General features: G+C 48.4%; 18 protein-coding genes across 30 annotated transcripts; 9 read left to right on the forward strand and 9 right to left on the reverse strand.

Annotated features, from left to right (window-relative positions):
• Positions 1-4,272: 4,272 nt before the first annotated feature.
• Positions 4,273-15,901, reverse strand: LOC131269729 (RING finger protein unkempt homolog). Of its 2 annotated transcripts, none has more exons than XM_058272226.1 (12): positions 15,699-15,901; positions 15,157-15,366; positions 10,297-10,716; positions 10,012-10,214; positions 8,997-9,265; positions 8,609-8,905; positions 8,367-8,478; positions 8,160-8,291; positions 7,807-8,056; positions 7,213-7,675; positions 6,984-7,133; positions 4,273-6,794 (listed from the first exon to the last, which is right to left on the reverse strand). In XM_058272226.1, exons 1-12 carry the CDS (start codon positions 15,761-15,763, stop codon positions 6,600-6,602), a joined length of 2,766 nt encoding a protein of 921 aa, XP_058128209.1. In that variant the 5' UTR covers positions 15,764-15,901; the 3' UTR covers positions 4,273-6,599. The 2 variants fall into 2 exon arrangements, with proteins under 2 accessions (XP_058128209.1, XP_058128208.1); XM_058272225.1 differs by having other exon boundaries at positions 8,609-8,923.
• A 1,502-nt stretch (positions 15,902-17,403) lies between these two features.
• On the forward strand, positions 17,404-19,908 carry LOC131269738 (max-like protein X). The gene is made up of 4 exons (XM_058272245.1): positions 17,404-17,536; positions 17,649-17,870; positions 17,961-18,086; positions 18,168-19,908. Exons 2-4 carry the CDS (start codon positions 17,861-17,863, stop codon positions 18,770-18,772), a joined length of 741 nt encoding a protein of 246 aa, XP_058128228.1. The 5' UTR covers positions 17,404-17,536; positions 17,649-17,860; the 3' UTR covers positions 18,773-19,908.
• A 17-nt stretch (positions 19,909-19,925) lies between these two features.
• Positions 19,926-21,774, reverse strand: LOC131269734 (tRNA:m(4)X modification enzyme TRM13 homolog). The gene is made up of 2 exons (XM_058272237.1): positions 21,688-21,774; positions 19,926-21,621 (listed from the first exon to the last, which is right to left on the reverse strand). Exon 2 carries the CDS (start codon positions 21,463-21,465, stop codon positions 20,080-20,082), a length of 1,386 nt encoding a protein of 461 aa, XP_058128220.1. The 5' UTR covers positions 21,466-21,621; positions 21,688-21,774; the 3' UTR covers positions 19,926-20,079.
• A 454-nt stretch (positions 21,775-22,228) lies between these two features.
• LOC131269735 (aminoacylase-1B-like) lies at positions 22,229-26,677 on the reverse strand. Of its 2 annotated transcripts, XM_058272239.1 has the most exons (5): positions 26,648-26,677; positions 24,103-24,178; positions 23,341-23,829; positions 23,074-23,261; positions 22,229-22,990 (listed from the first exon to the last, which is right to left on the reverse strand). In XM_058272239.1, the coding sequence occupies exons 1-5, from the start codon at positions 26,660-26,662 to the stop codon at positions 22,556-22,558; spliced, it is 1,203 nt and encodes a 400-aa protein (XP_058128222.1). In that variant the 5' UTR covers positions 26,663-26,677; the 3' UTR covers positions 22,229-22,555. The 2 variants fall into 2 exon arrangements, with proteins under 2 accessions (XP_058128222.1, XP_058128221.1); XM_058272238.1 differs by lacking the exon at positions 26,648-26,677 and having other exon boundaries at positions 24,103-24,767.
• Positions 26,678-26,792: 115 nt separating this feature from the next.
• On the reverse strand, positions 26,793-30,876 carry LOC131269736 (DDB1- and CUL4-associated factor 7). Of its 3 annotated transcripts, none has more exons than XM_058272241.1 (4): positions 30,749-30,876; positions 29,994-30,144; positions 29,302-29,742; positions 26,793-29,016 (listed from the first exon to the last, which is right to left on the reverse strand). In XM_058272241.1, exons 3-4 carry the CDS (start codon positions 29,490-29,492, stop codon positions 28,173-28,175), a joined length of 1,035 nt encoding a protein of 344 aa, XP_058128224.1. In that variant the 5' UTR covers positions 29,493-29,742; positions 29,994-30,144; positions 30,749-30,876; the 3' UTR covers positions 26,793-28,172. The 3 variants fall into 3 exon arrangements, with proteins under 3 accessions (XP_058128224.1, XP_058128225.1, XP_058128226.1); XM_058272242.1 differs by lacking the exon at positions 30,749-30,876 and adding an exon at positions 30,273-30,331; XM_058272243.1 differs by lacking the exon at positions 30,749-30,876 and having other exon boundaries at positions 29,302-29,739; positions 29,994-30,099.
• Positions 30,877-31,356: 480 nt separating this feature from the next.
• On the forward strand, positions 31,357-42,128 carry LOC131268976 (interaptin-like). The gene is made up of 8 exons (XM_058271284.1): positions 31,357-31,465; positions 31,553-35,086; positions 35,543-36,436; positions 37,733-37,819; positions 37,892-38,069; positions 38,150-38,376; positions 38,441-38,782; positions 41,493-42,128. Exons 1-8 carry the CDS (start codon positions 31,403-31,405, stop codon positions 41,544-41,546), a joined length of 5,379 nt encoding a protein of 1,792 aa, XP_058127267.1. The 5' UTR covers positions 31,357-31,402; the 3' UTR covers positions 41,547-42,128.
• A 374-nt stretch (positions 42,129-42,502) lies between these two features.
• LOC131269737 (NECAP-like protein CG9132) lies at positions 42,503-45,619 on the reverse strand. The gene is made up of 3 exons (XM_058272244.1): positions 44,647-45,619; positions 44,386-44,582; positions 42,503-44,269 (listed from the first exon to the last, which is right to left on the reverse strand). Exons 1-3 carry the CDS (start codon positions 45,133-45,135, stop codon positions 44,191-44,193), a joined length of 765 nt encoding a protein of 254 aa, XP_058128227.1. The 5' UTR covers positions 45,136-45,619; the 3' UTR covers positions 42,503-44,190.
• Positions 45,620-46,032: 413 nt separating this feature from the next.
• Positions 46,033-49,066, forward strand: LOC131269730 (trithorax group protein osa-like). 4 transcript variants are annotated; one of them, XM_058272229.1, is made up of 4 exons: positions 46,033-46,061; positions 46,150-46,338; positions 46,415-46,675; positions 46,848-49,066. In XM_058272229.1, the coding sequence occupies exons 2-4, from the start codon at positions 46,315-46,317 to the stop codon at positions 48,807-48,809; spliced, it is 2,247 nt and encodes a 748-aa protein (XP_058128212.1). In that variant the 5' UTR covers positions 46,033-46,061; positions 46,150-46,314; the 3' UTR covers positions 48,810-49,066. The 4 variants fall into 4 exon arrangements, with proteins under 4 accessions (XP_058128212.1, XP_058128213.1, XP_058128214.1 ...); XM_058272230.1 differs by having other exon boundaries at positions 46,036-46,061; positions 46,195-46,338; XM_058272231.1 differs by having other exon boundaries at positions 46,042-46,347.
• A 353-nt stretch (positions 49,067-49,419) lies between these two features.
• Positions 49,420-61,326, reverse strand: LOC131269731 (uncharacterized). 2 transcript variants are annotated; one of them, XM_058272232.1, is made up of 9 exons: positions 61,133-61,326; positions 54,974-55,403; positions 54,679-54,882; positions 54,484-54,603; positions 54,062-54,268; positions 53,046-53,154; positions 52,708-52,967; positions 52,397-52,465; positions 49,420-50,741 (listed from the first exon to the last, which is right to left on the reverse strand). In XM_058272232.1, exons 2-9 carry the CDS (start codon positions 55,299-55,301, stop codon positions 49,855-49,857), a joined length of 2,184 nt encoding a protein of 727 aa, XP_058128215.1. In that variant the 5' UTR covers positions 55,302-55,403; positions 61,133-61,326; the 3' UTR covers positions 49,420-49,854. The 2 variants fall into 2 exon arrangements, with proteins under 2 accessions (XP_058128215.1, XP_058128216.1); XM_058272233.1 differs by lacking the exons at positions 52,397-52,465; positions 54,062-54,268.
• A 2,090-nt stretch (positions 61,327-63,416) lies between these two features.
• LOC131269732 (cytoplasmic dynein 1 intermediate chain) lies at positions 63,417-73,023 on the reverse strand. 3 transcript variants are annotated; one of them, XM_058272234.1, is made up of 11 exons: positions 72,962-73,023; positions 71,946-72,136; positions 71,710-71,856; positions 71,505-71,629; positions 70,990-71,022; positions 70,356-70,376; positions 68,301-68,348; positions 65,566-65,715; positions 65,334-65,490; positions 64,888-65,260; positions 63,417-64,818 (listed from the first exon to the last, which is right to left on the reverse strand). In XM_058272234.1, the coding sequence occupies exons 2-11, from the start codon at positions 72,089-72,091 to the stop codon at positions 63,997-63,999; spliced, it is 2,022 nt and encodes a 673-aa protein (XP_058128217.1). In that variant the 5' UTR covers positions 72,092-72,136; positions 72,962-73,023; the 3' UTR covers positions 63,417-63,996. The 3 variants fall into 3 exon arrangements, with proteins under 3 accessions (XP_058128217.1, XP_058128218.1, XP_058128219.1); XM_058272235.1 differs by lacking the exon at positions 70,990-71,022; XM_058272236.1 differs by lacking the exons at positions 68,301-68,348; positions 70,990-71,022 and having other exon boundaries at positions 65,566-65,739.
• A 653-nt stretch (positions 73,024-73,676) lies between these two features.
• Positions 73,677-78,946, forward strand: LOC131268979 (dynein axonemal intermediate chain 3-like). The gene is made up of 3 exons (XM_058271288.1): positions 73,677-73,840; positions 73,905-76,129; positions 77,493-78,946. The coding sequence occupies exons 1-3, from the start codon at positions 73,677-73,679 to the stop codon at positions 78,659-78,661; spliced, it is 3,558 nt and encodes a 1,185-aa protein (XP_058127271.1). The 3' UTR covers positions 78,662-78,946.
• A 2,058-nt stretch (positions 78,947-81,004) lies between these two features.
• On the forward strand, positions 81,005-85,265 carry LOC131269739 (protein obstructor-E-like). Its single transcript, XM_058272246.1, has 5 exons — positions 81,005-81,050; positions 83,265-83,462; positions 84,307-84,513; positions 84,620-84,833; positions 84,910-85,265. The coding sequence occupies exons 1-5, from the start codon at positions 81,005-81,007 to the stop codon at positions 84,947-84,949; spliced, it is 705 nt and encodes a 234-aa protein (XP_058128229.1). The 3' UTR covers positions 84,950-85,265.
• A 6,078-nt stretch (positions 85,266-91,343) lies between these two features.
• On the forward strand, positions 91,344-92,357 carry LOC131268980 (protein obstructor-E-like). The gene is made up of 5 exons (XM_058271289.1): positions 91,344-91,403; positions 91,479-91,671; positions 91,737-91,946; positions 92,017-92,230; positions 92,318-92,357. Exons 1-5 carry the CDS (start codon positions 91,344-91,346, stop codon positions 92,355-92,357), a joined length of 717 nt encoding a protein of 238 aa, XP_058127272.1.
• A 2,040-nt stretch (positions 92,358-94,397) lies between these two features.
• LOC131268982 (protein obstructor-E-like) lies at positions 94,398-95,462 on the forward strand. Its single transcript, XM_058271291.1, has 5 exons — positions 94,398-94,458; positions 94,523-94,744; positions 94,819-95,025; positions 95,105-95,321; positions 95,411-95,462. The coding sequence occupies exons 1-5, from the start codon at positions 94,398-94,400 to the stop codon at positions 95,460-95,462; spliced, it is 759 nt and encodes a 252-aa protein (XP_058127274.1).
• A 4,047-nt stretch (positions 95,463-99,509) lies between these two features.
• LOC131269189 (protein obstructor-E) lies at positions 99,510-103,073 on the forward strand. Its single transcript, XM_058271524.1, has 2 exons — positions 99,510-99,570; positions 102,359-103,073. The coding sequence occupies exons 1-2, from the start codon at positions 99,510-99,512 to the stop codon at positions 102,988-102,990; spliced, it is 693 nt and encodes a 230-aa protein (XP_058127507.1). The 3' UTR covers positions 102,991-103,073.
• Positions 103,074-103,431: 358 nt separating this feature from the next.
• On the reverse strand, positions 103,432-107,348 carry LOC131269640 (actin-related protein 2). Of its 3 annotated transcripts, XM_058272106.1 has the most exons (6): positions 107,176-107,348; positions 106,925-107,035; positions 106,681-106,695; positions 104,830-105,405; positions 104,421-104,754; positions 103,432-104,340 (listed from the first exon to the last, which is right to left on the reverse strand). In XM_058272106.1, the coding sequence occupies exons 1-6, from the start codon at positions 107,221-107,223 to the stop codon at positions 104,222-104,224; spliced, it is 1,203 nt and encodes a 400-aa protein (XP_058128089.1). In that variant the 5' UTR covers positions 107,224-107,348; the 3' UTR covers positions 103,432-104,221. The 3 variants fall into 3 exon arrangements, with proteins under 3 accessions (XP_058128089.1, XP_058128088.1, XP_058128087.1); XM_058272105.1 differs by lacking the exon at positions 106,681-106,695; XM_058272104.1 differs by lacking the exon at positions 106,681-106,695 and having other exon boundaries at positions 104,830-105,464; positions 107,176-107,307.
• A 419-nt stretch (positions 107,349-107,767) lies between these two features.
• Positions 107,768-108,890, forward strand: LOC131268923 (NIF3-like protein 1). Its single transcript, XM_058271221.1, has 2 exons — positions 107,768-107,999; positions 108,090-108,890. The coding sequence occupies exons 1-2, from the start codon at positions 107,800-107,802 to the stop codon at positions 108,805-108,807; spliced, it is 918 nt and encodes a 305-aa protein (XP_058127204.1). The 5' UTR covers positions 107,768-107,799; the 3' UTR covers positions 108,808-108,890.
• Positions 108,891-112,397: 3,507 nt separating this feature from the next.
• LOC131268986 (uncharacterized) lies at positions 112,398-120,935 on the reverse strand. Its single transcript, XM_058271295.1, has 8 exons — positions 116,619-120,935; positions 115,320-116,543; positions 114,724-115,235; positions 113,764-114,640; positions 113,326-113,667; positions 112,819-113,138; positions 112,726-112,770; positions 112,398-112,665 (listed from the first exon to the last, which is right to left on the reverse strand). Exons 1-8 carry the CDS (start codon positions 120,933-120,935, stop codon positions 112,398-112,400), a joined length of 7,905 nt encoding a protein of 2,634 aa, XP_058127278.1.
• Between the last annotated feature and the right edge of the window lie 14,682 nt (positions 120,936-135,617).

Consider the following 135,617-nt stretch of genomic DNA (forward strand, 5'->3'; position numbering starts at 1 on the left):
TTTCTACTACGTTTCGCTCCGGAACTGACTGATTCCTGCTTTTCGGCGTGTTCGCCATCTCGCGCAACTCATTCGTCAGCTGAGGAAACGATTTCGAGCTACCAACAGGATGATGGGTTCGACTCGCGCGGTTAGTTCTGGGCAGGAAAACTACGCCCCCCCTCTTTTATGGTGGCGGGGCAGCCGGAGGTGGGCTGGGGTGGGTAAAGTTCGCAGAAAATATATCCTATGGATTTGCTCTGTTGGCTAGCGTTACGAGCTTGCCCTCGTAGCTGGAGTGTGCCCTAGGTCCTTTCCTTTCCTTTTTTTGTATATGTGTATATCTATATATATATATTGTTTAATAATTCGTTTTCAAAGTAATTTCACCACGTCCTCGGTACGGTGAGCAGGAGCCAAAAAACACACACACACGCGCGCGCACACACACACACACACTTCACGCACATTACACAGTCTAAACAGTCCCGTGGTGCACCCATCTGGCTTTCTGGTAATTAACTACGGCCCGTCTTTTAATGGCACAGGAGGCTCTACGTTCGTTCGGCTGCTGGAGACAGTACCGGTTAAAGAGGTGCGCACAGAGAAACAACAGTAGGCTGCAGAGAAGCGCTCTAGGATACACATTCTACTGATACATCGAAAGCGATGTAGAGGCGAAACATATCTCCAAAAGGAACCGATTGGTAGAAAGCAAAAGCAAACAACATCCTCGCCCTGGACCATAACAGGAAGCTAAAAAAGGAAAGAAAACCAAACAAACCGATGCTATCAAGACTGCACTGACTGACAGGTGCCTTAGGAGAATAAAACATAAATGGAAACATTAAAACCAACGGAAACTACAGGACACCAACTCAGGCGCCTTTAATTGGTACAGCGTACGGGAGGTCCTTTAGGTAGCGGCTAAGGCAGCCTTTACTAGATATTATATGTGCTTCTCATTGCGTGTCTAATATAGAATTTCTTTTATTATATGTGTATATATATACTTTAGTTTGAGATGAGCTCTCTCTACATCTCACAATCTAATATTTCCGTATTCTACCCCCTCCGTGTCGTCTATTTAACGATTTTTTTTCTTCACATTAGTGTATTCATTGTATCATACTTTCATTGTTGTTTTTCCTTCCGCTTTCCCCGTGTGAAGGTCGGCAATACTTAGAGTTAATATACATACTATAGTTAATGTTTCACCGTTTAGGATGGGGAAAAAGAAATCGACTTTCTTCTCCATACGGACTGGTAAAAGGTTTATGAGCAAAAACCCAAAACGTAATCAGCGTGTCTATCGCAACCATTGTGTATGACGTGATGTATGTTTTACCCTTCCCGGTACAGGATTGCTTTTTCCCCAACCTAAAACGAGCCGTTCGTTCCAGTAATGCACACACGCATAGATATAGTTGCTTGGTAAAAAGGTTATCGAAAATATACGCTTTTAATTATTCCTTTCCGCCATTCTGGCTCGCGTCGGATTGCGGTTATCTTATGGAGTTTGGATATCATTTTGATAGTATGTATGATATTTGATCGATGCATGCGTATTATACGGTTCGGTCTACCGGTGTGTCTCTCTGCGTAACTGTTGTTACGCAACGCCACACAAATGCACAGCGACACACGAGTGCACAGTAGCTATAAAAACGCACAATCCATGTAAACTTGCAGCCAAGTTGTTAAACTGTGCAAACCGGCTTTGGCGTGAGAAGTGAGACGGTGTCTGGCTGACAATGTTGTAAAATTCCTTCCCCAGCTGACCAGCCAGTTTTGGATCATGAAAACATGTTAGGAAGTATAAACGGCCCGGCTGCAGGACACAGAAACGCAAGTGAAGGGAGAAGTAAAGGTTAACTTAATATGTCCCTTTACAAACACATTCTCGTATTAGAAATGGAGTAGACTCGTCACGCATTGGAAAACATTATTTTAACCTGGTTTAGGTGACCATTACCTACGGTGATACATGATTTCGAATAATTTTACTTTGATTTTACGAAAAAAACGTCAACGTTCTGTGCACCGATTGTTTCTTCTACGCTTGTATTCCTCCTGTGTTAACTTTACCATAATTGTAGTGCGATATTACTATTGTTTAGTTTAGAACAATTTGCCTGCCCGTGACTCTGCGGTTTTTATTTTACTTGTTTCTCTACCGTACGTACCTGTTGTCTCAAAACGTCTACTACGCTTGCTTTCGGTGTTCTGTTTTAAATTTGCGCTCTGTACCGCGTACGATTGTTATTTGGGCGTGTTGGGATAATGTAAATGTGTGTTTGATTTGCTCCTTCTCTTTTAATTTAATGTATGAATATATATATATATATGTGTACTGCTGATGTTACTGTCTCTAACCTACACAATACCGGAACGCGGAAAGTAAATCATCACTCTCGGGGTTAGCTTGTACTACCCTTGTTTGACTGGAACCGCGCGTGTCTCATTAGGTTTTAGTGTTATTTTTCATTTTCTACTGCTTCGTACTGTTTTTGCACAGACGATTCGCTCTCATTCGACCACTCAAGTTTGCAGTTGCTTCTTGGCTATATCGTCCTATCTATGCACACGATGACTTTACAAGCCATGTAGGTTGTTGTATGTACCCATGTGCCGTCGCGAACGTTAATTAAATATTTATTTAAACCATGTTCTAATGCCATCCTACGTTTACCATTTTTTGTTTTTTGTTCTTCAATCATTATTTTACGTCACCACACCTTACTGATCTGTCTGCTTTGGTGGTATTCTATTAAACTCGGCCAGCTTGTCAACTCACAACTTGCTAAATTTATTGTACCCGAAAGTCATATCGTCATAGTGTACCCAAAAGTATTATGCCGGGATAGGTTTCAGGCGTTATAAAAGTTTTAAATATTATTACGTTAAATTAATGCTCTAGCGTTTGTCTTTTGCCTATCGGTCCCTACTGAGCTGCAAAGCTGTACTCGGTAAGGCAACCATGCTGAAGATGCGTCGGAATCATTCGTCGGTTGTGTTTGTTTCGTGGCAATGCCAACCATTTGTACATGTTGTTTTATTGCAATTTAAGGAGGCGGCTCAGGCAAACTACAGCTCAGTTTATTGTATTGCGATAGCTTGACAAGGCAGCACACGCTAGTAGCTGCTGGTAAGCAGTATTTCTTCACCCCCTGGTCGATGCTGGGGTATGCTTTTAAATAAAAACTTCCCTAACTTTAGGATCTCCGGTTTAGCTAACTCAACATCAGTCCGGTAAAGACTATTCTTGATTCAGTGAAAAAGAAATTTTGTGATAAAATAAATCACGGCGTTCGTATGCTAGTTTTCCGCTTTTCCCTCGCTCCGGTGTGTTTTAAATTTGCAAACGAAATGGCCTGTGCGTATATTGTCGGTAAAAGTGTGCAATCGATAGAGATGAGTTTTTAAAGTATCAAAAGGAATGGATGTGCAAAAACACTACCCAAAAGCGTTGCGCGAAATGCTTGTGCCGAAGGCTGGCCTGGCTTCCCATCCTACATATCATGTCGTTAGCGAACATATAATGTCGGTAAACTGCTAAAACCAATCGGAAATGTTGAACGTTACTAGATAGTGTTTGCAAACATCTCCTGGAAATGTGCAGGCTCTCCGGGCAAGAAAGTACCGCAACGATCTGTTCGCAATACCGCACACCGAATAGTATAAATGTGATTGTTTGACATCGCATACCGTAAATATTGTTTTCTCTTTTACCTCCAGCTTCGCCACGATTATATTTGGTCGTCGCTTCCGGGCCTCGTTTCCCATGGTTAATTTTTGCCTGTCTTGTTAATTTTACGTTTTACATTTGTGATATCAGGACAGTTATAAAGAGGGTAAAATAACGTCCTTTGTCTTTAAACATAAAACAATACACCTTTCATTTGCCTTACACAGCATATTGTTGAACCCTTAATTGCAATTTGTTACCGCGCATCGATCTGAAGTGGCGTATGCTTCACGTTTCTACTTATGTGATGTGATGTAAAAAAATAACCACAAACCACCAATTGATGACCTTACTTTTCTTTTTGTTTAACGTCAGGGAAATCTTCAAAAGATCCGGGCGCGACTCCGATGAACCATACTAGAACTTCTCAGCCTACAAACTCGTTGTGCTGCGTTGTCATCGTCAATTATGACGGATGAAACTAGAAAAGCAGACAGGCATCACGCTATATCCCGGTACGCTATACTCAACATAAGAATAAGCGCATGCAAAAAGCGGTTTCGAATCAAATAAATTACTCACATTGTTGATGGGTGTGTTGTTGAAATGTTGATTCAATCTACAAGCATAAACTCAGCAAATAAATAAAACCATCCTTCTCTATCTGAGTCTTAAAAAGTAACACACTGGAATATGTGTGTGTATATAATTTTATCTTTTTGTCGCTCTGACGTCTTTGCCGAAATAGTCTGTACACTTAATCGAAGCCTTGTTTCAGTAGTAACACTATGGATTTAACTATCCTTCTGTTTACAGTCAACACCGGGAGCATCGCAACAGACGAAACTCACACATCCATTACAGCCAGTCGATTTTATCTTAGCGATCGTTATGTTTAAATTGCATTAGAGAAGAAGCAATCCTTCTGCCTTATGAAAAGGGGATTGTGAATTAAAAACACAAGATAAAAGAAGTGGTAAAACAATAATCGTAATTTCCGTACTAAATACATCCTATTCTCTTCATAAATGCTTCAAACTGTAAATTGCTTTCTACGCCTCCCCCGTTTTCAACTCTGCCTTCCTTTTGATTAAGTAACGGATGTGTGGGAAGCGTTGTTATTAGTGGCGCTCGAGGATCGCTTGCAACTAATATGTTATTTCCGATGCGGGGTCGTATTTAAAAGTCGCTAATGCTCTTCCATGTTACTGGTAAGTTCAATATGTGCATATCACAATGAATACAACACCAAGCGTAACAATATTCGAACCAGACGCCCTTCATTACCTGCCGAACTTATTCAAAATCGTGCGCCATCGTCGTACACAAACTCGCTTCCAGATTGTTTAAGAAATCCTTAACTAGTGACCGTTATGCAGTTTTGAGAAAAAGAAGAAATGTTTTCATAGTTTACATGGACACATACATGTACTGGCAGAAATTACGTGATTTTTCGTTACGAGAAAGCAAGCGGCGCACGAATGCAGAGCAGAAAAAACCATTGCCTATTTAATAATGCATAAATTACATTTAAATTAGATTTACGGAATCGCTGTACACCGTGTCTTACGCATTACGCATGTCTTACGGGTACGGGAAACGAAGTGTAATCGCTACCGTAATCGTGTAATTCCGCTGCTCAATCTGTCCAACATTATTTTGGCTTTCATACCCTATAATCGCATGTGTAATCTGGTCAAAAAAAACATAAACAAAACACAGATATCGCTTGGCCCGATACACGAGAGACCAGCGATTACGCTTCGTTTACCGTACGCTTTACGGTACGCTTCAACTCAATTTAAACACAACTCAACTAATTTGATCTGCGATGCAGTCGCAAACACAAATTAAAATTGATGAAAAGGTTCATCAAATAAAAAACAAACAAGACTTGATTACGAAATCTCCAAAACGACCGGATTGCAAATGGATTAGGTTGATCCAAGCTCACCATTTGTATTAGAGAATGACTCGTCATGCTGGACACTCAACATATCGACGCAGAGTTTAGATCGTTTTTAATATCTAGGAATCATCTTGACACCTCAAAAGACAAAACCAATTTTTTAAATTTAGTCAATTCCCCATTTTTTCGCTGTTTTCAAAGATTGTTTACTTTTTGTGTTACATACACAACCACGAGAAAGTTACATTACGACATTACGAAACAAAACACATCACATGAATTAAATATGTTAAAATTTAAAAAAATTTGAAACTATCTTACATAGATCGATGCCGGACGCAAAGGGAAAACTCAAGTAAACTTAGATAATCGGTAGGCATTAGACCGAAGACGGACGTTACGGCAACGAAGAAGAAGGCGTAGCATACCTTCGTTTGTGAAATAAATAATTTACATTTGACGAAAACGGCATTGTACAAGGTTTTGTACACGTTAAAATTGTTTAAATCACCATTTAAACCTTATTTGTATCTCCCCCCCGCGATCGCTACAAGCATGCGCTGTTGTGTTGGAATCACACAGACAGTAAAAAAAAAAGGTATAAACTTTCGTCGCTATGTTGAGTGTTAAACGTAGTACAGCGTAATGTTATCCGGACTTCTGTGCCGAAAGGGAAAGTTTGTAGAAAAACAGAATACAATAAATTTGAACTGGCGCGTACAAAAGCAACCTCAAGAGCGCTAGTCACAGGACATTATAAAAGTAGAATGTTCTTAGAAATTATTGGGTAGTATAGTACGTTTGACATTAAAATCCTAATCCCTAGCATGTGCCTTCAACGCTACCTCTGCTCGATGCGTAGAGTGCCACGTTGCGGTAGGGTTGTTTTTTTTCACAATTTTTTAGTCACCAGACGGTAGGTGCGCCAGCCGCGTGTTGGCCCCGTGTCACTTGTCTCGCGTATGAGGTGGTGGTACGGGACCGCAGCTCCATCAGTAGCACTCCGATACTGTTCGCAACTACCTACGCCTGTGACGTGACCGGCGTCTGACAGTAAGGACATTCACGCTGGGTCGATGCACACGAGTCGCACACAACGTAGTGGTTGCAGGGTACCAGCGTGACGGAACGATTGTTCTCCTCGCACTTCATGCACTTGTTGGCCGTCGCTTGGTATAATACTTTCTCTACTTCCTCGATTTCCGCCCGCAACTTGGCCTAAAATAGAAAAGGTATGTTAGAGCGCTGGTAAGTAAAGTAGGCCTTCTGCTTATGTAACAATTTTTCAATTATTACGATAAATTGGAACATTTACAAACGAACGAAAACAAAAACGACAGGGCAACAAACCTTTTCACTGCAACAACCGAAGCCCTGCAGCAAATAGTGATCAATCTAATCTCTTACCTGAATGCTTTTCAACTTGGGCAGCGACATGCCACGCAGATCGCTCGACCGGTAGTTGGTGGTACCGGATAAGGTAAGCTGTTCCACCTTTTCTTTCAACGCCTTCACATGCGACAGCGCTTCGTCCCGCTGCTGCTCAGCAATCACCGTCTGTAAAGGAAACGTGGCACGTTAGCGACCATCATTACCGGCCTACGTTAGAACGGGATGAGTTCAATGTGCGTTTTACCTTGCGATTGCTCTCCTCCATCTGCGCCTTCCAGGCTTCGCAGGCGTTCGTCGCCTGTAGGACATGCTCCTCCCAGTTGAGCATCTGCTGCTGTTGGGCCGTCTTGTTCATCTCTTCCCGCATGCGATTGATGCCGTCCGCTATCATCGGCGATATCGCGTACTGGTTTGGCGTCATCGACTTGACGGCGGCAACAGCCATCGATGCCTGATGCTGCAGCTGGTGCTGCAACTGTTGCGCCTGCTGCTGCTGTTGTACTTGATGTTGCTGCTGTTGTTGCTGCTGCTGTTGCTGTTGTTGTTGCTGCTGTTGCTGCTGTTGCTGCTGTTGCTGCTGCTGCTGTTGTTGCTGCTGCTGCTGCTGCTGAGGCTGTTGCGACTGGTGGTGTTGACTGTCAGCGAACAGCATATTAGTTGTGGTACTACTTAGCTCACTATTCAGTGGATTCAAATCAGGCATTCGTCTGCAAAGCAAAAGCCAGGTCGAGGTCGTAGTAGTGTGTGTGTGAGTGTACGGGGGGAGGAGGCGTTGCCAAAGGGGCGCGCAAGCAAAGCAGAAAGGGAACAGGCTGCTGCTTCGCTCCTTAGAACTTACCTGATTTCCGGGCTGGCGGACAGCCCGTCGCCGAGCACCGGCGATATTATGTGCGGTTGGAAGAAGAGATTATCGGTGTGATTGTGCCCGTAGGAGTTGCTGCTCAGCTTCGGCGCCGAGCCGCTGCCGATGTGATGCGTGCCGAATGGATCGTTCAGGCCGAATAAATTCGAGTGCGACGACGGACTGAAGTTGTGACCTAGAGAGCTGCCAGGAATGTTAACCGGTGCGGACGTGCCCTGGAGAATGCCTGTAAACACAGTGGCAGCAAGAAGCGAGCGAATCGGTGAATGGTCTGTGCCGCGGGCAAGTGTTCGGTGCCCAACACTCCCGACCCAAACCCTTCTGCTTACCAGAGATGGAATTGCCCATCGGTGAACCGGGAATGTTGACCGGTGCCGAGCTGCTAGCTAGCAACCCGGCCGAGGTCAGACCGGACATTGGATTTTCCAGCCCGTGTAGGTTATCACGCCGGCCCAAATCGTCTGCCGAGCGAGAAAAAAAACCGTCATATTAATATGATCTAACCTGCTTCTGACTGCAAACAGACTGAAACTTACACATGGTATCTAGAGGTGAGCCTATATTACGTAGGTTAAACGTGAGACACATTCGCTTGCGCTGCTCACGCTCCATCGGGTTGAGCGTGGGATCATTGTCGATAGCTACCATCTGGGAAAAGTGGCGGAAAAGCAGTTTGTTTACACATGTGGTCATTTTATCTTAAATCACAATAAAAGTGTGATTCAAATGTGAAGCAAAAGTGTTCTTTTGCAGAAACAATAATCACTGTCAAACGCACCTGTTTCGGAAGGTCCGAATTGAAGTCAAGATTGGACAGCAAAGAGCTACCGCCGCCGCCGGCGCCACCTCCCGCTCCGCTGCCATTGCTTCCGCCGTTTGGACCGCCGTTGCTTAGCAGGCCGAGCCCGCAAAGCGGATTGCCACCGCCGCTACCGTGACCATTGCCGAGCAGGTTGGCGTTCGCCTTTTGGTGCTGCAGCTGCGAACCGGGTGCCTTGTTGTGCGAGCTGTGGTTCGAACCGAGACTGCTGGTGCTGGCCGATTCGCTGCTCTCGGCGCTGCCGTTCTGCAGCAGCTGGAAGTACGAAAGATTCTGCGCGGGTTAAGCTCGAGACCGTCCTCCGGGTGGTCCGCTGCCCCCCATTCCACCATTCCTAGAAACTCACCCCTAGCTCGTGGTTCTCCTTTTTGCTACCGACCACACCGCTTCCGATCGGACCGCCGGTGGAGTTTGCGCTGGGCCCCAGCCCACCGAGTACGCCCGGCGGTGGTCCGACGACGCCCGAGCCACCCACACTGCCACCGGAAGTCCCGGCACCGCCCGCACCTGCACCACCGTTACTTCCACCACCGTCGCCCGACGGAAGCACCGAGGACAACATGTCGCTCAGGGCAAGCGAGTCAAGCTCGCGACTGATGTCCTCCGGTAGATACGCTATGGAAAGAGCAATAAAGGTAAATATTATTTGCCGTTCGATTTCCTCTTCGCTTTTAAAGCTAACATATTTCCTTGCTAAAACAACATGTTTGAAACTATGAAAAAACTGAGCGCGTTAAATAATTCTACCAGTAAAGGACTTCAGCAAGCTTTTCTTCGATACAAGAATGTTGTTTCCTGTTTAAAAAAAAACATGGAAGCGGTAGAAGAAGTCTATTCAAACACATTCTCGGATATGTAAGGAAGGAAAACAAAGTAAAATAAAAATGATTTCGTCCACTAACATAATGGAGGAGCCTGTCTTCCTGCGTGGTCTTGTTTTGATCAAAATAATCTACCTCATGATTACCGCATTTAATTCAGCATTGACGTAATTGTTATGATCGACAAACGCAATCGCAATCATAAAGAATATCATAATAAAATATATATAAACAAAATCTTTCCAACGCTGTTACTCAGAATGCGCAGATAATCAGAATGTTGATATATTAGCATGAAGCGAACAATAAAATCATTGACGCCGAGATAGGTTGAAGTTGCTAACAACGCCTACAAAGAAGAGCATTATGAACAGAGGAAAAATTAAAAACCTTGTTGTTTAGAAGAGAAATACTTATTGATGTAAAAGCGATCACGCTGTAAGAGCGATGTTTATCGTCCAACTCATTTCTACAACTTGTTGTGAATGTTTCGCGATTGAAATGGTTTTACGGGTGCTATTCGTTTGACCGGATACTTACGCTCTACGTGCGCGAAGGCGCAAAACACCGAGCGCGGACAGTAGCCGGCCTGCTGGACGTCGTTGCACTTGGTCGACTTGTAGATCTCCGGGTGGAACTGTTGCTCCGTGCGCGTGTGGCAGTACTGGCAGTTTTCGCCGGCCTCACAGTTGGCCGGCTCGCCCCACTCCTCGCCGTGCTTGACGTTCGGGCACGGGGTCGAGCTGCGGGGAAGAATAAAACGGAAAACGGTGTGTCAGAAGGCGTGAAGTGTCGACGACCAGCAACGACTCCCCCTCTCCGTACCGGTACTTGTACTTCCGCGGGCTGCGCCGCTTGTCCTTGCTGTTGTGGAACTGCGGGCAGGCGTAGCCCTGCCGGCACAGCCGCGGCGGACGCTTGCACGGTTCCGTCTTGTAGTGCGCCAGCACGTAGTTCGTGTCCTGCCACTTCGGGTCCTCGTTCATCAGGTTGCGCTCCTTGTCGAGCACGTTCGGCCCGTTCAGCCCCTCGCCCGTCACCTCCGCGTTCTGCAGCGCCTCCAGCTCCTTGATGTCGTACACCGGCGGCCGCTGGTCGTGGATGCCGTGCGCGAACGCGCAGTGGTGCCCATTCTTCACGCAGTACCCACGCGTATCCGTGTCGTGCACGCACATGCACGTCTTGTAGTAACGCAGATGGTACCGCCGCTCCGTGTCACCAGCGGTGCGGTGCAGAAAGGGGCAGCTGAAACAAAAAAAATAAGGAAAACCAAATGCGTGAAGCTTAGAACTCTCTCTCTCTCTCTCTCTCTCTCTCGCTCTCTCCACACGCCCTCTAGCTCTTCTAGGACAACTGCCGTGAAAATGTAACATTCAGTCAACTCGTTATCCTTGTTTTCCAACACACGGTCACTATCTAACCTTGAAGTAACGTTTCACACGGTGGTAACATCAAAAACCGCCGTCGCAATACACCCTAAGACCCGGTCAACGGTCAAGAAAGGCCATTTTTTTCTACCCCGCACTTCGACCAGCACTCCACTGGTTGCTGGCCCTTCTTTTCACACGTGCCACGTGTCGGAATGTCGGTGGAAATGGGCATTCTGGCGACGGTATTCGTTACGGGAGGCAGCCGGGGGTTGATTGTTGATTCTTTTCTCCAACGACAAACTGCAATACGGATGGACGCAGTGACGTTTGAGAGTTTGATTGCTGGGATGAAACACGTGCTGGTTGGTGGTTGGTGGTGACCTTCTTTTTTTGTTTTTTGAATGATGCTTCTGCATAAGAAAGAGTTGCATTTGATTGTTAGCACCAGAGGGCGGGTGATGCACTTTTCTCGCAAACTTGTTTGACGAAGCGGGCGGGCACGTTTTGCTGGCTTTGAATGTCTTTGTGGGGCGTTTAGTTTTAACAGTGAACTTCGGTTATACCAAAAGTTATTTCCACTGGTCGTGAAGGCAGGACTTCGAGAACATATGGATTGTTTTTAATAGCGGTATTTTAATAAATATTGTCTGCATGTGAAAGTGGAAAACATTGCAAAAATAATAACAAACCCTCCCGTAACATAATTTCATGAAAGGAATATTTTCAACAGGCATCAATAATTTCATTGGGTCTATATTTTTCAGCGAGGCCCCCCGATGCGAACCATATGCTTGCAAATGCATCGTCATGCTGGCCGTTTCGATGATGCTGCGTTACAAATTAATAACGCACCCGCCCCCCCAGCAACAACATCACCCACGACGGCGAATGGAATCTCAAATGCAGACGCCACAGCTGAAACGCATTATAGTCCGCCAACTTGTGTGCAGCAACCCGTGTGGCCGGTTCATCGTCACAACTCCTATGGGATTTTATTTTTCTACCCTCGCTCGTGAGATGAATTTTGTTTTCGTTTTACAAGCGCGTTCAAGTAGCATTGGACGGTCATTGGACGCGAAAATGCAACCGAAGCACCGAACGGTTTTTGATTGCCGGTTCTGTGGAAGTGGCTGATAGATTTAGACCGGTCCGATGAGCTTCGTTCGAATGACGAGCAAACAAGATTGTCTCCAGCGGCAAGAGACTTTAAAGGTCGAGTTCGCAAGCCAGCTTCGTGCGGAATGCAGAACCTGAGATAAGATGCAATCATTCAACGTTTACTGTAGGAAAACATGTAAGCAAAATAGAAACGGAAGGAAGGAACAAATTTATGGTACTGTATTAATCAATAAACAGCGTGACCGATAAAGAAAAGATTTACTTCCAAACATATGTTATCATTCTGGCAAGATGTATAACTACCATCAAATATACCCATCCTTGGTGGAGGTTTTGCTCAATCGATCCGCAAGTTAACGCATTTATTTTTTACTGCCTCAATGCCCCCACCACAAATGTGCAAACACGATCACTGATAATTTTATTCTGATCGTCTGTGATCGACGGCGGGAAATGATTATTCATGCTGCGCTGGAAGCTGAAAACGGGCGAAATATTGTCATAAAACTTGACCTTTTGAGCGGCAGCAATCTCTCTCCCGGGCAGCCAGGCAACTGGTTTTGCATTTGGTATTTTAATCGTTTGCTTTAACGATTGGGTTGTTTTTGAACGGCTTTTCTTGATGATAAGTGAACGTCACACAAAAAATACCATTTTGAGCTGGGTTGATTAAAGTTTGCGCCCTTCTTTTGTCACACGCAATAGTCGGTACTGAAGGTAACATCCTTTTTCCTCGCACAATTTATATACACTTAAGGGTTAGGTTTAAAAAACCACACTATTTTTCAAAAACAAATTTGTTTTATTTTCTTTTATGCATCTGCAGCAAACGGTCATTTTATTTTCAATTCTTCAACATTCATCAACTAATGATGAACAATGTTCAAAACCTTTGGTCAATGAATGCGGCTTTCTTGGATTAAACCAGCAAAAAAGGAAAATAGAAAATGCAACTGAAAACTTCTTTTTGATTTTACCTTTTGGCACAACATTTCGTGCACAGCAATCTGAGCTGGCAAAAGGAGAAACAACAAACGCTAGTCCTACTTCAAACGTCGGTCACGCTTTTCATGTGAGACCGACTGCACAAAGTGTAAACAGATGTGCATACAAAAGCGACTCACGGCATGTGTTTCGTTTGCTTTGATTGGCAAATTTTAAATCCACCAATAGCGCAATGATGACGTTAGTGGATGGGATACGTTTCCACATTAGTTTGAAGCTTACGAGTTCGAAAACAAAAAAGATTTGAAGTAAAAATCGTCGTCGTCCCAACGCAGCGCGTCGTGCGTGCGAGATCAGCCGATCCCGGGAGCGTTTGTTTGTGCAGTTTTATGGTCTGTGGTCAAGATTTGCCCCCCCCCCCCCCCCCCCCCTCCCTCCTCATGGCGACGAATGTCGTAAAAGTTTAAAAGGCAGTAAACAAAAGCGTTAAGCGGAGTACTACTACGAGGAATTCCCATTTGTTGTAAAAGTCCATTGTAAGGCGTTCACGTTGGCGTTTTATTTGTCTTCTTGTGAGCAGCCGAAAAATGTACGCAACACCTTGCCGAGAGGCAACGATCTGCTGAAGCTCTTTCTCTTTCATACATCCACATCTCAACATTAAGAAAGCGACACAGAGAGGGAGAGAGAGAGAGAAAAAAAGATAAAGAGAGAGAGGGAGATAAATTGCAATCATTTTGCCACACGAATACGCGCAGGCGCACCTTCCAAGCAATTTACTTTGTTTCACCTTTGTTCCGAGCACACACACAAACACGCAAACATACTATGCTGTTTGATACATATTACATATATATATTATATCATTTAACTATGTTTATATATGAATGAACATGAGCATGCCTCCACACCGACACGCATCGAGTGTGCAGATGCATTTCGCACAGATGCACAGAACGCAAAACAAATGGGAAGAAAAACGGGCCAAAACAAAAGAAAACTCTAGCAGTATAAAATAAATAAACCAAGATGGCGCAAGCGGACGCGCGGCCCACACCAACACATGCAGCCGCGCGTGTGTGTGTCGGAAAATGGGTAATCCCCGCCGATATGTGAAGAGGGCAACATCGACATCGTCATCGACATCCCAATCGTCGTTCCCTTGTAGAGATCAACCAAAACAATGCACCATCGAACTGGCCGATCCGGCCCAGGCGGAATGGAAACCGGAAGCAACAAGGGGCGGGAGGAACAATGTGCAATTTGTGCAAGATGGGACAGCGCCGGATTTGACTCGACGGGCTAATGCAAGTGCATTTGCACCAGGCGTATTGGCCCGATATGGCGACGTTGTTATCAAAATAAAAACATCCCGTTTTCGCCATTTCCGCTCGCCCGAGTGTGCGCGTGTGTTTGTGTGTGCAATTGCACGCACGCTCCCTCCCTGAATGGAGGAAAGTGTGGAAAAGGTGAACGTACACAACCGTACACTGCCATAATGTAGCATTTTCTTTTCTAACGTAACAGCAGCGGTGCGCGGAAAAGGGAGAAGGGTCGGGGGGTGGAAGCATAAGCAAGCTTGCGCCGCAGCGTCGCAGCAAAAGAACAAAGCAACAATGCCCGTAAGGGGCTCGACCACGGGTGTGGGGAGGTGGATGGGGGGGGAAGGCTTGCAATACGCACAATACAAGTTAGTGAAGAAAGCTATGAATTTTACAGTTGTCTCGAGAAAGAACGGACCGATTGGGCTTATCAGCGCAAAAAGTTAGCACGAGTAGCATAAATGCCAGCTTTCAACCTGGAGCAGGCATTTTTGGCATCCGAAATGCTGTTTTGACGAAAGCGCAGGCTGGTTGGCTTTGTTTTGTTTTCAAGCACACAATTTGTAATGACGTTTTAGCAAATCGCTAGAAGCTAGGAGAGGCAGGGGATGGTGTACGGTATGGACCCAGCTAAAGGTCACGGAGGGACACAAACACACATACGCGGACGTACACGCACACAGCTGGGGGGATATGTTTTTCTTGCATTTTACGACGCAACGAATGGATGCTGGAGAGTGGATAGCGGGGTAGGCGGTAAGGGATGGGACAGCCACACGTGCCTCAACGCCTCCGTTCCCCTCGGCCCGCGAAGGTCGGAGGGCGCACCTTTGGCCAGCGAGCCAGGAGCTGGCGTTTAATGTGACGACGACGCACTTGTCCCATGGATCGCCAGCGTTTCCGATTTTCTCCCCGCGCGCATTACTTACTCGTCCCCGTCCGGGCATATTCCGGTCGTTTCGTCGTACTTCGGGCAGTAGTTATCGGCACTGTAGTTGAACGAACCGTCCCGTCTGCGTACGGGACGGCGGCGGCGCTGGTTCATAAAGTGCCAGTTGAAGCACACGAACGGCCGATGTTGATTGCATTTGTGCTGCAGGAACGAGGGGCACTGTTCGACGCGGAACTCCTTCAGATAGCTGCACCACCGCCAGCAGGCCGGAACACCGGAGCCAGAAAGACAGAAAAACACACACACAAGAGAACCATTTTCAGTAAGGGGACGCTGCTGGCGCTGGCGGGTGGCGTGTGCCGTATGTGTGGCTCGCGGCCACACGAGCCACCGGCCACGGGTGGTCGAGGTTGGCGAGAGGGAGGGGGAGGACGGCGGGAATACAGGTGACACCCGCAGGTACGCCGCGGCGCTTGTCCGCCATTAGCTTGCCCCCGCACCAACTCCCCCTCCCCCAACAACCATCACTACCACCACCACCCCACGGGGGCAAGGAAGAAGACGCCACTAACTACTCACGTATAATGGTTCGGTTTTTCCGTTTGCGTTGTAAACAATGATTTTGTTGGGTCCGAAGACGCCATTTTTTTATGGTTTGTTTATCTAGCTTCACTGCGTGCGATCGCTCGACGGTTCGCTCCCTCTACTGGAGCATAGTTAACAGAAAAAAGAATATTGCGTTTTTACTTTTCATTAACACTACGTCGTCCACGGTACGACCGAATCTCGCTACGTATGTATATTCGCTACAACTGCCAGCTCTTTGTGAATTGAGCGTTTGCTAGGGTGCGCTTGTGACGCTTCATTCATGAACCATCGCGCACTACGTCGTTCACGACACTGGAGTGAGTGTCGACTGTTTGGCAGGTCCACCATCGCGAATCGGGAAAATTTGACATTGAATTCCAGGGGAATTATATGGAAAGTTCATGCCCAAAGGGCGTTGAACCGGTAGTTGACCGGTAGACTCCAGAGGAGTCACCCAGCGCATCCCTGGAGAACTGTGGCAGTGGGACAGTGGGCCATGCCGCGGCCAAAACCAAGCCTGTCAAACAGCTGCTCCTGTAGGTTCACTTTAGGGTATGATATGTTAGTCCAATAAAGCTTGTATAACTATAGGTAATCCAACTTGGTGCGGTAAGCTGCTGCAATGTGTCGATGCTATCTGCCAAATCATCAAACAGGAGCTGATACAAAATGTTTAATTTTACACGCTTTCTAGACTGCACCGTCGCGCTGTATTCTGGACGCCCCGTTACACAAAAACTATTGTAAAGAAGTGCTTTTGTGTTTTCATTTTCACCCGTGCATTTCCGTGGTTTGAATTTTACCAGCCACCAATAAACTTACATTGTGAATAGACCCAATAAACCCCCTTCTTTAAGCCCTCTCTAATATCGGTAGAGTATTTACATGATCGACAAAAAGATAGACTTTTCAAAAATCTTATCCACTCTAGAAACCAGAGATTCATAAATAACCATGGAAAATTTGGAAAAAAGGACTATAACGCGCTGTTGTGGAAGGAGAATTTGTATTAGTTGGAATAGTTTAAATTGTTCCCTTTTTAAACAATTAAAGAAACATATAATGACCATTAGCCAACAAGAGAAATCCATTGTTGATCGATCAACTGTGGCATTCTATCCAGTGGGTGCCTGTTCTCTGACGTCACATTTAATAATTGATAAATGAGTGACCATTTCCGTCATCCATTCCACTTCCTTCCTTCTTCTTCAATGGTTTGTATAGCTCGTAATTTCATAGAATTATTTCATTTGGAATGAATGAATGAAAATGTTTGAACATCGTCTTCCCTAGTGTTGTTTTCCAACTCCTGCTGTTGCTAATACGTTTTACGCTTTTACTCAATTCAACCCTCCTGGGAGGCTCACATTTGGCTGGATGAATTATTTAAAAATCTGATGAAACATCAACGGTATATTAAACACGCATCTTTCTAAGGTAAAAGGGATTCACAAAAGACGGCTTTACGAATGGAAAATTAAGCATTTTTTATTATTAATTTACATTTTTAGGCGTATGCATGAGCAGTCCTGGGGAAGGGTAATATTCCTAGAAGTGCAAATAATCTTAGCACAGACAACCTGCATTCTGTTCCGAAGCAACGAAGTAGGAATGCGAAGAACAGCGATTTGTGACAGTGAACGTGAACACAATTCCATAACAAAGATATTTTCTCTTGTTTACTATTCGTTCCACCATTCATTCATTCGTTTTGGGAAGCTCCGTGTGCTCGGTGACAGTGTGCCTATTGGTCTTGCCACCGACTGGGCCGAATATCCCGGTGTTTTGGTGGTGTTTTTCCTGATATATTGGTCCTTCTGCAAGCCCAGGTGATTCTTCAGGGGGTCCACTTGCAGACCCCCAGTGCAGATTGATTCTTTCGGTTGTCTAGCCGTTGCCAGATCACCCCAATATCAAAACATCCGTCTCATCTCCTTTCAGCTGGGTACGTTCTGTTAGTCTGCAAGGGGGTTGTTATCAGTTGGTGGAGCTAGCGCTATAATCACCGTTAGCAGCCAGCAATCAATGTAGTGTTTCCGTCCACCTGTTATAGTAGTGCTGGAATTGTTACGTGCTGATAAAAGCCCACCGAGACGTGTGCGTTGTGGAACGATTAGCGTTGAATCTATTGGACAGACGGGAACTTTACACCAATGAACGATAGTGAGTGTAACCATCCGATGTACCGGAGATACGTCATACGTCAGGGGTAGTTTTATTTCGTCAAATAAACATGCACATTTTTTCCTGCAGGTATCAAGTACGAAATGGATATGAAGATGGAGCCTTCGAGTCCACCGGAAAAGGATCGCAGTATGCATTCGCGTTGCTCCAGCGCTGGCAGCATTCACACGCCGACTTCATCCGCGCACAACACAGGCACGTATACTAGCCCCATCGTTTCGATTGGGGGAAGATGTTGTGAATATTTAAAGTAAACAATTGCTGTAACCCATGCAGAGGACGAGGAGGACTCTGGGGACAACAAGAGTAGCACGATGAGCTACAAGGAGCGTCGTCGGGAGGCACACACGCAAGCCGAGCAAAAGCGACGCGATGCCATAAAGAAAGGGTACGACTCCCTGCAGGAGCTGGTGCCAACCTGTCAGCAGACGGACGCCTCCGGCTACAAGCTGAGCAAAGCGTCCGTGTTGCAGAAATCGATCGACTACATCGGCTATCTGTTGCAGAATAAAAAAAAGCTAGAAGAGGAGCGTGCCTCGCTGCAAAAGGAAGTTATGGCGCTGCGAATCATACAGAAGAACTACGAAAACATGCTGCAGCACCAGCAAACGTCGCCCGGCCGAACAGAAGCCCGACTCAGCGATGACATCAAATTCCAGGTGTTCAAAGCTATCATGGACGAGATGTTCCTCACGTTCGAGCAGCTGCCAATGAACGACTTTGCCGAGCTGACCTCCGGCGTTATACCGTGGCTGGAGGAGCATTGCAAGCCGCATCTGCTGCGGGAGGTGGTCAACCGGATGCTTACGAACATTACCGCCAATTATGCCACCGAATGTGCCCAGGATATGCCTACGAGCCGAGATATGAATTCCATATAGAGTAATGTTGAATCGTAAGGGACGCGTCGTTGATAAAGACGAGTGCAATGGTTAAAGTTATTTTCAGTTTTCCAGCTACAGTTCACTTCATTTTATTTTGTTACATACCCTTTTTTCTTACTGCTATATTCTGTTGTTGCATATAACGAAACAAGCAGGTGAGGATGTTTTAAAAAGTGGTTTTAATATAAATAGCTTATCACTTTTTCTCACTTCATTTACGTTTCCACCTGCTTGCCATTGCTACCCATCGTTCATCAAGTTGAATATTGTAACGAGGTGAATAAATTATCAACATAGTATACAAACCAGTGGCATATGCGTTGTAGTAAAGACATGTTGTTGTCTTCAGGGTTGCTGGTTTCAGTTTGAAAAGTACCACCTTGCTGCCTCGTAATAGTTCTTCACGAAACAAAGAAATCAATAGAAGAGAAAAATTTACAGTTTAAACTGCATCGTATGATTGATCGAGCTGTTGCTCAATTCTTTCTATTTGCTTTTCTATTCAAAGCCAAACCTATGTGAAACTTCTCGTCTGCGTGATATAGCTGTTAACGTGACTTTAACAATAACGTTGAAGGATGCGCGCCTCTGAATGGACAGCAATGAACAGACGTGGTTCTTACAGAAGCAGGTTATTTTTTTTTAATTAGACATAGTTGTTTAATGCCAGGCGAATCGACGAATAACATGGATATATTTCCACATTAAAAATTGTGCAACTGTACCTTAAATAAAAACATCTTAATTTCCAGGAAAAAGATATACAGTTACTACTATGCCATTAAAGCAAAACGATAAGAGTAACGCGAAATAATCCAAAAACAACAAAAAAGGTTAACATATTTTTTCATTAAAAGATACAGGAATCTTCACACACACACACAGACACAAATTTGTTGAATTTTGTGAAAAGAATGTTATTAACGTGTAAATGTAAAGCGAGTTAAGTTTAAGTGCATTTTAAATGAAACATGTGTAATTTAGCTTTTTCGTATTTAATTATGCTAAATGATTGTTGCAATTTTGTACTGGTATCTACAAAAAGTGCTACAATAAAAGGGAACAGAATATCTGGGCTAAAATTAACATGCCAGATCAATTGTGAAGACAATTATCAATTTGAAATACAAAACTGTTCACTAAACGTGGATACAATCTCGACTATTTAAATAATTCATTTTTATTGCATTTCGTTCGTCGGTTTTAAATATAAAACATTTGTGTTAATGCTAAAACAACTCACAACATCCCATAAAGATTTTCTTGTTACTCCGACACGAAATCAGGGTAACTTTCGCAACAAATTATTCAGAAGGGAGTGTTGTTTGCTGGCCTGTTTTCTCAATGCAAACAAGGCTCACGTTTTCTAAAGTTATATCCGTATTCACGTAATGCTTCAAGTGGGCATCGTATCCACTTTTCTCCATGTATTCGATACGTGCGATATCCAAAATACGCTTACATTTTCTACCGATTTCTTCGCGCTGCACTCTAGTCAGACCACATCGATCTTCTTTACCGTCAGCTTCGGACATTTCCGTTTCGGCCTTCCGTTCACGGCTCCGTCCCGTGCCACATACGGCCCAACTAACCATGCGTACAATGCACTCAAACTCCTCGGGACCGATTCCGTTGGCCAACAGGAACCGTTTCCCCACAAAGCTTTTCCACTCGCACCGGTGATGGCAACAGAGCGCAAACAGACAGCCTTTAGCGGTGGTCACAGTTTTTACCTTTTTCCTGTAGTTTACGAGACACCGAAGCGCTAGATCCGTTGCGCTGCCGCAGAGATGTTTCCCAATGCCGACCAACTGCTTGGTCGTATCCGGTAGATCGAGCTGCTCCAGCACTAGATCCGCAATGTCTGCCCGCACCCGCTGCACAATGTCGCGGTCTTCGATTTTGTTGTCCTTCTTGTGACGGTGCGAGGCACGATCGATTAGCAACACCTTGCAGCTACTCAGCTGCTGCTCGATTATTCGTGCCAGCCAGTACGAAACCTGACCTTTACCGGCACCGAATTCCACAAAAACGGTACCATTTTGCAGGAAGTTGAAGTGCTCCATCAGGCCGAGCAGGGCCGACGATTGGGTAAGGTGCTTTAAGGTTTGCGGCCCGTAATGGTCCGTGGCGAGCTCCTGCTCCAAAATGGGATGGCGAGGTGAAAATTCCTGTATACTGCCAACGCTGGCGCTGTAGATTGAGTTAATTTTTGCTACAAGAGCCAATAGTTGGCTAGTCGGTATGTCAGTTAATTTTTTCTGCAGCGCTGAACTACCCGGGTGTTGCTGTTCTTCGCCCTCGGAACCACCGTTGATGCCGGTGACAATGTACGGCAACTTCTCAGCCGCCGGTCGAGCGTTACAAATCTTCAAATGTTTCTCTAGTTTTGTTACCGAAACCGTGTGCTTCGGGTCCAACGGACACGGTATACGATCAGAGCTGATGCCGTTATCCGCTTCCGAGGGGGCTTGGACGGGCTCATGTTCACCACAGAATTCCTTTCCGTGGCCGACGGTCATTTTGCAGAGCCGCTTCTTCCGCAGTACGAAAAATTTACACCTTACCGGTTCGTCGTTCGTGGTCAGCTTCAATTTTTTACATCCCATTTCTGAGAAAGGTACCTCTCCGTCCGGTGATTGGTCTGTATCGGGTGCTGACTTCTTTCCTAGCTTTTCTGTACTTTCCATGACCTTCTGATATGCTGGTATCAGTTAAGAATGTTTACCAACCAATCTGCAGTAGTTTCTTCCGAATTTGTTGCTTTCGTTGAATGTGAGTCGCCTTAACTTAGCCACTTGGCTAATTGCTCATGATATTTAGTGTTTTAAAGGATGACAAACCATCTGTGAACGATTAAAAACGCTATATGCTTTACATGTTACATTATAGAGAAACTATTTTAATCAAACCTAGCTATAACTACAAGATTGTTGTTTACACGTGCCGAAACCAGCTTGACAAAACGCAAACGTAACAAAATCGGTCCACAATATTTTGACAACCAATTCTTGTTTTTATTTTGTGCCGGTTGCTGTTTTAGTCGTCATTTGAGGTTACAAGTTTAAATGGCCTGGATACAGTTTTTAAATCTGACTTTAAAAACAACATTGGTAAAAGTATCTGCCGTTTTGTGAAAACATGAGTAAAACAAAAATCGAAGACCTAGAGCCATAGTTTATCAAGTAGAGATCTCTCATGTTTAAACAAATGGCAGTTAATCGAAAAATATTTAATAAATAACACACCCCAACAGGAAACGGATACTAGGAAGCACAGAATGGGTGCTAAATGAATCTTCTGAGCAGATAAAAATTCCTATACTGTAAGTAATTGAATGTTATTTAATTTTTTTCTTTTCATACAACCCATTATTATTTATTTTATAGTAAAACATTAACTAAGTTCTTTCGCTCTTTACGGAGAAAATTAATGGCACAATTTCTCACAATCTGCTTATAAAAATGAATTGTGAATTGTGTATAAAACCATCGAAAGAGAACATGAATCAATTGTTAAAAAGCTTAAACTACTCAATTGCATTGGTACGCATGCAGTAGGTGAAACAACATGTATGAAATGCAGTTTTATATCGAAAATCTCATGCTTCCTATGGCAGCGATTTTGTCTCGACATTTCAAGGTATGTGAAAAGTGTGGTTTTAAAGTAATACAATCTACAATTTGCTGGTTTCCTTTCCGTCTCCATAAATCGAATTAGGTGTAGGTTGATTGCTGATATTGGATTTATTTCTGCCGAGAAGAATCGCTCAGTTAAAGCTTAGGCGTTTGCAACGTTTGCAATGATCTTGCGGTAGATTCGGATGCCTTCCAGATACGTGTCGGCCCTAAGGAACTCGTCGTGATCGTGCAGCAGCACCGGCGTATTGTTCATCGGCGAAAAGCCGATCGCGGGAATACCGATGCCGCGAATGTAGCGGCTGTCGGTGCCGCCCGGAAAGATCTGCGGCTTCACCTTGAGACCCAGCTCGTCCAGCGCATCCTTAAACGCCACCCAGTAGATGTTGGAGCTGTCGAGTTTGGTCGGCTTCACGTACGGACACTTTTGGTCGTACTCCAGTTCGATGCCACCGCCCGCTTCACGGCACCAGTCGAGCAGCTGGTTCTCGAACTCCAGGTGGTTTACGTCCACCGCCAGACGTATGTCGAAGCAGACCGACAGCTCCGGCGGGACGACGTTTTCCTGCACGCCACCCTGAGAAATACAAGCGGCGATTAACCCATTGGTACAGCATGTACAACAAGCGTCCCACACGGGAAATGCTTCAGCCAATTTACCTTCATTATCGTAATGTTAACCGTCGTTACGTCACCGATGGTAAATTCCGGATTGTTTTCCAACCGTTTCACTTCGTTCTCGCGGAAACTCATCAGCTTATCGATGATGTAATGTGCCTTTTGGCCAGCGGTGCCTTTAAGCAGCAGTGAACCGTGACCCGGCGTTCCAGAGAAGTTGAAATACACATCTAAGGGAAATAAAAACGGAGAGCAGTGTCAGCTACCCTCTGCCTTGGCTGACTTTGCAGTTCACTATTTCATACTCACGCCAAACACTACGCTCGCCGTAGAACAGCGGATACACTTCACCTTCGCCAGCGATGCCCTCGTCGATCGAAAAGCCAGCGTTCAGCTCGCGGAACGACTCCTTGTGCACCCACTCCATCATGCCGAGCTTGCCACCGATCTCCTCGTCCGGCACGAACGTGGCGTGGATGGTGCGCTTCAGGCGCACTCCGTCCCGGCGCAACGCCCGGATGGCGGCGAGAAACTGCATACCGACACACTTCATGTCCTGGGCGCCCCGTGCATAGATCCGTCCCTGGTGATCCATTTCCGCCGCGAACGGTGGATGCTGCCAGCGCTCCTCATACACCGGCACTACGTCCGTGTGCGAGTTAAGAATGATCGATTTCTCCTCCGGCTCCGTACCTTCCCAGGTGATGATGACGATCGGCTTGCCGGGGTTCACCTCGATCACGCGTACCGGCAGATCGAGCGATGCCGCTTGTCGCTTCAGGAAGGCAACGCACTCATCTGGAAAAAGAAACAATTAGAATGGAATTCCAATGCGAACAGACCGGCTGCCATACCAGGGCAAAGTTTGGCCGAGAGTGAAAATAAAGTGTGAATAGGGTGAAAATAAAACTAATATGATTTCAGATGCTAGATCATTATTTAAATAAGAAAAATAAGTCACAATCACGGAAAATGATCACAGTCAACGGGGATGACCTTATTGAAAAAAACTGGTTTTTAACTGCTCCCGACTGCCCGGTCTTAGCGAAAGGTCGGGCTGCTTTCACTTACCGTAGTTTACATTCGGATGCACCGTCGGAATGCGCAAATATTCACGAAATATTTGAATTTCCTCGTTGCTCTCCCACTCCTGGAACTTTTTGGTGCACTCCGCGTCGGCCTCACACATGATGGTAGAATGAAGCACCGGTTTAAAATTGATTGCTGACCGTCGGAGGTTGACAGAAAAGGTTGCACGAGCACCGCCGATTGATTAACAAGGGCGTTTTGTATTCAACAGTTGACACCGAGGCACTTTCCTATTTTTCACAATCGAGTAAGCGGAACGTTAATCCTGTTCCGCCGCGTATCGACACCAACAAGCAACTGTTCGCGGTGCCGGACAAAGTAGCCCGTTTTATGAACCGTTCCGATCTGGATCTCTGTCTGTACGAACTCGTTGTTATCTCATCGCGGCAGATATGCAGCGTTCGTTCCAACAAGCCATTTTCCCTATCTTTGTTTTTTTTTCATTTTAATTTAACGCGACAGCAAGTGATTGTTGGTCGTGTGGGATGACTTATCTCCTCTTTCGTGTATCGCTCAACACTGATGCCACCACAGCTATTCAATTACAACTAAGATTAATTTGTTTTATATACATATACCATTAAATAATTCTATTTTCAATACAAATTATTTATTCCAGCCAATTACGCATTTATTAGCATTAAGTAAGCTAGTAAATACGACTTCAAAAGGTTTCAACCTGAAATCGTCCATCCAATAAAATTAGAGATTTTTTTAAAGAATTTCAAAAACGTTGAACGCTTCTAAATCGCGTGAAATACGCGAAATGTCCACAGATAGGAGACTTGGTACAACCGAGTGCGTTTAGTGTTGACCCTGCACCGCGCAGGTTGAGTCGCGGCTTGAGATCGGTTCGACAATTTGCTCATGCGCAGGCTGACGGGATGCACCTCGGTAGAACGACAGAGAGCGGAAGCTGCCGGGATGTACATCGTACCCGGTTTGCTGGTCCCGTGCGCACTGTCCCCCGGCAGTCTCTGTTATCTTGCCCTGACGCCGAACATTTGCCTATGGATCAACGCTGATATCTCGCCAAGCAAACGCTACTCAGCGAAATTTGGTTCAAAACCCCTGTTGCATTGTGATGGAGCTTGATCTAAACTTGGTGCACGCTTACGCCCGAGAAACAGGCAAGCACATTTCGGTCCTTTACCGGATCAGTAAAGATTGAATTATCTTTTGGCTGATTGTCCTACGCTGACCTTTCTGGTGTTCCCGCTCACACCGTCATGTCTACATTGTCTCTACCAAACTCATACGATCCCATACTCGTAGCTTACACTGTTTTCAGGGCCAATTCGTCGGTATCAAGCTGTTTTTTGTTGGTAGTAGGCAGTCAATTGCACGCGCACGGTTTTTGTTTGGCATCGTTAGGAAACACTTTGGGCTTGTTAAGTTTAACTTTGCCATTATCGGTAGCAACATTGACGCGACGAGAAAAGGTCGCGTTGTTGTCGCGTCAATGTTGCTACCGATAATGGCAAAGTTAAACTTAACAAGCCCAAAGTGTTTCCTAACGATGCCAAACAAAAACCGTGCGCGTGCAATTGACTGCCTACTACCAACAAAAAACAGCTTGATACCGACGAATTGGCCCTGAAAACAGTGTATCACCGACTTGTTGGCGGTGTCAGGGTGTTTGTTTTAGCATTATTTATTAGATTATCCGATAGAGGGTACGGTAGCGTTTGTACCATTCTATGGTCTTGTATGAGGATGAAGCATCATTAACCTCTCGTACCTTCTGCCCTTCATTCCACAGCTGCACACATTTATCTTGTTAAAAATTACGGCTAGGATATATGCACCCTCCTGGCGTTTCGGCGTAGTCATGCATTTTGGTCGCAGTAGAGGCGTGAGAACGACACTGTGGCCATGTAGAGGGGCCACATTCTTGCTATCGCCCTGATATGTGGGAGTACTTATCAGCATCTTAACCAAAACCCATTAGGACAAGGATGCTGTGGAATAAACGGCTGCGCATCGCGCATGGCATGAAGAAAGAGAAGGAAACATGTGGTAAACTTATCACAGAAAACCGCAAAATCGCAATGGAAACTATAATACTTGCCATGTGAACCCAATGTGAAAAATGCCAACGACCGGCACCATTTAAATATGTTAATGTGTATATCGAGAAAACCTTTATTCTTATCGTAAATTGATCATATTTTTAATGCATACTTTTTTGCTTAAGATTAGTTTTTCCCCTTATTTCGTCTATGCATTACGGTTTTATTGCGCGTCTTGAAGTATTTTCTTTTGTAAATTTTTGTGGTTGTAGTTCCAAAGCCATTCCTTTCCAGTCGTTTCCATAATCGTTTGACGCCTATGCTACATTAAACTCGTTTCCCCCCTACCCCCTGATAGCGCCGTATTTTGCTGATTTTATTACGCGGAAACCAAAACCGAAAGAACTTTGACTGTAAAATCTCTTTTCATAACTTAAAACGAAAATTATAACTAAAACAAACAGGAATCTGGTTGCTCAATAAGACGGATGGTAAATGGATATTTGACCCGGTACCTTAGCAGATAACATAGAGCCAATTATAAGTAATGTTTGTAATGGTGCATTCGTTGTAAGTGCATCATGCAGAATATACAGATATACCACACTCAAGTACGGATTGGTTTTTCTGAATTTTTGAGTAACATTTACTGCAAATAAGCCAACGACGACCGTTTACCAGGATCAAAATGGCATTAATCTCACTACAAAAGCTTCGCTTTTACAACTTTACACGTAACAGCTTCATTATTTTAAAATGTGAGTGGTACACCGCTTATCGAGCGAGGTATATCTGCACATGGGGTCAGTAACGTTTACAAAGCAGCAACAAACTGCAAAAGCTTGGATGCTGTACAGCAGAAAAATGTGCTATGGTAAAGCAGTAGACTAGATATAGTTACATGTTACGTAGGAATTAAAATAAAGTATAAATAACTTGGGCAAATTGGAGACGGGCAGTTACATTTCACGCAGAACATTAAAATAAGATATAAATAACTCAAAAATCTACAGATAAACTAAAACCGGGCATGTGCATATTCCGAGAAATCGCAATCCTTTTGAGAGGAAAACAAGCGGTTGGAATCGATTTCACTTCAGCATGTCTGGCTTAACTCTTCTCACAAGCCACGGAAAATCCATGGTGACTCAGTGAAAGTTTTATGCAAATTACAGATATTCCGGACCCAATTTATTATCAGTGTGTGAGTGTAGAATGTATAAATTATTCTATGAAAGAAAAGTTTTATTTTAAATAAACTCAAATTAGAAGCAAATATTACGTCCGCACATTTGCACTGCTTTACAATATGTTGCTCAGAAAAATTCAAAATTGTCTACAGTATAGTGTATACTTTAACACTTTTTAACGATGGTAAGGGCCCATCAAACGTTAGACTTCCTCAAACGATAACTCATGTTAGGTTCAATTTATGCAATTCAGAAAAACACTAGTCTTGTTAATGGGTATGGGTAATGACTATCGACCGTCATTGATCGCCAAGACGAAGTAGATAGTAATTTTCAATCCTTATGGTTGAGTTAAATGTTCCCTGACGCTAGTTCTGTTGTATAAACCTAAATGTTGCAGAGCCTAATGCCAAATTTACAAACACAGTTCTGCGAAAGTTTGCAATCATTTCAATTGTCTTTAACACTATGTTAACGGGGGACGAAAATCTTTGTCTGCACTTGCATACCTTTGCATAATTTGTAGAAGATTTTTTAAAAAACCTAATGAAAACGGTGGTTTAAAGCCCAGCGCAGCGTTTGGAGAACAAGCCCCCGTCAACGAAGTGTTAAGTGACTTTTTTAGCTTAACTAAAGTGGAAAAATATATCAATCGATAAATCTCATTAACAAAATAAAGCGCTCTACAAAGGATGCAAGGAGATGTGAGTTAATCTTCTGTTAGTGCAAATCTGCTAGAAAAACCAGTCTGTGCGGGAGGAAAGTCTCCTCGTCATCCAAATCGATGCCAGTTTGGGATGGCATCAGATACTTACCCTCTCGCTGAGGGGTAGGCAGAGGAATGGAGGCTTTACACGCGGAGAATCTCGCAGGCCGTCTTGTAGCAGATGGCGATCCAGTCCGGCTGGGTTGCGCCCCACTGTATCTGGTTGACTTCGCCCTCGGCGGCAGTGTAGGCGAGGATCGGGTCTTCGATCGGTCGGGGCATCTGCTGGATGTCCCAGATGAGCGCCTGGTGGTCGTCACCGGCCGTACAGATGTGGCAGGAGCTGTGCGGCGCCCAGGCGATCCCGTTCACGCACGCCCGATGATTGCTGAGCCGGGCGACAGGCGTACAGGGCACACGCACATCGAGTATGATCACCTCGCAGCTGTCCATCGCAACGGTGGCCAGGTAGTTCGGATCCTGCTTGTTCCAGGCGAGCCGCAACAGAGGCGTGTGCGCCGGGTCCTCATAAATGATGGTCGAGTGCTCCAGGTGGCGCAGATCAAACATGCGCACGCTGCCGTCAGCACCGACCGAGGCGAACATGTCCCGACCGCCACCGGCACGCGAAAATGCGATGTCGTACACTTCTTTGTCGTGCGCAATCAGCTGCGTTTTGACGTGGCCCGACACCAGATTGACACGTCCGAGTGGCTGGCCCGTTTCCAGACCCCAAATCGTGCAGGTTGTGTCGATTGACGAGGTGCCGACCAGGTTCAGATCCACTTCGTTCCAGTCAAACGACGTTAACGGGGCACAGAAGTCGCTGTTTTTATTGTTATTTAGCACGCACTCGAGCCTGGTATCGGGTTCACCAGCGCGCCACAGGCGTAGGTAATCACCGCTCGTTGCCAAAAGGTCCGGAAATACTCCCTTCGAATCGGGAATCCACATAATCTTGGTCGTTGGATAAGGGTGGTCGAAAGTGCTGCAAAAACCAAAGGGTAAAACACATTAATGCGTGTGTACCTACCACATGCTAAGGGTACATCAACATTAGACTTGCTTAGGGTACATAAAATCGTAAACCCGAATTAATCATATTTTTCTATTATTTCAAGCAGGGCTTATGTTGGATTGCATTTGATGAACAGCTTTACTGTTATGTTTATTAAACAGGTTCATTAATTGTGTTTAATGAATCAACATATTTACTCGTTGCTGGGAATTTATGCTAACAGAAAATCGAAACCAAACTCCGACCAATAGTTACCTTTTCGCGCTGAACTCGCTCGTCTCCTCATCCAGGCTGATGATCTGCACCTTGTTGTTGTACTCCTCGACGAAGCTGCCTAGGGCGAGCCGGAAGCGCTTGTCCGGCCGCACGGACCAATTCATCGAGTACAGTGGCCATGGGGCCAGATATTTGTAGATTTCCTTTCGCTTGCCAGTTGTCCCGGACATCTTGGTCCTGCGGCACAGTGTCGAAGGTTCGTGCTGGCGTCGCTCCTGCCGGGTGGTGTCCTCCTCGGCCGTATCCGATCGCTGTTCCGTTTGCTTCCTTCCACCGGCTACCGGGGACGGTGCCGCGTGAGTCGCTACGAACGAGGAGCCAACAACCGTACCGGTGGCGGTGTCGTCGATTACCGCACCGTTCGTGTCGCTATCGTCCGCCGGCTGATCGACTGTTGCACCGCTGTTGTTCACGAGGCTACTGGAAAGGTTAATTATACGTCGCAGGTTATCCATGGTTTGCCGCTAGCGAATCTGTGGCAGAACCGACGCGGTACATTCGAAGCTGTACGAATTTACGTAAGCTTATCTTAAGGCAAGTGAGCTTCTACCGCAATCGCACGTTCGAATCAACCTCGAGTTCAATGCACACTGGTAAAACTGCAACTGCACGTTTGCGAGCGGCAAAAACAAACACATCAAATAACTACAGGAAGTTCGCTCGAAACTTACCGAAAAAGACTATTTATATCGGATGCGTTGGTTGTCGGTTCAAATGTCGTACGAAGGCGGGTTCCCTCGAGCAGCGAGCGGAGACGATTGACACTGCCGATGGATGGCACAGGCGGCAGAAGTTACCGGTGCTACCGTCTGCAGGTACTTTCTGCAATGAAGGAAAATCCGTTAAGTTAGCTACAGCTGTTCCAGCTCGCGAAGGGTAAATGGGGAACACCAACTGGTTGCTTCAAATGCTACCCTGCATTTAACTAGAATATCCCTTGTTGTTCATACCAGACTTTTTCATGCGTCATGTGCGCACGTAAAAGATTTGTTTAAATATATCGGTAAACTCGCAGGTATTTACGCTGCGTCCAGGCACACGCACAAACAACACTGATGACGCCTGGTACATATTTTTCGCGCATCACCTCCTTTGTTTTGTTGCCAAGCAACTCTGCACGTTGATAGTACAATTGTGGATAGTGGGACGTTTAAAAAACGTTTTGCAGGGGGTCGAATTGCATGATGCACACGCTTTGTTTTTCCCGTCCAGCAAAGCAGGCGTTTGGGCGGGTTCGCCGGTCGCAGGGTGGTTTGATAGAAGAAGGTCTGTGAAAACTTTCCCATGACTCGCGCGTGTGTATCCCTACGTTTTAATATTGATCCGTGTTCAGAGGGACCGAATAAATTGCCCGCTCGAGGACTGCGGGCACTTGAACTGCACACAAAAGTCACGCCAAACATATTTTAACTAGGCGTTATTTTACCTTTTACGAAATCGGTTAACCAGTCGACCAGTCGGCGGTAGCTACCAGGTAAATTTCACAAACGCTATGACGCCACTACCGCAGACACGATGCTTGACATTTACCCCTGTACCGTAGCCCGCTACCGGGCCCACTGCAACCCCACGAACTACCGCACCTGCTGCATTGGAAAAAGTGTGCACCCAAGGTGCACTGGCTCCAGGTTGCCCAACGATGAATGCCGCGGTGTTTAATATCCAAGTGTCAAACATTTATTTTTGAACACTGAATAAAGGCTGAAAAGTAGAACGTGTTTGAGCAGTTTTTGCTTCAGCCCCATACAAAACTGCAGAATATTTTAGCAGAACTCCTCGAAATCACCAAGCGAGATTTTTCAAATTAAACCAAGGCGATTTGTTCGGAATGAGCCCACCTGGGTAGTAATCACCTTGGTTAAAAATGTAAAATATGAAGTTTGACAGTTAATTGTAACCGCCAGTGATCGTGAGCTAACCGTAAAGCGATGTCATGGCGTTCTGATAGTTTTGATGCTCAAACTTTGCCAGCTCCGAATGCTGTTGAGTGATTGTTCTAGTGGCCTCGTAGTCGTTTGTGATCGTGTAATTATTTCCCATAGTTTGTAAAGCAGATCACGAAAAGAATAATAGCTACACAATGGCAGAAACGCAACATACAAACCAGACCAATGACGATTGGCGTCGCGTTGTTTTAGAATGGGTAAAAACAGAGCTACAGCAACGTTGTGATCACATTGAAATCTTCTGTTCGTTTGCTCATGTAACTGGATTCCTTTATCCTTCGCAGGTGAAATGTTCTAACCTTCACAGCACAGGCGATACAGTTCGACTGGGTTCGGTTTTCGAAGCCTTCAGAAAGAAGATCGTTGAAACGAATCAGCTTCGGGAGACTAATATCATCGAGTTTCTACGCGTCAACTTCCCACATTTCGAGCTCAAACTCAACGAATTCAACGAGATTCCGGATTGTGACAACGTTTATGTTTTTTCTCTGATGCTGTACTTCTCGTGTGTCCGCTTGCCGATTGAATACTTCCACAACGTTTGCAAAACTTTCAGCGACGCCTACCAACGCAGTGTGAAAATGTTTCTGGACTCTTTTCTGGTCGATTTCAACCATAAAATACAAATCGATCGATGCTTCCTGAATACAGCATTCTCCAACGCCACCAACTCGACGCGTAACAAACTTGAGCAGCATTCGGAATCAAAAATAGCGAGTTCTAGTGGTGCCCAAATCTTCAGCAGCACTCCTGCGAATAAGTTAGAGAATAAAATACCGTCCCCACAGACACCTAAAAACATCTCACTAGAATGGAAGCTGAAGAATCTAACAAATCTTCTGGATTCTGCCCGGTCAGAAAATGGGACTCTTGAAAAGCAAAACGAACAGCTCGTGCAGAGAATCCAGAAGCTGAACGAAGATAAACAAAGATTATTGATGAAGATAAAAATAATGCAGCTTACGGAACAACAGTGCGAAACGCATAGCTGCTCGAACGAGCGAGTGGATGCCAATGATCGTCAACATGAACTATGCCGTAAAAAGCTAGAGAAAAATAATGAATTAATCGAATTGCTCCAGGATGAAATAAACAAGGCAAAGGAAAACGCCTGTATGGAATTGGAACAACTTTCGGCGGTGAAAACAAACAACATGCAGCTGAAGCGAGACATCCAGTGTCTTGAAAGCACGATAGCATCGTTGAATAAGGAGCTGTCTAGGCAGGGTGAAATCAACGAAAGTCAGGCGGAGGTGATCAACGACTTGCGCCGGTTCATTCGCGAATCCCGGTTGGCTTGTTCGGAACGCTTAGCTGAACCATTGGAAAGTTCATTTGAATATTTCGATAACTTCAGCGAACGCTCTTTATTGGATGAAAACCGCTGCTTAGAACCGGAAAATCTTGCCTCCACAGTAGTAGAGGTCAAGCTGAGGGAGCAGGAGATAGAGAACGAAAAACTAATGAAACAGATTGAAAAACACATGATGGAGATAAAACAGCACAAAGAGAATACAAATCTCGTGATCGCTGACAACAAATCAAAGCTACTCGAGCTGCAGCGGGACAAAGCGGAAATTAATGTTAAGCTTGCAGAACTGCAGAAAACGTTTTCGGAAACTGTCGAGAGCAAGAAACAACTGGGGGAATTTTTAGAAAAGCTGCAAGTAGATCACAAGAGCGTCCAAACTGAGCTGAATACTAAGGTTTCAGAGCTGCAGAAATCGTTGGTGGAATCTATCGAGAGCAAGAAGCAACTGGAGCAAATTCTAGAAAAGATGCAGGCAGATCACACGCGTTTGCAAACGGAGATGAATGCTAATGTCGCAGGACTGCAGAAATCGTTGGTTGAAAAGGATGAAACCGTCAAACAGGTGGAAAAGAAACTGGAAGATTACAAATGCGTGCAAAAGGAAATGAATACTAATGTTGCAGAACTGCAGAAATCGTTGGCGGAAACGGTTGAGAGCAAAATACAGCTGGAAAAAGCTTTGGAGAAGCAGGAGGCAGTTCGTAAGCGCGTCCAAACAGAGATGGACGCTAAGGTTGCAGAACTGCAGAAAACGTTGGCGGACACGGTTGAGAGCAAGAAGCTGCTAGAAAAAGCTCTGGATGATCAGCAACAAAGTCATGAGCTCGTGCAAACGGAGTTGAATGCTAATGTTGCAGAGCTGCAGAAATCGTTGGCGGAAACAGTTGAGGGCAAGAAGCTGCTGGAACAAGCTCTTTATGATCAGCAACAAAGTCATGAGCTCGTGCAAACGGAGTTGAATGCTAATGTTGCAGAACTGCAGAAATCGTTGGCGGAAACAGTTGAGGGCAAGAAGCTGCTGGAACAAGCTCTGGATGATCAGCAACAAAACCATGAGCGCGTGCAAACGGAGATGAATACTAAAGCTGCAGAACTTCAGCGCGTCCAAACCGAGATGGATGCTAAGGTTGCCGAACTGCAGAAAACATTGGCGGAAACGGTTGAGGGCAAGAAGCTGCTAGAACAAGCTCTGGAGAAGCAGCAGGAAGTTCGTAAGCGCGTCCAAACCGAGATGGACGCTAAGGTTGCAGAACTGCAGATAACGTTGGCGGAAACGGTTGAGAGCAAAAAACAGCTGGAACAAGCTCTGGACATCCAACAACAAGATCACAAGCGCGTTCAAGCTGAGTTGGATACTAAGGTTTCAGAGCTGCAGAAATCGTTGTTGGAATCTATCGAGAGCAAGAAGCAACTGAAACAAGCTCTGGATGATCAGCAACAAAATCACGAGCGCGTGCAAACGGAGCTGAATGCTAATGTTGCAGGACTGCAGAAATCGTTGGCGGAAAAGGATGAAACCGTCAAACAGGTGGAAAAGAAACTGGAAGATTACAAATGCGTGCAAACGGAGATGAATACTAAAGCTGCAGAACTTCAGAAATCGTTGGCGAAAACGGTTGAGAGCAAGAAACAGCTGGAACAAGCTCTGGAGAAGCAGGAGGAAGTTCGTAAGCGCGTTCAAACCGAGATGGACGCTAAGGTTGCAGAACTGCAGAAATCGTTGGCGGACACGGTTGAGAGCAAGAAGCTGCTAGAAAAAGCTCTGGATGATCAGCAACAAAGTCATGAGCTCGTGCAAACGGAGTTGAATGCTAATGTTGCAGAGCTGCAGAAATCGTTGGCGGAAACAGTTGAGGGCAAGAAGCTGCTGGAACAAGCTCTTTATGATCAGCAACAAAACCATGAGCGCGTGCAAACGGAGATGAATACTAAAGCTGCAGAACTTCAGAAATCGTTGGCGGAAACGGTTGAGAGCAAAATACAGCTGGAAAAAGCTTTGGAGAAGCAGGAGGAAGTTCGTAAGTGCGTCCAAACTGAGATGGATGCTAAGGTTGCAGAACTACAGATAACGTTGGCGGAAACGGTTGAGGGCAAGAAGCTGCTAGAACAAGCTCTGGATGATCAGCAACAAAATCACGAGCGCGTGCAAACGGAGTTGAATGCTAATGTTGCAGAACTGCAAAAATCGTTGGTTGAAAAGGATGAAAACATCAAACAGGTGGAAAAGAAACTGGAAGATTACAAATGCGTGCAAACGGAGATGAATACTAAAGTTGCAGAACTTCAGAAATCGTTGGCGGAAACGGTTGAGACCAAGAAACAGCTGGAACAAGCTTTGGACAACCAGCAACAAGATCACAAGCGCGTCCAAACTGAGCTGAATACTAAGGTTTCAGAGCTGCAGAAATCGTTGGCGGAATCTATCGAGAGCAAGAAGCAACTGGAGCAAATTCTAGAAAAGATGCAAGCAGATCACAAGCGTGTGCAAACGGAGCTGAATGCTAATGTTGCAGGACTGCAGAAATCGTTGGCGGAAAAGGATGAAACCGTCAAACAGGTGGAAAAGAAACTGGAAGATTACAAATGCGTGCAAACGGAAATGAATACTAAAGCTGCAGAACTTCAGAAATCGTTGGCGGAAACGGTTGAGAGCAAGAAACAGCTGGAACAAGCTCTGGAGAAGCAGGAGGAAGTTCGTAAGCGCGTCCAAACCGAGATGGACGCTAAGGTTGCAGAACTGCAGAAAACGTTGGCGGAAACGGTTGAGAGCAAGAAGCTGCTAGAAAAAGCTCTGGATGATCAGCAACAAAGTCATGAGCTCGTGCAAACGGAGTTGAATGCTAAGGTAGCAGAACTGCAGAAAACGTTGGCGGAAACAGTTGAGAGCAAAATACAGCTGGAACAAGCTCTGGACAACCAACAACAAGATCACAAGCGCGTCCAAGCTGAGTTGAATTCTAAGGTTTCAGAGCTGCAGAAATCATTGTTGGAATCTATCGAGAGCAAGAAGCAACTGGAACAAGTTCTGGATGATCAACAACAAAATCACGAGCGCGTGCAAACGGACTTGAATGCTAATGTTGCAGAACTGCAGAAATCGTTGGTGGAAAAGGATGAAACCATCAAACAGGTGGAAAAGAAACTGGAAGATTACAAATGCGTGCAAACGGAGTTGAATACTAAAGTTGCAGAACTGCAGAAATCGTTGGCGGAAACGGTTGTGAGCAAGAAACAGTTAGAGCAAGCTCTGGAGAAACAACAAGAAGCTGGCCAGTGCGACCAAGACAAGATGCTGAAGTGCTTGGAGGATGCGGAAGCTGCGAAGCAGCAGTTAACGGACACACTTGAACATCAATATGGTATCGTTAGCAGCCTTACTGCTCAGTTGCAAAACCTGTATAAAGAACACGGTGAAGTGTGCAACAAGCGCGACGAGCTGTACGAAAAATCGGAAGAACTTTCCACCCAGCTTGAAATGATGAAGAACAAGGCGGACAATTCAGAGTCGCAGTGCGTCAAACTGCTGAAGCAAGTTTCGGCACAGAATGAAGCGATAGTGTCGCTCAACGAGGACCTTAAAAAGAAGGGCGCCATTGAGCAGGAAAAGGACGCGCAGCTGCGGCAGCTCCATCAAACACTCGAGGAGAAGCAGCAGAAATCGTGCAAGGACTGTGAAATTCTTGCCGGCAAGCTATACCTGGCTCGAACGCAGTTGGAGGAGAGTCGCGTAGCTCGGGAGAAGGAAGTGTCCGCCGCGCTGGAGAAGCTGGACAATGTGAGGAAGAGTTACGAGGAGAAGATCCGCGAAGCGCGAATCGTAGTCGAGGACAAGATGGAACGAATGAAAGAGCACATGGTAAGTGGTCAGATTTTTTTCTTTCTACCAGCATACCCCGCCTCCTCACAAGCAATCGTCTTTAAAGGTCACAGTAATGGTTTGCAAAGGACATCGTTTAACTGCATGGTCAATATAGGTGGTTTTGAATTGGTTCTTTTTTTTTGCACGTTGGGTATACATGACTTGTACATTCGCCATACGATATAGAAGTCATCCAATCATTTCGTTTACGCACATTTGCAAGCATGGGTAGTACGATACGAACATGTCTACTTACCCGGCACCAAACACCTCTTTCTTTATTCCAGCCGTCGGGCCGAGACGGTGCTCTAGCCACCGTTCGGAAATGGATGAGCCCGCTAGCGATGCTTGTCATCTCGATCTACGCCATTACCAGCCACTTTAAGCTGGAAGTTAAAAGCAATTGTCCCTCCTTTTAGTAGTGTCAGAAACGATTCTACGAACCGCTAGCAAAGTCTTTCCGATGCGCGAAGGCTGACAGGCCAATGATCGATAGCACAAAGAGCAGGAACCGTACGGACCGTAATAAACTTAGTTCTTCAGACTGTAAATTGCTTTTATTACAGCTAGAAGTAATAAACTAAAACTTCAGCTGTCGCCAATCAACTCTAGAAAAAAAAAAAGAAATAACTTCAAACTGTTAGGTTACTTTTCATCTATCAGGGTTTTTGTTTCTAAATTGTAAAGTATTTTTATCTACGAATTGATATTTATGTTATTTGTACAGTTCAAATAAAATCTTGTTATTTTTCTTTTTGTTTTGTTGACAAATTTTAACGCAATAACGTAATTGATTTTAACATCCTTCCTTGATTTGTGCTAGGGGTGGCATATTTTTTAAGATTTTGTTGTTAAGTGTCGATGCAAACAAGAACTCGATGTTGTATGTTGTTGGCTTTATTTTATTATCACGCGTACAGAACCCTGTACAGTACAGAAGCCACGGTACAGAATTGTTTCTTATTCCTTATTCTTTGTCGTAAAGACCGTTGGCTCCCCAAATGAAAGCTGTTCTTCCTTGCAGAATCGTTCTCAGACAATTGCAATGCAGTGTAGCGTAAGTTGATGACAATAATTGTTACATTTTTGTCGGCAACGCAGTGTACTGTAAGTTGAACCAAACGCGTAGTAGGGTTTTTTTACGAGACCGCTTGTTCAATCCGTTGTTGTAGGGAGAGTATCTCTACATTTGATTTGACTCAACTTTTGTTAAACTAGAGTAGTCTGGTCAATTTGTTATGATATATTTTTATATTAAACATGCATGTTTTGAATGACCGTATTTGCTTGCAGAAGAATATCCACAAGGAGAAATTAGTGAGGCTGGAACGTGAACGACAGGAGCTGCTCGTTTCGCTGGAGCAAAGCTACAAGCAGCGGGTAAGTAGTGGCACCGAAACATACTTCTTCCCGTGGAACCATGTTCATTGGGCGGTGTTTTTCTGTATCCAGATGGAAAACCTGGAATTCCGTTGCGCAACGCTGCAGAAGCAGGTGGCGGAGATGAACGAACGTGACCTGCAGAACCGGAAGGAAAATCAGCTGCTCCAGACGAAGCTGAAAACGATGGAGGAGACTCGGAGCGAGCGGAAGTCCCAGCTGTTGCCACCGCCGACCAACGTCAGGCTGCGTAAGTGTCTCAAATCTGACGATATTTGACGAGCGCAGTTTTATATTTTGGTCCGGTTTGCTTTTTGTGCGTCACCACAGGATGTAATCTCAAGATGGAGGATGAGGAGGGTGAGTTGTTCAACAACATGTACCTGGCGGATCTGCAAAACGGCCGTTGCACTTCGCCGACGTCGAGCGACGGCGGGTTTGGTGGGATGAACCGCAGATCGGAGCTGATGCGTCGCAACTCGATGCGGCTGCCGCACCTGCGCACGACCTACACCGCACTCGAGCCCGAATTCGATCTGCCTGCGGACGATACTCGCGTAAGTGGAAGAGACTGGCAAACTTTACTTACTGATACTGATGCTACTACTGCTACTTGCGCAGGAAAACGTTTCATCCGCGTTCGACGACAGCTCCACCGGGCTGATCACGCGCCGCAAGGTCACCGGCATCACCTCGTACAAGCGGCCCGGGCCGCCGACACCGAGCAAAAAGGCTGGCCGGCTTTCACTGGGCGGCGTGCTGCCCGGTGCAAACCTCGAGATCCAGTACAAGGAGGCCCTGCAGGATGCGAACGTGAATGCTGGTGCGGCGGAAGATGCAAGCGGCTCGCGGGGGGCCCTAGCCTCCAGCGATCAAGGCCGTACTGGGCGCACCAAGACGCCCGGCAAGTTTAAGCAGATGCTCAGCTCATCGAGTTTGCTTAGCAACTTCCAGCGAGACGAGGTAAATAAGAAAACTTTTTTCCCGTACTACATCTAGTAACAGTCACGATCCGATCCGCGGCACACTTGCACACACGCACACCGCGGCTGCACACTTGAGAGAACATTTGCATTCAGTAGCCTGAAGCACAGCAAAGTCCATCGTTCATGAACCGCCCCGAGTCCGTCGGTTTCTCCGGTGGACGGTCCATCCTAGAAACCAATCCGGTGGTCTCATCTCTTTCTGTTCAACCGTAAACCGCCGCCGCAACTGATCCGAACTTCAAAAATTGACGAATCGATACCTTTCCCGACCTCGACGATGCGATACAGAGCCACGAACCCCACGGGATATGCAACTACCAAGTATTTTATAAACGTTTGGTGGAGAGAGAGAGAGAGAGAAATCACATCAATAAGCAGCTCTTTGTCTACAGTTTACATTAAAAAATGGACAAAATATCCTCAACGATAGGAAAAAAACAAGTACGCACGATAATGAAATGAAGTAAATTTTATTGAAATATTACATCATTTTAGTACTTTAAAAAAATGATTCCTACGGTCAGTTAGGTCTTACGGTAATTCGCCGATTTTTTTTTATATTGGCATGTTTTGCTGCAGCTCCGTTTGAGCCTTAACATTGTTAGAATCGATCCTGCGTTTAAGAGTTGTCGATATTTCTTCGACTAGTAATATTTTAGAGACAAACAGTGAAAATAGAACAGCTACTTTTGCATTCCCTTCCCGCTGATTGTAAGCCACCATATGGCCTTCTTTGGGAATTCAGATTCTCCAACACATTTTATATTTATTGTAACGTGCACTAGCTAGCTTCAAATAAGTTACAACATCTATGATGTTTACGATGTTGCGATTGTTCAAATGCAATAATGTTTAGCTTTTCTAAGGTTTTCTTAACTATTTGGCGTAAGTTTAAGAGGTATTCTGGCCCAGGAAACGGAATAACTACACCGTTTTTCTTTTTCGAGCCGTGGCAGGTACCAGGCTACCAAATTAATTTGTAACCTCTGTCCATTAGTGAACAGAACACAAGAAGATCCACATCAACCGCGTTCGGTGAAAACGAAGTGTCTCACAACATTTTGTTTTTTGCATAACAAGTCATTAAAATTTGTCTAATTTTTTAACGCAAACGTTAGTGATCTCCCAAATGAACAGCTGGCAACAAACTGTGATTGGTGTTAGTAAAGGATCAGAAGCTGATGAGGTAAAATTGAGGACCCTGAACAGTGGTCCTACACTTTTTCCTTTTTGCCAATTTGAACGATTTGCTTTTGGTGAATACCAACTTTAACCACGCACCTAGAATAAACTCAGGCCCCCGAACAGGTGCGGTCCGTTTGCGGATACGTTATCGTGAACGGGCTTCTTTTACCACGGTATCCGGTTCACTTTCGTTCTCTTTCTCTCTCTTTCTTTCCGCTACTATTATAGCATTTTTCTCCCATTTTCGAATAACAAAGGGCCCTATAAATGACGAAGTGCCTGTCGCTTTCCACACGATCCGGCGCGGTGAAGCGATACGCCATTCAAAAAGAGTATCTGTACGGCAGCAGCAGCGCTCGGTCTGTTGTCGACCTGAACCGTGCCCGTGGCTTTGTAACCGCCGACGAAGACGCAAAGTCAGGTGTGGTGGGTCGTATTTTCGGTGCCGTGTCAGCTTCGGTGCGATCAGCGCAATCGGCTGCTGGATCTGCGGCACAGGATAGAAAGTTTTCCGCTGCGCAACCAGCCTCCACTGCCCAGGTGGCAGTGGAGGCAAACCCCAACCGACAGTGCACTGGCCCGACAAATCACCCTTGACACGACGCTACCACGATGACGGTGTTGCCACCAGGTTCAGCACTACGCAGCACTCCATCGTCGAGTGTCCTGGCTCGGCGGAGGAGGACGAGGAGGAGAAGGAGGAGTTCTCGTTCATCTCCCCCACGCCGGACGACGGCTGTACGACTACGATGACGACCAACAGAACGCACCATGACACAGGGACGACGACTTTTCTGAGTACACTATCGGGATGTTCGCTTCCTGGTACCGAAGTGTTGCTTTTTTAATATGTGTATATGTCAAGTGTTGCGAGTTGTGTGTTGCGTGTGGCGGATATTATGTTTTGTTTAAGTTAAGGATATTGTTTCAAAACCTGTAGGAATCGCCGTTAGCATTAGGATTACTATGAAAACGATAATTACCCTTACTATTTGTTCGATATTATTTGTTCTGAGATACACTTGTTCAAAGCAAAGCTGTAATATAGGGAAAGTTGTTGTACTCATGTGAAATTGATGCGCGTCAAGTTTTTGTACCCCGCCATAGTGTCATTTCGTCCATTTTTTTTTTAAAGTAGGTTGCTCTCGGAAGTAGCACCGAATAGTTTTTTATAATTTTTACTATAGCCTTTTCCGGCATGCCGGAAACAGAGTGCGAAAGCAAGAGTAAAACAGAGTATTTTCAGTAGCAATATAAAAACGGAAAATAAAGTAAGCGTTACGCGATCACATACTTCGTAGTTAATTTCCTTACCCAACCCCCTCCTTTTCGTCGATAATCATAGCCGGGTAGCTTTAGTGTAAATAGTAGTCAATTGTCGAAAATCAGCATAAGCGATAAAATGCTACCACCTGCATGAGAAAACCTTAACTGAAAAAAAGCTCCCCCAACAACCATTGGCAACAGCAACATCATACCGTTTCGATTTTCATAATTTTCAGAACACCTCACCGGGGCGACGGGTCAGCTGGTTTAGCAAGAGTAAAAAACCCTAGAGTGGCAGAGGCTGGGGGCAGGGGGGGCTGACGTGAGAGTCCCTTCCCCCCACGCTCGTCGTTTCGGCAAACTCTACCGCGTTCGGCAATGGTGCAATCCTCCACCGGAATCAAAACCCCCTTTCCCTTTTTCTTGATATAGCTAGAAAGAAGAACACACCGGTGTTTGCTTAAGTTTCATTTATTAACTTTAGTCAAAGTCGCCTAAAATAAGAGTAATAATAAGAAAAAAAAGTATTATCCAAATGAGAAATTCTTTCAACGGTTAAAAAGAATACACGCACACGCGTTGTGCGCCGTTCCGGAAAAGCGAAGGAAACTCACGGAATTGTCAACCGTGCGTTAGTTTAAAATACTTTTAAAATTGTAATTTATAATTATTATTTCATAATTCATTCCACTCCTCCTTCCATAAACATTTATATTTTCTTAATGCATTTCATGCATGCCTGACGGAGAGGAAAAATGATACAGTGAATTTCAACAGCTTTCCTACCTTAAACGAAACCGGTACACAACGATGACGGATTAAAACGATGGTGTTTCAAACTATACATTGCATTGTTTTTTGTTGTTGTTTTTTTTATTCTATTTATTTGGGGCCATTTCCTTTTCCTAGTTTTTTGTTTCCCGTTCCCGCTTCGTAAGTTTTGGGCTAGGCGTGCCCCGCGCTCGGGTTTGTGGTAGAGGTCTGCACGATTAAGCGAGAGTAAGTGTAAAATCGAGATTTAAAGTCTGTTCTCAACGAAACCGCGAAAACGTAACAACGACCCACCTACATTTTCGAGGTGTGCCAATACCGGTGCCCCTAGCGTGTTTGCTTTGGGAGCACGTGCTTTAACTTACGATCTAGTTATTTAAAAAAAAAAAACAAAAAAAAACATACAAATAAACAAACGAAGGTCAAAGGAACAGATTTAGCAAAAAAAAAAACGATACAAACAAAATGCTTAGGAATGCCTGAATCACTGCCGTAATGCCGTCCACTGTCGTATGCACAAGGGGGAAAAAGGGGATCAGAAAGTGCAGCTGGTGCAGCACACTGACTTGCATACGCCGGTAGGAAATGCATTCGAAAATCTTAACCGATGCAATTCAAAGCATGGGTGCTCGGATCACAATCCGATCCACGCATCTGGTTTCTCTAATTGCCGATTTCGAGATAAATACTAGGGGCCTAACAAACCCCCAAGAAACCGCGACTTCTCTCCACGGAGAATGGAGCCACCCAAAATAAAGAAGATAAAAACATGCGAAAAGAAAACATTTGCGCAAACATGCGCTTTCTCTGCGAAAAGCCTAGTGAGTTTCAACTACCCGATTAGTTAATCGTGACTTGCGTCGACACCGTTTTCGTCCTCCGAAGCTTGCGCTGTCCGCGTGTTTACACACAGCAGTTCTTTAATTTGAAAATAAATTCATTTTCCCGAACACCTGCGTCGCACCAGCGATCCTTCACACGTACAGTGTTTGCCTTCCTTATTTGTCCTTAACAACCGTGCGGGTTGCTACAGATCTAATCTTCGCTAGCTTTTACAATGTAACGCATATATCTATATGTGGGGTTAAAGTATCGATTCCAAATCCAAGCGGTCCGTAGCAGTGGGCTGGGGCAAGTTGGTTGGACCCAATTTTGTTTGCCTCCCCCATCCGACCCTTGATTTTCCAGGTCTGGTTTTTTTTTTGGGGGATTTTCTTTGCTCACTACGCCACACGTACACACAAGGGAAGGACCGTTCCCCCTTTGCAACTACATTACCCTATTTTCCTACGCTCTTTTCATTATGGTCTCGTTTAGTTCATATATCAACATAAGTATTGATTTTCTGCAATTGTTGCAGTCATCTCATGTGTACGCCTTTTCCAGTTCGGTATACATACTCTCAGCAACTCGTCGGAACTTCTACTGCCAAACAATGATCTACTGAAGTCTTCTATTTCCTAAGCTTTATGTGTGTACCATTATCATATTGCCAGTATATATATATTCATGTATATATGTATATATTCATATATGTGTTTGTATATATAATCCACTATTGAGTTCCACGATAACCGAAATGTCCTAAAGAAGTATGATAGTTTTTGCTAGTACTGATACACACACTCACACACACATACGCACGTACAAAGTGCTTTTCATATGTTCGCTTTTCCAAGCTCCAAGCTTTTTCTCCGTTTCATTTTGTTGCAATTGCATGATTTTCCGACCAACTTTAATTTTTTTTTCTCCTCTCCTTGTATTGTGTAAATAGCGCAAACTTTGCAATTTACCATTAAACTAACGCACATCGATAACACTCCTAGAAAGGATGCTAGGCTTACAGATATGACCGATGTAAGTAGATATTTGCGAATATCAGATAATATTTCGTTACTTTCATAATAGAGTTAACCGAGGGGATGCTATGCACTACGGTTGATAAAAACTTATCGTACTTCGAATGCGTTTGCAGTGGCTAGTGTGAGTGTGTGTGTGTGTGAATGTATGTATGTGTATGTGAATGCGGGGGTGCGGGGTGTGAGTGTATCTAACAAACTAAATTCGTCCCCGTCCTACGGTTATTCGGTTTAGCGCTGCACAGCATCGGTTTCAACCGTTCGGTGTTGTTTTATTACACTGTGGTTTGCTTTTCGCTTCGCTTTAAAACTGCACCCAGTTGGCATTCGCTTTGCTGGGAGTTGCAGTCTGTGCGGCCGGCTCACTGTTGGCATTGTGCAGCCTGCGGGAAGAAAAATGATAAGAGAAGGGGTGCATTTAGGAGAAGCCTGCTCGAGCAGTGTTTGGGGGGCGTAACATCTTAGCCATAGGTTGTATGGTGATTGTGCTGCGGCTTACCCTGCGGAAGTAAACTCGCCCCATTCCGTTTGTCCACCGGCCGCCGACGCCACCGCCGCCGCCGCCGCTGGTTGGTGTGCGGGTGAGCCCGCCTGTGGGAGGCTAATCTTGTTACCACCCGGTGGAGGAGGTAGTAATCCCCCGGCACCCGTTTTCTTACTGCTGAGCCGCGACGATGCCTCCGAGCCGTCCTTTTTCTGTGGTAGGAAAGAGGGAACACAATTAAAACGTCGTTGATTTGTTATATACGCAGAACCGTACCGTGATTTTCATGTTGATTTTGATGGTCTCCCCTTCCTTGAACCCGAGATCCAACTGTTGCTTCGGCTCCACCTTCTCCTTCTCGATCTTTTCCTCGTTCTTCACCCACTTGAAGTGGTCCTGCAAGGCGACATTCATGTCGAACGAGTCCGACCGATCGCCAAACCCGAGCCCGATGGACGCCGTGCGCCCATTGTCGTCCTGTATCCGCAGCACAAAGTAGCGCGAGCTGTCCGACACCGCCTCGATGGCAACACCCGGATAGCTCTCGATTGGGCAGTTGGCGAACAGTGTGCCGGAAGTTTTGTCCTCCAGTTTCACGCACAGCGACTTGCCCTTCGCCACCATCCGCAGGCGCCCGGTCCAGATCGGCTCGGCCAGGTTCCAGTCGGCGGCCCGGTAGCTACGGTTGCTCTGCCGTGGTGGGATTTTGTACACAAACACCTCCTGCTTCACCAGCACCACGCTTTCGTACTCCATTTCCGCCATTGCCCCTTCGGATGGAAGGGTTTGTCACTTGCAACGCAGGGTTTAACTAACTTCGCCTGCTGAGACGGTGGGGGAAGGGGGAAGGAGGGCGGTCAAGCTACCGGAAGTAGTAGATTATCGTCGGGGACAACAGATGACCCAGACGCTTTGGGTCGAGTGCGCTGTGCGAAGGGTTTTTACGAAACGGGTAGGTGCAGCGAAAAAGGGAGAGAAAGAGAAAGAGAGAGAGAGAGAGAGACTGGGAGGATGGAACCAGCGAGATTACACTCGAGATTTGGAGCCCGCTGGAAAGTTGCTATTTTGCGTCCCCACACAAAACGACTACGGTGACCTAGTTTACGTTCGACTGCTGTTGACTGCGTAATAAGTAGCTAAACTACACTATTCTGTCACCCATTTGGGTGCGATTGACCTTAACTTTTTCCCCTTATTATCGCTTAAGCAAAACTTGTCGAAAAACCCAACACGTTATCGTTTGCTTATTCACAATCTTTTGATGCATGAATGAGTTTTTATGACGTAAGCATCCGTAAGCTGTCAAGTTTGAAATGTTGTTGTTTTTGCGAAATCCCCAGCGATGCATAAAAAAAACAAAACAAAAAGAAAACGACAGTTTCGATGAATATTAGACTGATTAAAAAACCATATGTGCTTGTTATGTGAATGGATTGGCTATTTTAAATTAAATATTTCAATTCTCAAGCAAGCAAGTAAATCATAAATTGTTGCGATGGATTCAGCAACGGCGGTCGCACTATGAACTGTTCGAAATCCCGTTTGACAGATTGCAGGTTATAATCCGTACGCATAAACGCCGTGTGGGATGCAAGTGTTGCCAAGCAGTGCGAGAAGCTGTCAATTAAAACTACAGGCGTCACTTGCCACTGGCAGCACAGCCGACGGGGTAACGCGCTCATAAAACGAAGGTAAAAACGGCAGCTATGTGATTGTTCCGGAAAAAATAGTGCTCTTTTTTGGTGAATTGAACGCCGCTTGTAACGCCGCATCCGTCAGGCCAGTGTGGCCAGTGGGTTTGCTAAACGTTTTTTCCATCGGCAGTGGCAATTAGCGGGTACTGGACTAGCAGCACAGCGGAACCTTTGCTTGGCTGGGGGTCAGTGAGAACTATCCAATACAACTCGAGCACAGGAAAAGCCGAAACTGGAATACAGCTAGAAGATGTCGCTGTCCTACTCGCAACAGGTTGGTAGAGTACAGTAAATTGGTGGTTTAGCACTATTCCGGTCGCCCAATGGTACAATTTGTAATGTTTTCACAGCCACCACAGCAGCCGCCAAACCCCGGCGGAGGTCGGGGTGGCATGCCAAGCCCGATGAACCGCGGCCAAGGTCCACCACCGAGCCCGATGCACATCCAGAAGATACTCGATGAAAACGTGGGCCTGATACAGACGATACAAGACTACCAGCTGCTGGGCAAGATGAACGAAAGCATCAGCTTCCAGGTTGCTCTCCACCGGAACTTGGTCTACCTGGCAACCCTTGCCGATCCTCAGCAAAACATCGCGGCTCTACTACCGGTAAGTGAGTTAACGCCCGTAACGTCACACGCGGTAGCACGAACAACTCCAAACCTGCCGTAAAAGCAGTCGTCGTAACCTTATGGTTATGTTAAAGAAGTTTAGTTTGGCTCCTGGTTGCGCCGGTGTGATGGTTAAACTATCGTTAATACAAATACTACCGATATTATAGCCACCACATGTAATGCAGCATTCGATGCATGGACCTCAGCAGCAACAGCAACCCCCGCCTCCGGCAACACCGCACGACAACAACATGATGGGCCAGGCGCCAGGACAGCCGGGAATGCCAGGCTATCCGTCACCGGGTGCACCCCCTGGCGGGCAACCACAGCAACAGCAGCAAATGCAACAGCAACAGCAGATGCAGCACCAGCAACAGCAACAGCAGTCTCTCGCCAGTAACGGTGTTGTTTCGACGGTACCGTCAGGGATGCCCGGACAGCATGTTGGGCTCGGGCCGAATCAGAACGCCGGCATGCCATCGCAGGTGGGCCAGCAGGGAGGCCCAGTGCAACAGTCGCACGCAGGCATCGGTCCGGGTGTCGGACAAAGCCCCGGTGGTGGCCAGATGGGTAATGCGGGCGTAAATCAGCAGGGTGTTGTTGGTGGCTACCGAACCGGCGGCGGACCCATGCCACCCTCCTCGAACGCGCCCACTCAGCAGCAGCAGCAGCAGCAGCAGGTACACGGTAATCAGCAGAATGCCGGCCCCGGCGGTGCGATTCGCGCAGCAATGCCACCCGGAGCTCAACAGCAGCAACACCAGCAGCAGCAACAGCAGCAGCAACAACAACAACAGCAGCAGCAACAGCAGCAACAGCAACAACAACAACAACAACAGCAGCAGCCAGCGAGTCAACCATTGCCACCGCAAACATCCGGCTATCCGCAACGTGCGTCATACAACGTGCAGCACTCGCACTACCCGGGCTACCCTCCGCCCAACCAGTACGGGGCCCAGACCGGCTACACGCCATACGGCGGTCCACCGAGCCAAGTGCAGGGCTACGGGCCGCCCAATGCCGGCTCACCGCAAGGCTACGGGCACCACGGAGGCGTTCCGCCGGCCAGCGCAGGCTCGGCACCGGTGCAAGGGTCGCCGTACCCGGGAGCGGCCGGCCAGCAGCACCCAGGCCAGATGCAAGGAGGAGGTGCACAGCAGGTGGTCGGCTACCAGCAGGCGATGCCACCCGGTACACCAAACGCACAGCCACACGTTGGCTACGGTCCGCCGGGACAACCGCCGCAGGTGCAGTATCCGCCGCAGGGCGGCCCCGGTGCACCCCCACCGCCGCACGGATACCCGGGATACCCGACGAGTGCGGCTGCAGCTGGTTCCGTCGCCGGCGGTGGTCCCAACGGTCCCTACGGTCAGCCGGGTGGTCCAGCACCGCAGAACCAGGTCGGCGGTTATCCGGTCGCGAACAACCAATCCACCGGTTACGGCATGTCGCAGCAGCCCCACTACCCGACCGGGTACCCCGGCGCAGGACAGGCCGGTCCACACGGTGGCGGTCCACCGAATACGGCCAACGTCATTCCGACCAGCGTCGGTGCCGGTGCCAGCCAATCGGGTGCAGCCGGAGCAGGTGGACAACAGGGCGCGGCCTACCCGGGTCACCAGCAGCCAGGCGTACCAAACGCCACCGGCGCTGGTCCCGCCTCCGCCAGTATGCCACCTACAACCACGTCCGCCTACCCGACGGTGGCACCGGTGGGCGGTATTTCCGCCGGCGCCGGTTCCGTACCGCCGGGTGGCGCCGGATCATACAACTCCTCACCGACGGCGCAACAGCAGCAGCAGCACGGCCAACCGCCCGGCGCCGGCTACCAACAGCAGCAGCAAGCCGGGGCCAACGCTGCCGGTAACGTCGTTCCTCAGCAACAGCAGCAGCAGCAGCAGCAACCGGGTGGGCCGGGCGGACCGGGCGTTTACCCGCCGCATCCGCCGTACCATCAGCAGTCGGCCTACGCGCCACTCCCGGTTCCGCAGGGCCAGTACCCGCCCGCCCAGACCGGCTACCCGCAGTATCCACAACGACCTCCCAGCACGCAGATGCCGCCACCCGGACCGCAGGGCCCTCCCCCGCAAAGCAGCTACGGCTACGTGTACGGCCAGCCACCCCAGTAAAGCCCCCCCCCCCCCCCCCCCTCCCTCTCGATGCCGTTCTCGGCCAACTTTTCTTTCCCCACTGCCCTTTTAACTTATCCCATTCGCTTTCGTCTAATCTGCCCCAGCCAGACCAATTATGTGTACAGTCACTACAAATTTCATAACTCAACAAAATGATAACGAAAATGAATATATAACGAACGCGTAAATAGAGCATATGACACAAAACAACTAATCTAACACTTGATAATTGAATAAATTCTTTATTACTTCATTCCGTTGGTAGTGCGTACACATTTCCGGTGCGTGAGAAGATTAAACTAAGTTACAGCATTTGCTCGACCGGTTGTCGGTAGGTTGATTCCCGTTGCCGACAAAATGTCTGAACATCGGCGATCATCACACATTTGCACAAGCATCCAAAAAAAAAAAACAAACGTTCGCCTCTATGTCAACAAGTGTTTGTGTCCTCCCGCCGGATGAATAAGAGATTGGAAGGGAAAAGTGTACTAACGGTGGACAGCAATTGCATACACTATTTTTGTTAAGGAATTCGTACACATTTATTCATAGGTAATGTGAAATTGGTTTTATAACACGGTGTACGCATAAATACACAGGAACAGTATTGTTTTTTTTGTTTTTTAGTTTCAATTAAAAGTATTGTATATTCTCATGTTTTTTTTGTTTCGTCGATATACAAGATACCCGGAATCGTTGCGGGATAATCGACTAGAAGTTTGCAACAACTCTTTACATTACGGTATTCCCATTACTTGATTGAATTGTACCGTGTCTACCGTATTACCGTTGAATATAAAATGGTAAGCTTGTTGACACTGACACTGAGGCAAACATTTATGGCATGGAGATACGATTTAGCGGTTCTGGTGTTGCCCCCCCCGTTTCGTGTGCTACATACAGATTTGGTTATAAGTTGATGGTGCGAGAGAGCTTGCTAGCTCCCCCGCCGTCCACACGCACACCCTCCCCATCTGGACTAGAGAAGGGCACGGTGTTTCTAGCTTTGTTCTAATCAACCTGGAACTCGGTGGTCGCGTCCCTAAACGTTGGTCGGTGCGTCCATTGCGCACACGATCGTCTTCATGACGGCGGCGGCGGCCAGTGACGCGTAGTTCTGCCACTTGCGCGACGTGGTGCCGTCCTTGTAGTCGGCGATGCCCTTCACCAGGATGAAGCTGTCGCGGCAGTTGCCGACGATGCTGTCGAGCACCGAGTTCATCTCGACGTCGGTGGCGAGCAGGTTGTAGGCCTGGGCGTACTCGGTGCGGGCGCTATCGGAGCGCACCAGCTCGTGGCCGGAGCCGATGGGACCGGCGTGCAGGCGCGTGGTGGGCACCCCGTCCGTGCCGTCGTTGCCGTCCGGGTCGTCCGGCGACGGCGTGGCCACCGGGTGCGCCACCTCGATCACGTTCCGGTTGCCGATGTTCATGTACAGCTTGTCGGTGTTGGGCGCCGGGCGGGCAAAGTCGTGCTGGTGGTTGCTCTCCCCGTGGCCACCGCCGAGCTGCTGCAGACCTTCCTGCACGTACCGCACCCACGGCCGCTTGCCGTCGTCGTTGTGTGCGAGCGTGCGCGCGATCGCCTGCAGTCCATCGTCGAGCGGATAGTAGCGCTTCACCTCGCCCGGCCCACTGTAGACGTAGCAGTAGGGCTTCTGGGTGGTAGCGTCTGGCACCGGCGCCACCGCCGCCGCCGCTATCACCACGTCCCCCAGCCGCACGTGCCGCCGGTAGTCGGTGTAGTGTGGAATGCCGCCAGCCACGCCGACAATGAACACGTGGTCCACCTTCTGGAAGGTGCCCAGCAGGCGCGTCGTCGTGTTCCCCGCCGCCGTCATCGCCTCCCGCGTACTCCCGACCGACGGCAGCTTCGTACTGACGATCCGATGTGCCCCAATGTTGCCCAGCGTGTACACATTCGATTCGCCTGCGTGACGCAATTGGGAGAGAAAAGATAAATGGCCGCGAGTTATAATACGCTCACCCGGAAACTGCTCGGTTATTTAGAAACACATACACACACACACTTGGATAAACACATCAATGAAGGACAAAACAAGGAATGGACAAGAACATATTACAGGACCACGATTTAAACCCTTCCCTAGCTAATCCATCCACCAATGATAATAGAAATGTGTGTGTAGGGTGGTTGGGAGAAGGTGAATAGAAGCATACCAGCACCATCGGACCAACACCTTAAATCCTTTCAAAAAGCGCCTATTTAAACGACATTTCACTGTGCATCAGCTAGACTAATCTCTAATGGTAATGGAGAAATGTGAAAAGCATGATGTAAAGGAACTCGATTCAGCCCAGAGCAATATTCATATATTCGTTGACTGCTTCGGTCAAGTCACATCAAGTAAAATAAACGCTGAACGGCTGAACGAAAAGGACACCACTCGGGTCAACAGATGAAAGCTCGAGTATAAAATAAATTTCAAGCAGCGAAATAACACGAAAGCAAACAGGCGACGCTTACAATCAACCAGAGATCGTACAGGAAGTAAGTAAAACTGTAAAGATCCAAACTGACCGTTTACAACAGGGGTCGGCAAAGTCCAACCCGCCAACAAATTTCATCCGGCCCGTAATACAATTTTAGTACTACATACAAAAAACCCATCTCAAGTTTTGTTTTCTCAAAATGAAGATTAAAAGTGTTGAACGAGTTGCTCGATACCAGGTGACTTTCTCTTGTACTTTTTGTTAGACTTTTTTTTATCATATTTGTATTATTGATCGTTCCAAAACATTTCAAGCGTCGTGAGTCTCGTCCAAAATCCAACGACAATAACTCGTTTACTTTGCATCCAAAATAGCTACATTTAAAGAATACAATTGTCTTACCCATAACGAGCTAAAGGCTCGCAAATTTTAAAAGCTTATCGAAGCTGAGTTATTTTAGATACTCAGAGAGTAGGACGCCAGAAAAACTAAGATATTTGAAAATAATTTGGGTACAGGAATAATTTCAAGTACAACACGTAATGAGCAGTACAATAAATTAAAAATTTATATGTTGATCAAAATTCAACGATAAAATGTTAAATTTTATAAAAAAAATCCATTTTTATGTAACTTTATCATCTGATAAGCTGCTGAAAACTTGCTGTCAGCTTCCAAATCTTAGCTCCAACCAAGAAAATAATAAAAACATTCAACGTTCTTCTAGCGGAGTAAGGAACGGTTCCGTTAGATAACAAAGAAGAAATCACAAAGAAGACCACACAAATCGGAAATCACACTGCCTGTGATTTTGAGATGAAAATGTTAATTTCGTTGTTGTTGTTGTTGTTCGATTTATCTTATTCGATACGGTTCAAGTTCCTTTACAACATGCGTGTGGACTTTCAAGAAGATGATCAGATTTAAGGTCAGCATCAAACGGGAGTTGCTAAATAGACGCGCGCCGTGCGTGTCGTGCGTCGGACGGAACAACGTGTGACTATTGGCGATGGCGTGAGTGAGGATGTCTGTGGCACGAGTCAACGATGGAGATGGGGACGGCACAAAAGCAAACCCGACAACCGCTAACCGGTGGCCGCTCCTGGCGGCTTGTGACGGGCGGGGCCTTACCGAACCGATTTTTTCGCCGCCGCGTTCGCTCGGTCGAATCAGTACCTAGAGGCTTATCGGGACTAGTACCTGACACACGGGTAGTTACGGGGTGGAGGGTTTTTTTTTTAAAAATTAGAAAAGAAAAGAAATTAAAGTAATGAAGAGATGATGTTATGGAACTGTAGGTCGTCCCGGTTAGGAGTGGGTGGAGAGGGGGGAGAGATTAGGAAAGATTTGGCACATCCCGGGAGAAGAGGGGTCCATTCGCGAAGCCGTTCCTAAGACCACTGCTGCTGGTGGCGGAACTGAAACCGGAGCTCAAGCCTCACCTACGGTCGTGTACCGCACGAAGGTTTCCTTGTTCTCCAGCATCGCGTCGACCGCCAGCTTCTCGCAGTACTGCGCGGTAATGATGGCAATCGTGGGCTGCTTGTTGGAAGCGATCGTCGGCATCTGCTTGACGATTTTGATCGCCTGATCGTCATGGTGAATGCGCGTGTATGAGTTGTACTCCATCGATTTAATGAGCCCCCGTTCTTTTAGCACCAGCATGATGGCCATCACCTCCTCCTCCTCCCAGCCGTGGTCCCTAAAACGCGCGTGTTGGAATAGAAACAAACGTCATGCTGCGTGTAAATCAAACGTCGGGAGCAAGCCCCAAACTTACTTGGCTAGATCATCCGGCGTGATTGGGTTGGGGTAGGCCTGCTCGATCAGCTCCAGGATCTTTTCCGGCGTTAGCGGTACCACCTCGAACTGCTCATCCTCGAACGACACTACACGTGCGCGGTGGGCGAAAAAAGAAAGGGCAGGAAGAAACAAAAAAAAGTTCGCGTTAGCGTACATATGTCAGTGGATGTTAATTCTACGCATGTTAAAACGAAATTAAAGTGAGTCAGGCAAAACAAACGCTATACAAACGGAATCGACCTAACATAAATTGTTTCGGATGCGCGAGAAGGAATGTGCTTCGGGTGTCCTATCAAGGACACCTTCTCCGTCACGGCACGAGCCCGCTACAACTTTATACACAATGGTTAGCATCATCGCTTTTGCAAACATTCAAATGGTCTTTTTATTTCGTCATCTGCGCCCCATGTCGAATACGGTGTGTTAGTGTTGCGAAGCGGAACGAACAATACTTTTTTTCTCACAGTTTGCATCACAAGATGTCGAGGCGCAAGCGAATAAAAGTAAAAAAAAAAAACAAACAAACAAAAGCTAAAACAAAAAACAAAGTCGAACACAAGAAAACAGAACCATTCTGATTTACACATTCGTGTCCGTTCCATACTAACGGCAGCTTCCACATGCAGTTTATGGTCTACCACCTCTTGACACCGATCAAATAAAAAGACCTGTACGCTCAATGGTAACCATAAGGCACGCAACACAAATCGGTGAGTTTGGTAAAAATTAGCGAAACAAACAAACATCTCGGAAACAAGACTTAACTCGGACGCGACTAATACGAAAAACAATACGAGCAGACGAACATAAAACAAACACAAAATCGCAAAACGACGGCGGCGGCGGCGACATCGCAGGACGGGGTTCATTTGTCTTTTTTAAGTGTTAGCGGGTTAAACAGCCGGGGTTACGGCGTGGCCTTGATAAGCTCGCGATTGTACATATCGACCCAGAGGCGTTTCATTAGTGCTTCGCCGCTAACGACCACGCTACCTTCACCGTCCTCGTCCCGCTCCGTGTGCTGCTGTTTGATAGGGGTAACGTGAATGCTGCCACCACCGACTCCAACCTGCCCATTATGAATACCATCACCACCACCACCACCACCACCAGGGTGAGTTTTATGATCGCCACCGTCGTTACTGTTCGGAGCGCGTTTATGACAGTTGCCGTAGCAAATAATCACATGCCCGGGTCGTGCTAAAAGGCGGCGTTGGGTGACACATATACGCAAGAAGAGAAAAAGGCAATAGAAAGGATCATATTCGATGCTCGTTGAAGAGAAGGATGGGAGTCAGTCGTGATAAAACAAAATCGCTCCCGTCTACAGCTTTGGCTTCCAAGCCCCAGCCCGCGGCACTGTAAGGTAGATGTAATAAAGAGGGTAAAACGGGGATCAGGAAACGGGAACTTACACGGTCGCGACGGAGGCGCTGACGTTTGCTCCAGTATTCGCAGCTCGATCTCGACGGCCTGTATCTCGTTGTAGCCCTTCTGCAGCAGCTTCATGATCTTCTTGATGAACCCTACGTAGTCTGTGGAGAATGACGAATGTTGATGTTGATTGGTTGCCGAGAACGAGAAAATGCCCTTTTGAGGCGTGTGCTCACCTCGGGGGAACTCCTTCGGGCTGACCAGCTCGCGGAAAAAGTCCTGCGCCACCTGCGCCTGCACGTCGTCGGAGGTAAGCCACGGCCGGAACCAGAACTTGATACGGCGCGATTCCTGCGAGTGCTGCCCGGTGTTGGCGCTGACGAGAAACACGCGAAACTCCAGACTTAGCTGGGCGGGATCGCGCTGGCGGCTGGACGGCTCTAGCGGAAGCGAGTGGAAGCAAACGGAATAGTAAGAGAAAACCCGCCGTAGAAGGCCGTTTATTTTTTTGTTGTTGTTCGGGACGCTCACCTTCGGTGGTTTTGTTGATGATGATGCCCCTGTGGTCACCGCCGGCAACGTGTGTCCGCTCGCCGACCGCTTCGATGAGCTTCCGCTCGACCAGCAGCACGGTGGAGGTGTTCGTCTTGCCGAGCGGTGTCATCACGACTTGCTCCTCGTCCGGTATCCGCGATGGAACTGTCGCACCGTGCCCGTTTGGTGCCACCGAGTTGTTGTTTGTGACGCCGCCTCCACCACCATCGTCATCCTGCGTGATTCGACCCGGAGGCTTCTCCGGTTTGGGTGGTGGAGGTGGCGGTGGAGCACCCGGGGCTCGTATAACCTTAGGGGACAGCATGGTGACGCGTGTGCTGGTTCTCAATACTTTCTTTTCTACAGTCTCAACCTCCCCCCCGTCCCGGCTTTATCTATATCGGGTATCTGTTTCCTTACAGCAACACTAAAAAGAAACAAAAAAACATTGAGAAATCATTAAAGATCCACGCCAAACCGAAACCGCCAAACACATCTTGCCGAAGTTCAACGAAACGAAACTCCAACAACTCCTCAGCCATCTGTCCTATATAAAGTTCTAGGCATAGTCTAGCAACTTCTCGGGGAGCTCGCTCGAGCACGTTATTTATCTGTCCTAGTCACGCACGACTCCAAACCCCCTCCTCCCGACTTGGGCGGACGTCGTCCTCACTTCCAAAATGGGGACCGAAAGTAGCGTTTGGTAAGCAAAGGGTACAAAATACGGGCAGTCAAGGACATCGTGCAACTTCTCCTCCATTAAACCAGTCGCGGCTATCCGTTGCAGTGCTACGCAAAAGCCTGGAACTCCCATTAGGCACCGCAATAGACGTTTGGAAAAGGGAGGTTGAGCAGATTGCGTTTGTTTATTTTCGCTGTTTGGGGTTCGCAACGACGGAGGTTTGTTGAAGAGGGGGGCGGAAGCGCTGCTCCCTGGGAGTCATACACTGTGTCCAGTTGCTTTAAGACCGTTTGAACTCTGCACGTTTGTTACAAAACCCATGTATTGTTAGTTTATTTTCATTCCGGTGTTATGGTACATTATAGAATCGTAGAAGACATTCAAGAAGGCAGAAGATTTAAGCTTGATAGGGACAAGTATAAGACCAGCCGGACAGAGCAGCAGATGACCGGATTCAAAAGATAATTTGTGTCAATAAAATAAAGTCGTACTTAACTATCCGAAGTTTCATAACGTTTGCCTAGAACTTGCAAAGTCCTATGGAAAAAAATAAAGCAAGAGTAACGGATGAACGTCAGGCCTTCCATAAAGATGGTGAAACTGGTTAAAAAATTAAAAAATTGATATAACTAAACTGGGGAGCCATGTAAATCATCTTGGCTAATCAAAGACGTTACATCGAAAAATATTATCGTATTATCTATTGATTGTCTGGGCTTGAATTATGCTTAAATTCTGACTAAAAATTACCTCATCGGTTTACGAAAACGGCAAGTCTCACAATATGTGAGTTTGAAGAGTCGATTTCAACATGAAGTGAAACCATTTAACAATCTTTCGTAGTTCAGTTCATTGGAAGCATGCCAAATCAAACTTTCCAAGGTATATAAAGGAATGGAATCTATAACAAACGATACATATTGTCTTAAAGACATAAGTGTTATGAACTAAAAAAAATGAATTGAAGAACAATTTTGCCAGTTTTTGTTTTAATCGTGGTTGTCTTATAGAACCTGACCGTAGTGTAGTTCTACGCTGGGTAAACGGACTGCCTTCCATTGGTGGAAAATCGATACAAGCCATAAAGTGGACCAACAACCGACGTCGAAGCAACGATGGAGTTTGGTATGGCGGGAACATTGTTGGTGAAGATCTGCAATTTGTCTACATCGTCCCACTCCGCTGTGACCCTAATTTTCCCCCAAAGCAATCGCTAAAGCGGCATATCCAACCAGCGAGTTGATGGTGCTGCTTTAAGTGCTGAGTTGAGCGGGTGCCGTTAGCAACTTGTTTGACATTTGAGATTGCTGCCCTTTTTCGCCGCAATCGATGATATTTTCGAAACGATTCGACCGCGAAGACGGACGCCCAACAGGCGTGGCGGACGCTCCCGTTTTATTGCTCTTATCACATGTAATACGATAGCGTGTCCGGTTCTGGAATTGACACGTTGTACCATACTGTGACGTGACTACATCATGCCACCCTTCCTTTGGGAGGGAAATAGGCACGGGTTGACGCGCGTCATGCTGATGAGCATCAAGCGGTCGGATGACTCATCGGTATCTGCTGGGAATACCCCGCACTATAACTGTCTATTGCTCAGCGGAGCGGTTACTTGATCGATCATTCATTCAGCATAGGCCTAGGACAGGAAAGGAAAACACATTAATACCAAAGACAACGACATGCCTGACACTTGCGTCACCACCATCGCGTCAGTCTTCCCGCTTTGTGAAGCGAAGTTTAATTGAGTGAAACGCGTTTCAGCGGAAGCGAAATCTCACAAAAAGCGAGATTGAGTGACTTTGGAAACCTTTTTTGTTTAATCAACACAAAACAGAAAACAAAACTGTAAACCAAACAAAGAGCCTGGTTTGGGGGTGCCGAAGAATAGGTAAAGACATTTCTACACACACAAAAATTGAAATGGAATAAATTACTGCAAAAATCTAACACCCGGGCACCCAAACACGCAACCGACCGGAGCAGGGATTTGATGCAGGTTGTTGCGTTGGGTTCGCTCGTTTGGATTTTTTTATTGGAGATGAAAATAACCCTCCGTCATTAAGTTGCTGGCGCGCGCCATACGGTGCTTTTCCGGCGTGACGCAATCTATTCAATTCCACCACCCATCCCGTCGGAGTCCGTGAGAACGCGAAACCGCACTAGGAGGCGAAGCGGGGCAAGATGCACGGGCTGGGTAAAATGCACCGGTATCTAACAGGCTGAATTATGCAACGCAAAAATATCTGAAGCAACCGAATATACGTGTACAAGTGAAATTCATTCACTCAATAACACCAACAAAGAAATACGAATCAAACAAACTCAAACCGAAACGGAACGATACGGAAAAGAATTTAATATAATATAGTTGTATTCAGGTTTTCTTTTAAGATGCTTATGGGACAGCAAGCACCGGCGACGTGCTTGAGGATAAAATACTCTTATAAAACTCAAGATTGTACATATTCTGCTCTCATGACTCACAAATGATTACTTTGAATTTATAATAAATTATATGATGAGGATTCATTGTGTGAGAATGGGCAAACCTCTTTTCGGTTTATAGATTCGGAAAAAAAATGTAAAACTTGGTTAAGAGAGCTAGTTGAATAATTATGAAAGCGATGCGTTCTGCTCGAAAAATCGAGCCATATTGCGCTGCAATTTGCGTTTGTGGATAGAAAAGATTGATCTTGAAAATATTGCTGTTAGCAACGTTTGATTTGTTATTCTGTTTGATGATAGAAAATATGTCAGAGAACCGAAATAGTTTTCGCCTAAGGGATGCATATTGCCTCGCATTACTGTAGATGATTCAACCAAAGAACGATGACGAAGCGAGCAGACCTAACCGACAAAAACAAGTTAAATCTCCACTCCAAGGTCCCGCAAACCGCAGTGCATCTATACACCTCTCACCATCCCCCCCATCGTGCGCATTGCGACCGATTACGCCGAACAGAGGGCAGACAATTGAATCATGGAATTAAGCATCATTATCCGATATTGAAGTGAGCTGCCGAATGGTAACCTCCACTCCGTTCACCTGTTCGCCATGATTCGCGAGGTGGGGCGGGTGGGTGCTTGGCGGGAAATGGATGCTGGCAGTACAAACTGGCAGTTATTCCTATTTCCGCACGCGAGTTCAAGTCTGCGATATAAAACTGGACGGCCGCCAACAAATGTCCTTCTTATCTCGTTGAGGGCCTCGAGCCATCGACCATCGCTAGAAAAAAAACAGCAGCTCACACCGACTGGAGGGAGGTTTGTTTCCATCGATGACATCACCGTCCTCTCAGTTTGCCTTTCCGGCGAGCTCCACGGGGCACGGTGTTTTGGTGAATGTAATTTAGACCATCCAACCGGTATGTAATAGTCGTGGCAGGAGCTGGAGGGGAAGGTTAGCGCAATGGTTGCGTTCTATCGCGTTCTATGATGGCCAATCAAAGCAGGGAGTGTATCTGAGCTTCGATTTGAATATGCAATGAGCAAGCTGGCCTTGCCACGGGCCCGCGATTCCCAGTTTAATTTATGCCTCGTGCAACAGACGTTGGGTTCGTGGCCGTGTGGGTGCGTGTTTGTATTTTCGAGGCTCGCAGTACCTTCGGAGACCCAGCAGCTCCAACGATCTGTGCAACCGTGGCGATATGTAGCACTGGCATCAGTTTGCACCATCCAGGAGGACTGGTTCGTGCAACCAATAGCAGGGCCCTCGCACAAGGTTTCACTAGCAATTAACCTCATTCAAAAGCTGTCCATCCGGAATGGTATACAAAGCTCAACTGTTGTTGCTTGTAGGTATTTGTCTGGGTGATCATCTGCTTATGTTAATGCCTTGCTCTTGTTCCATACATTCTATCACCAAGGGGTCTACTTTTTAACCTTTGACAGAAACATTCTTTAACACAAGCACCTTTAAGTAGCAAAAGGAAATGATCAAACGGTTCAATTCGTAAGCAATTTGCTTCAAAAGCTCAAAGGCGTTTATCGGAAGCTGTAATGGACAAAATGTAAAGGGCTAAACAATGTAAATGAGGTCTGTTTGTGCGTCGCGTTGATTGATGATTCCATCCGGAATGTTTGCCACGATAGCAGATTTGATTGGTTGAGCTGGACCTCCACTGTGACCTCTCGGGGTTGATAGATAGGTTCGGCCGCGCGGAAGAAGATCACCGTTGCACATCCTCCTGGATGGCGGGTTGTCTTTTGAATGAGCCCATAGCCGAATGGAGTTCCGAAAGGGAGTTTCACCATCGCTCATTGCATAGCACCCCGTGGTAAAGAAGACCGAACAACGCACGTTTCCTGTCTGCCCTTTTTATCGCACTTTACGTGCTTCCCCTGGGGCCTATTTCTTCCATTTCCCTCGTCTCACTTTCTCTCCCTCTAGTCTCTTATCACCCGATGCGGGCCGAATCTGCAGAGTCGGCACTTATCAGCGGAACGCGAACGAAAAAAAACACACCAAAAAGAAAGACATTAAAAGAAACACATACATACCGCCGCGGTGGGATATGATGTTCGTTGCGGGAGAGATAGCGGTTCGAAAGTGCATTTGAAGGGGACCATTTCCACCCAGCAGGCAAAGTAATGGGCGCCCATGGAAGTTTGCTATATATTTCCTTTTTTCCGGGCGGTGCGGCCACCGCAGTGATAGGGTGTGCGTTATCGCACACACTGCTGGGGGGTGCGTAGAAATTCAAATGAAATTCAAAACTAAAACCACCCCAAGCCACACCAAGTAAGCCCGGATTACGATCGAACCATAGAGGCGCACATTGGGAGCCTACATGGCCGCTGCAATTTAAAACAAAACAAAAAACAAATAAAATCGAGGAGTACATGAAAAACATCATTCAAAAGCAGTGTTTGGGCAGAAGGGAAAAAAAATAAACTGGAGGTAATTTATCTAAAAATAAATCCATCGAGCCGACCGGGATTGTGTTTGCCGACCATCGGAAACGCGTGCGGTTGGACATTCCCCCTTGTTTTCCTCCGCAACCCCAGCCTGAAGAACCATTAAACAACGGCGGCCCTAAATGCACTCTCGCTTTTCACACACATACTACATACACGCACACGGTCGACGCAAATGCGCGCGTTGCTTGTGCATCTGCGCCTGGAAAAGCGAGGGGATCGGATTGCACCGCACACACCAAACGACACGCACGCACACACGCTTTTCCGGGGGTTGAGTGAAGAAAAACTGGCGTACCCAATAAAAGAACACAATCTTCGTCGTAGGAGAAATTCGGTTCCTTAACCAACCATGGTTGACAATTTACCGCTAGCTAATTTGCGCTGGGCCAATTCTATCCACTTGCACAAACCGGAACAATAGAAACTAACACATCACTCAGGCGAGGGCACAGCCGACACGCTGTGTACTATTTTAAATGTCCGCACTATGAACCTACGAAGGACACGTTCACCATTGAACACTTCAACGTCAAGCGGCAACCTACCCGGACTCAAAATGGACTGCGAAGCCGCGGGTGAACGGATTCGGATTTGTTTGTTTACGAAACGCGATCTCGCGGGGTTTATTCTCCGGCGCCGCAAGATGCCTGTTCTGCTTTTGTTGCCGCTGCCGTTGCTGCTGCTGCTGCCTCTGCTGCTTGCCAACTCTCTTTGTCACGCGCCTTACAACTGACCGAACGTATACGGTGACCGCACTCGACTGACAGCAGCTTACCGAGGCGACGGTGCTTCAACAGCAGTGCCGCGTATACAAACGTTAGGCCCGTTCCCCTTCTTACTCTCGCCGGTGTGCTATTTCATTCTGTTATCATCGTGTGTACGGCACCATTCGCCGACCCGCACCTCTTACTCGCTGGCGGTGAGTAATGTTTACCAGGAGGTTGAACGCGAGCACGATGCGGGCAGTGGTTTACAGTCGAGCCTGCATCACTGTGGCATCCACTGGACGTGGTTTTTATTTTCAGCTAATCAGGGACACACGCGAGATCTTGCTCCGATGGCTGCTGTTGATGGCTGTCCTTTGCGTACGTTTTCCGTGATGCTCGGTGTTCCATTGCTATTCTTTGCGAACTACACCAAACTGTAATATTTCTGATTGCGACGCCCGTTTTTGAAATCGATAGCATTGAAAATGTTTTAACGGTAAAAGAGTAAATGAGGCCCCGGGCTAGATTCTCCTCTTCCTGCTGGTTCACATTAAGCGCCTGAAGCTATGCAAAGCGCGACACATGCATTCGTTTCGAATTTTTGAACGCTAACGGTTCGCTTAAAAGAACATAACTGTTTAAACTAATCACCCAGTGGAGGTTGAATGCGGGTTAATATACTTTTACATGTTAAGTTACTAGTGAGTAAACTATACCACACATGGTGGACAGCATGAAACAATGAGTTTAGCCGAAGAAATGATTTGGAAACGGCGGCGCGCCCGCAGCGAGCGAAGCGAGCGGACTGCGCTAGGTCTACCGAAAAAGAGAGTTTGTTATAGTTTTGAGAAATAAGGGGGGCCCGTGGGCCCCCCTCATACCGCACCCCTAGGTTGATTGCGTAGCCGAAATTAACGGTACACACTACGGTTCAAATACTCGTAGGTTGAATTTAACAAATTAATGTATCACCAATTGCATACATTCAGTTTAAACGTCCACAAGAGGTGTAGCCACGATCGAAAACATGGCGGCCGGGGCCTCATTTACTCTTTTACCGTTTTAACTTTTATTTAGAACGGCTTTAGCAGCTTCCTGTCTTCTCTGCGTGAAACGCATGAAAATAATCATAAAAGTATGTCAAATACGTGGTTTGGCTGCTTGTGTTGGTTCCATTTTATGTTAGTACTACCAAATACAGCAGTTCAAAATCAATTTGTAAGTTTGATTGCGAATCCTGAGTGATCCCTGGTGATTGAGTCAGCCTTTTCAGCACAATATATCCTTTTGGATGTAATTTTGAAACGTATCGAGAAATTAATCATCATCTTCTTCTTCTAAGTATTAATATGCATATTGTCATTCTAACATTCGGAGAAAAAAGTGGAAAAAAAGCGTCGGGAATGGCCCGGCCGTATCGACTCCACATCAGGAAGGATCGACTGTACGTCTGCTTGATGGAGCGCTATGGTTCTATAGGGTTTTTTTTCTTCGGGGAATCTCTTGGTTTGTTTGTTTCTTTGTCCAATAATCGTTTCTTTTGTGCGGTGCATGCTTGATTGATCTTAAGCATGTAGCTAAACTCCACCTTGCCATTGCATTGACTATTTATGTTCTTCTTACATTATTGTATTTTTTTTGTAGTTCGCGGCAAACATCTTTAGTGTAAACATTCGCTCAACATGCATGGAAGGGGCAACACACGCAGCACGCAGCACTGCACGCCTCGGCAAATGAACGTTTGCACTTAATCAACCCACATACATCTTCTTGCTGACCCTTTTATTTCGTTCGCAATGTTTATGCTTCAGCCGTACCCTCCCCCGGGTCGTTGATCACAGTTTCCGTGATGGACGACAGTCTGGTGGTCGTGCGCCGTCATCAAATTCGTTTAAATCATCTAAATACCACATAACTGGCTTTAGCAAAGCATTGCGTCACTCCCTACCCGAAGGATGACGACGATCGCAAATTTACGTCGCCCCACGCACCTTAGTTGGTGAAAGCCGTTGAGCATGAGTCAATCGGAGTTTCTTGACTGCAGCATCTTTTTGCTGCAAATGGAATCGAGTGATGTCACCACCGAGGAACACTTATAATAAGGAAGAACACTTCATTCATTGGTTACAGTAAACGAAAAAATTATGTTTTATTTTTTTCATGATGTTTTGATTCGTTCTTTTACATTATCAGTTAGTTTGCAGCAGTTAGCGTAGGTTGGGTTTACAATGCAAAATATATAATCAGCGTGTATCAGCGTGTTTTTCCAAACGATGATTGCCGCTCGAATGGCTGCTCAAGTTTAGTTTATACTTCAACAATGCATAATATGTTTTAGCTTATAATTTACTGTAATTTAACTTTTCTCATTCGTACCGACTGTCTTCGGCCATATGCCTGCCCGGTAAGGGCTTACTAGACTTTTTTCCTTATAGTGTACGTGGATAGCACTTAGCTTGCTGTAAAATTAATAAATTAGGGTTCTAACTGTATATGCGTATTAGGTTTTTACACTTTTCTTAATTCCTGCCACCCCCTCTCTCACGACCGAACACTCGCGTTTTCATTTCCTAATCCTGCGTTGGCAGGCTTGGTAGGGCAACGTACGCCTCAACGTTGATATCAGCATGGAATGGCGCGGCGCGTTGGACAGATGATCATACGCCGGCGGCCGGCACGGCGTGTGGTCGCAGCATCGAGTTTCATATGAGTGGTGATCCGGCGAGCGACGTGAGCGAGGTCGGATTCTGCGGAATCGGCGATTTCTTGTCCATCTCGTCGAATTCGTCCGTCTGGTTCATTTTCAGCTCGTACAGCACGGCGTTTAGCTTATTCCACTCGTCCATGCGCGGATTAGCGAGGTTGTCCGCCACGTCGTATACGTAGATGCGGCCCGCTTCGTCGCCAACCGTCACGTGCAGGCCGGACGGCGTCCACGAGACGCGGTTCAGCGCCGGCTGCCCGTCCACCACGATAGACGCGGTAGGCACCTCCGTGTCCTGGTTGAGGTTCCACAGATCGAGCCGGCCGCTACCGTCCACGCCGGCGAACAGCGCCGGATGGATGGGGGACCAGGCCACGTCCATCACATAGTCGGAGTTGTCCTCGAACGAGTATAGCGGCTTGTTGTCCTTCAGGCTCCACAGTTTGATCGTCCAATCGATCGACGAGGTGAGGAACAGGTGGCCGAAGTCGGGCGACGACTGGTTGTGGTGCGCCGAGATGCCGGTCACCGGTCCGAGGTGCTTCTCGTACGTTTCGCCGATGCCGGATCGGTTGCCGTGCCGGCTGGCCGAGTACACGTACCCGTCCTCACTACCAAGTACGAAGTTGTTCACCTCGTTGTGCGGGAACGCCATGCAAGTGACGGAGATGGCCTTCGACTGCCGGTGCTGCAGTTCCAGTACGTCTTGCGGCTGCGACAGCATATCCAGGCTCCATGAGCACAGCTTGCCGTCTGAGCTGATCGAGATGACGTTGTGCGCGTTTTGCGTTCCGACCATCGAGAGACAGTAGACCGGTTGCTGGAAAAACGGACATGACAAACAACATGTTAGAAAATGAGCTATGGGGGAGTGTACACGATGACGTACTGTGTGAGCATTTGCGCTAAGCGGCGTACGCTGGATGGGCGTGCGCTTCTGCACCCGGTTGTCCCAGAGTACGATCTGGCCAGAGTAGGTTCCGCCGAGGATCAGGTTCGGGTGAAACTTAGCGAAGCAGGTCGACATGACGGCGCTCTGGCAGTGGAACACCTCTTCGGGGGTTTGCTTCTTGAACTTGGTATTCCATACAACCACCACGCCGTCCGGCTCGTTTGGCGACTCCTCGTTGCTGTGGTACGAGGCGACCAGCAGCTCCGGAAAGTGCGTTGACCAGTCGAACGATGTCACGCATCGGTTCTTTGACCAGCGATCGCAGTAGAACGTTCGATTCAGCGACAGGCGGGCATGTGACTTTTCATCGCTGAAAGAAGATCCAACAAAATCAGATTACTAACCACCTTCCTTTACACTCGCCCTGGCACGTGCTAACTCACTTAATATCATCCGTCTCGCCGCCGCCAATATAGTCCGTGTAAATATCGACCGTCTCGGACAGCGCCCGCTCCATCACCTTACCCGCCTTCAGGATGAACCGCTGGAAGTCCTCGGAGAGGATGATCATTTGCTTCTGCTCGGCGGAAAGCTCTTTCACTGTGGGAAAAGAACGACACCAGTAGATTGTGGTTACTCCCCGAAACTCGCGGTCCATTCCTGCGTCGTTCTTACCTTCCTTTGAGTCCTCCTTCTTCTGCTCCTGCGGTGTGATGGCAGGTGCCACCTCCTTCACCGTTGGCAACCCGTGGGGTAGGATGCCGGGTGGCAGCTTCGAGTGAAACCCATGGTCGATATGGGTGAGGGAGCTTTCCTCATCGTCACCTTGACCGTCCCCAAAAGTAAGCACTGTATGAGTAAAACTGTTTCTGTTCTAGTATTTTCTGCGTCACGCAAACTTAATCATAAAATAATATAATATATGCTGTGTAGAAATTAAGTTAAAAATAGATGGTAAAAGAAAGAAAAACAAAAGTGGGAAAGCATACGCAAACTAGAAAATGCGAAACTACATTTATGCATTCTAAATTGATATGTCAATATCTCTCTTTCTCCATCATTCTCCGTCTCTACTTCCGGCTCGCTCTCTCGCGCGCATACACACACACAAACGCTCGTACAGTATCGCTCTAATGGATAATTAGCTGCCACACTTTTAACGCAATAGGAGAGGAAAAGATTATATATGTACAAACTTAGGTTACGACGCCGTACTAAGGAGAATAGTAGCGATTAATTAAAGAAGCAAAAATTTGAAACATGACTTTAAGGCATATAAAAGGCACAGTGGAAGGATAGTAGAGAAAGATAGAGAGATAGAAAGATAGACAGAGCATTGAAGGGGATAGCGGGGGGGAAAATAAGTGGTATGAGCAAAGAAGATGGGAAAGAATAAGGAATGATGAATGTTAAGAAAATTGGATTTCGAGCAATCTTTCAAAATCTGTTAATTGGCAGTTCAAATATTGCGCTTTGCAAATACATTTTAACAAGAAACCCCTGCCAAAGTGGTGATCCATCGAAAGGATGTCAAGCCATCTCCGTTGTTGAGAAAACGGTGTGTGTTGTGTGTGAGTTTGTGGGTGTAAGTATGTATGTATGTTTCTGTGTGCTGGAGTGACAACTAGATCAACCTCTCGTCATCGCGCATAGGTTTCAGATAATAAAGCTAAATTAGCAGGGGATTTGAAAGAGTTGTTTTTTACACAAGAATCTGCTAACAGGTCCTTACGCGTTTACAGCGTTTGGTATGGCAGCCAGTTAAAGGAGAAGGAAACGATATTCTAACGAGCAGAATTTGGAAGTGGTTAACAAGGTGTGATAATCAAGGTTGGAGGCGTATGTTGGAAAGCGTAGAATGGACAGAGGCTGTGGGGGGTCGAGGTGGTGAGTATTAGTAGTATCTGTCGGCGTAATAGAAGTAATACATGGGATCAATTTTCGCTAGAGTTTATGCATGAGACGAACACTTTGGTGTTTGGCATTGAGAAAAATTAATAAATTGAACATCGCAGACGTTTGTCACGTTCAGAACTCTTCATTTGTTTTTGGTTTTCCGATCTTAGAGCTAGTCTATTTCTCCACCCATTTTTGCATGACTTTATAAGAAAAGAGAAAGGACAGAGCGATAGAGAGAAGAAGAGATAACTTGAAGGAGTAATGCAGCCGACGATAGAGAGAAGGGAGAGAAAGAGAGACGAAAAAAGGATACACAATGTACCAAATAAGTATGGTGCAACAAACATTTCCTTCCGTTCCGTTGAGCTGACAATGGGGTGCAACCCAAAGCAGTGGGGAGAGAGAACAGAAGTAGCGGCAAAGAAGAAGTAGCCAGGACCCTTATCACATACAAACATAAGGCAACACTAACAAGGAAGTAGTGTGTATCGATTGATAGAAGTAGATAGAAAAATCGCGGCGAAAATGGTAGCGAGAAGGTAAAGTAACCAACAGAAAACACTGTTACCGAAAAACACTTCCCCTAGACTTGGCAACATCCCAAGGGTGTTAGTGTTTACCGCAGGTCGCCACAGTAAACTTGTTAGTATATTACTCATTAGATACAGATAGACGACAGTAAGGCTCCATAAAATAACCTCAATGCCCCGTTACAAACTACTTTGTCTTAACGTGTCAAGCCAGTTACGAATGAAAGAGGGAACACGTAGGAAGTACATGGAAGGGAAAAAGGAAGTGGAATGGACTGGACACGAAATGAATGGATGCAGTTTTAATGAAGGATGACGTTGGCATATTGCTAATTTGAACAACACTTTTTAAAAACCCAAGCGCCGGAAAGCGGAATGATTCGAATGACACATACATAGAGGGACAGAACGAGTGGAGCAATGGGGTGGACAGAAAGAGAGAGAAAGAGAGAGAAAGAGCATATTTGATAGAGGATCTACCACAGGAAAAGGAAAGGAGCATACATTCCTTGACGAAACCGAACGTCCATTCCAATATTGAGGAGTGTTTTTTTAACAAAAAATGGAAACAAATACATTTGCAATCGTAGCCAAAGATCTAACTCGTATTATGCATGTCATTCAACTCGGAGATATTTCAACGAAGAGAATAATTATTTTTTCAAACAAAAAAATAAAGGCTACATACAATTAATTTGTGCAATAAATGAACACTATTTTCCTGCCACGCGCCACAAGACGGATAGAAATGCCAACTATGTTTCGCAGCGTTAACAAACTTGTTATACATGAAGTGTGTGTATAATTGGGAAAAAATAGAGTACCGAACATAGATGTAAAATAAAATAGGGAGAAAATCTATTAACAATATGATCGTCTATGTGGCATATAGAGAGAGAGAGTCTAATGAAATAACGAGAAAGGTAATTGCAAATAGGCAATAAAAAAAGAATTAATTTGTTTGTTATGTCAAAAACCTACCTGTAAACTCATCCTCCCACTCTAAACCGGGGTTAAGATTGTATTCATCTTGAAATGGGAAAAAAGTCTAGCTTAAACTTTGTTTATCGTGTTTGGTTTCGTTTTTTTTTGGTTTATAAAAGAAAATGATAAGGCTTTGGTTTACAAATCAAAAAAATGAAGCTTTTAGCGTAACTAAACTTGGCAGAGAAATACAATTATCGTTTAGCATCATATTGGGAATTATTTGAAGTGAGAAAAAAACTGTGTTTGATTAAGATTTAATTTTTTTTATTTAAGCAGTATGTAATGGAATCACGAAGTCAAAATGTGCGGAACTAGGAGGAAAATGAAAGAGCAAGAACGCAGCCACATCGTTTGTATTTTTTGTCGCATCTTAGCGAGCAGTATTATGTCGACCTCACCGAGGAGCTGTTGTTCATTCAAAAATTAAAATCAAAGGGATCAAAGGGAAAGTGAAATAAGATGCTATTGCAAATCTGCTGCTGATTACGAAGGAACCGGACATTAATGCACTTCCTTTAGAAATAGGATACTCGAGAAATGAGGACAGATGTGTACGTGTAATATAATGGGGGGGTTCACTACCAGTATACAATGCAACGCCTTATGGCTATCCTACACCACTTGCAACCATGGTTTCCACAGCCCCTTTGGTACGCTACTATATTTAGTTGTTTTATCGTCTATTGCATTTTATTATTAGCGCTAGTTTATTCTTATTTTTATCCAAATTATGTGGCATACTAAAAGCGCGACGTAAATATGAACTGGGTGGAAAATCGTGGAAGATAAATGCGTTACACAAGTAGTGATGCATTAGAACATGGTCGGAAGCAAGTTCCAACACTAACCCTTTCTAGTTTCTGCGAAGTTCTCATGTTTGAACAACAACCCAGCAAGAATTGCGCCGAGTGGCTACGTTCTTTTTGATCGGTAGAGAAAAGGGATAACATAGGAACATAAACAAGAGTATTGAAGAAAAAAAACTAAACATGAAAAATCCATAGTGAACAAAAACCATATTGCTCGTCGTCGTCGTATGTAGGAAGCGCGGGAGAAACATCACATGCATGCTTGCTTCCCTCGCCTAAGATGGAAGGAGAACAGAAAGATGAAGAAACCAGCATACACGAACGAACGCCTGCTACCAGTTCCAGTTTGATCCAACAACAGTCATCGGTTCATGTTTTGCAATTAATGTACTATGATGCGATAAGAGTTGCGAAAGACAAAAAAAAAAGTAAACTGGCTAGGACTAAAGATGAACTAAAACAAAAAATAATTCCCGAAACAAATAAACACGTTTAAACGCAAAGGAATGAACAAATATATAGAGTTTACAGAACAGAGAAAAAGGGAATAATAAAGAAACAACAAATGGGTGGAGAAACTAATATAATCCCGCATAAAATCGTTTTCTATAGGCTCTTCCATCGGAGGCAATAATAATATAAGTACGAAAAAATATAATGATTTAATCAAAGTATTCAAATATTATTAAACGTAAGAATACAATAACATTTTGCAGTAAAAGAGAGAAAGTAATGTCGGCCAAATATGTTGATGATGGTGATAAGAGATAATAAAAATCATAATGAACACGTTTCTAGGCAGTAAGAGGGGCTTGTTTGTGTGTGTGTCTGTGTGTGTGTATTGGGATTGGGTTTTGCAAAAAGTACAAATAAATAAAAAATAATTTGAAGGAACAGATCAGATTCAATGAAAGTAAAGGCGAGAGTGATGAGAAGGGTGAAGTATAAAAAAAAGATCTCACGCAGTTACGAGTGAAACAAAACTTCTTCATTGGAGGTTTCGAAAGCTGAAATATTGCGTTTGCACTAGTTCGTGTTCACTTGTTTACACCTATTCGTCGAACCAACAGAAGCATTGATTTACTCGTCACAACAAATCTTTTCTATTAAAAGTAGGAAGGTAGCCAAGATATGAAAGTCCTCTGATTATTGCGAGTTTGAGATATGGGGGGAGCGGATTGGTGACAACTTTCTATGGAAGGCATGAAGTTAGATTAGAGGAGTGAAACGGGCTACTCACCGTAATAGTCGGTTGCGTGAGCTGCAGCATCGCAGTCAGGGTAGCGCGTTTTGACGGACAACAGCGAAGGGAAACGGTAGCGGCACGGCGTACAGTATCGACCGGCGTGTTGGTGCCAATTCCGAGGTGGGTGTGGTGTGGGGTGGTGGGTAGGTGAAAAAAAACCATAATTAGTACAATTCGGATCACGCTTGCATACACTTTGCGCGCATATAGAAACAGTACGAAACAGTGAACAACATTATGTAAGCTAAGGTGAACGAAAATGGGGGAGGGAGAGGTATGCCAGATCTATTGAGTCCATCGTAGATGATACTATTTTGAAATATACTAACAAAATATAATAAATAAGAGTAAAACATAAACATAAGCTAGGCCAATGTCCGAGGTATGCAAGGAAACTTGAAACGGAACTAAAAATAAACGAAAAAACAACACAGAAAAAAGCGATCCAGAAAAGCATAGAGAGAGAAATCAGGACGAAAAGCATATGGCTTGTACGGAAGTTGTTTGTATTTTGGTATTTTTTTTGTACTGGTTTCGTGTTAAGATTATTTAGGTCGGTACCGCCTAGAGGGTTCGGTACGACGCGATACGATAGATGCTTTCGGTACACATCGATATCATGCTTTACCTTTACGCGGTCTCCACCAATCCTCCATATATCCTGATAGAGGTGAGGAATGGCAAGAAAAAACTGTATTTGTTATTTTATTTCAATACATGTCCCTCAGGTAAGTGCAGGTGGGGTGGGTCGAACATTATAGCTTTGGCGCATTGGAAACAAGGGAAGTCTGTGGTGGTGCAAAAACAGGGATTCATCTAAACACTGTCTAAAATGCTACTCGTTCGGTAAGTATCTTTTTGCTTGCGTCCGGCTGGCATATGCTGTCGGCCAGCTATTATGTATTGGCTATGTTTATCAGTAGACGTGTCACCCTTGGTCAAAAAGAAGGGGAGGGGCAAAGTAATGCAATGTATGCACATTGTTAATGCTGGCTAACGAAGAATAGAAACAAATTACACAAGGACAATTGCAATGTTTAGTCCCCTCGTCCCCTCCTATGGCGAAAGAGAACGAAACCAACCGGACAAGATGGGTGGTATGGTTGAGAATGCGTCCCGAAAGATGGATTCTAGTACACTTACCGTCGCGCTCATGGCCGCCGGAACTGTTGGTTTGTGTTTGCTTCGAGTAGACGACCGTTTCCTTTGGCGGAATGTTCGTAGCCTGCACGGACACCAGGCAAAGGTTGACGGGTTTCTTGCGATAGCTGCAAGCGGAAGAAGAAGAAAATCAGCACCATTAGTGTAACCGAAGCAATGTTACTCAATAACAAGCGGTATGGGTTACTTCTGTCCATTAATGCTGGGCTGAAGACTTGCGTCGGGGGTGTGCGTGGCGGAATGATCGGAGGTGGCTGAATTAACGGAAGAGAGAGACGACAGCACTTCGGATACCGGTGCCACACCTAGCGATGAGAGCATCTCATCCAAATCTCTGCAACCAACCGGAAAGAAAGAAGAAAGAAGCAGTTAAATGTTTGTTCCCACCCCCCACCCACATCCGCGACATGCTTGGCGACGTACTTGCGCGTGCTGGTTTCCGAGTGACCCAGCTTTCCGGCTGCCTCTTCCAGATCCTTCTGCTCCTTCTCCTTGCGCCGTCGATCCTTTTCCTCACGGAGGGCCTGCAATTTGGCCTTCTTCCGTTCCAACTCCGCCTTTCGATCCATCTTTGAAAGCTTTGCAAATTGCTCTAATTTCTCCAGCTTTCACAGCTATTCGGCACATGGCAAGAAGATGGACTGTGTTAGTTTCTTGTATGATCCATATTTGTGCGTTGGAATAAAAAACGGAATGCAACAACTGTGGATGGCGTATGGTGTTGACCGAAACATGACGTCATCTGGTCAGTTCGATTGTTTCTACCAAGGCAGCATAGAACTAGCAGTAGCTACTACATAAGAAAGCGTGCGATGAAAAGTTTGAAACGTGTAGAAAACAAAAAAAAAAAAAAAAGAACCCCTAGTTTTCAAGCGACTGGTGAAGGCCCAACAGGAAAAACTCACATTTTCTCTTCCACCACAAGAAGGAAATTTTAATTCGCAGTATATTTTGCGTTATATAGTACTGCCCAAATCCAACTGGATTGGTATAACAGTTTATAACAGAAGGAACGGTAAATACAGTTCGCTCTGAGCTGTCAAAACGGACAATGCAGTCGATGCTAGGAAAAGAAGCCTGGAAATCGTTCCGATGGCTTGTTTAATCGGGCTATTTCGCCACAAATCTACGACGATGTTAGAAACAATTCGTTAGGATGATGGAAGGTCAGGTGCAGTGAATGTTGATGGGGTTTACGGGCACGACGAATATGCAGTCTCCGGAGAAAGAGCTCGGATGGTAACGGCGGGGGAGGGGTATGGGTATGGGGGTAGGTTACTTTCCACGCTGCACTTCTACGCAATATTTTTCCAAGCCACCGGCCGACCGGGGGGTGTGGAGTTTCACAACATTTACGCTCCGAATGGTTAGTCACTACGGGGATGAACCGGGTATTGATCGCACTTGTGCTAGCAATTAAAATGTATACTCTTCAGTACCAGAGCTGTGATGGGAAAAAGGCTGTATTCTCTTCGTAACGTACGTCCACACTGCACCGTCACTACGCAAGAACTGCGATGCGCCGAGGTTGTCTACGTAAATCGATAAATTCCTGTGCACCGTTTATAGTGCCCTGGATGTTTGCTTCCCCGTGGACATTATGCTGCCGGTAGAGTGTACCCGTTCGATTTAAAGCTGAAAAGCAACGTGTATCAGTACCGTATAACCTTAAATCCCATTTGCATACGGAATCCCCTTTGCAGACGAAACATTATTTTGGTTTTAGTTGCAAACCGTGTGCACTGAACGATCGAATCGTATGTTGTATCCGTCCTGCGATCAGCAACGCCCTTCAGAAACTACCAATGTGCAATGTTTCAGTTGCGCGTGAAATATTTCAACGAATAAAAACCACCGCATTTTCAAGCTTTGTTTTCCGTTACGATTTACGTCTTGCTTTACCTCCACCTTTGCGACCAAGAAGTAGAAAGGCTGAAATTAAATGAAAATCGGGTGGTGGTAGCTTAATCCAACATTCAACTAAACCGACGAAAACAATGCAGGGCTGAAACAATCAAGCCACCGTTACCATGGCAACTTGTTTACGCGCGCCAAATGTTTAGTTTCATTGTCCAGAGAAGAATGGTGGTGTTGTGTTTGTAGAATAATTCATCTCTAGCTGGCGGGAAAAAAACCAGTGCGGTGGTTGAAAGGATGGCTCACGCAAAGGGCAACAATGTGCCGGATGCAAAGGATGGACACCGACAAACGTTCGAGTGCTCGGAGGACGAGGAGGTGTCGATGATATTCGGGTTCGAGGAGAACGACGCGCGGCAGAAGCTGAACAGCTTCCCGAAGTGCTCGCGCCTTGTGATCAGGTAGGGGGCATGGGCTCGTCGTGGGCAGTTGCTGTTCAAGTTGCTTACCGTTACCCCGCTCTAGTCCCGATTTGCAAGCGGAGCTGGGCATGGAGATCGGCAGCGCGGTGAGCGTGGAGCACCCGTGGCGGGAGATCAAGAAGGAAGTGCTGGAGGAGCACCTGCCGGGCAAGACGAAGGTGCAGCGGGTGCTGAAGGACAGGCTGCGCGACCTGGAGCCGGGCCGGCTGGTGCTGATGGGCTACCTGGCCGACCAGAGCACCGAGGAGGAGAACGTGTTCGCCGTGTTCACCGACCAGCGGGAGACGCGGGAGGCGCGCGAGCTGATCCGCCGGCTCGAGCTGGTGGAGCGGCTGTGGGCGGCGGCCGCGATGCGGAAGAAGGCCCGCCGCTGGCAGTCGCGCGACAGCGAGCGGGACGTCGAGAACTTCATCCCCAAGCAGCGCACCAACGTGGTGAACGTCGAGTCGCAGAGCATCTTTCCGGCGCAGCGGGCCGGCTCGTGCCGCTTCCGGCTGCGGCTGGTGGGGGACGCGCGGGACGGCTACGTGGCGCTCGTGCCGAAGGGCGCGTTCCGCAACATCGTGCGCAAGTCGATCGACTTCGGCGTGCAGCTGCGCCCGCAGAAGGTGCACAAGTTCCAGCAGACCGATCCCACCTTCCCGACCAACGCCTGGTCGCAGTACCTGTACGAGATCGGCCACGAGCAGCGCACGGCAACCGCGTCGACCCAGCTCGGCACCGGACCGGCAGCGTCGAGTGGTGCGCCGCAGCAGGACAAGCAGGGCCGGGCCGGGACGCAGGCCAGTGACCACGCGGTGCAGCTGCTCGACACGCTCGAGTTCAACCAGATCGACATGTACCGGAACGACTATCCGATCATCTCGCGGCGCAAAGCGATCGCCAAGTACGAGACGCCGCTCGTCGGCGAGACGATGTGCTTCATGGAGCGGGCCACCTGCGCCAACCGGCACGTGTCCGCCATCGAGTGGCACCCGACGCTGGCCGGCTCGTTCGTGGCCGCCTACGTGCGCCACATCCCGAGCGTGCTGGCGGCGGGAGCCGCGAGTGGGCGCACCGACGAGGACACCGTCAACCGGCTGGTGTTCGAGAAGTGCCCGGTGCTGGCGTGGAACTTCGACGAGTCGCTCGTCCCCAAGCTGTGGTTCGACTCGCCGCGCGAGGTGACGGCGCTGTCCTTCTGCCCGTACGACGAGCGGCTGCTCGTGGGCGGGCTGGCCAGCGGACAGCTGGCCATCTGGGAGCTGACGGACGCCCAGCTGGAGCACGCGGGTCCACGCGCCCCGGAGCGCGACGCCAGGGCGGCGGGGCTCAATCACCACCACCACCACCACCACCACCACCACCATCATCACCATCACCATCAACACCAGTCGTACCGGAGTGAGATCAAGGCGCTGCTGGGTAATGCGACGCCCGGCTCGCGTCTCGCACGCGCGGCTCCGGGCGGCGCCCACCAGCCGCAGCCGGCCACCGGAGGGACACCGGAGGGGCCGTGGCACGTGCGCCCGGTTGCCATCAGCGCCCTCGAGCGGTCGGCACGCAAACCGATCACCGTGATCCGCTGGCTGCCGCCGAGCTACCACTGCGCCCCGACAGGCCAGCTGCGCGTGAAGGGGCCGGAGGAGAAGCGGGGCCGCGTCCTGCTGACGGGCGCGCTGGACGGCAGCGTCTGCCTCTGGGACCTGGACCAGTCCGTGTCGCAGGTGTCGCAGACACACGAGGACAAGGACAAGGGCGACGCCGAAGGCGAACCCATCGGCACGGGGAGTGCGGCACGCGAGCGGGGCGAGGGCGGCACGCGGGCGACCGGCATGGCCTGCCTGAACAACGTGCTGCAGCCAACGTTTCGCGTCCGCTGCGAGACGCCCATCGTGGCGCTCGCGCTCGACGAACCACCGGCAACCGGATGTCGCATGGCGTTCGTCTTCGGCACGCTGCTGGGCGGCCTCTGCTGGGGCAAGTGGGATGGGTACGAGTTCGATCAGGGTGCGACCGTCAACGAGGAGCCGGTCCGCGAGCTGGACACGTTCGCGCCGGTCCACGACGGGCCGCTGGTGGCGATCGCGCGCAACACCTTCGTGCCGGAGGTGCTGCTGACCGCCGGCGGCACCGTGCTCGCCCTCTGGACGGCCGACTGCCACCAGTCGCCGGTCTTCTGGCGCTGCAAGCCGGCCATCGTGACCGCCTGCGCCTGGAGCCTCGACCGTCCGTCCGTGTTCTTTGTCGGGCTGGCCAACGGCGACTTCGAGATCTGGGACCTGCAAAGTATGCCCGCCACATCAGTTTGCTCTCACTCTCCTTTTCTCCCGCTATCCTCGAGTGGACCCAACGGTCTCTGGAGGCCTTGACGCCATCTCCACGGATACCTAGAGTTCGTTAGTCAAACGTTCGCATGGGTTTTGCCTAGGAAATCCATGACGGTTCAGAATACAATATCTGAACTGTTTGGACATTACTCCATGTGTACGGCTTCAAACCTTCAATGTCCTGAGTCCTGACCGCGACAAGGGAATCGCATTACCTTCGCAATCTGTGGGAGATAGAGAATGAGGATGTTCTCGAGGACTAAAGTTGATGCTTGTAGTAGTAGCTAGTAGTAGTTATTGACTGGTCCATTCTATTTCCCAACAGCTACAACTATGAACTGGTAGACATTGACTCGTGTTAAAAGAAAAAACTAGACATATTTGGCATAATTGTTCTACGCCGAATTCTACTTTGTACTCAGTACTTAAGCGATTGGACTTGGGAACACATTACACTGTCTTGAGCTCAGACTATGAGCCATTTTCACGACAATTTGTGCACATAGACATTTAACTAATGGCCGTGTGGTCGCTTTCGCTAGTATCGCGACAGTTGGGTAGATTAACCTCAGATTAACCTCAACACTCCGAACGACTCCGCACGAGCTGTCGTTTAAAGGACTGTGTGGGATGTCACAGATGAGTATCATATGTCTGGTTTAGTATCTGTCACCTTACTTACAAATCGATCTCTATTGAGGAAGATGGTGTAACCTAACCTTATGAGACATCAGTTTAGTTCATACAGATTGCATTGTGAGCACTATTGAGCAGAAGATATTAATTGGGATAGAGTGACTTTAACTGTTCATCTCCACATAGCGAACTCATAGGAAACTCTGGTGAAACTCCTGTCAAACTTGTATGGAGTTTCGAGTTTCCCGAGTTCGCTAAGTGGTCAGTTATTAAACATCAGAACGAGGGGCTTTGCTAGTGCTGTCAAGAGTTTCCTACCAGTTTCCTACGAGTTTCCCAGCTGTTGCGGGAACTGAGTTCGACAGTTCGTCGGAGGAGAGTTCGCTAGGTGGAGATGAACAGTAAGATATTGACTCTTGGATACCGTACCGCTTAGCTTGCAGTAAACAGTACTAGCCGAACTGAATCAACGGAGTTCTGCCCCGTCAACTTTGTAAACGCCATTTTAATTGTTTCTGGACAGCAATCGCCAGGATCTATATATATTCTCCACCGATGCAGCGCTATCTGTTTAATCGTGTGCCAGCTACGATGATATGCTTGTTTCAGGAGCCTATGGATTTGGAGATAATGGACTTTGTTTGCTTTTTCTTTCCCCTGCCCCGTTCGCCTGTACACGCAACCAGTAAACACGTCGACCGCCTGCGTAGCACTCAACCTCGGCGCAAATATCCTGTCAATCATCACGCAGCAGCAGCAGCAGCAGCAACAACAGCGGGGCAGCGTGCAGCGACACCTGGCAGTCGCGGACGGAAACTGCAACGTGCGGCTGCTCAGCATCCCGGCGGCCTTCGGTGAGCCGCGCCCGAGCGAACGGCGGCGCTTCCGGCAGCTGATCCGGGCGGAGCTGGCGCGCAAGCACGAGCAGCAGGCCTGGGTGCAGCGCTACTACGAGCAGAACCGCGAGCAGATCGAGGCGAGGCTGCGCGCCGAGCGGGAGGCTCGCGAGCTGGCCGAGCGGCTCGAGGTGGAGAAGCAGGAGCATGACGACTTCCTGCGCCGGCAGGCGCTCGAGGAGGCGAAGAAGAAGGCGCTGCGGGACGCGGAGAAGCGCGTGGACCTAAGCAGGCGGCTCGAGTGTCGGTGGCGCTCGCGCTATTACCGTGCGCTCATCCGCACGATGATGGCCCGGCGCCACCTGAGCCCGGAGCTGCTCGCCAAGCAGATGCACCCGGAGCGGGAGCGGCGCCGGTACGACGTGCGCAAGCGGGCCACCATCGGCGAGAGCGTGGCGGCGGCGCCGGACGACTACCGGCGCGTCCAGCGCACGCTGGGGCCGCCGGGACAGGCCGGATCCGCCGAAGGACACGGTACGGTGGAGGACGGTGCCGGCGGGGGGCAGGAGCGGGCGCGGCTGCGGGAGACGGTGCGGGCGCGCTTCCGGGAGGAGCTGGCCGACTACCCGCGCGTCAGCTGGGAGGCGAAGGAGGTGCTGCGTGTGTTCCAGCTGCCGCTCGACCTCGACAACTTCGCGAGCATCGTGGCGAAGGGGCGGGCGCGCCGCCAGCTCGTCCTCTCCGACGACCACGGCAACATGGAGCACCTGCAGGCGTACCTGGCGAAGCAGGCGGCCCGCGGGTCCGGCGGCGTTCGGGTGAACGGACTCGGGCCGGCCACCGGCGACGACACCGAAAGCACCGTTACTAACGGCAGTCCGGACGTTCCGGGAACCCGGGCCACGGTCGGCCTGCAGAGGGCGCGCTCGGTCACGTTCATCGACGACGTGCCGGACGTGGGCCGCGAGAAGGCGACCGCGATGGCGACGGCGACGGCTGGCACGGAGCAGCAGAGCTAATCGATCAACGCCGACCAACGGTACACATCGGGCGATTGGGGCTACCACTCAGGTCCCGTTACATCGCCCGCGGGACACTCAGTATGGGCGGCACGCCTCAATTCCAGACTATTTCGGCTGTCCGAGCCGTATGACGTAAGGAACGAACGCCGACAACGGCGGTATGTAGGTCGCAGGAGAAAACTTCGGGCAAAAGGTACACCGCTGTCGCTATTCTTCCACGTACACAGACCACGAACCAATTAATCCAACAAGTTTAGCTATAGCCGCAAAGCACACGTCAGTGAGTTCGGAGTAGAATAAACAAGGACTCGTTCCAAATCTATCGAGAACGCTCCAGTCGACTTTATTTTTTTTTTGTCTCAAGCCTTAGATTTCGGTGGGCGAAGACTCACGCCAAATCTTCTGGAAGTAGCGGCTACGAAGACTAAGACCAGCTCAGCTACTAAGACCAAGAGTTCTTCTACCCTGGACTCCGTGTATTTTTTTTTCGGGAGAACACAAACGGATATAGCCGCGAGGTAGTAGTTCTCGATACCAAGGTATAATCCTCCTTAGGAGTGCCGCAATCCGGCGTCATGGCAGACGTTGGCGATTGCATCCACTGTTGAGAATAGAATTTCCGTCGCCGACAAGTGGCGCAACCCCGTGGTCCGAGAATCCGTTTCCTGCCAGCTCCATCGCACACACTCGTTATGACACCAGCCGCCAGATGACGCAACCGTGCGCGTGGCACCTTTCGCGTGTTAAGCCATTTAGGTCCGAGCAATCTTTGCCCGGCGCAAACAACACGCCACCACGCCTCGAGGAAGAGCCGGTTTCTGGTTTCGCCGTATGACAATGTGCGCTCCGGACCGATAATGGATCCTCCGCCCGGGAGTTGGGCAAACAATTGCGGCTGGTGACTGGGATCTGGTGACTGGCGTTGGCACATCGCCAGCAGCGGTGAAAACCAAGTGCAAATAAAAAAAAAAAAGGCAAAAGGAACGACCTGAAATGCCAAAGGACGCAAGGAAGTGAGCGGAAGAATTGTGAACGGTCGGCAGACTCATCGTGTTTCCAGTCGCAAGCATCTCGTACATTCTAAATGGGCTGAGTGACAGGCTTGGCAACCGACTGCAGGTATGTGCCTTTCTGTCTGGGTGTGTGTTTTGGAGGGTACTCCAATCTATTTCCTGCAGGTGTTAGGCCCTCTGTACGGCGTCTACGTTCTCTTCAGCGCATCTACCTGCGATTTCCGTCACAAGCTCTGGGATGTGGTTTGGCCTGTTGAGGTGAGTGTGGAGACAGACACACCACTCACCACATGGCGGGGGTGCTTGGTTAGGTTGCTGCCGATTACGGAAGTCCGGAAGCGCGTACGTGCAGCATCGCATTCGATCAGGTTGGACAAAGGCAAAATAAATGCCATATGCAACGTGTGCTCCAATTAGGCGTTCAATTTTGGGGGAGGGTGAAGATCGGCCTGTCACCGATCAACCACACACACACAGTGTGCATACGGTGGAGATTTCCGCCGACGTGTCCGCTTCGAACCGCATCCGCCCGACATGGAAAGATGAAGGCGGAACGCGTGGATGCACACCCGGCGCGGGGGGGGTTGGCTCCCCAACACCCCCACCCGTGCCCGTTAACTCTTCGCCGCGGGGGCCATTACCTCCACGCACACCCACAGACACATGTACTAAAAGCCGACGAAACGTTAACGTTACGTGATCTTGGGCTCGTGTAAAAAGACACAAGAAAATGTAAGAAAGAAAGAATGAAAGGGAAAGAAATAAAAAGATAGAAAGAGAAAGAGAGAGAGAACGAAGGAGAAGAATAAAGAGAGAAAGAGAAGCGAGAGAGAGAGAGAGAGAGAGAGAGAGATCCATGAGAAAGCGAAACGAAACAAAGTGCCGATCCGTGCGGTGGAGGGAGTAAGCACCAACGCGATCATATCCTGCACACTATAGCAACCTCCTGCCCACTCCATTCCCCCCTCTCCCCTCTCACGCACACACTCACCACCCCACGGGAGGGTGGTTTCGGACCGGTAGAGGGATTCATCAAAAATAAGAGTATTATCACCGCGGCTGGATAGTTCATTCAAATCTATTGAAGTGCTCGGAAGTGTCTGGTGTCCGGAGCTACGACGCCGAGAGGAAAACTCCGCCAACAAACGTGTGTGTGTGTGTGTGTGTCTGTGTGTGCACCCTCGCTATCTGACCCGTGGCTTATCACACGCTCCCGGAAAACCCCGCAGCTCGCCGCAGCGTCAATCAACTTGCCTCCGTTTCAACCTCCGTTTTTTTTTGGGGAAAGCGTCGGTCGGTTTTCCGCAGTTTCCCGCACAGCCACAGGATGCGCTACACCCTCACCGTGCTGGCGGCCGTGACCGCGTGCATCTGTAAGTACGACTCTTGTTTGCGCGTGTGTGTACGTGAATGTGTGTTTGTGTGTGTACAGTTTTGCACGCTACCCGGGGGCGACAGATTTTCCATTTCCCGGCTAGGCGAGGGAAATTGGTCCTGGAACAAAATCGATTCAAAAAATTATCAAACATACACCAAAGGCACTAGAAAAGCCATCAGCTTTAACACGTTGAGTTCCATGTCACCCAAAAGTTCTCAAAAGTTTTTGACTCATTAATAAATGAAAATGAAACATAAAAACTATAGTCATATTAAAAACAAGTTCTTCGAGATGCTAGGCCTTTGCTTGGCCTTCGAAAACCATCGGTTTAACAAATGTTATAAACGAACGATTAAAAAAGATTGTACTAAAGAAGTGTACTAAAAACACTTGGCAGTCAACGTGTTAACAAACAATCCATTTGAATGTCCTTTCCGCTTTACAATTCCACTTCAGCTCCAATGGCACCGAGTTCGGGGTTTTCTCTCTTTTTTTTGCGAGTGCTCGCGATACGGAAAAATTGGTTCACTTGCACTTTCGTTACGCATCAACTTTCCCCTCCGCAACTTTCCCACACGGCTCGATAAAAAAAAGGCACCAAATATAACCGAAAACGAGGAGGAAAACAAACAAGAAACCAATAAAAAAATAACAAGCAAAAACCGGAATCAACACCGCTGCGTAATCGAACCTGTGCGCCAATTATGTAACGAAGCAATTGCAAATTTGCTCTGCTTTTCTTCTTTGTTTTTCTTTTTCTCTCTCATCCTTTTCTATTTTGGCTGGCAACTGTAGCTTGTTGTTGTGCCTTTTCTTTTCGTCTGCTCTCCGTTGATCTCTTGCATCCGGTTTACCTTGGCCAGCAGTTCCCGGGGAACGTGCACTTTTTTTTTGCGTTTCCCTTCCCTTCCCCCTTTCCCAGCCAGTGTGTCACAAATCGTGCCGATCGCCGATGGACCTGTTTTTTAAAATTATTTTTAGGAGGCTTTTCCCAGGTGATTTTTAAGATCCCAGCGATCGGAACGGAATTAAGGGGGACTGGGGGGAGGTTGAAGGCGGTGGTTTTCTAGCCCGGAATAAAGGGAAAACGCAAAAACGTACAACAAGAAAGCACCGCTGAGTTGGCAACTCGTTTCCAAGCCTTGATTAACTAGTTCGCGCTTCCATTTTCAAATATTTATTATTATTTGTATTTTGATTTACAGTATCGAAGTAGACAAATTGAAAAACCGAGAATTTCTAATTGATATGGTTGAGTCTTTATGTGCTAAATGTACTCGAAACGAAAAAGTATGAAACTCTTAAGTGGCCACGATCTTTTAAAAAATATCCTTTGACAGGCTTAGTTTATTCGTTATTTGTTTATTAACAAGTCTTAGTGCTTGTGTCATTTACTATTTTAGGTATTTATAACTTTTGCTTTGCGCTCCTTTGGGAAGCTTAGTTTATTCGTTTTTGGTTTGTGTTTATAAGTCTTCGTGCTTGATGTCATTTACTAGTTTAAGTGTTGATAACTATTGCTTTTTACTTTGCGCTGCTTTGGGAAGCTTAGTTTATTCGTTTTTGGTCGTGTCTTCGTGCTTGATGTCATTTACTATTTTAAGTGTTGATAACTCTTGGTTTTTGCTCGGCTGGCTTGGCTGGTAATTCATCAGCGAACGCTTTCCGCACCAGCGCTCGAGACGATGCCATCCCGTACGCCAGCATCGTTCTGGAAACTTGTTTCTTCACGAGGGCAGCAACCTTGCGGTTTGCCAATTGTTCTCCCCGGCCCGGGTGACCCTGAGAGGCGTGGGTTTCGGTGTTTCGCTGCGTCGTGCCTTCGTCTGCACCGACGGCCAGAAGATGAGGCGGGCAGAAGTTTGTTGTCGAAACCCATGGCGGAGGCGAAACCCGAGAGGCCGAACCGAACAATGGCCGCGCGGGAGTTTGGACATTGATGGATTTGCTGCGCATTTGCAATTGCCGATCGATGCGCTGATGGCGACGATTGCGCCACGCCAGTTGCGGGCCGAGGTGCGGGTTGGTTGACGTAACGCATGCATATGCGCATGCGTTTCATGCGTTAGGCCCCGATTTCGGTTACGTCAAGGCTTGCGAATCGATTGCGAATTGCGATGGCGGGTGCGATTTGCACAGCTCTGCCCCTCCCCCCGTCTCGCCATTGTCTTAACCTGGCACTCACTCTTTCACCTTTCACTTCTTGCAGACGCGCAAAGCTTCAAGTGTCCGCCGAAGGACGGCCAGTACGAGGATCCGGTCCAGTGCGACAAGTTCTACGAGTGCTCGGACGGCCGGGCCACGGAGCGCCTCTGCCCGGACGGCCTCGTCTTCGATCCGACCATCCGGAAGATTAACAAGTGCGATCAGCCCTTCAACGTCGATTGCGGCGATCGCGTCGAGCTGCGTAAGTATTGTTACGATGCGTCTTAACATCCTACAAATCATGAATAACAGTTGCTTCCTGGGCCGAAAGCTTCAAACGAAACGATAAATATGACATTTCGCAAGAGCCATGACTCACTTTTCCTCTGTAGTCCTTTTTTTTGCAATCAAAAATGCTTATCAACGAGGTACGGCTAGTGTTGTGTAATTCAGATTCGGATTCATACACCAGAATGATTCTTTGCGTTTTAGAGATTCATGAATCTTTTGATGAGAGACTCATGAATCCCAAAGATGCATCAAGTGAAGGAAAGTAGCGAGCCAAAAATTGGTGGAGCGATCCATGATAGATTCATAAAGATTCATTAAGGTTTAGAAAGCCTCAAAAAAGTGTAAAGATTCCCAACAGATTAATGAATCCATCGGAATGAATCTTAGGTGAAAGGAATAGAAGCATGTTATTTCCAAAGAGTCACATGCGTCATTTGATATGATATTTTGTAAGGCTCATACGAAGCTTCGTCGCCCTTTAATGTCCTTTTCACACCTAACATCATATGAGCGAAGGTTCATGATTCAATATTAATTCTAATGGCGATACAGAAACAAAACAATGTAACATTATGTTTAGCTAGGAAAATGCTTTTTTTTGTTGTTGTGATAAGTGCGTTCTCATGGAAAAATGTGACACTCCTAAATTGATGTCACTGAGTGATAAAAGTTACCTTTAACTCACCGGAATCGCACAGCTTATTCTTATGATGAGAACAAATGGATTTTGTTTCTTAAAAATAAATCGAAGTTATCAGTTTGCCTAGAGTATTGTTAGTTGAGTTCTATTCTATGCTCGTTCTCGTTCGAAATAGAACCCCCGCGGGGCAACACGCTGTGCCCGCGTCGCAACGGATTCTTCGCCCATCCGGATCCGGCCGTCTGCAACGTGTTCTACAACTGCATCGAGGGCGAGGCCACCGAGATCACCTGCACGGCCGGGCTGCACTTCGACGAGTACACGGGCACCTGCGTCTGGCCCAACGATGCCGGCCGCCAGGGATGCAATCCGGGAGCCAACAGTGAGTTACCGAATCCTTTCGCTTCGTGATTCCGCAAAACCTTAACGTCTTCCGCTCGCTCTCTCTCTCTCTCTCTCTCTTTCTCATCCACGCACGCTTTCCATAGAAAAACTAAAGGACGGATTCACCTGCCCCAAGGACCAGAAGACGGACGAGGCCGGCCAGGCGGTGGCGCACCCGAAGTTCGCCCATCCGACCGACTGCCAGCGGTTCTACGTCTGCCTGAACGGCGTCGAGCCCCGTGACCTCGGCTGCCAGGTCGGCGAGGTCTACAACGAGGAGACGGAGCGATGCGATGCGCCCGAGAACGTACCCGGATGGTAAGGGATGCGGATCCGGACTCGCACCCGGAGTCGGACTCGCGTGACTAATGTTTTGTCTCTTCCTCTTTCGTAGCGAGGATTGGTACAAGGAAAGCGACGAGAAGAAGAACTGAGCTGGAGCTGCATCGGACCACCCTTTCCCTCGCGTCAATCCCACAACCCCCTCCGTTCCCTTCATCTCTTCATGTCCTACACTCCTAAGGCGCGGGGCGCGCAACAAACAAAAAGGGGAACTGACAGGCAGCAGAAAGTGCACCACATCTGAGAGAGGGAGGTGCACGCAAATGAAAAGACTCATTATTTTTGTACTTTTGTTTTAAAATATTACGTTAACGAAAAACAAAATGGAAAAAAAACAGAAAAGCAAAGAAGAAACCTCCGCTCGACTTGACTACTTTCTCAATTTTTATTGAGTTATAGAAAAATAAAAACACAATAAAAACACAAAACCACTGTTGTTAAAATGATAAAATGAATAATGTTAAAAAATGATTTACACCTTTGCCTGTGTATGTGTGTGTGTGTGTGTGTGTGTGTGTGTGTGTGTATGTGACGCTGTCGCTGGGGGTTAGAACGACCATTCCAGCCATCACGTGGCGACTGGGTGACATTCAGAACAGGTTCTGTCTTAAGCCAGGTAACGTACGGCGGAGGGGTGAAATGGGGAAGCTTCTCCTGCTCCCCTCCCCCCTCCCCTCTTTCTTCACTCAACGAGGTGGTCTCGCCAGCTCGAGGTGCAGTAAACGTGCCCACTAATTGCCAGCCCGTCTGGTGAAAGGCAGAAGTCTGGGGGGGCAGACATCGACTCAGCCCTTTCATCCCCGCTAGAAGGCAACGTCGTCACCCGGCCCAGCCGGGGCTCACGGGTGTGCAATCAGACACAAGACGAGACTCAGCCGCCCAACCCTTCACGTTCCGTGCCCTTTACACACACACACACACGCGCACACACGAGGATCGGGTTTCCCTTCTCTATTTTGACATTCTACTTTGGGGTGGAAAAACGGTGGTGCGCTCACGCAAGCCATACCTGCCGTCTGCTGGCGTCAGCGGTCCTTGAGACCGTCGGAGGCAGCGAAAGGGAGAAACGAAACGCTCGGCGCCAAGATAAGAACCTTCGTCTGGCGGAAAAACTGGAGCAAGCGCTCGATGAATTGATCCCATTTCGAACTTGATGAGAGGGAAACACACACACAACCACACAAGCAATTTCGCCCGGTTCAGGTTCACACGCGGGTGACGTGGCAATGGGAGACTCGTTTCAACGCTACCAGGCGACGAACCGGCCCAAAATAAAAATACAAATATATTAAAAACATACGCAGTTCCGCAAAAACAAGCAGTTGGCGAGCAAATTTTCATGTTTCCGAACAAACAAATGCCTTTTTAAGTAGTCGAGTTACCTTTTTAAGTAGTTGCTTTAAGGTAAAGTTGTGAAATTACACGCAATTAACAACCTGAAGAACATTAACTAGCCACAACCACAGTATACAAAGTACCAAGCATACGAAGCCAGACATCTTGCAAACCACACGATAATCTGTGTTTCATATTTGTTCACACCACCATTGTTAAGTTCTGTTAAGCTGAACTATTATTGAATTATTTTTTTCAAACAAAGCAAACGCAAACGCGCTTCCATTTTTCCTTTAATTTTCCAATGCTATTTCCACAAATAAAGCGTTTTCGAATGGCTAGTTTCCAAGGTGAAGTTCCGCATCGTTTGCTGCTTTGAGCATCAAGATAACTTATCTAAAGGTTATCCGATATTTTGCGGCGTTCGATTACGATTCCCTGTACCTTGCGGGAAAAATGGTCTACGATCAGCAGCTTTTCCTTCCTCCGAAAAGTGGTCACCCTTGACACGAGCGAACGAAAAAAGAAAACAAATAGCACAAATAAAACAGGATCAGGACACGCACAGACACACACCGGTCGAGGGTACGTTAAACAAAGCGAAGGGTGGTTAGGCAGGGGAAACGCGGGGAGGGAAGGTGACGAAGCGTGATAAACGGAGGAACACACGATAAATAAACAAAACAAAAACCCCGGGCCCGGCATCGTGTGTGTTATCGTCCAGGGGGAGATGAAATAACAATCTTCCCCCGTGGGACGGGGGCGGGGAGGGGCCCGACGAAGGAGGTGTGGCAAATTTGACCTACAAGCTGCTCCGACAAGGATATTATGAAATTGGTGATACCTGATACGCAATATTATAAGGCGGCCCGAAAGCGAGAGTGTTCGACCAGAAAGCGAAAGAAAGGAAAAGTGAGATGGGGTGATGATGGAGCGGGGGCGGAGGAGGATGTTGGAAGAAACGGTGGGATGGAAATCGGGAGAAACAGGAAAGCAGCGGTAATAATGAAGCCGAAACCGGATCGTTATCGAGCGCGCCCAAGAAGTTGAACACGAAAGACTTCAACGCTGGCGCAAGGCAGGAACCCGAAAGTTTTGAACAACAGCGAAGCCGAAAAAAAAAAAACCGTCACAAAATGGCAAACATGGCTACCCTATGGCGTGCTTATCGTGCTCGGCCGGGCCCTGTCCACCCGCGGCAAGGTGAAGGTACAGGTATCGGGCGCTGCGTGTCGCTTACCCAACGTCACAATGACGCCGTTGTTTTCCCTCTCTTTGCGGAAGCATCTCCTCCCAAGGCTAGCTAGGCTCCAACGACCAGGAAGCTTTTGGCTGCCCCCCTCCCCCTTTGTGTGCGTGTGTGTGGCCTTTTGTCGTCGCTGTCTTCTAATTATCTGGCGCAGCAACACCGAACGACACGGTGCAGAATCGGCGCAGACACGCCGATATGGCGATTGGCGGTGGCAAAGCCAATAGCAAAATGCAATACACGAAAAACGAAAAAAACAAAAAAAAAAACGAAAGGTGGAACAGGAAAACGACACAGCGTAACGGCGGTAGCAATGGCGTTACGGTTGCTCGGGTACTTCTGCGGGCGGGGCTGGCCCTCCGAACTCCTCCAAACAGGCAATGTAGGGGACAACGGAGCTTGACCTGTATTTATTGACACCAACATGTTTGAAAAGCAGCTAGAAAATGTCGGATTATTATAATGTTTACCAGCAGCAAAATAACCAAGTGTTTAAGCTGAGGTTTTTATTTGTTGTTTCTTGTTGAAAATGCTAAAACTACACTAAATAACCACAGAATTTCGATAAATTTTCACTTAAAGCACGATCTAATGATCTATTGGTTCGTTTGTTTACGTATTGATAAGATTACACATGCGATTATAGAGTATGAAGTCAATGAGGAAAGCAAACGGGATAGTAATAGAAGTGTCTAAAACCCTCTAAGAAGTGTAATAAAAAATAAGAATGTTTCAGTTTTTCTCTTCACAATAGGAATGCAAGATTTTTTATTGAAATTATTTTCAATATTTGTTTACTAACACACTCAGGTAGTTGATGACTGACTAGCTCGCTGTTATTTTCTCTTTCAGCATCTTGTTTGTCTTAAATCATAGTAGAGATGATTTTTCACTATATTATTTATGCCTATTGTCTTGTATTTACTATATTCTGTTTGTTCTGATATATGATACATGGCTTTAAGGCAATGAAATTCAAATCTTTGGATCTATAAAACACGGTGACGACTGTCTCAAATTCTTCACATGTTTGATTGTTAAGAGTACTAATACCGTTCTACAATATTCTACACTGACATTATACGTAGAAAGCTACATTATACTATAAAAGAATTGACATATTAAATAGCAATACGATGTCTTGTTGTAAGTGTTCTAAATGGATTAGATTAAATTGAACGGTGTTTCTATTTGAGGGAAGATTCAGAGACAAACATAGAAACATAGAAACAATATCGCGCAAGTGTTCATAACCGTCGATTTCCTTTGCTTGGTCTTGATCCTCTGAGAGGATGACATTCATTTTAAACATTACCGATACTGCAGACACCTATCCTCCGTTTTGTGTGACGTTTTTGAAAAGATGTGCTTGTTTTTTGAAAAAAAAACAATTACATTAAAATGGCGATCCTTATCGAGCGAGAAATAACATACTTTACATGATCGAGGAAGAAAATATCACAAAAGAGCATTGCCCTTTCTTCCCCTATTGTCGACGGGAACACTCCCACCCTCGGCCCCATCTCGCCCCCGCCTTCCAGTCCCTTGGAGGAGCGAGAAACTCCCCTGGAGGGTGAACCAGGGGACAACGTTCCATTCGCTTGGGTGCCATTTCGGGGTTCGGCCCGGGTTTTTACTTACACAACGGTTTTCGTTTTTGAAACCTCCCGCCCCCGTCTCCTCGTCTCTTTCCGCCCGGAGGGGGGGGGGGGCGACCAGGACGTAGGACCATTCCGAAATACAAATTAATATATTTATGCTCGGAGCGCGCCACTGTCCTCCGTGTGAAATTGGTTCCTTCTCCTGCACCATAGCCCCCAAACCCCCTCCCACCGTTCAGATTACTTACTCCACGTCGAGCTTAGCAGACCGAGAGAGCGAGGGAGAGAGAAAGACCGGTTCCTTGTTGTTGAATTCTTCTGCGCCTAGGTCGCACCCACTAGGTATTGCAAGTGGGTTGGGCAGGGAAATAGGCTGCCAAAAGGGACCCCCGTACTAGCGCACACACACACACACACACACACACACACACGTATCGGTAGCCCCGAGGTGGAGTGGTGTCGAAAATCGGTGGCCACGGAGATGAATATTTCGCAATATGTGCACTGGAACCGAATCTCATATCCCGGCACTCCTTCTTCTGCGCCCCCCCAGAGCTCCAAGTGCTCCCATGCTTCATGCTTGGCAACAGTGTGGCCACGTAGGCAAATCGTGGAGTGGCCTCCAGGCGAAGGAGGAGGCGTACGGCGTCGGCCCGAGGGAGATGAATGTAAAAACGGTAACCCCCGCCGCCGGTCGAAAGCTATAGGAGCGGTCGCACAGTGGTCCCATCGTGCAAACGCCGGAGAAATATATTATATTTCAAACGAACACGCTATTTTGCCTTTTTTTATTTGTTTTTTTTTTAATATATATATTTACTAGACAGCATAATGAAGTTGCATACAGCAACTATAAAATAACTGCGTTTCATAATTGCCTCTTGACACCCTTATTAGACGAGGGCTTTTAGTGTCATCTTTGTCCAAAATTTTACTCTCATAAAGTTCCACAAAATGGGTTTGGCAGTTATTTGAGCATTTTCATGTTTGAATTTGGCGTATTGTTCAACCTAGAGTATTGAACAAAATTTGTTGCAAACAACAGAGCAAAGAGTAAACAAATCCCCACTTTGACATAAAAATTCCAGTCGAAAGAAAATCGGAACCGATCGAACCGGTTCCGATTTTCTGACAGCAATATTTCTGTCAATGGCGATTTGACACTATTATCCAAAATCGAGTGGCAGAAATAATCCTCGTCTAATAAGGGTATAAACCTCAAACACTTCTTGGGCATAATAGGCAAAAATGTACTTTTGAAATATTCCAAATACGGTAAGTTTCGTAGCATGCGAACATACACGAGCACTATTCCAGCTGAGAGCAATATTATCTGCTTAAAAACTCAAGCGTTAGAGTGATATGTTTAAATATGGTTGAACGTATACCGATAATTCTTCAATCGGATGCTCCATTCGATTATGATCTCTATTTCCACTGCTAAGCAAAAAATCACCCCTAAATATTGAAAACACACTTGCTGTTCTAATGGCCGACCAATTTTATATAAATAAGGCTGTGAAAGAAGCTTCAGCGATTCTAAACCAATCCCAAAATATCATAAGCCGTATAAGAAAAACCAGAACGACTGAAGTTCACCAGTTTGCCAAAAACGAATTCTACAATTCGCAATACCATATGTTGACCATATCTCAACTAGACTTTGATGGTTTGTAGTGGAATTGGATTGGAGGACCTCGACTCGACTCAACCGCCTTTTTCTCTGTCAAATAGACTTTTGAACTGCGAGATTGCGGAAATAGGGTTTTGATATTTCGTTTCATCTCAAAACCCCAGTAATGCAACAGACCGAACCTACTGTGCGTTGGGGCGCACGGCTTACATTTACCTACTATCCGGTTGCTCTCCCCACGTCGCCCCTGTTGAAACCGTCTACCGTTGCCCTCCTTCTCGGCGGGTCCTCGCTTGCTGCGCGTTACTGGTACGCTTTTTCCTTCCGAGGCCTCGGCTTCGTTGTGACAAAGGCGGGCGCAAGAGCGAGAGAGCAGGTGGTGGGAGAGGGTGCCTGGAAGGGAGCCCGGTGCGGGTGGGAGGCGTCGTGATATGGCGGTGGGAAAGGGATCGGTAGTCGTGCGCAACGCCCGTGGAGCCGTAACAAAAGTGAGAGTCGCATCATCGGCATCGCGTAGTTTATCGGTAACTACGGGAACGTCTGGTGGCAGCAGCCTTGCATAGTAGTCCGGTCCTGGAAGTCGAGGCCCTCTAGTCCGAATTCGGAATCGACAAACCTCGCCCCGTTCCCTTCCCAATTCCCTTTTTTCTGGGCCGTGTCCAAAAACGATGGCGGCAACGAAAGGCATACGCTCGGCGGTGGTGCTGTTGCTGGTTGCGGCGCTCTCCGTGGGTAAGTAGGCTGTGTGCCTGTGTCGTAGCGAGTCGCTGATGTCCCTGTCCTGCCGCTATCTAGCTGCCCAGAGTGCGTTCAAGTGTCCGAAGAGCCGCGGTCAGTTCGAGGATCCTGTCCAGTGCGATAAGTACTACGTGTGTGAGGACGACGTAGCCACCGAGAAGCTCTGTCCGGACGGGCTGGTGTTCGACCAGACGATCAAGCTCATCAACAAGTGCGACCAGCCGTTCAACGTCGACTGCGGCGACCGGTTCGAGCTGCGTAAGTTCCCCGTAAGGGTCCCTAAGCGCACGGGTGCTGACAACGTTTCGTTCTCCATCCTGCAGAGCCGCCACAGGGTACGACCGACTACTGCCCGCGCAAGAACGGGTTCTTCAGCCACCCGGATCCGTCGATCTGCAATGTCTTCTACAGCTGCATCAACGGCGAGGAGCTCGAGATGGGCTGCAGCGGTGGTCTGCACTTTGACGAGAAGTCGGGCACCTGCGTCTGGCCGGATGTGGCGGCACGCGAAGGCTGCGGTAGCAACGCCAACAGTACGTAACGCTTGAGCGCGCAGCGTAACATCGTCACGCTCATACATCCAATGCGCTTTGCCCTTTGCAGAGAAACTCAACGATGGCTTCCAGTGCCCGAAGGAGACGCGCTATGACAAGAACGGCCAGGTGATCACGCATCCCAACTACCCGCACCCGACCGACTGCTCCCGCTTCTACTACTGCCTGAACGGGGTCGAGCCGCGTCTCGGCCAGTGCGATGCCAAGATGGTCTACAACGAGGATCTGCAGCGTTGCGACGACCCGGAGAACGTGCCGGAATGGTAAGCAGCTGCCCGACTACGCCTACTCCATTCTCCAAAATCCGGCATCTAATGGTTCCGTCTCTCTGTCCAATGCCCCATTTGCAGCAAAGACTGGTACAAGGAGGAGGAAGGCGCCAAGAACTGAGGCCCCAAGCCGGTACTCTTAGGAGGTAGCCTTACCGTTTTGCTATGTGATACTGTGCCTTCACTTTCCCGTTACCGTTAGCCCGCCTTAACCGGGCAACCCACCAGCAAAGCCACAGACCTCTGATGCTGATCACGTCCGACCAGTCCATCAATCAATCAATCGCGATCAATCAATCAAGCGAGTCTATTGACCTTGCCGTTGTTGTTTCCGTATACACTCTTACATTTCTTGCTTCTCTCTTTCTCTCTATCTCTATCCTTCTCTGTCTCTGCCTCTCTCTTTCTCTCTAATTTTCTCACAATTGCTACCTTTTTTCTGTTTTTTACTTTTCTTTCCTGTGTAAACACATTTCTCTATTATCATCTCTCGACATCTTCTGTCTGAATTCGTTTGCTTTTGCATAACGTACTCTGCCAACGTTCATTCTGCTCGGTGCACCGTTCAATTTTTTTTCCATTTCCGTGCACTCTTGATCACTTCTGCGTTGGCTACTGTTCACTTCCGTTAGCTTCCGAACTTTCAGATGTAACTGCCATAAATCCATCCAACTGCTGCCTTTCTCTCGTTTGTCTGATTGAACATTGAAATTGCCTTCAATTTCCTAACCTCCACCTCTATGCCTTCTCCCCCAATAGATTTCTCCAAACACCCCCCCCCCCCCTCCCCCCTCTTCCAATCCATTTTCTGACTCCTTTTCATAACTACTATCGTAAGCTGTTCTGAATGTGTAAATGAATAACTGAAGTAATCGCTTCCATTACCGAGGAACCTTCACGGATTCCTGATCTTGTAGGAAGCAGTCTGACAGAAACATTTTATATGAGTGGAAATAAAACAAATTAAACTAAACATTGTAAGTCGCGAGTAGAGAAGAGCAAAGAAACTACGAGAAAGGGGAATCGACTACTGCGTCTTGGATGACATTTTCAAAGGTTGGCCTCTGATAGCGACCCAAACTGGTGTGGTTTGGAAAAGTAGATCGCGTTCGATCGCGCAGCAGACTGTATATCACTATCCAGCACTCAGGATTGGAGCTTGGTACAACACCGACCGACTCTTTTCGTCACCTCCGTATGTTCCTCTGGTCTCTAGTACTCCTACTTCCCAGGACTAGGAAAGTCCATTAGATCAGTGTTTGCCCTCCTAAGAGATCTTAGGCGGCGCTGTCTCGCTTGCTCTGTAGCGCTGCTCCTTGCTCATGTTCGATTGGCAATAAATCGGGTTGGGTTATTAGCCGGGGGCTGAGCGCCTAATGGCGCTGTTGGGAAGGAGTTGAGGCACAGCCACGGAGGCTAGCGGCGATTACATAAAACCGAAACCCATAACGCTCTCGTTGTCCCTGAACGTTGATGGGTTGTCCACACACGCAAGCCGGAGAAAGCCGGGCTTCGGATGAAAGTGAAAGGTAGGTGGCAAGCGAGCGCATGAAGATAGGAACCCGCCCCACCAGGCACACTCTGCTCAGTGGCAAAAAAGGGACAAATGCAAACAAAACACATCGCACATCAGTGTGTGGCCGAGGCACAGCAGGGGCGGAGGAGGTGATAAACCAGTTTTCGAGGGGCGCGAACAAACGCCCCCCCTGTTGGCAGTCCGTGTTTACATAATTGTCCGGGTCGCCACGCCAGCGCAGACCGAGAGTCCGACTGAGGCCTGGCTGATTGGGTAAGCAGGCGAAGGCAGGCACTCGCTGCTGGAACCATCCAGATTGATAGGCCGATCCGTGTGAAGACTCGGCCGATGTCGGGTTGGATAGGGAAGGCTGCTCATCAGGCGAGAGGGATTGAGGCTGGGCGAGAGTAAACAACCTTTGGCACGCAACGCAGCGAAACAAAAAGTGCTCGTCTCATCATCGGCGCAGCCTAGTTAAGCGTTTGCGCTGCTAACGTTCGGATCGGGCCCGGGTCTGGCTGCTGGCTGAGGAGAGCGATCTCGAGGCGTGTTACTCCTGAAGCGAGGCAGAGGTTAGGTCTAGCCTTCCGGACGATTTTCCAAAGAACTCCAACATCCTCCAGCAGAAGGAAGCCCACGTTCAAGATGAGCAACCGAGCGCTGGTCGTGATTCTCCCCCTGGTGCTGACCGTGGCGTTGCTCTGCTGTAAGTGTGCCACCTGAACCGCCCCGCAAACAGCTTGGCTACATTTCTCAACCCCCTGTTGCAGCCGCGGCCACCGAGGAGTCGGACGACTACTTCGAGTTCACCTGCCCGAAACCGGACGGCCAGTTCGAGGATCCGTACCAGTGCGATCGGTACTACGAGTGCAACGATGGGCGCGTCGCGGAGAAGCTCTGCCCGGACGGGCTCGTCTTCAACCCGGACAGCAAGCTGGTCAACAAGTGCGACCAGGTGTTCAACGTCAACTGCGGCGACCGGAAGGAGCTACGTAAGTGGCGGCGCACTTGACCCTGTGCACTGGGCACTCCGACTTACCTGTGCCTGTGTCTGTGTCTTCTGCAGAGCCACCGAAACCGGTCGGAGTGTGTCCCCGGCAGAACGGGTTCTTCCCGCACCCCGATCCGTCGATCTGCAACATCTTCTTCAACTGCGTGAACGGGCGCGAGCTGGAGATGACGTGTGTGGCCGGGCTACACTTCAACCAGCCGACCGGCACCTGCGTCTGGCCGGACATGGCCAACCGGCAGGGCTGCGGCAGCAACGCCAACAGTAAGTACCGCAACTAAGCACTCCGCTTGCACTCCTGAAGCGGTCATGGTCATGGTCAGGACGCTCTCTCTCTCGGTAGAAAAACTGAACGACGGCTTCCAGTGCCCGAAGGACGCGACCAAGATGGACAGGAACGGGCAGGCCATAACGCACCCGAACTACCCGCACCCGGAGGACTGCCAGCGGTTCTACATCTGCCTGAACGGCATCGAGCCGCGGCAAGGCACCTGCGATGATGGCACGGTCTACAACGAGGACCTGCAGCGCTGCGACGACCCGGAGAACGTGCCCGGATGGTGAGCAATGCGGTCAATGTCCGCTTCCTAATCGCCACCTGACTACGATTTGTTGTGTCTTTGTTCTTCTCTTCCTCTTTTTCCCCCAGTGAGGACTGGTACAGCCAGCCAGAGACGGATCGAGAAGCTGATCGAAACTAGCGGCAGGTGTGCACCTGGATGATACGCAATAAATGTTAGTTCTTTGTACAAAACCAAAACCGAAACAAAAGCGTTACCATTGTTGGGAAGGTACAGGAAAGCAAAGGCATGGAGAATGGATACCTCAGGGAGGCTTCTGGTCCTATGTTAGACTGAATTGAACTCTACTCCAGTGTCGTGTCAACCGGGCGATAATTTGCAGGTGTTTTGAGTACACATCAAAGGCGTTATGGTACTTCGATCCACTTAGCAACATTGTCCTTCTGGTTGGGTTGAAAGGCGAAAGGCGCGTTTCTTCGAGCTAGCTGATTTGATCCCACCCCCTTTCCTTCATCACTCGTGCTTTTTTTTTTTTTTTGTTGGATAATTTTTGGGTGTTTTCTCAATCACGTTTGCCTTCGGTATTCCTTATTACGTCGTTCTCCGTCCCGTTGCGAAACATTCTCCTGCTGCGTATCCTGCGCTCGAACCAACAAAAAAAGAAAAAAGACTACAATGTCAAAAAAGCAAACACAATCGAGGGGGGAGGGGAAAGGGGGCAATGGAGTGGAAAGAGCTTACCATTCACCAGAGCGAGGGAAGGCTGGAGGGAGGTCTGCATTTTGCTTGCGTGCGGTTGGTGTGCTACTTCTCCAGTTGTTACGAGGACCCATAAACCTAGCGAACTCCGCCCTGCGTCGCCTGTCTCCGCAGCAGTTCCCCTTCCCACTCAGTCGAATCAAACGAGCTACGCTGGAATAGCTCTAACCATTTTGCGCTATACATATCCTATCTATATATAAAAGATATAGTAATATGGTACATAAATATTGTTACAGTTACTTAATGATGTTACCAAAAAATGTTATCAACGAAGATTCAACATTATTTAATATGTCTAGATATAATTGGATGGCGCGGTAGACATGTTACTTTTATTATTTTTACCTTAACCAATTTACAAAACTGGACCATAATTGGCCCATCCAACAAACACGCGATTTTGAGCAATCCTCCTAACATCATCAACACTAGAAACCAAGTACATTGCTTTGGAATCTTGTGACAATTCTTTGTAGCGGTAATTTTGACCGCTTTTTTTTAATAAGTTATATAATAGTTATATAATAAGTATTTCTATTTCTGAAGATTTTTTAGTTTATCTGTTGGCTATCTTTTGGTGTTTTTAATTTATATTTCATTCCGCTTGCTTTGTGTAAAATAGAAAAAGATCAAATTGTAAGGGAGTTTATACCCCACTCAACTTTTATTTTATCAAAATTTAAAACGTGAATTTATTTCTGAATAAATATTTATGAAGAATATTTTCTTATTCTTAAAATCAATAATGACACCACGAATTAACCTTAAAGCTGTACGCGAGCGTTATGCGGGATGCATTACTACGGAAATTTGCGTTACTTTCGACCTTTGTGGTCATTTTATTGGGTCATTTGTTATTGCAAAACATATGAATTATTTTTTTAAATGTTGCCTAATGTATTATAGCGCTCACTTTTGTTTTTGATTTATATTATACATTTAGTAAATATCATCAAAAATACATCAAAACACCAAAAAATGCCAATAGATAGTCAACAAATAAACTAAAAAGCAGCCGTTTACATATTGTTCGGTAGCAATTTTCGTCGATGGTAAAATTGTTATCTACAATGTTCAGAATCATTCGTATGTGTGGATGCGTGGATCTGTATCTGCGCCTTTCTCCATTTTTCCATCTTGATGTAAGGACACCCGACTAATACTTAATGAATCGTCTTACTAAAAACGTCCATTAATGAAAGTTTGGTCCTTTCGAATGTAAAGTTTAAATTTTTTTGTTATTTTTGGTGCTCAATAATTCAATCCAAGCTTCCTCTAGCTCTCCTTCCCCATGCATATGATTAAATCACTAGCAACCTTTAATTGTAGAAACTTCACTATGAGTCTTATTGTAATTGGACAATTATTACAAGTATTTTTAACGCTACAAATAGAAGCATTCTGTAGATTTGATTCGTTTACAACTAGAACAGCTAATGAGAGTGAACTTTATTTAAAAAACATATATATTGATTTATTAACATGAGAAAGAATTTGAGTAACACTCACAAAAATCAAGGTCTCTACTTGCCTCCATTGTTTGAATTCTATATTTTGGGTTTTCCAACACGTTGCTTGATTTAAAGAATAAAAAAACTAAAAAGGATCGAGAAAAAGGCCCACTTCATCCCAGGAGAAGTGCTCGTTATCCTTCCGGTGCAATCTTTATGTATAACTTTTGGCAAGACACACTCCGTTGTGGCCATCACAGCCCCCTTTCACCCCCCGCCCAGTAGTGGGAAAAGGGCAGCAGCAGACCTTTTTCCCATCGTAGTGTCATACCGAGTGTTAGATGCCGGAATAGATGTACGTAGTGCTGCGCTTGATTAGCTAACGTGCACAAGGGTGGCCACGCAAGACACGCGTATGTAGACACACATACACACACACACGTATACTCCACCCGTAGCTCCAGCGTGCGTTAGTAAGCACCATTACGCCGAGGCGAACGAGAACGCATTATTTCACTTTCGATTTCCGTTCACTCACGCCGTGTTACGAGCGTTACGTGGCCCCGCGTAAAAGTGTGGTGGCAATTGTTCTGCCCTTCGCGCCGCTACCCCACCCGTCGGTGAGCTGTGTTTTTTTTTTGTGCTGGGCGAGGACCTGCTCCCATTGCCTTTTTGCGCACGCCAAACCCTTTGGCCTAATGCGGACCCCGTGACTCACCGAGTGAGGGCTCGTGCTGTAACGGGTAACGCGTAATGGAAGACAGCACCCGCCCACGCATCCTAGTTCTACGGGCCAGCAAAGCAAAGGGGAGCAGCGTGGAAGCAAAGCAACCGCCAGAAAAGGCCAACGCCAACTGAGCGATAACGAATCTTAATTTATTCCCTGATCGAGCGAGCCCGCGTTTGCTCTTGGCATTAGCGTTACTGGCGTTAGAACTATTGAAGAAGAAAAACGACACCCCAGGTGCGCAAAAAAAAACACACACAGACACGATGGGAAGCGAAAAACGACAGTCTCCAGGCAAATGTTAATGTGTCGCGCGAATGGGGTTTGATTGAAAACTTCGGCTAGAAAGGGTGAGAGGAGAGAGAGAGAGAGAGAGAGAGAGAGAGAGAGAGAGAGAGTAGAAGGGGTTTGGGGTGCATTCATCCACCCTTACACCATCTCTCTCTCTCTCTCTCGCCTCCCCCCAGCGGCATGGCCTTCTCTTTCGCTCGCTGGACACCCGCAAAACCCGCGATAACCCGTTCACCGTTCGTGTCGACCCCTCTCAAGGCATCACTACCCCCGTCCCCTTCCCTGGACCAGCAACCTTTGGCCAACGAAACCGAAAACCACCCCTTCGGCCCGCCCGTCCAGACATCGGTTGCTCGGACCAGTTGTGGCTGGTTTTTGTTTCGCACGCTGCCTTCGTCCCTCGTCTTGTTCCTCGTTTGCGTACGCGGGCCACTGGAGGTGGGAGGAGGGTCGGGCGATGGACGTGGACCGGGAGTGGGCACAACTGTCCGCTGGCAGCACGGCGAGAGCTTAGCCGCGGCACGGCGCACCAACCGACTGCCATTCGTTAATCGGATTCGAGCCACACCGGTACGACTTTTTGGGGCGCGCGCTGCTGCCCAAAGCCGAGGCCCATTTTCGTTACAGTTTTCCGAACCCCGCTGGTGCAGGCTGTGTGCTGACGTTTTCTTCTCTCCCTTCTCTCTTCTCTTCCACCACCTCCCCCCAAACACGCACACACACACATCAACGCAAACAGAGTGGATCGTGTCGCTGTCTCCCCAGCTCCAGCACCGACGAGACTTCCTCGATCAAACGGCCCCGGTTTCTGTTTGGTTTTTGTTTGCCTAAATCTACTTTGCGTCCCGTCCCTTCCCACCCACAACCGCGGTGACGTCGCGTCGAGTTTGCATCAATCAATCGAGAGAACCCGAAACCGAAGAAGAAAAACGCGGGCTTTCGCACCGAAGAATCGTTCGAGGTCGTGGTCCTAAGCGGTGTTAACGTGCGCGCAATATGAAGCAGTTCGGTGCGTTGTTTGCGACGACCATCGTCGGCCTGGCGCTGGTGGCACACGGTAAGTTAACAGCAAAACAGAAGAAGAAAAGAAAACCAAAAAAACCCCCGAAACAGACGATGACAAATTGTGTGGAAACAAAGTGTAATTTTTTTTCCCCTCATTCATCAAATTAATTATGCTACAAACGGAATTTTAAAACCAAAGCACAACAAATAATTCAAGGATTACCCGCTTTATTTAACCGCGCGGTTCGTCGCCTGCCCGGCTGTTGTAGTCTCCTGTTTTGTGTCACGCGTTCGCGCGCCGTGTTTGACAGCTGTCGCCAGGAGCTGTTGTTTTGGTGGTTTTGCTATTGCGATCGTGACGCCATTCCTAGCCTGGGTAATGGAACGTTCAGCAAGTGACTAAAAGCTCTAGTCGATCAACAAAACTAAAGCAAAAAGCGCGAACACGTTCACGCGATCACTATTTACTTTCCCTTTTTTCTCAGTCTTTTTGTTTTTTTTTGTTCTTTGCAACGCCGACCGGGCGGGACGACCTCCGAAAGGTTGTATCTTGGTTGTGTGATGTAGAACAACCCCCCAAACACCCCTCCCGTCCTCTCTTCTCCACCCGTTCTGCTCCGTCGTGCCGGCTTCGCGAATGTTTGTCTCGTCGGCGTGTCGGGTCGGACGGGCATAGAGCTTTGTTGTTAGTGCTGTACAATTAAAAAGTTGTGAAATCGAAACACCCACCACCAATCGCCAACCCCGGTGTACCCCGTGCACGCCCTGCCATCTCTTTCACGCTTCGCCGCGATTGATTTTTCCACTTTGCTCTCGATTTCATTATGTCTTGAGCTCGAGCTCGCGCAACCTGTTCGCCCGTCGCCCAATACAATGTCGCTGCGACGCTGGAGCCTTTTTTACCTGCCTCCCATTCGCCTCCTCGTCCGCCATCCGCCTCGGGGCCATTATTGTGATTACTGTGCATTCGTTCGGTGCAAAGTTCGCAAAGGAAACGGGCTGCCCAATGAGGTTCCCTTGTTGCCAAACCACCTTTTTCGCCACCATTGGGCATCGGGTGAAATGGCCGCTGACCGTTGGCCGTTGCTCCCCGGGCTATGTGTGAGCGTGTGTGTGTATGTGCGAGGCGGTGGAAATGGGCAGCAATTCAGCTCGCACCCCATGCGAAGGAAATGGCAACAAATGTGCATTTGGCCGTTTGCATCCGCTTCGAATTTGTTTTCTCCCCCCCTCGCTGCATCATACGCTTTCCTTTCCTGCTCCTTCTCCCTTGTCGCTCCCCTTTCTTTTGCGCCCCGCCACGTCCCTCCTTTTTGTCAATGTGATTGGAAACTTTCGATTTCGTTTTTCGGCCACCCCGGTGAATCAAATCCGGTCGCGAGTGCCAATCGGATGTTGTGCGTGTATCTCACCACTCGCTCGGAAGTCGGAAGCACGCTGGCGGCGAAATGTAAACGGTCAGCAACCAATCCTTTACGACCGAAAGGAAGGAAAGGAGCTATTACTTCTTAATTTTCTTCTGTTACTTAATTGTTTCGTTGACGTTTTGTAAGCCCAAAATCGTACTGTTTTCATCTATTTTTTTTTCGTTTAATGAGTTTGCGCTTCGTATTCGTATCTAGCTCTAGATCGAGGTGCCAAAAAAGTCGGCAAGCTAAGAATTGTCGGACCCCGGAGTGGAGGGCTTAGCTTTCCCGCGACCCAGCAAGATATTCCACTCCTTGCCAGTTACATAACGTTATCCTTACCTGATGCAATGATGTCGAGAAGACAGTTTTGGCACAAGGAAAGCGTAAAACCAAACAATCGGGTAGCAGCTTTCCGTTGGTTACCACCCGGGGAGCAATTAATCAGAACGGCAAAAGGGGGCCTTGACGAGCCAGAACGGAGGTTTGCAAAAAGAATAAGAAACATTCACATGGCAACACGCTAACCAGTCACCGACTAGCCCGTTAAAAACATGTTTCGAACACGTTTTTCGTGGCAAACCGCACCACATCGTTTTTTTTTGCTGTTTAAATATTTCTTTTCTTTAATTTTTTGTCTTCGGCGAAAGGATAAACGAAAGTTTTTCGGGGTAGTTCAGCTGCGGCCTGCGAGGAAATAAGGAAACCCAAAATCGGAGTTTCCTTTCACCCAGCTAATTCGTCGCCAGCTTCTGGATCCCGGCTATCCTTGTGAACGTGCCACACACTTTCGAAACGCCGAGGGGAATGCCTACCACTGAAAAAACCTTCAACGGATAAGAAAGCTCAAATCAACGCTGTTTGGATTCTAGTGTTAGTGTTGACAAATGCACTGGCTACGATAAATTTTCAAATATTGCAAGCGATTCTAAATCATGCTGATGCCAACGTAACCAGAAGCTTAAAAACAAAAACAAAAAATCAATAGAGGGATCGCCACGTAGCGTAAACTCATGCAAGGTTTGGTGCAAACGATGATTTTTATTAATACTTTCGCCGAAAAATGAAGACGCGACAAATTCGCGGTGATGTTTGTCCAAGCAACCTCTGCTTTTGAACGGACTTTGAACAATTTTTCAATTTACACTCATTTCTGCTCCATTTTCGTTGAAGCCTATTTACTATTTGGCTAAACACACACACACAACGTTTGCGTCAGGGGATTTGTGCAAACACGAAAAACAAAAACAGCTGGAAACGTTTTGTTTGTTTGTTTTTGCGTGTTCTCGACGGTAAACAAATCTTCCAATTCCGGATAGATATTAGATAGTTTGAGGTTGTCTGAGATACATGTCGGTGGTTGAACCAATTGAAATGCAGCTTTATCTAATAGTTTCTTTTGCCCTTCTCTTGTCCTTCAACCCGGTTGGCCAGTGTCCGGAGCGGCCGCCCCGAGCTGCCCGGAGCCGTACGGTGAGCAGGCGTACCTGCACCCGGACCATTGCGACCAGTTCTTCCTCTGCACGAACGGCACGCTGACGCTGGAGACGTGCGAGAACGGGCTGCTGTTCGACGGCAAGGCAGCGGTGCACAACCACTGCAACTACAACTGGGCGGTCGAGTGCGGGGCGCGCAAGTTCGCCACCGACCAGACGCCGCTGTCGACGCCCGGCTGCGAGTACCTGTTCGGCATCTACCCGGACGCGGCCGAGTGCTCCACCAGCTACCACAAGTGCGCGTTCGGCGAGGTGCACCAGGAGCTGTGCGAGCCGGGGCTGGTGTACGACCACCGCATCCACGGCTGCAACTGGCCCGACCAGCTGCTCGACCAGTGCAACCCGGAGGCCGTCGTCGGCTTCAAGTGCCCGCAGTCGGTGCCGTCCGGCACGGTCGCGGCCCGCTTCTGGCCGTACCCGCGCTTCGCCGTCCCGAACGATTGCCACCGGCTGATCACCTGCGTCGACGGCCATCCGCGTCTCATTACGTGCGGCGAGGGCAAGGTGTTCAACGAGGAGTCGCTCACCTGCGAGAACCCCGAGGATGTCCCGCACGCCTGCCGTCATTAGGAGCCCACCTCCTTCCAGCCCGTCCATCTTAGCCTTCCTCTCCTCCCAGAAACTTTGGCTTCAGGCCACAGTGCCACAGAAAACATACCACCTTCATGTCACAGACCACCCCGTACTACACCGTTTTGTTTGATTATAGGTTTGAAATGTTGTAGATTTATTTTATTTGTTCTGTTTATAAATGTTTTTTTTTTAAATGGTTTCTCTAATGTCATTCGTTACAGTTTTGCTAAACACTAATACTCAAACTCCGCGACGTACGACAATGTCGGTCGAAATCGTTTGTATCCTCTTCAATTTGAAACAATCCTCACCGGCAGTCATGCCATCATCATACCATGCAGTAGTTTATAAACTCATCTCCCGTTTATATAAAAAAAAAAGAATCAAGTTGCTCTCTATCGTTTTTGGCAAATACTCCTTTATCATTATTCTTCGCTGCCACCTCTTTCGAATCGAATGTAAACACTTTGGATAACACTGCGCGCACTCTCAACCTCGTTCTCTCGCTCGTCTCCTGTCCCCGAAAGCTTTATTGGTTGTTTACTTGGACATATATAGAGAAATTATACTACTGTTGCCGTAGGTTTTGCTTCCAGCAAAAAAAAACCCCCCGGGAACCTTTGCATCAGTTCCACTACTCGCCTACTCCAGTCTCGCGCACTCAGGTGCTACACATCTTACAGAAATAACATACTCTTCCTTTCTTTCCAAATGCGAACGATGAGCAGGAAGACGAACGAATGGGATTAATTAAAAAAATTACTTGCAAACACAAAAAAAGTATGCGAAACACATATCTCATATTATCAACGAATACTTTGAATAAAACAACACATTTAACATGCCGCGTGGGTAATGTGTTTGGCTTGTGTACAATACGGGTTGGAAAGAAACAAAAAAAAAATCAAGCAACATTAGCGCACGTAGAAGTTTCCAGTGTGCCGGAATTATGCAGGTGCTAAATGGTTCATTTTTACAATATAACTTTTAACCTCACTATTAAATCGGCAATTACACGAAAGTTAGAACATGTACACGAATATGTTAACCTAATGGAACTTAATCGAACCTCGCACACTCTCAGTGAGAAATGGGTAGGCCATTTTTTCGCACCGAACACCGTCGTTATGCGTAGTGCTGCTCACTTCTTTAACACTAAAATGCGATACAAAATAAATGCAGCAAGAATATTGTCCCATTGCGCATTCGATGAATTTTATGCGCACGTTTAGTTGCTAGTGCGTGTGCTCAGCTTTTTCAGCACGTTCAGGCCCTGCTCCTGGTACTCGGCCTTGGACATCCAGAACGCATCGCGATCCTTGGTCACCTCAGCTAGGACGGCGCCTCCTGCACGATTCCGAAAGAGATGAGTGTGAGCGATACGCCCGTGTTAGAAAAGTATCTCCTTTGAAACTGGTTGCCCTTACCGATGAAAACCATATCTTTTCTCCGGGGTGGATCCTCGATGCGGATCTTGAACTTGGACAGCTTGTCGATGTCGTTCTTGAGCACCCGCTCGAGGTAGAGCTGCTTGATTTCGCGCTCGAGACGGCTCGGTAGGCCGGGGTACATGGTGGACCCGCCCGACAGTACGATGTGCTTGTACAGCTCCGACCGCATGTCGATGTCGGCAGCCTGGATCGTCGAGAAGACCAGCTCCGCGATGCCCTGGCCTTCCACATTGATCAGGTGCGGCTGGAAGAGAGCCTCCGGTGCTTCGAAGCGCTCGCCGCCGACCTTTATCATGCGCCCGTCCGGCAGCTACGCCCCAGAAGAAGGAGAGCGCAATTAAGACATCAGTTAAAACATCGACGTTAACTGTTGCCAACAACTTACCGTGTACGATTCTACCAGCACCGTGGTCTCGAGCGCGAGCCGCTGCTCCATCTCTATGTCGTAGCCAATGTAGCACAGCTTCTCCTTCATCATGCGCACCGTCTCGAAGTCAGCCGAGTGGTTGAACGCGTAGCCACGCAGCAGCAGCAGCTTGATCAGGTAGCGCGTGATATCCCGCCCGGCAATATCGAGCCGCCGGGTTAGATGCGGTAGCGCGAACTCCTCATACACCGGGCAGATGTGCGTCACACCGTCACCGGAGTCGATGACGACGCCACTAATCAGGCCCTGCGCGTACAGCGTCAGCACCGCTTGGATGGCAATGTACGCCGAGTCGAAGCCGTACTTCTCGAACATCACCTCGATCATCTTCTCCCGGTTCTTTGTCGGGTTCATCGGCGGCTCCGTGAGCAGGATCTTGGTGTTGGTCGGCTCGATGTTCATCTTCTTCGGCCCAAACGTGTAGTCCCACACGTGGCACATGTCTTCCCAGTTGCGCACCACACCGTTCTCCATCGGGTACGACACCTCCAGCAGCGAACGCAACTGCGACGCTTCATCGCCAACCATCAGATCCTGCGAGATACAACATACAAAACACCCATCAGCATAAGCATTCGCGTAGCATTCGATCACTGCCAAAGATAATGCAACATCAAGCGTAATTGCAGCACATCTAACAACTGTAAAAAAAACTATGGATTAAACTGAGGGAAAACACAACCAAACGCGAAGATAGAGCTAGCCTGTTTACGAGTCGAGCAACAGCGGAAACAATCTAAGACAGCAAACTAAACCAAAGAAAATATCAAACATCGGGGCGTTCGCAGGCAGGATGAGCATGAGGTTTCGAGTGGATGAACGATGCGTGCTGAGCGAGCATGAATCGCTCGTAAGTAAAAAAAATAGGATGCTCGGAAATGTAAACATAACGGAACCGAGGTGGAAAAGTTAAGTCCGGCTAATATAACTAGAACGTTCGTACTTACTGGCAGCGTGCTGGTTGCTTCGACCTCCTGGTTCGTTTCGTTTTGAGGTTTTTTTAAATGTAAAATGTGTTGTGTTTTGGGGTCGGTTTTGGGGACAAGTACAGTTTGTGGAAAGGCAGTGAAGTGAGTTATTCATGATGATGTTATTTTCCATTCAATAGCGAATTAGAATTATGACGGCGATGATGAGACGGTGATGTGGTGGTGCAAGTGCAAACTCCGCAGCGCACGGTGACCGCAATGAAGCCAGGTTTAATTTTTGTTATCAGATATTGGATGCGTAAGTGGGATGCAATCGATCACGGTATGCCGAATAGTGTAAGGTTTTTAGCGCAAATATTGAACGAAGAAAAGTAAAATGATTATATGAATGAGTAAGAAATCGACAGAAAGGAAGGGATACGGTGGTAGAGAGAGAGAAAGAGAGACGGGGGAATGGTACGAGGGTGAGTGCGCGTGTTTGAACGAACGAGCAATGAATAAGCAATGCATTTCTGCATCATCCTGAACATGTTAAAATTGGGTGCGACTATTCGAAAACGTTCTTCGTTTACGGAAGGCCAGTTCGTACATAGCAACATATCTAATCGATATTTTACTCTGGCATTAGTTGATCCAGTACTTTGGTGTAGGAGGAGTGAGTAATTCTTTCAAACAGTGAACAACAACTAAAGAAAAAATTAAACAAATGGCAAAAAAGTTATCGTCGCTAGGCGCAGTGTTAGTTCAAAAAGAGCATGAAACATATCACAAAACGGAAGTAAAGGAACAGTAACACACGGCAAAAAATACCCGGCACTCCGGACAAACCCGTACTGGATGTCCGGACTAATTATACTTATGAGCAATCAACGTGACTTACATCAACGTGTAAATCCTGGAAAAATTGAAATAGATAACAGCGTTAATGAGTATCCCAACTTCCGCTCACCCAGCTACAACCACCAGAGCAATGTGGGCATGGGTTGCATGAACAACTCGCCCGGGAGGACACCCTTCAACGCAAGGCTGGGGAGGGAGGCAACAGGAACAAGTCCAACCCCAAGAGGTTTCCTTTTATGACTTCGTCATCCGTACAGAGAGCACACGATAAGCTATATATTTACCTTCACTTCGATGTCTCCGATTTTGTTCACGGCACGGATGATGGGCCGGCCGACCATCGACGGGAAAATGTGTGCAGGAAAGTTGCTGCCGGCATAACCGCATTTGACGAACTGCAATTAGGTGCGATGGTAAAAATATATATCCAAATCCAACATTCAATGCAAGGGAGTGTACTGTACATTATCTATGTTAACTGATAACCACTGGGGGGTTGCCAGAGCAGAACATGGCCCCCCGGGAGCAGACTTACCCCGGTGCCATTGTCGCAAACGATTACATGTCGACCCTTGCTGTCCATGGCGTATAAACTAGTTTTGGTTTCAAATGCAGTCGCGGTAATGCCTCTGTGCAAACACTTTTTGCTTCTAGTTTACAGAGTACAAAACATCTACGACACCGTACACAATCACTTGCTGACCCTTACGTACTACGAGGCGTTGAATGAATGAATGACTAATCGCGTTGACAAAATATATTTTTTACTCCCTGTGTAAGAAAAGACCTGCCCATGAAGGCTGTCAAAAAAGTGACAGCGTGTCTCCGCTGAACCTGGTCCGGATATAACAGCTGTGTTTTCCTTTCACTGGTATAGATGCGTTCGAAAACTACATTTTCAGCAAGCAACAAATCTTTTTCCACATAAACTAAATTGTTTTAAGTTTTGTTCTTTAGTAAAACACTCATTACCAACACACATATTAATTATGTTTTATTAGTTTTATATCCTGCAATATATAAAATGTCATAAAAGCAGGGCTGTGTCGAGCGTGCTATGACAAATGGAAGTTGATCTGTCAAAGTTTTGTTTTCAGTGCCATCGAACGTCGTTTCTTTATTTGCCGGGGCAAAATCTTGCTCCGACACCGGGTGGTTTATGTTTCACAAAGTCCCGGCACTGAAGTGTCTAGGCCGTAGCATCGCTCAAAGTGGCCGTCGTTGTTTAACGTCTCGCGCAATGCCCTCCACACAAGCCAGCCTGCAGGCAGTGGTTGCCAAGTTGAACGAATTTGCACCGGAAAGTCTGGCAGAAAAATGGGACAACGTTGGCTTGCTGGTGGAACCGTTTCCAGAGCGGTAAACTTGGTTTTCAGCGTTGTGCCTGATAGCATACGGGATGCGGCTACAATGTTAACTGTGCTTCTTTTTCGTTTGCCTCTTTTCCAGTCCTATTCGCAACATTTTGCTCACCATCGATTTAACGGAGCGCGTCATGCAGGAAGCGATGGAAAAGTCGACTGATTTGATCATTTCCTACCATCCACCGATATTTGCTCCGCTGAAGCGCATCACGCAGAAGTCGTGGAAGGAACGCATCATCAATCACTGCTTGCGGAACGGAATCGCCGTCTATTCACCGCACACCAGCTGGGATAGTGTTACAAACGGTGTGAACGACTGGCTGGCGAACGCACTGCCTTTGGCAAGCTCTCAGCCCATCCTGGAGAACCTCTCTAACCCATCTTACGGTGGCGGGCGAATATGCGTGGTAAAGGGTGAGCTCACGCTGCAAGAAGCAGTGCAACGCATCAAACAGCACACCAAGCTGGAGCATGTGATGGTCGGAGTTGCACCCGGCGCGAGTGGTCGTATTCAAACCTTTGCCGTTTGCGCCGGCTCTGGAGCGAGTGTACTGAAAGGCGTCAAGGCAGATCTCTACGTGACGGGCGAGATGTCACATCACGAGTATCTGGAAGCAAAGCATCAGGACACCAACCTCATCCTGTTGGGCCATTGCAATTCCGAGCGTGGCTTCTTGCCAGTGTTCAAAGGCATTCTGTCAGACCTGTTGCAAGGTTTTAGCGACGTTACTATTAATGTTTCCGAGCAGGACGGTGATCCAATGCAACTGGTTCACACCGATACACCTACTTTATCTAACTAGCACGAAGCCTTCTTAGGAAAAGACCAATTATGTGGACTATAAATATCCTTTTGAACTCTCACGAGATTTTTGAGCGAGTTATTTTTTTAAAAAATTGCCATTTGGGGAGAAGAAAAAATTGCAAGAAGTAGTTTTGAAAACAAATAAAACCCGTTCAATATTGATGCTTGGACATCATGGAAAACGCACAATCATTTTTCGCTGTTGACTATTTTTATTGTTTTTGTTTTGGGTCATAAATAGTTTCATGCATATTATAATTATAGTGTATTTACTATTTTGAAACATCTGCTGATCTACTTCTGTTTCTCTCCTAAACGACTGTGTTCGTATTCTCTGTTTTAATGTATTTAAGACACATCACCATCATTGAGATGCTTTTAGGCGGCTCCGAATTTTTCTTACAAACTTTTTTCTTCTTTGCTGCACTCACACTCTCCATTGCATCAACCTATTTATTTTTATACGCATTTGATCGCTTTGAACACAATAAGTAAGGCATAAAAAGTAGAATACATAAATCGTTGTCGTCGTCATAAGTCATAAGGTTACACACATCCATGCTCCATTAGTTTGCCTGCTCGTTTCAATCCACTTGTCGTCCGCTTTATCGTTTTGTATGCAATGCAATATTGTCTTCACGATGTAGACAGTAACATTTTAATCAAAGGAGAAATCGTTCGATTGCGCCCTGGCCCGGTAAGAACAAAAGAAAAAGAAAATGTCCGTTCATCGTACGCTCAACAAAGTGATGTGGCCACACTTCATCTTTGCAATTATCTTCACCAGATTCTCCCTCTTCCGGGTACTATCTATTGCAACATTCCTTTGCTGCGGTCCCCCAAATTTTCATTTGAATCTTATATGCTTCTTTTCTTTATTATCGGTTTACTCTTTTCTCGTAATTTTAATGGCACTTACAGTGAATTAATTGTCCCGTGCCCTACGCTCTCTGGGTTAATATCTACGACCATTTCTCATCATCTTTGGGCAATGTTATATATTGTTGATTGAAATAAGAAAGATATACAAAAGCAGAGTTTAAACAAATCTTTGAATTTCTCTCGTAATACAACACAGAACAAAATCCGGTAACCGAAGCCCCTCCATTGGAGGTTATAAATATCTTTCGATATATAATATAGCATGTACAAAAAAAAGCGCTGGTTAGAAATTCGGCCCATGTTCGAATCCTAATCGAGACCGAACCCTCCCCCGTAGAGAGAACTATCCAGGGGAAAGTCTAGTAACCCCTAAACGGGCAGGCTGACCAAGATGGTCGTTTCGCCAAGAATAAGAAGAAGATAATATCCAACAACGTTGAGCTTTTGGAATCAGGGGTACAGAAGATAAGAATAACCTCCACTCGGAATATTGAGATTGTTAAGTACTAGCTCCTATGTTTGACTCTTTCCATCCATTTCTTCTGCATGTAACTTCAGCGCCCACGTGCCATTTTCTTCTGTTTTGATTCATATCGTTCGCTAAAGTAGTGTAATGACTGACTTACGCCTAGAACAGTGCATTGCAATTATTATGATCGTAATGATAAACGTAAAACCATGTACAGTGAAATGCTGTACACCGTTGTCAGGCCGCCGACATGTGACCGGCTATAGCTCTATGTGAAAAAAAAACAGCCAAGCCCGCGTGGGACGACGTTCTAAATACGTTACTCTATTGGTTCCTGTAAAAAACTTTGGTCGAATGCTGTACGTTGCGCTACTGCACTCCACAATTCCAACGAAAAGATTCATATCCTCGCGCTTGCCATGCGCTTTTCCTACTCCCGGTCCATCTGCCCTTGTCTTCCTCTTTTGTTTTCCTATTTGGCCGTTTTCGTTCTGATCTCTAGTACTCGCTCATATATATATTCGACTCCTCCTTTTCGGATACTAATAGCTGCTTCTTCTCTTCACAATCTAATCTTCATTCGATTTTTGCGAAAACCATCGATTAAAAAGGCGGTAATTAAAAGAAATATTTTATAATATAATAATTCGAATCTAAAACCACTATCCTTCCCGTTAAGTATTCGATTAGCTATCGGTTTGCTTCTGGTACACTCCCCTCTCTCTTCCCCATACATCCCCACCCTCCGCATGTAACTACGCTATTGCTTTCCTAGATATACCCCCAACACGCCAGCCAGGCAGGCACTGTCGGGCCAGACTTTCTACTGAGCTTAAAATTGAATTCCTTTGCCAGCACAATTTGTCAAAGTGCCTATTCCGAGACGTTCTTCTCCTACACTCCTTCCTTCCTTCCCACCGCTAAAAGTTAGAATATGCTTAACCGTTACCAAGTTCAAATATATTTATATATTGTTATACGCAGCACACGTTTGTTGGAGCGTTAGCTCCAGAGAACTTACGATATTCGGTATAGTGTAGGCACTTAGAGCGTAATGTTTCTTGTTTTAAATTGTTTTGCTGGTGCATAACCTGACAGTTCACTTCTCAGTCATCGTAATCCAATATAAAATCAAAATTAATAAGCTTTTTTACACGAATCAAATCCTTCCTACGATGAGGCATGCCATCCATTTTTCATTTCTTGACGCGACGTTAAAAACTAATTTAAAAATTCAAATTAAAATACCAAATACTCCAAGCGAGATGCGAGTTCGCGTGTGTTTTGGTAAAATAAATATTAGGAAAAGTATAAAGTAGTTGTGCATTAACGAAAAAACAAAAAAAAACTGAACTAAAAACAGTGCTGCTTACACACAGAAACACACACATGCAGTGTTGTTGAATTCTTCTATATGGCTTACTTCTTGCATCGCTGAATCACATTAAAAAAAAAGCCAAATATGCCCTTGGGAGAGGTCGTCTTAAAATTCCGCAACTTACAACAATGTCTAAGAAGTTTGTAATCAGTTTGTCGATTGATAAAACTAGGCAATTTTACACCAACTCATCAGTCGCTTACGCAGTAAGAAAAAAAAATAAAGGTATGCAAGGAACAATATATCGCGTAGCCTTCACACCGAACCGAAATAGTCAAGTAGTAAAATAGGCTATACAAAGTGTAGTGCTTGTATAGCTATTATTAAGTCCTTAGGTCTACGCGGTCTACTAGAAATAGTTTTGATTATACTTTTTTTTGGAGGGGGGGCGTAGTACTTGGCGCACACATTCCCACCTCCCCTGTTGGCTTAGGCTTAGGATAAATTAAAAGTTAAATAGGTAATAGAAAAATTTTACACTACAACACACACACACACGCGACGTACTTAGGATATTGCTTAATCCTGTTGTGTGTCCTCTTCTGGTTCGGTTGCTTTTTGGCCTGCGTTGCGACTTCGGTAGAGTAAGTGTAGATAAAAACTATGGTACATTCAATATAAGCGTTTGCGCGCTGGATCGCTGAATGTCTCTGAAACACCCTATTATCTCCGGCAGCAATCGGAAGTGTCGTAGCGCACACATTCGATAGATACTCCCTCCTCCTCCGCTCCTTCTGCCCAACGGCGACCTGCTGCTACAGCACGAGGTAGTGTTAGCTCTGCACTAATCCCTCCTCCGTCGGTTGTGTTGCGATAGTTTGCGACTGAGTGTGGGTGTGTATTAGCTGCTCCTCAATAATCACTTGTCGACGCCGAGCAGTTTGGCTGCCTCGATGGCGGATGACAGGAGCACCCGGCTGAGGATACCCTGGTCGCTGATGCCGAGCAGCTCACCGATCAGCTCCGATTGATGCTGCTGGCCAACGTTGGGGCCATCACCACCGACGCCGCCACCGCCGCCTGCCGACTGGCCCTTGATGTGGCTGTAGAGGTGATAGTAGCGATTCCCGGCATGGCGGAGGGCCGCCGCTGGGATCTCCGCAACGCTGTTGGCGGGATCGTTTTCGCTGTCGTCGTCGCCTTTGGTGGTTTTGTGGTTGTTGTTAACTTTGCCGGTGAAGTGGTGCCGGTGACGGAAGGGTTGGGCCGGAGGCGTAGAAGCAACCGCTGGACTGCTGGACGACCGCCGATACTCGGTTGCGATGCGGTGCTGGCAGTACTCGTAGTACTCGTCGTCCTCGCTGAGATCGGAGCCGCTGTTGTTGTTGTTGTTGTTGTTGTTGCTGCTGGCGCTGCTGTGCACGTACTTGTGAGCGCCGGTTCCGGTGCCATTGCTGCCCGCTCGACGCTGCTGCTGCTGCGGCTGCAGGTGGCCGCCTCCACCGGTATGCTTCTTACGGTGACGGAGCATGCTGTGCTTGAGCGTGAACCGGCGGCTGCAGACATCGCACTGGAACGGCCGCTCGCCGGAGTGCGTGCGCATATGGCGTCTCAGGTCTTCCGTCGACCAGAAGCGACGCAAACAGAATGCGCAGATAACCTACGGATGGAGGGGTGGGGGGGAGAGGGGAGAAAGAGCAGAAAGAAAGTTGCTGCCGTTAGTTTCCGTCACTGCACGCGCACACACACACACAGAAGCGGAGGATTGTCCACTACTTCGATGGACACCGGACCCCGCCGCCTGCGCTACTCCCGCTGCAAGTAGTAAGGACTAACCTTAGACCTACCTTCCGATTGGCATAGTCGGGATACTTGCCACCATTGTTGTTATCATTATTGTTACTGATGCTGGGATTGTTGTTGTTGTGCTGCTTGGGCGGCGCCGGGGCCGCCGGCGGCTCGTTGTTGCAGCTCTCGTCGTCGTCCGGGGACGCGGTCTGCGCCTCGCTTTCCGTCGAAATGATCGCATCGAGCGACACCTTCGTGACGAGCGTGGCGAACTCGTGCGCGTGCACCTGCTTCATGTGCTCCAGGCAGCTCATCCGGTCGGCGGCGGACACATCGCACAGATGGCACTTGTACGGCAGATCGGGATGGTTCGCCGCATGCTCCTCTTCCTCCTCCTCCTCCTCCTCGTCGTCGTCGTCGTCATCGTCCGCATCCGCTTCCATCTCGTGGTCTTCTGCATCCACGTCGTTGTTCACATCGTGCCCCTGTCGGCTTACTTGTCCGCCTAGCCGACCGTCACCACCTTCTTCCTCATTCTCGTCAGCGTCATCGTTGCCGTCTTCGGCGCCTTCCTTTCCCTTGGAACGTTCCTCTTCTCCGTCCGACTCGTCGGCAAGGTTGGCCGCCGTAACGTCCCCAGTGACACTCCACTGCTGCGGCACACCGCTGTTGTGGTGTGACGGCTTCTGATCTCCTCCGTCCGGCTCACCACCACCACCAGCTCCCACTTGGCCATCGGAAGCATCGTCACGAAACTCTTCCTTGCCGACGGCTTGCTCCTCCGTCGGCTCGTCTTTGGCTTTGGCATGCTTGATGGTCGACCCGCCGGTGTAGTCGGACTGGGGAGCAGCGTCGGCCGACTGCTTGTTGGCCGACGGTGGGGACCGTCCAGTGGACGCCACCGATTGTCGCCTGCCGACGCCCTTGTCGGCAATCTTCTTGCTCATCGCCTCCGCGACCGCGACCGGAATCGGTTCCGGCTTCGGATCGAGCAGGTCGTCGATCGGCACCGGGATCGAGGTGGCCGTCTGGACGTCGCCGTGCTTGCGCAGCAGATGCCGGTCGCAGTTCGACTTGGTGGTGAAGAGCAGCGTGCACTGGGAGCACTTGAACGGCTTCTGGCCGGTGTGCGTGAGAATGTGGCGCCGCAGCGAGCTCGACCACGGGAACATGCGCTGGCAGTACGGGCAGCTGACGCGGTTCGGGGCCAGGCTGTAGGCGGACTTCTTCTTCTCCTGCTGCTCGCCCGCCACCGCCGACGGGTTCGGGTCGTCCGTGCCGGAGTTGTTGCTCTCCGAGGCGGACCCGGACGCGACCAGACCCTCCTCGTCACTGTGGTCCTGCGCCAGCGGAACCACCTGCACCTCCGGCCTGCTGTGTAAAGAAGAACCTTCGATTAATATACCTCCCGCATTTCACTCCTCCCCCCCTCCCCTCACGGGAGTCGATCCACTTACCTAAAGTAGCTTTCGAGCGCCGGGTTGTTGGTCGCGTTGTCGACCAGCTTCGCCACCGACACGAGATCGTTGTTGCTTCCACTCTCGTCAGTAGCGCCGCTTTCGTTGTGCCTGCCGCTGCCGGAGGAGCTTTTCCTCGAGGACCCACCATGGCCACCACTGTTGTGGAGCCGCTTGGGCTTGCTCATGGATGCCGGCGTCGGATGCTCGTGTGTTTTCTCCTGCCGCTGCTTCTCGCTGCTGTCCGCGCCACGATGCTGATGGTGGTGGTGCTGCTGCTTCTGCTCGAGCTGTTGCTTCAGAATGCGGTTGGGGCTATGGTCGACGGCGGCAGGTTCGGTGGAGCCGGTTCCGTTCGGTGTGTGTTGTGTCGAGTCACAGCCTTCCTCGTCGATTACGAGCTGGGCGTCCTCTTCCTCCTCCTCGTCGTCGTCGTAGTTGCTGCTCATCGCACCCTCGCCCTTGAGCTGGTGCTTCTGCTCCAAGCCACCCTGCTCCTCCTCCTCCTCCTCCTCATCATCATCGTGGCGGTGGTGGTGGCGCTGCTGCTCCTGCTCGTGTTGATCGTCGGGCGCGTCAGCGAGATGGTTCTTCACCAGCTCGGTTGCCTCCTCGTCGTAGTCGTACGACGGATGGTGGCGAAGGTACTGGTGTGCCGTCTCCTGCTCGTCGTGAAAGTCCTGCTGCAGCCGACGCCGACGCCGACGATGGCGTTGACCGATGAGAGGCGTACCGGCGCCGTAGTGGTGCAGATGCCGATTCTCGCTGCCGTCCAGCTCGGCACCATCCTCGTCCTCGGTGGTGGTTACCTCGTGAATCGGCCGGCGTCTACCATCACCCTGTGATGGACCGGCCGGAATGCTCGGTGGACGCCCGTACTGATTATGGGAAGCTTCCAGCGACGCGCTGCTGCGCTGCTGCTGCGGATGGTGGTGATGACCTCCCCACTGAGCAGCGCCGGCACCAGCACCACCTCCCCCGACGATCATGTTGTGCAGCAACGGGTTCATCTGGCTGGAAACGGCCCCCGCAGCCCCTCCTCCTTTGCCGGACTGCTGAGCCAGGATCGCGTACTTCACCTGCTCGGAGATGGCGGCCGCCGCTTGGCTGCTGCTGCCGCTGTTGCCGTTCGGGAGGTGCTGCAGTGGCGATGGAGCACCGGCAACACCACCCCCGAAGGCTCCCTGCAGCGCGGCCGCGAGCGACGTGCTGTTGGCCAACGAAACCATGCCCCCACCCGCCGACGATGTTCCACTGCCTCCTCCACTAGAGCCTCCACGACGCATCAGATGATGGCCACCGCGCTGGCGCTGGGACCAGAACTGGGGGTGCTGCTGCTTGATGTGGCGCTCCATGTTCGAGCGGAGGGTAAACCGGGCCGAACAGTGTTCGCAGGCGAACGGGCGCTCGGTGCGGTAGCGGCGCTGCTTCTGCTTCGGCATCAGCACTCCGTTCTTGATGATCATCTTCACCGGACCACCACCGCCACCTCCGCCTCCTCCCCCGCCACCGAAGTTAGCTGCAGCCGCCGCCGCCGCAGCAGCAGCCGCCGCCGCAGCCGCCACGGCCTGTTGCCGGTGGATCTGTTGCTGCTGTTGCGTCTCCTTCCCATTGCTGCTGCCGTTACCGCCGGCTCCTCCACCGCTTCCGACCGGTGTCGACATGGGGGATAGCGAGGACGGGGTCAGAGTCTTGGGTGGGGTGGCCATTGTTGCCGATGCACCGTGTTCGCCGCCCATATGGTGCTTTCCGCCATTCACCACCGACTCCGGGGATGCGAAGAACGGATTCAGCAGGAGTGGATGCTGGCCTTGTTGTTGCTGCTGCTGCTGCTGTTGCTGCTGTTGCTGGTGTTGCTGCTGCTGGTTGAGGCTGGTGTTGCGTCCACCGGCAGCATTGGAGGCCGAGGCGGCAGCGGCGACAGCGGCCGCGGCGGCTAGATTCGGTCCGAGCGCTCCCAGCCCGAAGTCCTTGCCGAGCAGGTCACCAAACACGGCCGCGGCCGATCCGGCCAGCATCGAGTTCTGCAGGAAGGGGGCTACCAGCTGCAGCGGGTAGGGCGCTCCCGGTGGCATCGGTGGAAGCGCCGAGTGCAGCTGGTTGTAGAGCTGGTGGTACAGCTGCAGCTGGAAGAGGTTGGCCGAGTTCTTGCTGGCGCCCGCGCCACCACCGAATGCTTCGTCGCTCAGAAGCGGAAACTGCGACAGGTCGGCGGCTGAAGACGACGGTGCCGATGGTGGTGGTGCGGCGGCGGCTAGCGGTTTCTGCTCTGTACCGATGCCGCTGTCCACCATTGCCCGTCTCCCCCCTTCGTCGTCCTGACTATTGGTGGCACTTTGACGCTGCCGCTGCAGGTCGCCATTTGCAGACGGTTTATTGTTGACACCGCCACTACCGCGACGATGTTCGAACTGACGTCGTACCGCCATCCCACCACCATCGTTCTCGTCGCCGGCGGCCGCCTCACCGTCGTCGTCATCGTCGTCCTGCACGTCCTCATCGTCATTGACACCGTAGTCCTCTTCGTCGCCGTCCGTCGACATTGGCGGCTTGGGAGCAGCAGTCAACGACTGCGGCGGCCGAGAGGACTTCTTGCTGAGATCCAGCGCGTCCATGCTCAGATCGATCGGCCGATTGACAACGAGTGCCACCGCTTCCTCCTTCGCCTCCTCATCCTCCCGCTCCTGCTCCACTTGCTCACCACCGTCGAGGTCGTCATCCTCCAGCGGCGCTTTCTTCACCGCCGGGACGTCACCCCGCTTCGTCGGCGGCCGATTGAACGTGGTGGGGGGGCGCTGGTGCATGAGGCGGCGATGATGATGATGATGATGATGTTGATGATGCTGTTGTGGTGCTAACGCCCCCTGTCCTCTAGCATGGTCCTCATCGTCCTCGTCGTCGTGGTCCTCCTCCTGTGGCGGGGTCAGCTGGTTGAGCTTCTCCAAACTCTTGACCTGTATCTTAGCCGCCACCGCTGCGGAAGCGGCCGCCGCCGTCGCATCGTACGCCCCACCGCCCCGGGGCGGTGTCTGCAGGAACAGGGCGGCGTTGTCGAGCAGGGTGTTGCTGTTGCCGGTGCCGGCCGCCGCCGTCGTGTAGCCGAGGGGAAGCGATGGCAGGAGCAGGTCCTTGAGCGGTGTGCTGCTGCGCTGCTGCCGCGAATCGTCGAAGCCCGACGACGGTACGACCAGCCCGTAGTGGCCGTCGGCCGGTGGGGTGTTGAACAGCTGCAGCTTCTTCATCGGATCGTCGCAGGACGAGTCCTCCGACGGGTGGTAGATGATGGCGCGCTTCACCTCGTCGCGCGTCACGCGCCCGTGCCGGTTGCGCAGGTGCCGCTCGCAGTTGGCCTTGGTGGTGAAGGCGTAGTTGCAGAGCGCACACTCGTACGGCCGGTCGCCGTTGTGCGTGCGCATATGGCGGATCAGCGTCGCCTTGTCGCTGACGACGTATGTGCACATGTTGCACTGGTACGGCCCCGGCCCGGCCGCCGTCACGTGCGTCCGGTTGTGGCCCTTGAGCGCGCGCAGGTTCGGGAAGACGGCCGTGCAGATGCGGCACGGGAACTGGCCGCGCAGCTTCATGCGCCGGAACTCGACGGTGAACGCGTCCTGCGCTTCCTCCGGCTCGTCGCGCGAACCGGTCGAGTGCGCGTACATGTCCAGCTCCTTCGCGTCGACGAGCATCATGCCGGAGAGGGGCGTCTGGCTGCCGCCCCCGCTGTTGCTGCCACCGCCGTCCAGGGGTTGCCGCCCGAACAGCCCGCCCGACGACGCCACATTGATGATCGACTGAATGTCGGCCAGATCTTTGCCGCCATCTTGATGGTGCTGCTGCGCGTTGTAGTGGTGGTGATGATGATTGCTATACAGCGATGACGAGGTGGTCGTGCCTAGCATGCCACCACCGCCGCCGGTCGGTGTGTAGTACAGAGAGCCGCCGCCGCCGCCACCATAAGTGGGAGACCCGAGCGGCTCCTGCTTCACTCCCTGCAGGGGCGTCACCGGCGACGGGAAGGACTTGTCCAGCGACGAGGGCGTGGTCGGTGCCTCCGACAGCGTCCCCACCGAGCGGTTCTGCAGGTCCAGGTTGGCGAAGAAGTCCTCCCGCCGCAACGGTGCGCCGGCGGTAGCCCGCAGCTCCGGAAGCTGGTGCTCCTGCTCGGGCTGCCGTCGCTGTTGCTGGTCGGCGGCGGCGGCCAGGACCGTGGTCGGGCGGTCGTCGCCAGCGGGTTGGCCCGCGTCCTCCGACACCTCGGACGACGCCTCCGAGTCGCTGAGGGAGCGCTTGCGGCGCTTGGCACCCCCCGCCCGGCACCCGGCCGAGTGCATCAGCAGCGTCTTGGAGCACGGGAAGGCGAAGTAGCAGTGCGGGCACTCGTACTTGGGCGTCGTCACCGGCGTCCGGATGCTGCGCTCGCACAGGTTCTTCGCGATCAGCGGGAACTTCTCGCTGGAGAAGTCGACGAAGGTGAGATCGCGGAAGCCGGGCGTGATGTTCTGGTAGTTGTTGTTGCTGCAGCGGTGCGCGTTCAGCGCCTTGTGGCTGGCGAACACGTAGTCGCAGTGCCGGCACTTGGCCGGGATGCTCGGGTGCTCCTGGTCGAGGTGCTGCTCGAGCTGCAGCATGCCGGGGAAGTCGTTCCGGTCGCACACCGGGCAGCAGAACCGCTGGCCGCCGCCCTCGCCGCTCTCGCCCTCCACCAGCGTGTTGTTGTTGATCGTGCGCACCTTCCGCGGTTGATGCTGCCGTCCTCCGACGGCGGCCGACACCGCCTTTCGCTTGCCTTCCGCTGCTGCCGAGTAGTAGTCGTCCTTCGACTCATCCACAGCGTCCTCCCTTTCCTGGTGGTGGTTCTCATCGTCCACCTTCTCCTCCGCCCGTCGCTCCAGGTGGTGGTGGTGGTCCCGTTCCCTTTCCTTTCGCTTCCTGCTATGGCGGTTGCTGGCGGCTGCCACTGTTCCTCCTCCTCCTCCTGTTGCTGCTGGCGTGGAGCCGCTGCCATCGGACGACGATCCGACACCGCCACCGGCGCCGCCGCCGCCGCCACCATCACTCTCGAAGCTGTCCCGTCCGCTCGACGCCGGGTGCTTGTGGGTGCGCATATGCCGGTGCATGTTCCCGTTGGTGGTGAACGTGAGCGTGCAGTACTTGCAGTTGAATGGCCGCTCACCCGTGTGCACCAGGACGTGGCGATCGAGCGACGAGGCGGACGACAGGACCTTCGAGCAGATCTTGCAGCTGAAGCACGCTGCTCCTCCTGCAGCCCCCGCCGTCGCCGCCGCCGCCGCAGCCGTCATCTGGCTGGAGGTCGTACCCTCCGATGTCTCGGCGTTGTGCGACCGGATGTGCTCCGTGAAGGCGTGCTGCGTCTGTGAGACTGTCTCGCAGATCGGACACCGATAGTGCTGCTGCTGCTGATGCTGCGGAGGAGTCGTCCTCTGTGCCTCCTCGTCGTCCTCCTCCTGCTCATGCTCCTCGTCATCCCCCTCCGCGTCCTCTTCAGGCTCGTTCTTTTGCTGCTCCCGATAGCGATGAGCCGCTTCCACTTCCTGCTCCCCCGGAACCACCGCCATTGTTGCGGCAGAACCAGCTTCCCCCCGCTGCTGCCGTTGCAGTATCGTCACCATCGACTCCAGCGAGCGCTTCCGGCCGCCACCACGCTGCTGTTGAAGACTTTGGTTGGTTTGGTATTTGCTGCTGTTGCTACTACTGCTAGTATTGTTATTGTTGGCTAGAGTATTGTTGTTGTTGTTGTTGTTGTTGTTGTTGTTGTTGTTCAGCGTCTTCCGGCGTAGTACGTCGTCCACCAGCTGGTGGAGATGGTCCCCGCGCTGCTGCTTGCTTGTCGCTCCTCCTCCTCCTACACCAACACTGCTACGACTACCACCTCCTCCTCCTCCTACACCGCCACTGTTGCCGCTAGCGGGGGAAAGGTCCGCCGTTTGCGATACCTCCGACGATCCCCGCTTCTCCTTCCTGTGGCGCTCTTCTTCCACCTCCTCCTCCTCCTCGTCCTCTTCATCTTCTTGCTGTTGAGAGCAGTTCTCCTCCTCCTCCTCGGTTTCGCTGTGTGACTCCCCGCCGCCCGGCATCTCCGACTTCATCGTGTGGTGCAGCCCAAACGCTTCCGGTTCGGATGGCGGGACGACAACGACGGGCGTGACGACAGCAGATGATGCCCCCACTGTGCCCCCGCTGCCGCTGTCCATGGCTGTCAGTGCGGGAGTGGCGGACACTGATAACTTCTAATGGTTTACCACTGCGTTGACTCCCGTTTTCGTGATCTTAGGAGCTATGACAATTTGAACCCGATATGGCTGGAATGGGAGAGTAGGGAGGAAAGGGGAAATCAATATCATTTAGAACTACATTCTACTAATCATGCAGGAGCGTTTTAGAAAACTTTAATTATTCAGATTGCTGAAACCATCGAAAAGAACCTATTTCGTCCCTTTAGTAGCCAGTCCTTAAACATTAGAGGTCTATGTCTCCAGGTTAGCTTGCGAAGGCCCAGGAAGCTGGATTCAATAGCCGTACTGGAGTAAATCCTCGCCGAAGTGAAGAAGAAGAAGAAGAAGAACCTATTTCGTCACGCCCTAGTAGATGGCTTCGGCTGTACACCCGCGGCTTCGCTATCCCCTCTCCACACATCCTGGACAACTTATCAGGGATTAGTACGTTGTATCAATGGTACAGAGATTACAATCGGTAAAGCGCAAACAGTAGCGAGTACAGGGGAGGTGGTTCAGGCTGGTCGTTCAATGAAATTGGCGCACGAAGGCCCTGTACAAGGCCAACTCTCTACACCCTGTGTAGCACTTTCGTGTGTGACCGATCTAGAGCTATCCTCTTTCTGGGGAGACTTCCAAATCCATGCTCGAGAGTTCGCTTCTCCACCCAGATCTTTTCTGGACTTGGAGTACTATCATTGGCGAAAGGATTTGAACTCCGACGCGATGTACCCGTACGTGTGAGTGGAGTTCGCTGAGAGCTGGCCGTTACTCTCTATCGGCCTTTGTGTTTGCTGCTCTACTTTGAGAAACTGATAAAATGCGCGATTAAGAAGAAGAGGCACGCTCTGGTAAGAAAAAAAGACATGACGAGGTCACCTATCGATTGCCATCGAGAGACACGACAAGCATCCAACACCGAGGGGGCGTTGAATCTCAGCTCCGGTGGTGGTGTTGTCTCCGGCATCTCTTCGCCGGTAGGATGATGGCGCGCGGGTGCTGCTGATGACAATCGTACACCACTCGAACTGGGGCGGACCAAAATGAAAAGCCTTACGTACGTACCACAGAACATGGCGAATCAGTAAGTATCGACGTCGACGACGATGACGACGACGACGGGAGTCGATAACGATAAGCGCATACAAATTTGAACTTCGTTTAGATGGTAATCAGTCATCGTGATCTGAGTGTGGAGGAGAACGTACCTCAGATAGAAAATGTGCTAGCGGAGGGTAGGAGCAGGGGGGGAAACATACAAATTATCCGCCGTAAGGTGAGGGTAATGGTAAGGTAATGATAAATTGATGGGTATATGGAATGGGGCGTCGTCTCCGCAGCTACCGGGACACGTAGATATATTCAGATGATAGATAATGGCGATAATTTGGTTCCCGATGTTTGACTGTGATTCCGTCCCGGTGCGTGTGTGTTCCTTCCCCCCATCCCTCCCTAGGGGTCTCTCCCCTACGGATGATGTGGTATTTCATCTGCTGCAATCGATCAACCGATAACGACCTCTTCTTGCTTCTACTACTCGAAACCACTCTCCTCTCTCTCTCTCTCTCTCCCTAGCGCGTCCCTTCATCCCGCCTTTGCACATCCTTGCGAAACAAGATGGCGGCGCTCTTGTCCTTCTCTCACTTGGAGAGTACGGAGGGGGGCGCATTAAGAAAATTAAATCCTCCTCCACAGCTAGAGCTCCGCCTCGTCATCGTCTTCTTCTCCTCCCACTCGACTCTTCCCCGCCCCCTCCTCCGTGCTCCATTCGTGTGTCTTCTAGAGAGAAGCCTTAAAACATCCAAAAAGCACACCATCATCATCATCATCATCATCGTCGGTTTGTACCAGAGTTCCGGCACGAAACACGCTGGAAAACCGTTGGAAGGGGAGACGACGGACGGACACCGTTGAAACGTCTCTGTCATCATCATCATCGTCATCATCATCGCCGTGACCGCCGCCGTTACCTTCATCATTATCGTTGTGTGCACGGTCGATTGAGTTCGAAAGGAAAAGCCAAACCAATCTCCAATATGTGCACGTCAAGAGGCCAACTCTGCCGCTCGTATGTGTGCGTGTGTGTGTGTCTCTGTCCGCAGCGAGAGTACAGATAACAGCGGGCCGGAACACGCAGGTAAATATCATTGAGCACGGATCACCACGAAGCAGAGGATTGGAACGGAGGGTAGCGGGGGGGGATTTAGAATTGAAATGAATCATCGTCACGCAATGAACCATATATCTCTTTCTCTCCTTCTCTTCCTCCCTCTCGCTCGCTCTCTCTCTCCGCGGCAACGGAAGCAGAGCGAACTTCCGGTCGCAAGGGAACTGACAGCCTGAACTCAAGAGGTACATAATACAAACACGCAAGGAAACAGGCCGAGATCCGAGAGGCCCTACCCAGCTCCCTTCTTTTTGAGTCTCCTGGAAAATCCTGGGAAAGTCCCGAGTGAGATATAGTGAGTGAAAGAGAGAGAAAGAGAGACCCCCGGATGTGGTCTGCTGGGATTGGGAACAGTACAATGCAGTAGGCGAAGGAAATAATCTTAAGCACTGATAGGACCCCGCCGCAGGTGTTTTGGGAGTTGGTGAACTCCTTTTTTGATAGTTGAGCTAACGATTCCGGAAGTCAGGACAAAATGCCAACCTCAGGCTGAATTGATTGATGGTATCTCCGCCTTCCGAAGAAGCTCTTCCCATGGACGGCTTTGCTGAATGTAGTTTGGAAGATCCGGTGTTTGGAGGACATACCAGCAGAGCTCCACCTTGACTCTTCATATCTGTGTTACGCCCAAACACGTGCAGATTCTCACACAAACACACACACACACACGGGGAAAACTCAGGACCGTAAAGAACATGGATACAAACGCACATTCGTACTGGGATTAATTCAATTGACAGATGGATCTTCAAGGACCTCGCTTGAAGCGTGAAGGTTAAGAGATAGACGACGGCTTCATCACAACCGAGGAACTAGTTCTTCAGTTTGGCCTAGAGCAAGGATCTCCCGTCCCGTAATGTTAAGATGTTTGCATCACTGACACTGATTTACCAAAAATGCGCGCGCGCGCACACGCTGTTAGCCCAGCACCATATCACATCACTAACACACTCATCAACCTCTCCAGCGCCAAAGCCTTGCCAAGCAAAAGGAGAAAATCGCACTGAAGACAAGATAGGCACGCTTGCAGGGAAGGTGATACTAACCGACATCAAAATGGCACAACTCGCGCTGCGTTCTTCTTTTTCATCGACCAATCTCTTCTCGTCGCTCCGCGAATGCGAATCTCCTCAGCACTTCATCCTCAGATAGTAGGTGCGCGCGCGCACACACGCCTGAAGAGTATCCTTGGGACCTCCTCGGCGGGAGATATACTGTGGGATGCCTCGGCTTGGATCGGGGAGGGACTGTGGATGTTGTGGATGCGCCCGGCACACACGTCTCGCGTGAAGCGCACGAAGTTGCAGACTGACCGAGGCTGCCGGATGAACGAACCAACGAACCCGGCGTCCGCAGGCTCTGCTGCTGCTGCTGCTGCTGTGTATTATTGGCTGGTTGCTTGGAGCCACCCTCTCGCGTCTTTCTCTCTTTGCTGCTTGCGAAGCGAAGGAGAGAGAGAGAGAGGGGGAGCAAAAAGAGAGACCGATAGGGAGAGAAAGCGAACAAACGAGATATGATCTAGAAGCAGCAGCAACAGCAGCTGAGAGTCGGCGCGTCACAGCGAGATGAACTCTCGCGCCGTACGCCGTTATGGAGGAGGTTCGCGCAACTACAACAACCGAACAGCGGTGTGTCCTTCGCCCTCTCGCTACACAAAAAAAAAAAAAGCAAAGGGGCTGCTGCCCCAGCACCCCTTGGTCTCAGTCTCTCTCTCTCTCTCTCTCTGGTGTGTACCGATGAGCCTTCAGCACCCTTTCCGAAGCAAGTAAACGCAAGTTGCGTTGTTGGTTGGTTGGTTGCTGTGGCTTCATAGTGGTTCGGGCGCGTTGCTGGCTAGGTTTTACAAGGAGAGTCGTCAACCACGGTTCATCTCTGTTTTATCTCTTTCATCACATGCACGTACCGCACACCGCCTATGTACACCTCTTCGGTCGTCGAGGAAAAATGGAAAGTGCGGAGGACTTGGCGGTGGTGTGTGTGGATAGTACGGTCACACACGATTGGCTACACCGTACGACGTTCGTTGCTATCCCCCTCCCCCCCAATCGATCTCCTCCACCTTGCTCCTTTGGCTCCAGGAGAAGCTCTGTCTATACTGTTGCTGCCGCAGCTGCCGTACACACATCCTGCCAGGGTACAGCAGCACCCACCCTAACTGATTTCGCAGGATATATGTACGAAAGCCCTCCCTGGCTAGGAGAGCACACCTGCCGACACAAGATGGCGACGCCGGCGACCACAGTTGTTGGTGCCTTTTAAACAGACACGCCACAGCAACACATCTGTCTGCCCCCCCCCCTCTGCAGCCAGGAAGTAGTATCAGGCTCTAGTGTCTCCTGCGCGAACGGGGTGTTGTTCGCATGCACAACCAACCACACAACGACCCGACATCCACATACAGGATACCGTTTTAGTGACGTGGTGTTTTTATTATTCCCCCTCAAATGTATCTCCCGCAAGAGATGAGGACTCGCGCGTCCGAAGCGTGGAGAGGAGCCTGTCGGACCGGAACGGAAACAACCGATTCCAGTGACACCAACACAAAGACACGCTCTGGCTCGGCGAGAGCAGGAACCCGAACAAGGAAGGAAAACCCCTGGCGGAGAGGTTGTAAAACGCAAAAAAACGACTGAAAGAACAACAGATGGAGATGGGATACCTCTGGCAAAAAGGTGAAGGATAGCGTCAGGGCTTGGATCAGATTCGTTGTTGTAGGAGGTCCAATCCTATGTGTTCCCTTCTTCTCCCTCATATGCACATGGAGTTTTATATTTTTCCGCCATTTAACAAACTTCCTTTCTTTTTGGACTATAACGAACCTGGTTCCCCGCACGTTCCTCCCCCCCCTCTGCTCCACACACATGCACACCCAAACTACATACATATATTTGGCTCCCCCTCTCCCCATTCCCCGTGCTTTCTTGCAAGGTTTGCTTCTCTTTCTCTCTCGTTTTCTCGATATATTCCGGACGAGGGAGGAAAATCTTATTGATTGGACGCCATGGAAACGGGTCGGGACCACCACAGAAAGTCTCCATTTTCCCTCCTTTGCCCCGCATCTCACCCCCTCCACCCCTTCTCGCCAGCTCTTGGCTAAATCTTCTCCCCTCGGTTTGCGCGACTGTGTGTGTGTGTATTATGTGAGAGGGGAGCTCCCTCCCTAGCTGAATGGTATGTAAATTTCTGCAAACCTTCCCACAGCTGCTAGTTTTCGTCCTTTTCCCTTCAAACTCCCCTCCTTCACCCTTCGGTGTACACCCTCTTTAAACGACCGATTCTCTGGAAGTTTAAGAAAAGCGGACCCATACAAGAATAAGAAAAACAAAACAAAATGGAACGAAAAACTATCTCTCCGTCGAACACCCACTCCCATCAACCTTCCCCTGAGCTGCGGGTCCTTGGTGGGCTGATGGAGATTGTGCAGAGGGCTGAGTCATCTGCAGAGACGACCTCTGAGTAGCGTTTTTCATTGCGATTCACTCGGTTTTCTTATTTCGCCAACAGCGCGCTACGTGCGCGTCGTCCGCCATATAGACGAGAGTGTGTGTATATATGTATTTATATGTATACGGATCATCCGTTCGCTCGCCGGAGAGGGGGGGGGGGGGGAGGCTCTCGCCCGCCTCCATCCGAATACGATGAGCACTTCCTTTCGCCATTGAAATCCGTCCGAAAGGCGGAATTTGACATTAAAGCCGGCCGAGGCCACACCAAGACGAGAGGTAAGCTCGCGAAGCAGGATGATGAGCCCAATGATTCGGTAAAGATGTTTATATATATATAGATTTATATACGCGAGATGGTAATGTATGCGATTGAAAGGCGCACAACAACGCGGTGGCAATGGAGGATAACGGAGAAGCCAACCCCATATGCTGCAGATCACATAAATAATAAAGTCCCCTCGCCCTCCTCTCTTCTATCATGTTCAAGGTGACACACACACACATTGCGCATTTAAAAAGCTTTTTCATATTCTCCGGATCTTCAGAGTTTTTTATTTGTTGGTTTGAACCGAAAAAATCCTGTCGACTCGAACGTATAAATCCCATAACGAGATTTATTCAAATCTCACATTCACCGAAGATTCATTCGAATCAACTCTTTGGAGTTGCAAATCTTTAGACGCTAATGAATTTTCAAAATGTTTAACAATTCACCAAAGATTCATGAATCTCTCAAGGCATGGATGAATCTGACGACTAAAACATACAAAGAACAATCAGGTACTTTCATGAATAGGTTCATGAATCCCTCATTTAAAGATTCAGCTTCACTGATTCAATTATTTACAGGTTCATCCATCTGAATCTGAATTTGACAACTCTTATTCTAAATTAAACAAAAGTAGTAGTTGTTAAACCTGTTTTAAAATAAAGAACTAGGATTAGCAAGAGCTGAGAGCTTTCTGAATGAAATAATTAGAGTAAAATTAAAGAGCTATCGCTCTCAGTGTTCGTTCCAAGTAAGCAAAACCAAAATGTACTTCTGAGGAAAAAAAACCGAGAGGAATCTTGCCACTCTTTGTCTTGACTCGGCTCAACCTATATATAATACAATATTATTTTTTGCTTAGTGTGTGTGTGTGAGTATGTTTGGGCGGCCATCCTCGCATCGGGAAAGCCCCACCGGGAACCGGGAATCGTCTCTACATTTGGTTTTCCGTCCACTCTGCTTCTCCTCTCCGTCCATGATGGGGGGGCCTCTTCTAATCAAATTATGTGATTAGTTCCGTTTCGTCCCGGCTTTTCTTCTCGTCCACACGCGGAGGACCTCTGGCTCCACCCTCCCTCCCCCCTCACACACACACACCCCAACCCACCATCTCTTTATTGATTTCCGTATCCCAACACAACGTGGCGGCGTCCGCCTTTGCTTCACGTGAAATGTTATCCTTCCAGAAGAAGGGAACGGGTGGGTGGGTTGTACAAGGAAGCGGTAAGGGTGGTGGTGTGGCGAGAGGGGATGGGCAGCAGACGAAAGACACAGTGGAACAAAAAAGGAAACCACGAGAGCAGAAGAGCATAAATGAAATTAGAAGAAACAAATGCGGCCCACGATCCGAAACCGCTCCTCCGAGGGGGGAGAGAAGAGAGGGCGACGAGTGGAAAGACGAAAAGGAATTTTCATTTCTTCTATTCTATGCTGCGCCAATGCCTCTGTGTTTGTGTGTGTGTGTCTGTATGCTTCTTAGTGACGGCTGTGGAGGAAAACCCTAGATTGCTTTTGAAATGGAAAAAGAAAAGATACGTCCCTCGTTCAGAGCCGGAGTTAAAAAGTGAACACAACAAACAAAGGACGAGCGCCCTCCCTCCCTCCCTCTCACTCCGGGGGGGGATGCAACTGATATTATCCTCCAGCAAGCTCGAACAGAAAGGAGGAAGTCGCACAAGTTTCGTAACAGCCGGCCATTTTGTGTTTGTAGGATATTCATGGGGAAAGATTATTCCTTTTCCTCCCTGTTTGTGTGTGTTTGTGTGTGTGTGTGTGTGTGTGTGTGGATGTATTTGAATGCGCTGGTACGTGCGTACGTTGCCTGGGTAACCACAGTGTCCCCCTTGACTACATTTGGGGTAACAAACGATAGAGATGGATAGTAAATAACCAAACCAGAGTCGTCTCGCGTCTCGGATCAACGGAGTAATTGGTTCACGACCTCAGTCAGTGCTAGTTTAGTGCCTTATGAATCTCTAGGCGAGATTCATTTATATTAATCTTTCACCTAAGATTCATTCGGATTGATTCATTCATATTTTGGGACTTTGACGAATATTTCAAAACCTTAATTTGGCTTCATGAATCGTTCATCGATCTTTTACGAATCCAAAGCAACCAAAACCAAAAAGAAGATAACATCAATGAATCGTTGAGATCCATGAATCTCTTATTAAAAGAAGATTCATGAATCGCGAAAACGATGCAAACAATCATTCAGATTCATGAATCTGACTCGGAATTACAGAACTCTACTCCGTACGTATCAACTTCGCCGATTTTCGTTGCAAAACTAATCTTCCAAGTTGGAATTACCCAATTCCAAAGCAGAAACTCCATCATGGGATTCTTAAAACGTATTGAGTTATTTGTACACATCCCTCCGCCTGTAGTGAAGGGTAGGCAGACTTTAAATAAAACAAGATGGCGAAGCAGCAGCAGCAGCCGCAGTTTTGCTGTGGAGTAAATAACCAGCGCTGCCGGAAGAGAAATAATGATTTGACAAAGGTTAGATGGAGAATGGGGCTGAGAGAGAGAGAGAGAGAGAGCGGGGGAGGAGGGACCTCGAAGGGGACGATCTATTTATCTGTGTAGGCCCGTGTGTGTGTAAGATATCCTCGTGGCAGGAAACCTACGTATCCTGTTTTCCCCTTGCGGAGAGCTTGGAGGAAACACTGGGTTGGTGGTTATGCAACTCCCGCTATCTAGAGTACGCGAGAGAGCCTGTTTCGGTCCAATTGTCATCCAGCATTTCCGTCCATCTCGTTCTCAACTCTTTGGGAAAAGGAGAAGCACTCTTCCGACACCGATCTTTACCACTTTGCTAGCAACATCCTTGTTCACCAAATGTCCCAACAACATACGCTGTCTCCTACTGCTACCTGCCAACTATAGAGCCTTTCCACCATCTTTACGAAGGCCAGACACTCAATTGAAATAAGAAATAATTCTTTTGGGAACAATTGAAATGAATCCAAGAGCATTGGTATTAGGATTGTTTAAAGCATTTTTAATTTGATTTTGTTTTTCCTAAAGGAGTCAACCAAGCAATCCAATGTCCTCTTACGAAAAGCTTCATGCCACAAATGGTGGCGTAGATGAAAGGAGAGATTGAGTTCATCCCGCTATCTCCGCTGGTTTGATAACCACCAACCCACCAACACATCGAAAACAAACCATCCCTGGAATGGAAAAGAAGAAATCGATTCCTCAGCGGACAGACATACACCCACACACACACACACACACACACACAATGATCTATGTGCTTCAACAACAACAAAAAATGAACAGCCAGCAGGATTTTCTCGCTCTCTCTCTCTCTCTCTCGCGCACACTCTTCCGCTTGTTTTTCTCGAGTCGGAGTAGACTCAGATTGGAATAAATAATGACTGGTGCAAGATGGAAAACTTCCACCCACACCCTCTCTCTCTCTCTCTCTCTTTCTCCCTCCCCCTCTCCTTCCTTTAGTTTGCTATCCCCGTGCAAAACATTTTCTTCGTGGATACACAACGCTCCTTGGTAATGCCGTTTTATTGACAGGGAGAGGGGGGGGGAGGGGGGCAAGCAAATTTCAGAAAGGACATCGAAACAGCCCTTGCCAACCGCAACCCCAGGGGGAAACTGCAGGGAAAACAACAAAATTATCCGGGAAGAGTCCTGCGCTCGTTGCAAAAACGAGATTGGCTAAACAAACAAAATGGCCACCAACCCTACCCCCTCCCCCCCCCCCCCCCCCCCACGGGACCAGAGCAAATACTGGCGGACTGTTCCACACACACACACACGTGTTTCGAAGGGCACGAGGACCCTACACCACCCTCTCTCCCCTGATCTCCAAAGGCTGGAAACGACGGTGAATCACACTAATCGAATAATGGCGGATGGTGCGAGTGGGAGTGTGTGTGTGTGCGTGTGTGTGTGCAAAAATCAGCAAAGGGAACGCACAGAGAGAATCGATGGAAGGGCGAGGGGAGATGGCATAGGCCTCGTCCTCTTCTCCTCGCCGGGAAATAGGGAAAACATAACCCCCTGGTATGTGAGCGGGTGGTGAGAGGGGAGGGGAGGGGAGGAGGGACAATCGTCGGATGTCAATGGGAGGAAGAAGATACGAAAAAGGCCGGTGGTTGCGTCAACCGCCCTTTTTCCCTTCGCTTTCCCGAGAGATGACAAACGCGAGACAAAATGCGAGGTTATGTTTCGCTCCCATGGAGCTTCTGTTCCCTGGACGTCCTTTGTGTGTGTGTGTCTCGCCCTATCTCTCTCTGTCTCACACACTCGTTACCGGAGGGTAATCCTCCCCCTGAAGGGAGGCTACATTCGGGGTAGGGAGGGCGGGACGAGACGAGTTTGCTTCCATTTTTTGTTCTGCCTGCAAAAGTCCTCCGTTGTGCGCAGGTCGTTAAAAGGTAAATGTTCCTCTCGTGTGTGTTTCACCATCACCATCGTCATCATCATCATCATCGTTCGCATCCGTCCGGTCCTGCAACATATTATCGATCGGTTTAAGAGCGCGCGCGCGCATGTGTGTGTGCGTGTGTGTGTGTGCGAGAAGAAACGAGAGTGTGATGCTCCGATCAGCGTGCGACCAATAACGGCACTCCCTCTCTCGCTTGCTCCCTCCCTCTCGCACACTCACGTCGATCCCGCGGTCGCAGCGTCCGCCATCTTCCTTTTCTCGCTCGGTCCACCATCTTTGTCTCTGATGCTGGCTCTCGATCCATTGGACCAAACCTGTCCTGTGTCCTTATGTACATCTCTCGTCCAGCGGAAACTGGGCGTGTGCACAGTGGGCACATGGGTGGATGATAACAAACATCGAAATCCATACCGAACGGAGATGAACCTGTATCTGCGTTCTTCTACTCCCTTGTTTCACTCTTCTCGTACTCGCTTCAACTCATATCCTGTAGGGTGGAAAAATAATAACTTTTCCTCTCCCCGAGTGTGTGCGTGTGTGTATTTGGTAAAATACTGATTTTTTCTCCTCCGGCTAAATCAGGTTAGGGTGTTGGTGTTGCGACGAACGAAAGCAAAAGGGAATAGGACGAAACAAACATGGCGTGTCACAAACGTTTCTACGCTCGTTTCGTTTAAGGGTGAGGTTAGGTTAAAGGTGAGGTGTTTTGATCGGAAAACCCATCACCAGGGTGTGCGCGTGCTGAAGCCTTTCCTTCTTATAGAAGACACTCCACTTCGAAACAAAAATGGGGTATATGGAGGGTTTGGGGAGTGGTGTGCCACCCAACGTTTCGGCCTCGGAGCAAGTGTCACATATGATGAAAACATCAACAACTACTACTGCTGGCCATTAAAAGCATTCTGCATTCGACACTTATGGAACACGAAGACGAATGGTAAAAGGGGGAGAGAGGTTTTTCCAAACCAAGTCCACCCTATATGAACCACCATTAAAAAAAGCCACCCTCACACACATAGGGGGGAGGTAGAGAAGAGACAGATTTCCGAAACGTTTGAAACTCAGGGGTCGGCAAACATCATCATAAACGGCCGCAAAGAAAATTTTCATTTTTTAATATCATTACCAGTATGGGAAGTAAAACCAAGCTAAGCCAGAAGTCCCAATTTGGGTAAATATTTTTTCAATAATTTGTAACTATTAACACGTTGACTGTCAAGCGTATTAGTACATTATTTTAGTACAATCTTTTTTAATAAAATTTGTTTATTACATTCAATAAACCGACAGTTTTAGATGGCGAAACAAAAACTTAGCTTCCCAAGGAATTGGTATTAAATATTCCTATAATTTTTAAGCTACATTTTCATTTAATTATGGGACAAAAACATTTTAGAACTAATGACAGCTGGCTATTAAAAATAATAGCCATGGCAGCCAACGTTTTAATCATATTTGTAACATGTTGGATGATTAAATCCGAGGCTCGAACATTTAGATTTTTCCGCTTCGTAATGAACAATTGAAAATCCTGCCCAAGAAGATAGTAGCCGACCCCTGGACGCCCATCAACAACAAAAACCCATCCGAGCGACGACAAATGTGTCGAATATTATCACATCTACGTCGAACGAAGACGATCGGGGGATTTCGCGGGGACGGGGAGGTGACGATGCGCAAAATGCATGAAAAGGGGGTTGGTGGGTGGGTGGGTGAAACGAGGGTGGAGATTAGTGGGTGATGGCAAAACCGCGAACGACGCGCGTTAGCGCAAAGCGTTTGGGTACTTTTACGATTATCACGAGTGTAATCGCACCCGAAGACGATGATGTCGGCGTGATGATGATGATTGGAATGAAAAAGGTGGGGGGGAAAGGGGGGTGAGTTTGGGTGACAGCACGTTTCGGTAGTAACCGTGTCTTTTGGCAGGTGTGTGTCGCAACAAACGCGCACCAAGTGCGACGCACAGCCGGATTGAATTGATGCACAATGGGAAGAGTTCCGGAGACTGCGCCGGTCGTCGCATCGGAGCATCGCAAAAAACAAATGGAGGAAAAAATGGTAGTTGGTTGGTTCAGTGGAGGCAGAGGGTGGAGGGTGGTTCCCTTTTTTGGAGCTGTGGCTGCGGCAACACATCATCACACCCCCTCCATCAGCAGCGTGTGTTCGCGCTGGGGACGCACGGACCGTGAATGAAATTAAACGGAGAACATACATCTTTTACTTTTGTTTCGTTGTACGCAAATGACAAGAAAAGGCAGAGAAAAGGAACCCGAACCAAACGCACATATTACATCGGGAAGGCGAAACACGTGCGCGCGTGTTTTTTTTCACTCAATTTGTATTTTTATTTGAGGCTGCTGGAACGCGCGCGCACACGCACCTGTCCGCTTGCTCTCTCGCTCCTTTTCTCTATCGCGTACCCAATACAAAATTACAAGCAGGGCCCGAAAAAGGTGTGTGACAGGTGCGTTTAAAAGGAAGTAAAGGGCAACGTAACGGACAGCGTGCTAAGTGTGACGAACATTGTGGAAATCTTTCACCCTGATGTGGTGCTCTGAGCGGAGTTTTCAGGCTTTTTAAGCAGTATTTAGTCAGGATTAAAATGCACTCACACACACACACACACACACCTGCAACAAGCGCAGGAAGAGGGTCAGATGTGTGACGGTGATGTCAGTAACAACTGGAGATAGGCAACAAAGGACCGGGAAAAAGGCAAGTCGACGAACCCCTTCGCTTTTGCGCAACAACCTCTCGGGAGAAGAAGGAAGATGATCTCTTCTTCTCGTCGGAGGTTACTCCCGACCAGAACCTAGCGAACCGTGTCTCGGAAGGAGGAAAATGACGGACCCATCCATCTGTGCGTGTGTGTGTGTATTTGTGATAGAACACTTCGATTGCTGTGCTCCAGAGGATGCAGATGTTGGCCCCTCTGCCGCTGGTGAAGGCTGGTTTCATCTCTTCTCCCCCGCACAGTGGTATCATTCGGTGGGCGAACGTAAGGTTTGACACTTCGTCGCTGCAATATTCCACCAAAAGGTGCCATTCGATGGACGAAAGGACACTCAGTAAAAACCCCTAATACGGGGCACTTAGGGGCAGGCATTTTTGAGATATTGCCATAAAAAAAATTAAACTGACAGTATGCTTCACCTTTCGAACCTGTTCCACTGTTCGAAGCAATCCATTTTTGTCCTAGTTTCTTAGTTATAACTCTTACTTGGATTGGATTTTCATAATTTTATTAAACATCAGAGAAAAATAATCCTCCTCCGGGAACAAACGCGAACCGATACATCTTTGTTCTCGTGGCCGAGAACTCTGTTCCGTGTGCGTGTGCGTGTGTGTGTGTGTGTCTGTATTTCTGTTGTTGTTTCATTTCTTCAGTGAGATGATCACATCTTCAAGCCCCTTTTTGCTAAAGCAGTTTTCCATCCAAAACGCTTGACACAACACATCTCCGAAGGGATGAAGAGAAGAAGCTTGCAGAAGACACAACGCTAGCAACCCCCCCGCGGCGGACAACGTCCAGTTACTGACGAGGAGCATGATTATGTGTGCCTGTACGCTTGCGTGCGCGTGTGTGTGTGTGTGTGATCAACGATCAAAACTCCTTGAACAAGGGCATCACAAGTAAAAGCAAGAAAAATGGCTGGGGGCGCACACATTCGCTTTTCTCGAGAAGATGCGCGCTGTGTGAGCGGAAAACTCAGTGAAGCAGATCGCGACCGACCGACCGCGCCGTTCGGACGCTGGCCACATGAGAGAAGGGATGGGGGAGAGGGGGAGAAGAGCGACGTGTCTTCACCTTGACTGCTGGGGCTGGCTGGCTGGCTTGTGGTGGCTTGACGACAAAAACCATGACGACGAGGAGGAAAATGGGAACGAGACGCGAGACTTCCACCAGCAAAGCATCTTTTACCCTTTGCTTTATCCACGGTGAAGAGGTGAGGATAGCGGATGATGGCCGGGAAACACGGTAGGGAAGCAACCTCCGAGGAGAGCCAGAAGATCATCATCAGCAGAGCATGTTGAGATCGGCAGAATCGTCCGAGAATCCACTCAAGGCGACCTACCAGAACGACGGAAGCAAAGGCAAGAAGAAAGACCCAAGATGGCGCATCATTCTGTTCACTGACCTCTCTCTCTCTGGGCTTCCCCCTCACAGGCAGGATTGGGGGGGTTTGTTACATCTTGGCGAAAAGACATTCATCCGTTTATTCCGCTCCCCAAATTTTAAGCATTATGAACCGATGTTCGTTCTGGATTCATCAAATACCTTTACATATTCCCTTTATAAGAGCCATAACGAAGCCTCAAACTGCAAGAAACTTGTGAACAACAATCAGAAATATCA

The sequence above is a fragment of the Anopheles coustani genome, chromosome X, assembly GCF_943734705.1.
Source record: "Anopheles coustani chromosome X, idAnoCousDA_361_x.2, whole genome shotgun sequence".
Taxonomy (NCBI): domain Eukaryota; kingdom Metazoa; phylum Arthropoda; class Insecta; order Diptera; family Culicidae; genus Anopheles; species Anopheles coustani.

Bases quoted from the DNA above. Each gene is read 5' to 3' on its own strand.
- LOC131269729 (XM_058272225.1), bottom strand. From the start codon at position 15,763: ATGGCGTCTTCGGACCCAACAAAATCATTGTTTACAACGCAAACGGAA. The intron at 8,292-8,366 runs GTAAGTTTCAGT...CTCGCTCGGCAG, and splicing joins CTCACCTCTAGATACCATGT to ACGATTTGGGCCGGCGTGAT. The intron at 6,795-6,983 runs GTAAGAGATTAG...TTTCTATTTTAG, and splicing joins CCAAGTTGAAAAGCATTCAG to GCCAAGTTGCGGGCGGAAAT.
- LOC131269738 (XM_058272245.1), top strand. The intron at 18,087-18,167 runs GCACGTATACTA...TAACCCATGCAG, and splicing joins TTCATCCGCGCACAACACAG to AGGACGAGGAGGACTCTGGG.
- LOC131269734 (XM_058272237.1), bottom strand. From the start codon at position 21,465: ATGGAAAGTACAGAAAAGCTAGGAAAGAAGTCAGCACCCGATACAGAC.
- LOC131269735 (XM_058272238.1), bottom strand. From the start codon at position 24,220: ATGTGTGAGGCCGACGCGGAGTGCACCAAAAAGTTCCAGGAGTGGGAG. The intron at 23,830-24,102 runs GTAAGTGAAAGC...TTCTTTTTCCAG, and splicing joins GCATCCGAATGTAAACTACG to ATGAGTGCGTTGCCTTCCTG. The intron at 22,991-23,073 runs GTAAATTGGCTG...TGTATTTCTCAG, and splicing joins TTAACATTACGATAATGAAG to GGTGGCGTGCAGGAAAACGT.
- LOC131269736 (XM_058272241.1), bottom strand. From the start codon at position 29,492: ATGTCCGGGACAACTGGCAAGCGAAAGGAAATCTACAAATATCTGGCC. The intron at 29,017-29,301 runs GTAACTATTGGT...TGGTTTTTGCAG, and splicing joins AGCGAGTTCAGCGCGAAAAG to CACTTTCGACCACCCTTATC.
- LOC131268976 (XM_058271284.1), top strand. From the start codon at position 31,403: ATGGCAGAAACGCAACATACAAACCAGACCAATGACGATTGGCGTCGC. The intron at 31,466-31,552 runs GTAAAAACAGAG...TATCCTTCGCAG, and splicing joins GTCGCGTTGTTTTAGAATGG to GTGAAATGTTCTAACCTTCA. The intron at 35,087-35,542 runs GTTGCAGGACTG...TTGAATTCTAAG, and splicing joins AAACGGAGCTGAATGCTAAT to GTTTCAGAGCTGCAGAAATC.
- LOC131269737 (XM_058272244.1), bottom strand. From the start codon at position 45,135: ATGGCGGAAATGGAGTACGAAAGCGTGGTGCTGGTGAAGCAGGAGGTG. The intron at 44,583-44,646 runs GTACGGTTCTGC...TTCCTACCACAG, and splicing joins AAATCAACATGAAAATCACG to AAAAAGGACGGCTCGGAGGC. The intron at 44,270-44,385 runs GTAAGCCGCAGC...TTCTTCCCGCAG, and splicing joins GGCGAGTTTACTTCCGCAGG to GCTGCACAATGCCAACAGTG.
- LOC131269730 (XM_058272231.1), top strand. From the start codon at position 46,315: ATGTCGCTGTCCTACTCGCAACAGGTTGGTAGA. The intron at 46,348-46,414 runs GTACAGTAAATT...ATGTTTTCACAG, and splicing joins ACTCGCAACAGGTTGGTAGA to CCACCACAGCAGCCGCCAAA. The intron at 46,676-46,847 runs GTAAGTGAGTTA...CCGATATTATAG, and splicing joins ACATCGCGGCTCTACTACCG to CCACCACATGTAATGCAGCA.
- LOC131269731 (XM_058272232.1), bottom strand. From the start codon at position 55,301: ATGCTGTCCCCTAAGGTTATACGAGCCCCGGGTGCTCCACCGCCACCT. The intron at 54,604-54,678 runs GTGAGCACACGC...CATTCTCCACAG, and splicing joins CCCGAAGGAGTTCCCCCGAG to ACTACGTAGGGTTCATCAAG. The intron at 53,155-54,061 runs GTAGCGTGGTCG...GCGCACGTGTAG, and splicing joins GCGGGACGAGGACGGTGAAG to TGTCGTTCGAGGATGAGCAG.
- LOC131269732 (XM_058272234.1), bottom strand. From the start codon at position 72,091: ATGGATCGAAAGGCGGAGTTGGAACGGAAGAAGGCCAAATTGCAGGCC. The intron at 71,630-71,709 runs GTAACCCATACC...TTCCGCTTGCAG, and splicing joins CCCAGCATTAATGGACAGAA to CTATCGCAAGAAACCCGTCA. The intron at 65,716-68,300 runs GTAGGTTTTTGA...GGGACGGTCAAG, and splicing joins GTGGGAGGATGAGTTTACAG to GTGACGATGAGGAAAGCTCC.
- LOC131268979 (XM_058271288.1), top strand. From the start codon at position 73,677: ATGGCTCACGCAAAGGGCAACAATGTGCCGGATGCAAAGGATGGACAC. The intron at 73,841-73,904 runs GTAGGGGGCATG...ACCCCGCTCTAG, and splicing joins TGCTCGCGCCTTGTGATCAG to TCCCGATTTGCAAGCGGAGC. The intron at 76,130-77,492 runs GTATGCCCGCCA...ACACGCAACCAG, and splicing joins CGAGATCTGGGACCTGCAAA to TAAACACGTCGACCGCCTGC.
- LOC131269739 (XM_058272246.1), top strand. From the start codon at position 81,005: ATGCGCTACACCCTCACCGTGCTGGCGGCCGTGACCGCGTGCATCT. The intron at 81,051-83,264 runs GTAAGTACGACT...CACTTCTTGCAG, and splicing joins GGCCGTGACCGCGTGCATCT to ACGCGCAAAGCTTCAAGTGT. The intron at 84,834-84,909 runs GTAAGGGATGCG...CCTCTTTCGTAG, and splicing joins CCCGAGAACGTACCCGGATG to CGAGGATTGGTACAAGGAAA.
- LOC131268980 (XM_058271289.1), top strand. From the start codon at position 91,344: ATGGCGGCAACGAAAGGCATACGCTCGGCGGTGGTGCTGTTGCTGGTT. The intron at 91,404-91,478 runs GTGGGTAAGTAG...CTAGCTGCCCAG, and splicing joins TGCTGGTTGCGGCGCTCTCC to AGTGCGTTCAAGTGTCCGAA. The intron at 91,947-92,016 runs GTACGTAACGCT...TGCCCTTTGCAG, and splicing joins CTGCGGTAGCAACGCCAACA to AGAAACTCAACGATGGCTTC.
- LOC131268982 (XM_058271291.1), top strand. From the start codon at position 94,398: ATGAGCAACCGAGCGCTGGTCGTGATTCTCCCCCTGGTGCTGACCGTG. The intron at 95,026-95,104 runs GTAAGTACCGCA...CTCTCTCGGTAG, and splicing joins CTGCGGCAGCAACGCCAACA to AAAAACTGAACGACGGCTTC. The intron at 95,322-95,410 runs GTGAGCAATGCG...TTTTTCCCCCAG, and splicing joins CCGGAGAACGTGCCCGGATG to TGAGGACTGGTACAGCCAGC.
- LOC131269189 (XM_058271524.1), top strand. From the start codon at position 99,510: ATGAAGCAGTTCGGTGCGTTGTTTGCGACGACCATCGTCGGCCTGGCG. The intron at 99,571-102,358 runs GTAAGTTAACAG...CCGGTTGGCCAG, and splicing joins CCTGGCGCTGGTGGCACACG to TGTCCGGAGCGGCCGCCCCG.
- LOC131269640 (XM_058272106.1), bottom strand. From the start codon at position 107,223: ATGGACAGCAAGGGTCGACATGTAATCGTTTGCGACAATGGCACCGGG. The intron at 107,036-107,175 runs GTAAGTCTGCTC...ACCTAATTGCAG, and splicing joins TTTGCGACAATGGCACCGGG to TTCGTCAAATGCGGTTATGC. The intron at 104,341-104,420 runs GTAAGGGCAACC...GGAATCGTGCAG, and splicing joins AAAAGATATGGTTTTCATCG to GAGGCGCCGTCCTAGCTGAG.
- LOC131268923 (XM_058271221.1), top strand. From the start codon at position 107,800: ATGTTTCACAAAGTCCCGGCACTGAAGTGTCTAGGCCGTAGCATCGCT. The intron at 108,000-108,089 runs GTAAACTTGGTT...CCTCTTTTCCAG, and splicing joins GTGGAACCGTTTCCAGAGCG to TCCTATTCGCAACATTTTGC.
- LOC131268986 (XM_058271295.1), bottom strand. From the start codon at position 120,935: ATGGACAGCGGCAGCGGGGGCACAGTGGGGGCATCATCTGCTGTCGTC. The intron at 112,771-112,818 runs GTACTGCCAGCA...GTCGTCCAGCAG, and splicing joins GAGGACGACGAGTACTACGA to TCCAGCGGTTGCTTCTACGC. The intron at 112,666-112,725 runs GCACCACTTCAC...CGACGACGACAG, and splicing joins GCCCAACCCTTCCGTCACCG to CGAAAACGATCCCGCCAACA.